General features: G+C 40.6%; 5 protein-coding genes and 1 pseudogene across 11 annotated transcripts in view; 2 read left to right on the top strand and 4 right to left on the bottom strand.

The window, feature by feature from the left end:
* Positions 1-4,147, top strand: part of LOC144028491 (uncharacterized) — a 5,364-nt pseudogene extending 1,217 nt beyond the window's left edge. The window contains exons 4-8 of the transcript XR_013286229.1: positions 83-142; positions 561-632; positions 1,593-1,786; positions 3,645-3,804; positions 3,921-4,147. The product of XR_013286229.1 is annotated as an uncharacterized LOC144028491 (transcript). The remainder of the gene's footprint in view (positions 1-82; positions 143-560; positions 633-1,592; positions 1,787-3,644; positions 3,805-3,920) is intronic.
* LOC144028455 (metabotropic glutamate receptor 1-like) overlaps positions 1-25,613 on the bottom strand; it is a 47,980-nt gene extending 22,367 nt beyond the window's left edge. The window contains exons 1-7 of one of the 3 annotated variants that reach the window (XM_077535648.1): positions 24,915-25,613; positions 23,475-23,647; positions 22,221-22,682; positions 21,604-22,143; positions 16,006-16,255; positions 13,947-14,182; positions 12,615-12,861 (exon numbers count right to left, since the gene is read on the bottom strand). In XM_077535648.1, the coding sequence (XP_077391774.1) occupies positions 12,615-12,861; positions 13,947-14,182; positions 16,006-16,255; positions 21,604-22,143; positions 22,221-22,278 (1,331 nt within the window). In that variant the 5' untranslated portion in view covers positions 22,279-22,682; positions 23,475-23,647; positions 24,915-25,613. Of the gene's footprint in view, positions 1-12,614; positions 12,862-13,946; positions 14,183-16,005; positions 16,256-21,603; positions 22,683-23,474; positions 23,648-24,914 lie in introns of those variants that run through there. The other 2 variants (XM_077535647.1, XM_077535649.1) reach the window with 2 other exon arrangements.
* Positions 25,614-29,097: 3,484 nt separating this feature from the next.
* LOC144028439 (annexin A13-like) lies at positions 29,098-38,480 on the bottom strand. The gene is made up of 11 exons (XM_077535646.1): positions 38,314-38,480; positions 37,698-37,773; positions 37,204-37,298; positions 36,956-37,126; positions 35,544-35,577; positions 33,279-33,358; positions 32,797-32,865; positions 31,261-31,362; positions 31,093-31,168; positions 29,694-29,806; positions 29,098-29,507 (listed from the first exon to the last, which is right to left on the bottom strand). The coding sequence occupies exons 1-11, from the start codon at positions 38,326-38,328 to the stop codon at positions 29,388-29,390; spliced, it is 951 nt and encodes a 316-aa protein (XP_077391772.1). The 5' UTR covers positions 38,329-38,480; the 3' UTR covers positions 29,098-29,387.
* Positions 38,481-41,281: 2,801 nt separating this feature from the next.
* Positions 41,282-51,767, bottom strand: LOC144028393 (annexin A13-like). Of its 4 annotated transcripts, none has more exons than XM_077535641.1 (12): positions 51,618-51,767; positions 50,471-50,696; positions 49,380-49,455; positions 47,887-47,981; positions 47,643-47,813; positions 45,302-45,335; positions 44,005-44,084; positions 43,533-43,601; positions 42,867-42,968; positions 42,700-42,775; positions 42,446-42,558; positions 41,282-42,294 (listed from the first exon to the last, which is right to left on the bottom strand). In XM_077535641.1, the coding sequence occupies exons 2-12, from the start codon at positions 50,483-50,485 to the stop codon at positions 42,175-42,177; spliced, it is 951 nt and encodes a 316-aa protein (XP_077391767.1). In that variant the 5' UTR covers positions 50,486-50,696; positions 51,618-51,767; the 3' UTR covers positions 41,282-42,174. The 4 variants fall into 4 exon arrangements, with proteins under 4 accessions (XP_077391767.1, XP_077391770.1, XP_077391769.1 ...); XM_077535644.1 differs by having other exon boundaries at positions 47,643-47,810; XM_077535643.1 differs by having other exon boundaries at positions 50,471-50,693; positions 51,618-51,693.
* A 1,156-nt stretch (positions 51,768-52,923) lies between these two features.
* Positions 52,924-120,142, bottom strand: gpr158b (G protein-coupled receptor 158b). Its single transcript, XM_077535640.1, has 13 exons — positions 118,971-120,142; positions 111,656-111,761; positions 92,665-92,767; positions 88,049-88,260; positions 87,618-87,686; positions 75,841-75,950; positions 74,218-74,456; positions 69,673-69,811; positions 63,192-63,297; positions 60,985-61,131; positions 60,487-60,730; positions 58,603-59,159; positions 52,924-57,406 (listed from the first exon to the last, which is right to left on the bottom strand). Exons 1-13 carry the CDS (start codon positions 119,792-119,794, stop codon positions 56,444-56,446), a joined length of 3,819 nt encoding a protein of 1,272 aa, XP_077391766.1. The 5' UTR covers positions 119,795-120,142; the 3' UTR covers positions 52,924-56,443.
* A 9,112-nt stretch (positions 120,143-129,254) lies between these two features.
* dis3l2 (DIS3 like 3'-5' exoribonuclease 2) lies at positions 129,255-143,181 on the top strand. Its single transcript, XM_077535639.1, has 21 exons — positions 129,255-129,483; positions 130,412-131,182; positions 131,271-131,401; positions 131,648-131,701; positions 131,848-131,949; positions 132,096-132,240; positions 133,036-133,097; positions 133,713-133,942; positions 134,018-134,191; positions 134,538-134,617; positions 134,748-134,860; positions 134,990-135,097; positions 135,245-135,478; positions 135,572-135,651; positions 135,813-135,996; positions 136,119-136,205; positions 136,978-137,125; positions 137,302-137,432; positions 137,681-137,785; positions 140,098-140,202; positions 140,460-143,181. Exons 2-21 carry the CDS (start codon positions 130,420-130,422, stop codon positions 140,559-140,561), a joined length of 3,138 nt encoding a protein of 1,045 aa, XP_077391765.1. The 5' UTR covers positions 129,255-129,483; positions 130,412-130,419; the 3' UTR covers positions 140,562-143,181.
* The last annotated feature ends 998 nt before the right edge of the window (positions 143,182-144,179 follow it).

The raw sequence follows: 144,179 nt of genomic DNA, 5'->3' as shown, positions 1-144,179 counted from the left end.
GCAACATTTTGTTTCCTTGTTTAAAATATCATCTATGAAAGTAACTCTTAACAATTCCAAATTGGATTTGTGCGGTCCACAGAAGCTGTCCAGGGAACACATGAACTCCAGAGTCATCCAGGTCCCCAACAAAACTATGCCTGTGAGTGAGCAGTTAAAGATATGGTAAATGGTAATGGTAAAGGAGCTTATATAGCGCTTTCTACACTATATGGTGCTCAAAGCGCTTTACAATTTATGGTTGGGTTTTAGTCATAGGTTATTTGATGTTATGTGATGTGTCCTAAATTAAAATGGATATATTTGAAGTGAATTTCATAAAATCAGGTGAAGAGAGAGGAAACATTGAAATATTTTTAAGATAAATTAGATGTCTTTTCCCCTGAGATGTTAGCTCTGTTTGTCATCACTCAATTGGAAGCCACTTTTTCCCTGTACTATTTAACTGTATTTGTAAATGCTAAATGGATTGATAAAACTTGAGTGTAAATCTTCTGAATGCTTATGTTGTGACTCGCAATTATTTTTATGCTAAAACCTAAAATTCTATTTCTTTCAAGATAATCCTAACCTATGGTCCCAGCCGATGCACACAGCAACAAGGACTCCTCAAGAATCATTGACTACAACCTGTAAGTTATTCTTTGTTACATGTAGTTTTAAAGGGTATGTATTGGGGTATTTTAAGTCCTTTTCCAGTTAACTATAGGCATATAATGATTAAATCTCACCATAATTTGACACTATGGCGAGGTAATTATTTATGAAATATTAGGTATTTTAGTGCCAATTTTTTTTTTTTTAATGCCCTGGTTTAGTAAAACCCCGCCTCTACCCATGTAGTTTTTCGCACCTCTCTTGTCCTAAAATGGCTGCTGCACACAAAACTCTGGAGCGCTGCGTTCAAGCGCTCCTCTGAGTGGCCACGCAAGACCGGCCAGCTCTTGCAGTACAACTGTGTCTTATTTAAATGGAAAAATTGATTAGTGATATATATATATATTAGGGGTGTGAATTGCCTAGTACCTGATGATTCGATTCGTATCACGATTCACAGGATTAATCCCGATACGAATTTATAAGTCGATTGTTGCGATTTTTTTTCATTCAAATTTAGAAAATACTAATCAGTAAGCTTGTAGAGTGTAAGATTTATATGAAAATGTATTATTTATTTATCTGAAATTTCAGTCTTATAGAGGTTGTAATTTGTTTCATGTTTGAACACCATTGAAATAAAATATTAAGGCTTAATGTTCCGTTCATATAACATTCTTCCATGCTTAAGGTGTGAATCCTTAAAAAAAAAAAAAAAAAAAAAAAAAATCGATTTTGCCGATTATTGAATCGATTCGAGAATCGCGCGATGTAGTATCGCGATATATCGCCGAATCGAATATATATATATATATATATATATATATATATATATATATATATATATATATATATATATATATACACATACATATATATGTATCGCAAGTGGCTTCTGAAGCTTCATTTTCCCCTCACTACCTTTAAATAATTACGGAGACTTAGGTCTGTGTGATATTTTTGAAATACTCTTGTATCTTTTCTTTGTTTTGCAGCACTAATGCGTGAAATGCTGACCAAACAGGAGATGATTCTTGACCAGCAAAAACAGATCCTTCACCTACTGAAGGCAAGGCAGGAAGATGCGGCTGATTACACCATCAATGACGGTCTTTTGCCCATAAAAGATCAACAAGGCCTGCAGGATATCGAAGCCAAACTCCAGGACTCAGACTTCAGAATGAAACTGGTGAGTAAATGGTATCTTATTTTTTTTTTAAGAGAAATGTGAGCAAATAGGTTCAAAACATTTTTTTGCTATTTTAATTTGAATGTCTTTTATTTCAAAACTGTTTCATCAAGGCTCTATACTAGAGTCAAAATAAAAACATTTTGTAAGTACAATGTCACACGCACACACACCACACCAGTTGATATCAGGGCTGGACGATTAACGGAAATGTTATCGTTATTTTGATTTTGGCTTCTCCCTATCATTAAAACATAATGATTGAAGAAAAACGATTAATGTGCAGAATGCTGCAACGTGTTTACAAGATCATTAAGTTGTGAATGGATCCTGAATGCACCATGTAGCTGTGGAAACGCATGCCCACGGGTAAGATTAGGGATGCACCGAAATGACAATTTTTTAAAAATGATTGGCCAAAAACCGAAACGCAGAAAAAATGTCAATTTTTACTATCATTGCATTTATTCTAATGAATTAAAAAAATATATATGTTATAAAATATTTATTTAGCACTGGCATTTTAACAAAGCACAATATAAATTGAAATGTGCCTATACCACAGACATGTTGGCTAATGGTACATTAAACACCAAATGAAGGTTGAGCATTTACTTTAAAAAAATATATATATATACTTTCTATATATACGCACATTCACATATACACCAAGCGATGTCCCTCTCCTCCGGTGTGCGCAATGATCCTGGGAGCTGCTGTGACTGACCGGTGCAAACTCCAACGGTGAAAAGCCAGTGAGAAGCTAGGCGGACACTCACCCCCACATTCGCTGTCTATTTCAAGCATCAATTTGCAGCTTTTTATTATTATTTTTTTTTCAGACATATTTTTATCGGCTTTAATTTTATATCGGCCGAATGCCGAAAATGTTAAAAATAGCTGTTTTCGGCCGAAAGTTTTCGGTGGGCATCCATCGGCATCTCGGCATCCCTGGGTAAGATAACACTACTCAAAGGCACAAATTCTTCCCAGTTTGTGAAAAACAAGTTATTTGAATAGAATACACTCAGCTCTCTACTGTTCTCGTTGTAAGCGTGTACACCATGGATGATCGACACCACACTGACCCTAAGAGGCCAAAATACGCAGAGACACCCAGTATTTGTTTTTGCAATTACTGTTTTAGTATACATGAGTTGTATTTTACCGTTTTAAATTTTAACTTTTTTGAGTTTAAGGATTTACAAAATTTTCTTTTCCTCAAAATTCAAGGATACAAATACATGATCCAAGGACTTTTTTGTTTTTATCAAACTAACACACATTTCTGTATGACATAGCACGAAAACTAAAATAAATATGATAAAGATGTTAATGTAATGCTTATATTTGAAATGAAGAATAAAAATGCAAGAGGCTTGAATTTCATATATTTATAAGGTTAGGTTGTTGTACTTGACAAAAAGAATAGTGCTTAACAATAGTGTTCAACGTGAAGGGATGAATGAGCGTAAGGCTATGATAATAGTTTTGAGTAGTTGAGTTTTAGTAAAAAAATAAAAATAAAAAATAAAAAATTAGTTTTAAAATTGATGAATAATTATTTTATTAATTGTGATTTCAATCTCAACAAAAAATAGATAATCATTTTCCATAATCATCCAGCCCTACTACAAATGCAGCACATGCACATATACACTTAACTTACTCAAACATATTTGTGTACAGTCCTATATATAATTTTTAGCAATTCTCAATTTTTTTTAGCCCTCTGGCCACATTGACCCAAATTTCAGATAATAATTAAAATACAGTATGTTGCAGTACCCTTGACTTAACTCTATCAACCTAATAATTTTTCTTCTGACTACTCAAAGAAACAACTTTATCCTTTCAGATAAACCACTTGAGTCTTATTGGGGGATGTGACGTGAAAGACACAGTGTGGCGCTTAATGAAACAGACAATCTCAAACAGCCTGGCCAAGGAGACGAATTGGAGAGGAGTAAATGGTAAAACTTCAATGACATCTCTCCAATTAAAGGCTGTCCTAATTGGTAAATATTCAGATTTTTCAATCTATTCAAATTTCCGCAGGATCATATAATTTTGTCACATTGTATTTGCATTGTACTAACAAAATGTTTCTTTATTAAATGGTTGTCTATTTCAGCTGCTGTCAGAAAGAGCCCCCTCACAAAAACGGCCTCACAACATGAAATAGAGAGCCACATGAAAAGATGGTTGCAGCTCGCAGCAGACAGAGAAGGGGGAAGAAAACGGCGACTCAGATTGAGTGAAAGTTAAATTGGGGTTTATCTGTAATTTAGAATGTTTTGTTGCACTGTTGAACATTAACTGTTGTTGTTAAGGATGTTTTAAGTAATAAATTAGTAACTGTTGTTTGTTAAGGATGTTTTAAGTAATACATTAGTAACTGTTGTTGCTGTGTTTTGAAATAAATTGTTCACCTTTGGTGTATTCATGTACTTGTATATTTTTAATCGTCACAGAAACATTCATGTACATAGACAGATATCAGGTCTTGTGTTGCACTAACTAGTGTTTACTATATGTATTGCTGCATTTTTCACTGGTGTTTCTGAAATGCTGAAAAATACTACTCAAGAGTATTTTGTTAATATCAAAGCAAGGGACCACTTGCCATTTTAGCACTTTTAAATTCATTCAACAACTGCAACAAATCAGACTGTTCTAATGAAGACGGTTTTATCTAAATGTTTAACAGCAATCTGGAGTGTCATGTTTCAGTATTTCAGAAATACTAAGAAAAAGACTGCACTCTTAAAACAGAATCGTTGAACAAATTTAAGATTACGAATTGAATTGTTGACCAACTTAAAAAATTGCTTCAACTGGTAACACTCAATTGAAGTTAGTCCAAAGTGAATATTGAGTTTAATTAGTTATGAGTTCATTAAATTAAATATATTAATCTAAAAAATGACTCTAATCCAAAGTATTAAATTTAATGAACTCATAATCAATTAAACTTAATATATTCACTTTGGACTAACTTAATTCAGTAATGTGTTAACAATTGAAGCATTTTTTTTAATTGGTCAACAGTTCAATTTGTAATCTTTAATTGGTTAAACAATTCTCTTTTTAGAGTGTGGATGGGACACAAGATCTCCATGGCAACACAATCTTTCATGCAGTGCATGGGCCAGGTTTGGGCCGGTGTCGGTACCATATGTATTCGGCCTGCCAGATCCATTCGGGGTCCTTCGCCTACAGATGACGTTACGCTACAGGATTGGCTGAGACGTTTTACGCTACAGGATTGGCTGAGATGTCGACGATTGTGATTGGTGAGGCAACTTTCCAGTCGTTGGAGGGAAAACATTGACGCTTTTTACGAAGAAATTTATTATTATTTATCTAATGGGACTTATCACAGCCGCACTACTGGATCAAACTGTTCGGCGACCCAAAAGGCAAGGATTCGTAACGCGTCAAAATCATTCATCAATCATCATCAATCAATTACATCTCACCGTGGCTATTCTAATGTATTGATCTCTCGTCTTCCCTTGTCTAGGATTAAAGGTTTGCCGTGAAACCCTTTCAGACTTGTTTGTTGTTGTTGTTTTGTGGAAGGAAAAAAATACTGAACATATAAAGAAAAGTTGTGCATTCATTCATTCATTCATTCATTCATTCATTCATTCATTCATTCATGTGTCATTCATTGATTTGTTAATGCATTTGACATCTTTAAAGAAAAAGTAAAATGTGCTACTGTAGTTGATGAAGTTAACTGATGAGTTTCGACTTTACGGTAGTAGGCCATTACCTTTGATTAATATTTATATCAATAGTCCATGAGACACACATGCACACACATGAAGGTTACAAATAAATTCGTAGTTACCTAATAACCTGAGGCTGAGTACAGAACATATTGGTGAGGAAATGTCACATCTCAGGCAATAATTCCATCATTTTATTATCATCATCATGGTAATTATTTTCTGCAATACGCACGACCCTCCGCAACTCATAGTGCAGTGTCACCTCTGAGGTGACATTGGCAAGAAAATATTAAAGATGTCATTTAAATAACAAAATGTATGGGCTGAGATTGCAAAACGTAAATAAACGTAAGTATAAAAGCAGGATACTTTAAGATTGACTAAATAATGAAATAGATTGAAAAAATACATTAGATAAAATAAATATAAAAAATGGAGGTAAAATAGCACATAAATGCAAAAAAGTAAAACTGCGATGGGACGAAATATTGTCAGTTGACGTGCTAATGTGTTCCTATAATCATTACGACTGTTTTTGTGATGTATTGTGATACGTGAACCGCAAAATTCGGACACCAAACCAACGTGAACACATTTGACACTGCTCGCTTGCTGTACTGACGTCATCATCAAGCGCCGACCAGACGCGAAGACCCCCGAATGGATCTGGCAGGCCGAACACATATGGTACCGACACCGGCAGCACATCTTAAATTGATCGGTTTATAGTGTATGGGCCAGACCTGGGCCAACAGTAGAGTTTTCAGTTAATATCGGTATGCCGTGTGTGGGCCAGAGGTGGGCCAATTTATTATAGGCTACCTAAAGTAAGACAGCATGTGGGCCAGATGTGAGCCACAGCCTTTTTCTGTTGTTAAAAATACACTGGGCCATGTCAGGCCCATTCATGTTGAACCGGAACATCTTGCCGTGTGTGGGCCGGGGACCCAGGCGTATACTGGGCCAGAACAAACGCAAGCATGTGGCCCATATATGAGCCGGAGGAATTTTGCTAGCTGGGGAGCAGCGACCGCTGCGAGGTCCCTCTTGTTTTTGTAAGAATTCTTCTTCTTCTTCTTCTTCGTCAACGATCGCATTTTTGAGGGCCTAAACATTTACGAAAACTCACCAAACTTTGCAGTCTCTTCGGGCCCGGCGAAAAATTTGATATTATGTAGTTGCCATAACAATGCGACTCTATAGCGCCCCCTAGTGTAGAAAAATAAAAACCAATTCCGGCCCATTTGACCTAGAGCTACGAAAATTGCCAGGCACGTATAGCACCCCGAGACGCACAAAAAAGTCAGTGGAAGCCATTTCCTAAAATGTACAGGAAGTGAGCTATGAATTTTTGAATGTCCAATTTTGGCCCATTTTGGCACATTCACTGTGGTCATACTTTTTCCCCCTTTGCAAATATTTTTCAGCCAGTTGACTTCAAACTTGCCATGTATCGTCTCAAGACCCAAGACAACAACTGGGCAAAATATCTTAACTTTTTGGAATACTATATGACGGAGGCGGGGCATCAAATATTGCCTTTAAAATTTAATTTGTCCAGAAAGACAAAATGCTGAATAACTCCCATGAACAAGCTCCAAAAAATCTCAAACTTCTCATGAAACTTAATAGTCACGGCCTGAAAACATCTATATGATACAATTCTGTTATATATATAGCGCCACCTAGTGGTGAAACTAAATGTCATACTTTACGTTTTTAGCTACTGTGCCAAGCTCTTTGAAGGGATCCAGTTGAAAATTGGTCAGACAAGCCTTAAGATGTTGATCATGCCCCACACCGAATATTGTAACTTTTCGCCAAAGGGCGTGGCCTCTACGGTGCCGCAAAGTCTGGTAATTTTTCGTGGCAATAAAAGCTGCTTTTACTTGACCCAGGTAATCCTATCTTCTCGAAATTTCACACATTTGATGAGAGTCCAGCCCTTAAGACATCTACGAACTTATATTTCATCTTACTGATAGCGCCACCTTCTGGCAATTTTTTTTCTTACGATTTTTCTTCAATGTTTTTCTCCAACCACATTAACTGCACCTACCTCATATTTGCTCAGATGAGGGTTTCGGTCTTCATGATGTCACAACACGAAGTTTGTGATTTTTCGCGAATCGCTGTGGCCGTTGCTAAGCGCTGTTCGCCAAGAAAACAACACCAATTTTGAGGGCCTAAACCGGCACAGAAACGCATGAAACTTGGCACACACTTCTGGCCTGGCAAAATGAGCGATATTTTATCCTGGATTGTGCTGTTTTTACAAAAAATGACTCAATAGCGCCCCCTAGAACATTTTAATGAAGCAGCCCCGGTTGTACGTTCAAGCAAGATCTACGAAAATTTTTAGGTGTATGAGGGTGCCCAAGACCTGCAAAAAAGTCTCTTGGACCCATATGCTAAAATGAACAGGAAGTGAGCTACGAATTTTTGAATGTCCCATTTTTTTACGATTTTAGCACATTTACAGGGGGCATACTTTTGCCCACTTCTCCTACACGTTTCATCCGACTGACTTCAGACTTGACCTGGGCTATGTCAAGACCTGAGCCAACGACAGGGAGAAAAATCTTGACTTTTCTAAATACTATATGATGAGGGCAGGGCATCAAAATTTGTGTTTCGCAATGAAAAATGATATGCTTAATAACTCTCCGGTCCATGCTCCAAAAAATCCCAAACTTGACATGTATGTTTATAGTCAAGGCCTGAAGCTATCTCTATGACAACATTCAGTTATATATGCAGCACCACCTAGCCATTGAGGCATGGAAAAAAAATACCCCACTTACGGTATTTTTACAAAAATTGTAAACTCATTCTCAGTGTGATCACGAAGTCATTTATGAATATTCTTTTACTTTCCACCACTCAAAATGTTCACTGGCATCAGACCTAACCAAACATACATATTTTTGTTATTTAGTTTTATGTATTTTTGATAGCCTCTATGGACATTAAAAGCAATATCGTGAATGAAGGCTATGCTTAATAACTCCCAGGTACATGCTCCAAAAAATCCCATATTTGAAATGTATATTTAGAGTCAAGGCCTGAAGGTATCTCTATGACAAAATTCAGTTATAAATACAGCGCCACCTAGTCCTTGAGGCATAAAAAAAAATGCCTCACTTACGGTATTTTTCTAAAAATTGTAAACTCATTTTAAGTGTGATAACTAAGTCATTTATGAATATTCTTTTACCTTCCACCACTCAAAATATTCACTGGCATCAGACCTAACCAAACATACATATTTTTGTTATTTAGTTTTATGTATTTTTGATAGCCTCTATGGACATTAAAAGCAATATCGTGAATGAAGGATATGCTGAATAACTCCCAGGTACATGCTCTAAAAAATCCCATACTTGAAATGTATATTTATAGTCAAGGCCTGAAGGTATCTCTATGATAAAATTCAGTTATATATGCAGCGCCACCTAGTCATTGAGGCATAAAAAAAAAAAAATGCCTCACTTATTGTATTTTTACAAAAATTGTAAACTCATTGTAAGTGTGATAACTAAGTCATTTATGAATATTCTTTTACTTTCCACCACTCAATATGTTTACTGGCATCTGATCGATCCAAACATATGTATTTTTTTTCTTTAGTTTCATTTTTTTTTATCGCCTCTATGGACAATAAAAGCAACATTGTGCAATGAGTACGAACGATGATGTGTGTATATATACTTTTACAAAAAATACCAATCAGGGCAACTCATTGCCTAAAAATAAAAAAAGACGCTGATTTTTGCAGATCTTAACAATCACCAAAACCCATTGAGCTTGACACACTCATCACACCTGGCAAAAAAAGAAAAAAAATCCACATGTAATGGTTTATCATGCCATTTTCAAAGACATTCTGCTTCCAATGTGCAAGTACCCCAACGTGCAAGTACCCCAGCGTGGCCCGGGCTGCGAGGGCCCTTTATAGCTGCTCGCAGCTCTAGTTATTCTTCTTCTTCTTCTTCTTCTTCTTCTTCTTCTTCTTCTTCTTCTTCTTCTTCTTTATTCTCCGCAAACGATCGCGATTTTGGATACCTAAACATTCACGAAAACTCACCGAACTTTGCGCACTCTTCGGGCCCGGCGAAAAATTTGATATGATGAAGTCGTCATAACAACGCGACTCTATAGCGCCCCCTAGAGTAGAAAAATAAAAACCAAGCCCGGCACGTTTGAGCTAGAGCAACGAAAATTGGCAGGCACGTGTAGCACCCCGAGACGCACAAAAAAAGTCTATTGGGACCATGTAGCTAAAATGTACAGGAAATGAGCTACGAATTTTTTAATGTCCAATTTTGGCCTATTTTGGCACATTCACTGTGGTCATGCTTTTTCCCCCTTTGCAAACATTTTTCATCCAGTTGACTTCAAAATTGGCATTTATCATCTCAAGACCTGAGACAGCCACTGGGCAAAAAACCTTGACTTTTTGAAATACTATATGATGGGGGCGGGGCATCAAATATTGTCTTTAAAATTTCATTTGTCCAGAAAGAGCAAATGCTTAATAACTCCCATGTTCAAGCTCCGAAAAATCTCAAACTTCTCATGCAACTTAATAGTCACGGCCTGAAAACATCTATATGATAAAATTCAGTTATACATTTAGCGCCACCTAGTGGTAACAATAAATGTCATACTTTATGTTTTTAGCTACTGTGCTGAGCTCGTTGAAGGGATCCAGTTGAAAATTGGCCAGACAAGCCTTAAGATGTTGATCATGCCCCACACCGAATATTGTAACTTTTCGCCAAAGGGCGTGGCCGCTACGGTGACGCAAAGTCTGAAGATTTTTCGTGACAATAAAAGCTGCATTAACTTGACCGAGATGATCCTATCTTCTCAAAATTTCACACATTTGATGAGAGTCCAGCCCTAAAGACATCTACGAACTTATATTTCATCTTACTGATAGCGCCACCTCGTGGCATATTTTTTTCTTACGAATTTTCTTCTACGTTTTTCTCCAAACACATTAACTGGACCTACCTCATATTTGCTCAGATGAGGGTTTCGGCCTTCACGGTGTCACAACACGAAGTTTGTGAGTTTTCGCGAATTGCTGTAGGCGTGGCTAAGCGCTGTTCGCCAAGAAAACAACGCCAGTTTTGAGGGTCTAAACATGCACAGAAACTCATGAAACTTGGCACACACATCTGGCCTGGTACAATGAGCAATATTTTATTGTTGATTGTGCTATTTTTAAAAAAAAGAATCAATAGCGCCCCCTAGAAATTTTTAACGAAGCAGTCCCGGTTGTACGTTTAAGCAAGAACGACGAATATTTTTAGGTGTATGAGGGAGCCCAAGACCTACAAAAAAGTCTCTTGGACCCATATGCTAAAATGAACAGGAAGTGAGCTACGAATTTTTGAATGTCCCATTTTTGATGATTTTTGCACATTTACAGGGGGCATACTTTTGCCCACTTCTTCTCCACGTTTCATCCGACTGAGTTAAGACTTGACCTGGACGCCCGGCCCCCAGCACCCCCCCCCCCCCACCCGCCCCCACCCCACCCATCTGGCACCACAATAGGCGGGCCGCCAGCGCAGCAGGGCTACTGGACAGCCTACCGGCCACCGGAGCCCGCCCGGGGCGCCAGGAGTTCTACCGGGGTGGGGCAGGCCTCAAACCCCCGCCCGGCCACCTACACCCGCCGGGTTGGGTGAGGCCCCGCTGGTCGCTCCTCTTACTCACTTCACTAGTTTTGCACTATACACTTTGTAAATATACACATAGAAGAAAAAAAAAGAAAAAAAAAGAAAAAAGACTTGACCTGGACAATGTCAAGATCTGAGCCAACGACAGGGGGGAAAATCTTGACTTTTCGAATTATTATATGATGAGGGCGGGGCATCAAAATTTGTGTTTCGCAATGAAAAAGGATATGCTTGATAACTCCCCGGTACATGCTCCAAAAAATCCCAAACTTGACATGTATGTTTATCGTCGAGGCCTGAAGTTATCTCTATGACAACATTCAGTTATATATGCAGCGCCACCTAGCCCTTGAGGCATAAAAAAAAAAATACCCCACATACGGTATTTTGTACAAAAAATGTAAACTCATTCTAAGTGTGATAACTAAGTCATTTATGAATATTCTTTTAGTTTCCACCACTCAAAATGTTCACTGGCATCAGACTTATCCAAACATATATATATTTTTATTTATTTTTGATAGCCTTTGTGGACATTAAAACCAATATCGTGAATGAAGGATATGCTTAATAACGCCACGGTACATGCTAAAAAAAAAATCCCACACTTGACATGTGTGCTTATAATCAAGGCCTGAAGGTATCTCTATGACAACATTCAGTTATAAATACAGCGCCATCTCGCCCTTGAGGCATATATTATATATATTAAAAAAAAAAACACATACGGTATTTTGTACAAAAAATGTAAACTCATTCTAAGTGTGATAACTAAGTAATTTATGAATATTCTTTTAGTTTCCACCACTCAAATTGTTCACTGGCTTCACACCGATCCAAACGTATGTACGTTTCCATTTTGTTTTATTCATTTTTGATTGCCCCTTTGGACAATAAAAGTAACATTGTGCAATGAGTACAACGAGCGATGATGTCTACATACACTTTTACAAAAATACCAATCAGGGCAACTCATTGCCTAAAAATAAAAAAAGACGCTGATTTTTGCAGGTCTTAACAATCACCAAAACCCGTTGAGCTTGACACACACTGGCAAAAAAAATATTCTACATGTAAACGTTTATTATGCCATTTTCAAAGAAATTTTGCTTCCAATATGCCAGTACCCCAATGTGCCAGTACCCCAACATGCAAGTACCACAACGTGCAAGGACCCCAACGTGGCCCGGGCTGCGAGGGCCCTTTATAGCTGCTCGCAGCTCTAGTTACTGTTTGTTTTTAGAGGTAAAATACTGGAGTGCAGAGTGCTATGTTTTGGATGAAAAAACATTACTAAACATTTTGTTAGTGACTGTTAAAGCACAGCGGGGGGATTATTAGAATGAAGATTTAACAAGAAGCAAGCCACTGTGTACTGTGTGCGCCATAGCCTACCTGCCAGGCGAGTCCCCATTGTGGTCGAAGCGGACGTCCTCGCCCGAGACGCCGGCAAAGGAGGTCCTGAGCAGGAAGTCCAGCAGGTGGCTGCCGTCCACGGGCCTCATGGCGTCGCACAGGCCCGTGGCCCCGGGGCACAGGCTGGCGTGCATGTCGTGCAGGCCGTGCGCCATGGCGTAGATGGCGTTCACCACGAAGCCCATTTTGCTGTCCTGCACGTAGTTGTCCTCCAGGCGCTCGGAGCCTGCTCAAATACACAAGATTACAAACTGATATTTTTCTGTTATCTTTTTGTCTAATTTGTTTATATTTTTCCATCTGGATTTGGGGGTGTGGGGCTGTGGGGTTAATATTTGTGTGTTTCCCCCCCCCCCTTTTTGTTATTTGTGTATTTTGCATCTAAAGTTATTGTTCTTTTAACTCAATATTTGTATTTGAATTTTTAGCTAATATTTTAATATTTTACCCAATTATCTCAATTTTAAACTACCGTAATAATGATTTCTAATATTTGTATATTTTCCATATATTTTTTTGTATTTTTATCTCTTAATTTAAATCTTAAGCACAATTTTTGTGGTCTGTTTTTACATATTTTTGCTTTATTTTTGGGTCTTATTTTTTGTTTTCCGCCCCATATTTGTATTATTTCCATTTATTTGATTTCCTATTTTTCCCTTATATTTTTACATGCTTACTGTTTTTGTAATTCTTGTGTAAGATGTATTTCCCATCTAGTATTTTTACATATTTCGAAAGTTTACGCACTGTTTTACCTCACTATTTATTTTTTTTGTAATAGTTTGTAATGTGTTTTGTTTTGTTTTTCTAATATTGATGTGATGCTGTTATTTTGGTATTGGAGTGATTCCACTTGTTCACGACGAGTCAACAAGTAATTTAATTACACAATGCAGAGACCAGGAGATTTGAGCTCCCCACCAAATAAAATGGGTTGTACTATTTAATATTTTAGTTATTTTTGTATTTGTGAAGAATATTTTTTGTACAAATTATTATTTTTTGTCATTTTTAAAAGGGCATGTTTTGCCAATATTTCTAATATGTGTGTATTTGTCATCTGTTTGTGTAGTTTCAATCTAATTGATATTTTGCATCAAATATTTACAGTTTTTCTAATATTTCTGTTGAATTTTATTTTTTGCCAATATTTGATCTCTTGTTTGCTTGACTGTGGTTAGACTGAGCAAGTGTACCTAATTTGATCTGTACCACTTGTATTAGCAAATCCCTAACATGTAAATATGAACCTCTATCAAGTCAAGGTCGAAAAGGTTTTGAATGAATACACCACAAGTGTGCGGTGACCTGAACAGTTCCTGACATAGTTCCTGTTCTCATGCGGGTGCCCTGGAAGGCGACACTGGAAGCGATGCTGCCAAAACTCCGGGAACCAGGGGTTGCGCACGTTGGTGTCCAGCTTGAGTTTCAGGAAGTAGTCATCGAAGGAAGCCACCTCCTCCGACTTCAGCTTGACAGTGATGCCTCCAAGGGCCTCCTCCTCGTAGCCTTCCACCACTTCCATGCGGTCTGCCCAGCCGTCACTGTTAATGACATGCCGTGTAGTACTGCTGCACTTATTTTCATGTGACAGGAATTATGCTCAATGTATTTCACAAGACGAATAATAACTTCAAATGGATTTATCGGTAATCACTGAAGGTCCAATATGTATGCAGCCAAAATATCAGAACCATGATAGTCAACATTGTGGAGCTAATAGAGGTCATCTCATCTCGTGATGACACGCTGCATGACATCACGATACCATGTTCTTACTTGAACTCAGCATCCCACCCAAAATCTTGATTTGCTATTCTTGCGTTGACTTTTGAAAGTGTTATTGCACTTTTCATTAAAAATAAATAAATAAATAACACATCATAGTCCAACAAATGAAAAATCCAATTTGATCAAAACGGTTAATGGCAAAAGAAGTGCTTCTCTATACAGTGTTTTATCTACACTATCTGTGCCCAAAGCACTTGACTGATCGTGACATGAAATTATTTGAAAACATATCTATTGACCTGGACAGTACAATCGAAGTACCTTTAGAAATACAGTTTGATGGATTGATCAACACACCATGATTTCACCATACAATAATGACATCATGATGCAACGATACCTGATATTACAGTACCATGATGAGTGAAGTCAAGACACCATGATGCAAAGATTCCGTAGTGATAGTGTGGCGTGACGCCACGATAGTGACATGTTACCATGTTATCATGACAATTAAGCAGCACGATACCAACATACCATAAAACAACAATGCCATTATGAAAACATGTAACCATGATTTAAAAAAAAAAAAAAAAGGACATGTATTTACCGGCAACAACTCTTGGAGAGGGGATGTGAAAAAGTGGAGCAGAAGAAGTTCTATTCTGTGTACAGTTTATTTATGGGGTAACACACAAAAATAGGATAAAGTAGCTGATTTCACTGACTTGACATGAAAGCTAAAACAATGTGCTACTGTAATGCGATGGCTGGGCAAAGCGACAATCAGTGTAGCTGGCCATCTGCTTCTCATGTTCTCTGTGCCAAAATCTGCGCTCCAGCACCCCGCTAATAAACTGCTTCAATTATGTTGACCACTTTTCTGGGTTCTGCATGGAAGGCAAAGGAGGATACATGCTGATATTCTCGCTTATGACTCTGACACGTCAATTTTGAGTCATATAAGTGAATGTTTAACACTGTACATTATTTTATAATGGAATAACTGATTTTCCAAATAGTCTCCTGCTGCAGACATTTTGGAGTGTGGGCTGTGTGAATGTGTGATAATGAGCACGAGCGCACCTCGGGCGCTTTGTTCACTTGTGTTGCTCCACTAAACATTTTTAGTGCTCGTCACCTTGACCCACAAACATGCACACGCATCCTACATTCTCCCTCATGCAGACAAAAAATATATATTGCTGGAGTCGGGTGGAATCCTCGTATCTCCAAAATCATCACTTTTCAAGAGACCCTAAGATCCTGGATGTCCAGACTCTCCCTTAGAGAAGCTCGGTCATCTGGGAGTCGAGCCATATTCTTGAGCCAGATGAAGTGGCTCGGGCATCTGGTTAGGTTGACTCCTGGATGCCTCCCTGTCTCTGGATTCCCCTTGAGGAGCTGGACGAAGTGACTGGGGAAAGGAAAGTCTGGGCTTCCCTACTAAGGATTATGACAGCACGACTTGACCCCGGATAAGTTGAAGAAAATAAATGGATGGTATGCATGTTTTCAATGTGTGAGTAGTCAATTTGGGAGGACCATGAAGAGGAATCCTTTGATGTACATTGCTGCCATTTTGAAGCATTTCTCGGCTTCCTCTTTGAGAAAAGAACTTTGCAAACAAACTGACCTGCCAATGAGAAGGAATTCACGAGCGACTCCTCTTCGCCTCATTGCCATGAGTAGGCCTCGGACCGTCATGCCCTCACAGAAGCAGACCACCACTCGGGCTTTGGGCAGCCGCTGACGTAGTTTGCGTAGCAGCCTGTCAAAGTGCTTCTCACCAGCGTTGCTGTAGATTTTGTCCGACAGCGACAGGCACAGTCCTTCTTGTGAGGCCAGCTCCTTGAACACCTCCATGCCGCTTTCGCCGTAGTTACCTGAGTTGCAAAAAAAAAAAAAAAGTCAACTTTTGACGCAGATGCATAAGGCAGGCCACAGTTAATTATTTTGCCCAACAGATTCTAAAAAGGAAAATTCTGCACTAGGGAGCAGGAATGGAAATTTGAGCAATTCTTTTTATCTAGAATATGTAGTGTACATGTATATTATTTGTTGTTTCCATTTTTAATTAGGAATCAACAACAAAAATACATTTAAAAAATAGTCATCAAACATAACACGAAAAATGATGAAATTCCTCATCTTTCCTCTCAACTTTTCTCTTGGAGGGGCATTTCATGCCAAATCACCCAGTGGGTTTAAGCATATTTTAATTTTAATGAAACTTGCTGAACTTGTTGATAGTCATGGCACAACACTAAATCTCAAATTTTAGGTCAGTCGGAGGGTTTGGGAGCTAGTAGCTACGGCCAGTCGAATTGTGATAATTCCTGCAAAAAGGGGCGTGGCCGGCTTCCTTTGAACCCTTTTGAACCCTTGTATCACAGGAACTATGATGATGTGATGTGATGTGATGTGATTGATGTAAGCTGTAATGTGTCCGAAAGGAAAAAAAATGAATTAACTAAACTACTGTGTCAATCTTCACAAAACAGATACCGTTGTAATGGGAATTCAATAAGGATTCAAAATCTGGACTCTGCAATCTCCATGTCGAAAATTGGTGCCTTTTGACCTTTTGTTTTAGTTGACCTTGAAATTTTTTTCATGAAATCTCTCACAAGTTCCCTAAAACATATACAAGTTTCAGAGATGTTTTTTTTGTATCAAGAAAGAGTCAAAGTCTTCATACCCTCTGACTTTCTCTGAATGTTCAATGAATATTCAAATTTCAATGACTATCCAGTGAATGAACTACTACGTGCTCACAAACTAAAGTTTTTACTCAATCTTCATGTTTCGGCCTATCACCAAGAACCAGACAACAGAATTCAAGCGCTTGTGTTGAGCCATGTCACTGCACATTCTATTTAGCTAACTTTTAATGACCAGTAAATCCCACACAAGAAACAGAAAACAGAACTTCTTGAGCTAACTTGTTGCTCCTGCTAGCATGCTAAAAAATTAGCTTAATCTTTAAGTGTCTACATAGGACCAGAAAACAGAATCTAAGCATACTGTGCTTCCTTGTTGCTAACATACTAGCTAGCTAAAAATCAATTCCAAAGTGTCTGCCTTGCAACAAGCTCATAAATTTCCACCTTGGCATAGGCTAGAGCTGGCTGTTGGCCAGTTTAGAGTATCTGCAAGTTAAAAATATGGTTAAGAAACAAATCCCAACACTTCAGGATACGCTCCAACTGCCTGTCTTAGCTAAAGATATTATAAAGCTTTCTCCAACAACAATAAAGAAAATATCAAAAATATATAAGTTATTTTTATACACAAATAAAACGTATTTACCGACTTTAAAATGGGAAAAAGACTTGTCTATAGTTCCGGAACCAGACCTTTGGACCCAAATCTGTGAAAATGTATTTAAAATGACCAAACAGACACATTTGCAACTTATCCAATATAAGATACTTCATAGAACATATATTACACAATATATGATGAAAAAAATGGGACTCTGACTCCGACATTTGTCTCCAGTGCTCACAAAACACTGCCGATACTTATCTTCATGCTTTATGGTCATGTACTCCAGTGCTGCATTTCTGGACTAAAATCTTGGAAAAGCTCGCTGATATATTAAACTGTAGGCTTCCTTTATCTCCAAGATTGTGTTTACTAGGTGACTTAACAATAACTGAGCTACCATGTAAACAATCTCAATCTATATTTATAGCCCTTACTATTGCTAAAAAAATAATCCTTGTCAATTGGAAAAATAAACAATCTCTAAATATCGACCACTGGTTAAACTTACTAATAAATTATATCTCAATGGAAAAAATCTCTGCCTTAAATAAAAATCAAGTATCAAGATTTAAACAAATATGGTCTATGTACATAGAATATTTTAATCTCAATTTGGCAACTTAATCCTGCCAAGATTCTGCCTGTTAACGAGAGCCACCACATCGTTACAACTTCTGTTTTCGCTGCTTCTGTATTTGGTATTTTGTATCTGATTGTTTTTATTTTTATATAGTCAGGAACCTAGTTGCTGCTAGTGGGCTCGAGCACACCACACTATACGACACTATACTCACTAACTCCTTAAGATCTATTTCTAGTGGGCACTAAGCATCAACACTTGGTGTTACTGCATGCTAATTAGTCAATTTTCTTGACGCCGTCCCCTGTGGTCGGGCGGGGGTGGTTCTGCCCCCCCCCCCCCCCCCCGTTGTCTGCTCGGTGGCGGTTGCGACTTGGCCGCTCCCTGGGCCCCCTGTGGGGTGCGGTGTTGGGGTGCTTCCCCTGGTGCCCGGGGCGGTGCCGTCCCGGCGCGGTCCGCTGCTCCGTGCCCGGCGGCGCGGTTCGGGGTGGGTGGGCCTCCGGTGTGCCCCGTGGTTCCCTCTCCCCTCCCCCTTCCTCCCCCCCGTCGCCGCTCCCTCCTCGCCTCCTCCCGCCCATCCTCCTCTGCCTCCCGGTCCCTTTTCCCTTGTCGCCCTCCCTCCTCCTCCCCCCCCCCCCGCCTCCTGCCCTGCAGCCGCCCTTTCGCCTTCTTGTCGTCTTCTCCCCGCTCCCCCCCCCCCCCTTCCCTGTCTGCCCTGCGGCCCCTCCCCCTCCCTCTCCCTGGGCCTGGGGCTCCCTCCCCGGCCCGGGCGTCGGGCTCCGGGGGCCGGGCGAGGGTTTGGGGCCTGCCCCACTCCGGTATAACTCCTGGCGCCCCGGGCAGGCTCCGGTGGCCGGTGGGCTGTCCGGTAGCCCTGCTGCGCTGGCTGTCCGCCCATTGTGGTGCCGGGTGGATGAGGTGGGGGGCGGGTGGGGGTGGGGGTGCTGGGGGGCGGGCGTGCCACCTACACCCGCCGGGTTGGGTGAGGCCCCGCTGGTCGCTCCTCTTACTCACTTCACTAGCTTGCACTATACACTTTGTAAATATACACATAGGGCACACAACACATTTCTTGGTGGGGTGGGGAAGGGTGGAAACACCGTCTTCACCCTTCAACTCCCCTCCAATTTTAATGCACCTCACGTCCAAGGGGAGGGGTGAGTTGGGGCGGGGAGCCATCAGAGGGGATGGACTGCAGTGCCTGGCAGCGCTGTGGTCCCCCCATTTGTGTCCCTGCCCCACCACTTTGTCCCTCCATTCCCTTTTTTAATGCACCACACATATACATATTCATTTTTTGGGGGGGGGATACGGGTGTGTCGGAGTAGGGGAAATTTTTTCCCTCTGCTCCGACTCACCTGCTCCCAATTTTAATGCACCACACGCACACACTTGTATATACACTGGGTGGGGCCACATTCACGGTGTAAGGGTAGAGCTCGCCAGTCGGCGAGCTGGCGGACTCAGTAACAGGGTTAGGTGTCACTAGTACTCTGGCGTGACGACCGGGGCCTCTCCCCACCGGGCTCGGTGTTCTGGTGTTCCGCCTTCTCCCCTGGTGCTTCCTCCTCTGCTTCCCCCCTCCCGCCGCTGTGCAAATCTCGCGCGGCTGGAGGTTGCCGGTTTCCGGGGGGGGGGTGGGGGGTTCTCGCGGGGGGCCGGGTTTGCGGGGGGGGTGGCGGCCGTCAGGGGGGGGGGGGCGGCTTGTTTGGGGGGGGGGTGGAGGTATGGGTGGGTGGGGGGTTGGGTGCTGGGGGTCGGGGTGTGTTCGGGGGTTTGGGGGTCGGGGGTGGTGGGGCCTGGGTCGTGGTGGATGGCGGGTTTGGGTGGGGTGCGGGGGGGTCGTGGGGGGATGGGGGCTGGGGACCGGTGGGGCGCTGTGGGGGCCCGCTGGGCCTCGTTCTGCGGCCTTGGGCTCGGGGGTGTGGGCCGGGGCTGGGGCGGGGGTGTTCCGGGTGTCTGGGTCGGCTCGCCGACCGGTGTCCGCTCGGGTGGCTTGGGGGTGGCCTTGGTGCTGCCGCGGCCTGGGGATTCCGGGGGGGGGGGGGGGAGTGCTCGCTTTGCTGGACCGCGGTTGACGGCTTCTTTCTTTGGTGGTGGTCCTTATGCATGCCAGATCCGTCGCACCAGCATCTACTGAAACTCAACAGAAGTACCCTCTCCCTCCCATAGCCCCTTGAATCAGTTGGTGCTGGTGTCTGTGGTTCTCACTTTGCTTTATCTATCCTTCCCTCCTTCCTCTCTTTAGTTTTTCCTCTGGTCACTTGAGATCTTAATTTATTAGAAGTATGAGGTTTCTGGGGTTGGCATAAGACTCTGGTTTTGTAACCACGCAGGAGGGGTCTTGTTGGTGCTGGACTTCACTTTGATGGATTGGATGTACTGGCTTCTATGGATCTTACTCTGCCTTATCGATCCTTCCCTCCTTCCTCTCTTTAGTTTTTCCTCTGGGCTCTTGAGATCTCGCTAAATTTGCTGGAATTTAGAGGCTTCCGGGGTTGGCGTAAGACTTTGATTTTGTAATCATGGGGAAGGCAGGAAGTGTTTGGTCGGTGCTGGATTTCACTTTGATTTACCTTTCTTTTCTCTTTATTTCTTTTTTTTTCTGACCTTTTCTCTGGTCTCCTGACCATTTAAACCTCACGACTCTGGCAAGATTCTGAAGTACCTGGTTAAGGCGAAGGGTAATGGGATATTTATAAGGTTTTAGGTGAATGAATGAGTATAAATTTATACGTATTTGCACGCACGCACACGCACGCACGCGCACGCACGAAAACGCACGCAAACGCACACACGCAAACGCACGCACGCAAACGCACGCACGCAAACGCACGCACACATACACACAAAAAAAAAAAAAAAAAAAAAAAGAGCAATGATGACAAGACGTTGAATCGGTAAGACTACCGAATGAACAATTCTGAGCTCTTTAAAAAAAAAAAAAAACTAAAGTTTTTACTCAGTCTTCATGTTTCGGCCTATCACCAAGAACCAGACAACAGAATTCAAGCGCTTGTGTTGAGCCATGTCACTGCACATTCTATTTAGCTAACTTTTAATGACCAGTAAATCCCGCACAAGAAACAGAAAACAGAACTTCTTGAGCTAACTTGTTGCTCCTGCTAGCATGCTAAAAAATTAGCTTAATCTTTAAGTGTCTACATAGGACCAGAAAACAGAATCTAAGCATACTGTGCTTCCTTGTTGCTAACATACTAGCTAGCTAAAAATCAATTCCAAAGTGTCTGCCTTGCAACAAGCTCATAAATTTCCACCTTGGCATAGGCTAGAGCTGGCTGTTGGCCAGTTTAGAGTAAATTGAGGGCAGCAAGCAAACTAAAAATAATAATAACACACATATAAGTAATGGCCCCTTACCCTCGGTGTGGACAGCAGACACGTAGGTCCAGTTATAACGCTTGACAATGTCAAGGAGGGCCCTGGCCTGTAGTGTGTCTGAGGGCACCACCCTGAGGAAGTACTGAAATAAGTTCTTGTCGCTCAGGTCGATGCTGGTGGCCGAGTATGCGATCTGCGGGATGTTGAAGAGTTGCAGCAGGTTCTGCACCTGGATGGCCACCGAGCTGGAACCTGGCCCGACCACACCCACGATTGGTTTCTTGACGGGTGGTGTCTGTGATGCGTCAACCTCCTTCGCACACCACTGGCTGTCACCGTCCTCCCGGATGGAGATGAGCGAGTCACGTATGAACTCGATGCTCTGCTCCAGTGCGACGGACGAATGCCAACACGAGTCTCGGATCTCACAGCCCAGTGTGATATTGGGCAACAGGTTTGGATCGGCATTGATGCGGTCCAGCGTGTAGAACATGGCCTCCACTCGCTGGACGCCGTACTGCTCACGCACCTCGCCGCACTGCCTGTCCGCCACCTTGTCGGCCGACGGCTGGTGGTGCACTGAGAAGAGAGCGCCGATAATCACGTCGCCGTCCGTCCGTGCTACCAGGCGAGAGGCCGAGCTTGGCACCGTGTACCTCTCTTGCTTTGACAGGAACAAGGCCTCCAGCAGGAAGACGGGCACGCACAACGCATGCAGGAATCTCCGGGGGCTCATGCTGGACGTCGGACTGCAGGTGTAGGATGTGGGATCACCAGTGCAGAAGTCAGACTCATGGATAAGAAATAGGTTCAGGAAATCAGAGCCATTGGTGCAGAATCATAAATTCTGCTGAATCATAACTGTAGGATAAAGAGTCATATGGTGCAAGATCACCGTTGTAGGATCCAGAGTTATAGAGGAAGAATCACCATATTGCAGGTAACAGATAGAGAAGGTACAAAATCAAGAATCCTAGTTGCTGGATGTAGAGTTTCAGGTGCAGAATATCAGGTGCAAGATGTGTAGGTGCATGGATGTTGTCCTCGGTGCAAGATCATTGGTGCAGGACTCAGAAGAATTCCGCCACTCTCAGGGGGAGGTCCATCAAGCTGGCTGCCTGTATGTGAAACATGGCACTTCAAGCATGTATTTTTAAATGGAATTGTACTCCTTGTAAATGGTAAATGGACTGCTTTTTATATAGCTTAACTACACCATATGGCGCCCAAAGCGCTTTACAATTGAAGCCTGACATTCATTCATTGCAAGGTGCTGCCAGGTCTACTGGGAGCAAATCGGGGTTCAATGTCTTGCTCAAGGACACTTCGACATGGTCACCAGGGGTGAGGATCAAATCCAAAACCTCACGGATGGGAGACCACCCACTCTACCACTGAGCCATACCGCCACAATTACTTATCAGTAATTGATAGAAGGAACAATCAAATCATGCCAGAGAGTTTTGTGCCTAAACGGGCATTCATAATAACTGTAATACATTTATCTGTTTTCTGATTTTTCTGTATGGAATATTCAGAAAGAAATAGACCAAGCTCCTATACAGAACATTAAGTGAACAAATACAATGAATCTCAGCCTCCAGTTAGCAGATGAATTAAAAAATAAGTAGACAAAGAGCCATATACTACTTCGCCAATGAGAAGTAGAGGTTGTACAGAGAAAAACAAATGAAGGATACGTCTTCCTGACAAACATACACAACGACATCTTGTCTTCATGAACACAATTGTCATAACGTGCTGTGAGCCACATGCTGCTTCAGCCGGTCTAACGATAGGATTATTTTATCAATACCTTACCTCCTCACCTTGATAGTCCCTTACAGGACACTTCATTAGGTACCTGTGCAGAATATAAAGAGCTGTGCAGACATTTCTTTCAAACCTACCTGCAGACGAGGATCTACGGCAGCTCAAAAGCAGACTGGAAAGTCTAGAATGATACGGAGGAGACTGACTCTCACTCTCTCTCTTCTTCTTCATCATCTTCTTCTGCTGCTCATCACCGCATTTTGAAAGCGGGTCACACGTCGCTGCGATGCCCCAAATCTGAAGTCACATCCTAAATGCGAAAAGCCGTATTGGAAAGTTGAAAGTGGGGGGCATTAAAATAAATGTTTGGCAAGGTTTTCAGAGGATGAAAGGGTCTAACTTGACATGATTTATTGATTTTTTATTTTTATTTTTTAACACCATTGTGTGGCCAGTTTTTGCTACCTCAACTGTACGGTCACAATTCCACGGGGACATTTGGATAACCGACTCTTAATGCTTATATACAAATAGTTTGGTCTCTTCACTGTCTGCCCACCAGTGTTGCCACAGTTACCTTGAAAAAGTAACTTAGTTACTTTACTGAGTACTTGGTTTTAAAAGTAACTAAATTGCGTTACTGATTACTTGATTTTAAAAGTAACTAAGTTAGATTAAAAGTTACTTTTTTAGTTACTTTCAGCAGCTGCCGATAACACCATCTCAACATAAAAATAATGCAGTAGAAACGGAGTTCCAAATACTTTATTGAAAGTGCATTTTTAACATGAAAATAAAGTTTTTTTTTATGAAAAACAAAATAGGCAGTCTCTCTTGACTTCTTGTAACGTAAATACTTTTTATAAAACAAAAAATAAAAATCTATCCAGGTTGAAAATGAAAATCCACTAAATTCCTCTATTGTTTGTTTGTTCCGCTATTCCAGTGTGTACACATGTATCAGTTTAAATATTTATTAGTAGTTATTGACAGTTATAATTGTTTTTTGGTTTGTTTGTTTTTTTCTCTTCAAAATAAGGATCAGGAAAACAAAAGGTTGATAATTTAATGTTAAATATAAATATTTAACCTTTAGACAGACACCAACACAATTAAACAGAATATTTGCACATTGTGAAGTATTTCAGAAACATAAATTTAAGACATGAAATAAACCTACCGTCCAGCCAAAAGAAATATGAAGCCACCTTATGGAACAATAAATCTATCAAACACATTTTAACCACTTAATATATGCAAAAATATTTCCAAAAGTTCATTTCCCTTTTTAATCAACAATTTTTGTATTTAACAATTGTTTTTTCTTTTGTCATCACTTTCATTTTTGGTTAATGTATGACATCTTTTTTTGTTTTTTTAATCTGAGACACGATGATGACCACAGAATCACTACTGTTTATATTTTGTTTTTTGGGCTGTCGTAATCGCGGGCACGTCTCAGTTCTCCTATCTGCTGCTCATGCTAGTTGTAGACATTGACAGGGAGCCACAAACTGAGAAATGAGATACTTGCAGTGTGCTTTTAGCTTAGCTGGTGTGTTGGCTGTGGGACATACCTGTGTCGTTTGAATCCATGCATTGGATCGTCACGGGAGTTATTCTTTTTGGCTCGCGCGCAGTACCAACGCCGGCCCGGGACATACAAGTGCACCGAGAGGACTCGATAGCCATGGGAAATACCGAGATGTACGGCACCGGCTTCTGCTAACTGTCTCCATTTGTATGTTGTCACTCGTTGCGCGCGCGCGCGCCGTGTCGCGAGCACGGAAACACGGAAGTAGCTTGAATGGTGATGCTACTGAAATGTAAACAAAACAAGTAGAGCACGGCGCAGAACTCTTGCTATTGTTATGAAAACCATAAAGCCTCACTCGCAACCGATACGGTCGTTTAGCTCCCCTTGACGAACGATGGTTCGGTCAATCGTTTTTTTGTTCCACCCCTACTGAAAACGTAACTTGTCTGACGTCACTCCCCCTGGCGAGAGGGCGGAGACGACCTCATCCCATAATGCTTCACGGACCAGTTGAGGATGGAAATAAATTATTTTTTTTACCACTTTTATGGTCCATAATGCACACTTTTTTGTTGTGTTGTGTGCCTGTTGGTTAATAAAACTAGTAGTAAAAGTATCATCACTTTTGTTTTGAATGTGCAAACCATTCATGACCAGACCATGGCTGAATTCAGTGTGGTGATCAATGACTTCTGCCTCATCTTCGTAGTTGTTTGTGACTGTTACAACAGTGAGATAGTTTGCCTTCTTCATGAAAATGTGGAGTAACGCATTGATTCTCTGGATAGTAACTTTAATCAGACTACTTTGTAGAATAAATTAACGCGTTAGGCTATTAGTTACTTTAGAAAGCAACTTTTTTGAGTAACGCGTTACTCAAAAACTAAGTTACTAAGTAACGCGTTACCGGCAACACTGCTGCCCACCCATGAAGAGTAAAATTTAACTACCAGGTGTGCAGTTATCTTCGTATTTCTGAAAATGTGTTTGTGATTGAAGCGTTCTACACTTCCATCCCACTTATGATTAACAGTGGGGTTAATTTCACAATAACCACGCCTACAAACTACAGTTTCTCAGCCAATGACATGATAAACTAGGCTGACGTAGTTCTAGAGTAAAATAATAACATTGCCCCTGTTACGGATTGTCTGAGGTTGGACCCCGGAATGCAGAGGCAACAAGAAGTACAAAACGAGTAACAGTTTATTTCGCTGAGGTCAGGCAAAATCCCAAACCAAAAACTCAGGAGGCAGGAAGAAGGTGGGCTGGCTGCAGAATCTTGATGAAGAAGAGCTATAACAAAAACACAAAGATCCAGGGCAAAAACAGGTTAAAAAGGCTTTGTGGTCACATAAGGCAAATCGCAAAAAAACCACCAGCACTAAGCGAACTACTGCATGATACTAACACATGGGATGGAATTCTCTGGCACCAGCCTGTGTGCAGACCAAGCTTCTTATTGAGGACGGTTGATGGACTAATTGAGCCCAGGTGTGTCCTTTCATGCCAGCCACACCCGCCTGCCTGACCTGCCAAGAGAAAAAAAACAAAAAACAAAGACAGCCCCAGCTCTATTAAGTCAAAGTGAAAAGGTAAGCAGAGCTACGGTATTAGCAGTGATTAGCGTTAGCGAACAGTGTTACCTGCATGACTGCACACCTGAGCATGACTGAGTTATCAAACGTGGTTGGGATGTATTTGTGTTAACACCCACACTGCTACATTAATTGACAATTTGGTCGCTTGTGGATGAACTGCTACATCTACCCGTGATAATGAAATTATATTAATATATAATTGTTATATTTTTTTTTATTAATTATATTAATATTTATTCAAAAAAATTCACACACTTCGTATTTCATCGAAAAAGTTTCAAATGAAAAGTTGAGCAAAGCTTTTTGAATGTAGAAAAAATATATGTATTTTGGTTTTGCAGGTCTAAACTTTGCACACAAATTAGGGCTGGTAATAAATTCAATATTCTCGAGCACGTGTCATGTTTGACATGTTTTCGAGGTTTCTCTTCTCCAACACACCTGATTCAGTGATCAGGATCATTATCAGTCTCCTGAATAACTTGCTGTTGAGCTTAAATATGAATCAGCTGTGTTGAAAAGTAGGAAATCTCTAAAACATGCAGGACTCAGTTCCTCGAGGACCAGATTTTGAAACTACTGTTCTTGAGCCTGTTTTCCATGTCTCCTTCAGCCAGCACAGGTGATTCAAACGATCAGCTAATCAGCAAGCTCTGCGTCGAGCCTGATAACAATCTTCACCTGTGATGGTTGATGAAGACATTGGAAAACAGGCTGGATAAGTGTTCCCGAGGACCAGAGTTGAGAACCACTGCCTTAGATAACTCAAAAGTGCCTCATACAAATTTTTATTTAAACAGCTCTGGCTGTACATTTCATTCAGATCTACAAAAATTGGGAGGCATATGTAACAGCCAAGATCTACCAAAGAAAGTTATAGCGAGGTTGTCAAGGGACCTTCAAAGGTGCTTGCAACTCAAGGTTCAAATACAGGTAGTTATTTCAACATAATAAATCTTGGCTTATTGAAACGTTAGATAAAAATTTAAGTTAATGGTTTTTTGTTTTTTGCCAATGATGCTTCACTATTTATTGATGGAGTTAACAATGAGAAAATAGAATATTGTATACAGAATATGTTTAGGCCACGGGGAGCTCAACTAAAAACGTTCAATTTAAAAAACATGAGATCACTGAAACTATATGCACTTGAAACCTAACAGTGTTTTAAGCTAATAAAAAGGGTAGGGTTTTAGTAGAATGATTATGGCAATGGTATATGTAAATTCTATGAATCTGTTTTCATGTACTTTCATAGAAGGGAAAAAAAAAACACTGTGATCCATTACTGCTGCCATTTATAGGGTGCAAAGAAAGCAATTTGAAATATTTAGTTGTGATTTTAAATTCCTTGTTCCTCTAAAACTCTTTCCATGTCAGTAGAATACACCACCATACTTCATATTGTCTAGTAAGTTCACTTAGGATATGGCAATGCAACAGTTTATTACAGTAGCCACGATCATTTTAGATTTAAATAACATACAATTGAATATATAGATGGATGGGCGGCACGGTGAATGAGTGGTTAGCACGTCCGCCTCCCAGTACTGAGGATGCAAGATCGAGTCCAGGTTTCGACCTTCCTGGGTGGAGTTTGCATGTTCTCCCCGTGCCCACGTGGGTCTTCTCCGGGTACTCCGGTCTTCTCCCACATTCCAAAGACATGCATGGCAGGTTAATTGGACGCTCCGAATTTGTCCCTTGGTGTGCTTATGAGTGTGTGGATGGTTCGTCTCTGTGTGCCCTGCGATTGGCTGGCAACCAGTTCAGGGTGTACCCCGCCTACTAAAGACAGCTGGGATAGGCTCCAGCACACCCGCAACCCTTGTGAGGAGTAAGTGGTCAAGAAAATGGATGGATGGATGAATACATAGAAATCATTGAGGACATTCTTCGTCTTGTTCAGTGTTGCCAGAATTGTCGAGCCATCCCAAAAGCGCACAGTCTCCACTGTTGTTCGTGAATTCAAATAGAAAGATAGTAACTATATGAAAATTGTAAAACACACTGTGAACAGATGAAGTGAAGTTACTGTTAATCGCCCTTTCGTCTAATGACAGCCATTTGTAATGCAGCAAAATAATGTGCCTTTTACACAGATAGTGAGACAGTGTAATGCGTTTCAAATGCAGACTGCAAATAAGGCATACATGGGATGACAGACAGGAATTACTGTACTTACTTGTACGCAAATGGTATGAATGGTTTATATAATTATATTATAGTTCCTATGTGCCTCAAAGTTACCAAAAAGCAAGATAATACATATATATAGAAAGAATTCCAGCCGTAAGAAACGTTCCACTGGATATGGGAGACAGTAGCCCCTTCAGAACAGCATTTTTTCTGCTGGGCAAAATTTCTCTCTTTCTTTTTTTCCTTTCCTTTTTTTTTTTTTTTTGCTGATTTTGACTCTATCTACATAGAAACAACATGGACATTTTTTTAATGGGAGTTATCATGTTTTTAGTTGTTATAGTGAAAGCCGGGAAAATATGTCTGTAGCGTGTTGTACACTTACAAGCTTATATGCAAGATTTTTAACATTATCATGCAAATCAACCTGCGATTGTGATTGGTTACGTAAGATCTAATCATGAACCAGAAGTGTTGACATCATCCGAATTATGCGTTTTATTAGTTTAGACATGCAAATATGTCATGTGCACTGCAACCATCTATTGGTCTGAAGGGGTTAAATGGCATTTAACTTGTGGCAACATCTTTTGCTTTTTGGTCTATGCTGCAAAGACACACGAGCGTATGTCAACAGACAGCAAGCTAATAAGAGTACAGGATGTGAAATCTAGAAGGATGGTGATGAGTGAAACAGATGTGGTGCTTAAAGGAGGTAGAGAGGAAGATACGTGACTTTGTTTAATAAGGCCACCAAGAGCAAGCAAAGTGTTTCAGTGCAAGATCTCCAGGAGGAGACGTTTGAAGTCTCCGCCACACTCGTCATCCAGGTCCTCTTTTAAGGTGACATCATACTTTTGCAGGTACTGCTCCTTCACCGTTCCCAGGTCAATCTGGTGGATAATTGTGCCGTCAAAACACATAGACGTAAAGCAGCAAGTCGTACTATTACTATACATTACGATGTCCAGTAGCATGAGCGCTAATCAACTTAACTGCATAATAAACATACAACTTTATACTTATTCACGTGACACAACTGTGGTTGACCAATAATATGTTTACAGAAACACTCGTACCTCTGAGCGACCCACAATGATGCTGATGAGTGTGTCCTCATCAGTGCCGAATCCCTTCATCGCATCATGCAGGCGTCGTGCGAAGTATAGCTCAGGGTTCTTGGCGCACCGAACTATACACCACACACACATACAAGTCAGTAACAATTTTATTCTTAACAGATAGATATAAGATGTTTAATTCATTCAATCCCAGACGTTTTGACTGAAGCAAACCCATTTGCTCCCGGCAGTTTTACAGGATTTTGACTGATTTTGCAAGACCCACAGAATATTGTGTTCTATTTCTATAAAAACCTACCAAAAGAAAAATTAGAGTCTCCTCTTTCCTCGGAAAAAAAAAAGTACATTTGTGTCTGTTTCCGTTTTGCAGCAATTAGCATTAGAATATAGCTAAGTTTCATCATTATTCACATTCCTGGTGAAAACAATGGCAAAAAGAGCTTGTTGCAACATGGCCTTGGATGATCTCTTATACTCTGCTGCCACCTGCTGACCGTTTTTTTGTAATAAATATCACTGCTTTAAGCAACCTCTTCAGGTCAGATGCTACATCAAAGCCTTTTTGTATGCTCTAGCAGAAAGAAAAAACAAAAAATAAATGTATTAATACATTTTTACTTTTTTTTAAAATATATTTTTGAAAAGAAATGAGTTAATGTGATTGTATTTGAAAAGTTTCACGTTTTTAAAATTAGTCATGATAATGCACCATTATTACCAGTGTTGGGAATAATGGCGTTACATTGCTAATGGAGTTGATTTTGTGGAACTCCATTGTTGTAACGCATCATGTTATGCAATAAACATACCGCTATATCACCACCCGCATTGTGTCACATTTCAACATCCTAGCAAGTGTGAAAAGTGTGACGGTTACTCTCAGGATATAACCAAACTGTCAAACTCATTGTCATCACATCATGACAAGTAAATAAACATGGCTGTGAGGTGACTGTTTGTTGTGCGGTCCACAGTCATGGTTTCATTAAGTGAAAAGCATCAAGTGTGCACAATCTTGCTCAACACATTCATGATGCAGGTGGGAACAAACAAGTAAAAAAAAATGATTAAAAAGGTTGAGTATTAAGGCATTTTTCTGTCATTTTGCTTTTTATGCAAATTGCTGTTGGTGACAATAGCTCACTGATTGGTTGTTAGCCAGGAAATACAAAATCAGTTGTCTTTTCTTCTCACTCTCCAGTAATCTCAGAGGCTAGGTGTATGTTTTTGTATTACACCAGACAACAGAAAATATCACATAATACTTTGTTGAGTAACTACTTACTTTTACAAAACAGTAACTCCATTGCTAAGTGATTTACTTTATATAATAAGTAATGTGTAACTATAACAATTACTTTTTAGGGTAACGTGCCCAACACTGTTACGTACATACCTAGAGTGATGTAGCAGTCCTTTAGAGTTCCTCGAGACTCAGAGTCAAGCGTCTCCAAAATATCTCTCCCTGATAACTTGATTGAAAGACAAAAATGGGACATTTTCCTGACATAGCATTGACATAAAAGTCAGACCCTGCTCCAGAATGGGAGTGTTCACTACTTACTGCCTCATAGGCTTTAAATGTGGCCTGAAGCTGCTTGTAGTTCCTGTGTGTGAGGATGTGGCTGAAGGTGCACTCATCCGTGCCAAACATGCCTTCTCCTGCCTGGTGGGTGGTTACAAATGAGAGCGGGAAACCATTCATTTCACTCAAAATAATGATTCATGGCGTTAACATCTTCAAATCAGGGGTTTTCTTTATGCATAAACAAAAATTTAGTTTGTTCCATGAACACATTATAATCAACTGATAACTTATTTTATAGGGTGCAATACAAGGATGGTTCAATTTTAAAATGATATGGTTCGATTCTGTAGGATAACGATTCGGTGTAGTGTTGCAACGATTATTTGACTAGTCAATTGTTGATATTAATTTACAATTATTTTGATACTCCATTAATCGCTTGAATATCTTGTTTTGTGGTGTGTATGAGTTTTAGTCTACCTATTTATGTATTTATTTATCTCTTTATTCACTTGCCTACTTCTTATTTATTTACTGATGTAAAATGTATTTACTTGAAAAAACCCCCAACTTGTATTGCACTTCAAAATGTGTGCTTTGTTCTTGTTTACTGCAAAACTGATATTTCTGTTTATGTACAGCACTTTGTATACAGCAATGCCTGTTCTTAAAGTGCTTTATAAATAAAGTTGAGTTGAGTTTAATTTAAAATGATATAAATCTCAGAATTTGCACAGTCGCAAACATCTGCTTTTATTTTTTATTTTTTTTTGTAGATTTGACCAATATGTTTTTAGGGTGTCACCACACACACCCACACACACACACACACACACGCATTGATGATACTAATTTAACAAAATTGTCAGTGCAGTGTTCCTAATGAATTGGCCAGTGATGAGAGCATTATTCCTCACTGTAAATAAGACATTTCCTTGCAGTTTTCCTGAACAAAAGCAGCAAAACTTAATCTGTATTGGGAGAAGGTCTTACCAACCATACTGCGTTTACATGCACCAACACTTCAGTCACTTTGTGACTTCAAGATACAATATGAATGTCATGACTCGAGTCATGCAGGACTAATGTTTGGGTCTTGTCTCATGTCTGGGGTCATGCCTGGGTTAAGTCTGAGTAGAGTTCATGACCGTGCGCCAGAGTTCACGACCCGTTACGTGTCTGTTTTGGTATTGATGTAACAGCATCCAGTTTCAACTAGTTTTAGGTTCTATGTTTGTCAGGGATCTTTTATGCTATATGATGTTTGTTGTTGTCGGGAACTATCTGTAATTACGAAGTCAACAGCCAATCAGAGAATTCCATGTCAGTACTAGTACTCACATCTCTAGCCACAACCAATGAGATTGATTGACTGTCTATTTAAGGGTCTGAGAATTGTGTTTATTTTGCTGGATTATTGCTCAACTGTTCCTGTGCGCAGCTCTCATAGGTTCTGCTTCTCAATGTTAATAAATAGATACAATCTTACTTGTGTCTGCATTTGGATCCAACCTCTCAGCACACAACAATGAAAAAGATGACTGTGTATTCTCAACACGTTTCACAATGTACCTCAAACAAAGACGCAGCATCCTGTTTAGCTCGGCTCTCATCCACCTCGTAGCCTTCATCTCTTTTCTCCTGCAGACATGTTTCACGATGAAGATAAAGAGATTTTGTGAGAAGTGGAAAAGCCAAAGCGATGGATCACATATCCTCACATATTTGGTGGCATGATAATCATCTTACAACAACATTATTAAATAGCATATTTGGAAGCTGCAGCTCAATGGATAAGATTTGAATATGAATCATCATGCTGTGTTTGTCATTTTCTACAAGGGGAAGGGAAAGGGTGGGCTGGAGATCGTATGCAGGCACAACAATGATGTGGTGTGTCGCTAAATATCTCAGTAGGCGAATAAAAGCAAGCAAAACTATTGTATGAAAGTTCTCTCAGGGAAAAGGCAATTCTAATTCTCCCTTCTCATCCATTTTGACAACTCTTTTTGAAACACAACTATTCCATGATTAGGTGAATCACATGCATTTACCTGCACGAGTGACGTAAGGAGGTTCCTCACGTCTCCACTGGTGTCGTCTTCAATGTCAGCCAGCAGGTCACGTTCATGCACTACAAAGATACAATGACTTCTTCTACACTTTATTCTTCAAGGCAAAGTCAACCCAAAATTTTTTGATTACAGTAACATGTTGTATGCGCCCCCACTAATCTAAACACATCATTCTGATTCATACAGTGTTTATGGAATATGAATACAGCAGCAAAAGCCACCCACTTTATCTATTTCACAGGGAGGCCATTTTGCCACTTGCTGTCAACTGAAAATGACATCACAGTTGCTCACTGTGCCGGTAACATCCAATCATGGCTCAGCTGTCTTCTGAGTTTGGCCATGCGACATTCGCAAGCTGAGACGTGATTGGTCTTGAGCCCTGAGCAACTGTGGTGTCAGTCAGTCGACGCCAAGTGAAAATGGTCGCCCCAAAATATTGGGTGGATTTTGCTGCTTAATTCATATTCCATAAACATTATATCAATCAGAATACCGTGTTTAGACTAATGTGGCTACATACAGAAAACATATTATAGTAAAGAAAACATGTGGGATGACTTCCCCTAAATAAATATGCTATTTATGTAAAATTTCTTTATCCTTGCAAAAAATGATACAGAACGGGAACAACAAATTTATACTTGATCCCAGGGAACATTTGTGGATTGATAGGATTTAGAAACACATTCATAACACTATCACTCCCGAACGATCCTAGAGTAATACTACAGTTGTGCTTGAAAAGTTTACATACACTTATGTATCATAACTGCATGTCTTCTGTTTTTAACAAACCGATCCGCCTCTGTTAAGAATTCAATGATTTATTATGAACTTATTGGAGCCAAACACACCCAAGATGGCGGCTACATGTGTGACAGCAACAGGACAAGGCTTGCTCTCTGGTGTCTATGCTCTTTGGCCTCCAAGCTGCATGCAAGTTAAGCCATGCAACGGTTGGCCACAATGCAATGCAAGATTCTCCTTGAGCTAAGCCATTTGAAACTTAAACGGACAACTCTTCTGTAGGTAGAATCAGCAGCAATGCGTCTGCTGCTCTGAGTTTTCAAATGATTGAAAGTTGTTTTGTAAAACATTTTTGATGCCCTATGGTGTAGATAAAGCACAATTGAAGTCTTCTCCTTTTACTATTTAGGTCAAATTGTATTAATTTTCCGGGAAATATCCCCCCAAACCCCCAATGATGTCATATTAAAATACTAATCCAACCGGAATTTGTTTGTTGACTTAGCACGACTATCAAATGGTTAGTTTAAGAGCGAGTCCAGGCCCTTTTCGGGAGAGGAGAGTGCGCCCTCTGTCGGCTAAAGGCAATACCTGAATTCCCTGTAGCAGAAAATCATGGATACAATTACGTTCACCAGGAACTCCTAAACCGCCTGTAGTCTGTGTTTTTTCAACACAAAGTGCACAATTCGCTCAATTTTTGCTCAAATTGCCTCTCCGCTATGCAGTTTGTGGCTGGGTGTACTGTACAGTAATAATTAGACATTATTGAAAGGCACAAAAACATTTATTTTCAGTATCGTACTGATTCTTTCTTGCTTGGTAATACTCAGTTACATAAACAATAATTTTAACTAAAGGAGGATCAAGTGTCTTGGGAGTTCAAATGTTTACATACACCTCAAAAGCAAAAAAATGTCCTTTTTTTTTGTTAGCAAAATGATCATGCATCATGAAATAGTTTCTTGTGCTTACTGATGATCCAGGCTAATTTGAGCGAGAACTCTGTTGCTTTTTGCTTTTCTGTCATTCACGAGGTCATTTTCATGTATTGTTTCAGCTTATTTCATCTGTTTATAGCTCTGATTTTGGGGGCAATCTCGCTGTGTCACTTTTCACTGCTCCAACGAACAGGATCATTATCAGGCTTATGCAGAGCTTGCTGATGAGCTTCAGGTGTGTCGGACTCCGTCGCACGAGGACCGAGTTTGGACACCACTGCCCTTAGTCTATGTACATTTTCAAGCTCAACTGTAAACATGCTACATTCAAGATTTATTTTCCTGACGGAGATCCCCTAATCGTGATTTGGAGCTTTGTCACTCGTTGCTGCAAATTGGAATAGACATGTTCAAGATCTTTAAAAAAATAATAAAAAATAGGGGGGGCGGGGGGTTGGCAAAAACTTGTCTATAGGCTACAACATCATGCATCCAAATAAATTGTGTCTTGCTATTTGAATGGCTGATCAATTCATTAAAGTAGAGAACTTACCCTGGGCATAGGCCTCTTTGTAACCGATGATGTCCTGATAAGGGGAAAAGATTTCATCAGAAACATGAAAGCTGCCAAGAGTCCAAGTCTATTGTAATCTTTTTGGAGAATGTTCTCTCACCATCTGTTCTTTTGGGGTTTGTGCTGGGAATATTGCAACCAATTAATTCATTTGGTTTGAATTGGGATTACTCTATTTTGGAGCTATTTTTAACAGCATGCATTATGCAACAAATGCATTCACAATTGCAATATTTGCTTCCCAAGTAACCATATTGTCCTCTGAAAGATGTTATTTTACCAACATGAGTGCCTGAGAAATGTTGAGAAATCAATCAAGATTCTGCAATTACACCGAAATTGAATGTGTTCTGTGTATTAATGACCTTTTCCCCACTCCAAAGCAAAAATCAGCGGTCATCTAATTGTTTTGCTTGAGGTAATTGTTTGCTACCTCCTGTAGACTGGAAAAAAGAGAAGGAAATATAACAAATAAAATTTTTGAACAAACTTTTATAATGCTGTTGAGCAGTAACTTCTTCCTGACTTAAAGTTACTACAAATTATTAAAATCCCACTTCTATGTGCTTGTGGTTTAGATGAAAAGTATAGACTGAAGGATTTCTTTTGGACTGTCCGGCGGCGTTTCTAGTCGGAGACTCAACGTCTTCCTTACAGCTAAGCCACCAAGGCAAGATACTATCAGTGGCATATTCAAATCTCGCTGTGCAAACGCCCTCTCCTTATTGGTGGACTGTTTCTGCAAACGTGTTAGGGATTTGATTCCTGTGTCTTGTCTCCATATACAAATTTGTCTGTGCAAAACCCCACTCCTGATTGGTGGACTGCTTTCACACTCATTCCCGGTTGGCTGCTGTCCTCAGCTTCCTATAGCGTCAGTTTTGAATGTGTTTACAAATGGCAAGGGAAAAATGTCGGATGGTACCTTTAAAGTTATTTGTTGGTGTGTAGCAAGTATGAAGAATAAAAAGTAAAGTAAAAAAAATCAATCAATCAATAAATGCTTAGGACCGCCCCCTCATTTGAATAACATTTCATGACGAATTTCATGCTGACAGCGTCTGCATCATGAAATAAATAAATATGAGAGCATTGATTGATATTGAAATATATTTATATATTATTTTTGTATTTATTTCCACATTTATTTTTATATTTTTATTTTTTGAGTCTCATTTTTTTTTCATTTTTACTTTTATTTTGTGTATTTGTTTTTATTTCCATTTATACATATTTTATTTATTTTTTTAAATATATTTGAGACCCATTTTTATTTTCACTTTTATTTATATATATTTTTTATTTTTGCATTTTTGGTCCTCCACAGCAAGCAAGTAATAGTCTTGGATTAGAGCTTTGCTGGGAAGCGATTTCAGCATATTTTGACATACCTTATTAGTAGCCGTGCACAGGATTTCCACCAGCACGGGTTCATCTGTGCCCGCCCCCTTCATGGCCTTCCTCAGCTGCTTGGCGAAATAGACATTAGAAGGGACCAACATGGCCGTAATGGCTTTCTCAAAGCTGCCACTCAACTCCTTTTTCAGGACCTCCTCTAACTCCTAAATGATCAGACATATTGTGGCACGATGAGCTGATGTCGACACAAAGGGCAAGATGAGGAAGGGCGGGTACTCACATCATCGTACTTTGCAGAATACGCCTGCTTGATTTCCAGACGTTGGCTTGCCGAGCGATTGGCCAGGATTTGAATGATGGTTTCTTTATCTGTGCCTGAAAGGAGCACATTTGCAGTTTTAGAGCAAAACATTTTACAAAATTCATCTGTTTGTCAAAACACCTACACAGAAAAGGGCCTCACCAAGATCACTTTTGTCCTTGAAAATGTACTTTTTCTAATTGTGTGGTCTATTTTACATCATTACATATTGTACATGCTTGTATTGACTCAGGTGTGGTGTCTGGCCTAACCAAACCAGAATTTCCAGTGTATGACAGTTGCAGTGAGGGTGTAGCCTACAACAGGTGAAACAGGAACAGACAACTACCCAGCTAGCCTTGAATTTAAGTCATTTTTCTCATTTTAACACCTGATGTTTGCTCCGAACTCAGCTCCCGAGAAGAAATCTGACATATGCGTTAATGAATGATCGACACAAGAAATAAACTCACCAAAACCTTTACATGCTTCTCGAATTGCCTTTATGTCAGCTGTCACGTCAAAGTCCTTCAATGGGACGACTGTTGGCTAGAAATGAGAAATGTAGACAGGAACAGTGAAAATGTCTCTATGAACAGCAAGAAAACAATTACGGGAAGCTGTAAAAATAAATAAATAAATAAAACTTTTCATCTGGATTTCGTTTTTCATTTTATAACATCCAATATACATGTACAGAAATTGTGGATTTACAAATCTGACATTCATTGAGAGAGATTCATGTCACAATACAGTATTTCAAATGCAGAATTGTGTTGTAATGCACATGGGTGCAACTGCACAAAAAAGTGAAATTATTTCAACTCATAATGATGCGTTTATAGATTACACTGCCTTCCCAAGTTCAATAATTTCAATTTAAGTACGTACAAAGTTTGCAATTCGGGGCTAGTGGAAAAAGGTGCGTCGTTTGAAAGGGAATGACGTGAACCTCAACAGCGCCCTCTTGAAAAGCGCCAAAAAAAAAACAGACTATGTTTTGACCCATATCGATGAAAAGAAATAGATGTATATAAAAGTGCCATAAACTTGAAAAGAATGACGTCATATCTTACCAAGTGCTCTTACCTGCACGTTGCCCATGATGGTCCGGAACTTGTTGCAAAAACACAACAAGAAAGGTGAGGAGTGCGTTTGTCGTGTGTTCGTATGACGCGTGTGGTGTGCTGCACTGTGTGTGGAGGATCATGTGTTGAAGATATGACGAAGATGACGCTGAGAAGGAGTGCCAAGTCCTGCAGAGAGAACAGCCCTGCCCTGCCCTGTCCTGTCCTGTCAATACTAATCCAGTTCTCTTACCTGCACATTGATGGTCTGGAACAGTAGAGTGTGTTGTTGCAAAAACACAACATGAAGGTTATGAGTAGCTAGATTTCCATTAAGGTTTTTCGCTAAATAAAAGTGATATTTCTACAATTTCGATAAAGTACAATTTCAACTCATAGCCTATGTGTTTCCAAGGTGTTCCATTGAAAAGTGTTTCGCTTCTGAGGCTTAATTGTCGTAATGTCCCATCTTGCGAGATCTCGTAATTCTTGTAGGAGGTCCTCAAGTTATGCTGTTAGATTTGTTTACGAAAGATGAACGTTCGGAGTTGATACGATTAGGCCTTTAAAAACATCTAATTCGCCTCATCGAGTGGGATCCGGCATTTCCAACTCGCTTCCAACTCGTGTGTGCTGCAGACCAGAGGCAATTCTAGGATCAGAGATTTAGGGGAACCGTGCTACAAAGAGTGGGTGGAACGGGGTGGCTGGTAGATAGTAGTGGTTAGGGGGTACTTCCCGCCCCAAAAATTGCGTGGGAAGTCAGTGAGTAGGCTACGCAAAATGTAATAAAGGAGAAAAGGGCTGTAATAGTAAAATTTCAACATATAGTAAAATATAAACATACTAACCCTAAAGTATTGGATGATGCCCTTACCTACTATTGGAATTGACTTTCCCACACTTCCTGAAAGTGTGGGATGAATACCTTTTTTTCTAGGGTACTGGTTACTATGAACTTTTAAAAGATGTACATGCCTAAAAATGTAAACACATTTTTCTCAATATCAGGGATTTCATCCTGCCACTATTAAAATTTATTGAAACATCTTAACATTTGAAAGGGGAATTAAGTGTAGAATTAGAATATATTATCTCAATTTTCATTTTGGAGACACAAGACCACGCGTATTTAGCTCACTTTTTGGGGTGCTTCAGCAAAAATAGTGTGCCTGGTGTCCTGATTTAGGAAGGTCAGTCCTAATTTTCAGTGATGTGTCCTGCGCAACCATAAGCAGGATGCTGGTTTGTTCTCCTTTTTAAAGAAAATGAGCCACAGTTGATGTTCATGTGTCCCAACATCAGCCAAGCCTCACGTTTGTCACAAGTGGTCTGTTATTGGCCAAGAGTGCTTTCAGTTAAAAATCTCGTATATAATTGGTTCAATAAATGTAAACAAAGGTCCACATGTGGCTATCTATGTCATATCCTCGCCATCATCTTTGACAGCAACAAAAAGGCAGTGCTAGCAAAAATGTCACAACGCTGGACATGTTTTAATATTGAATGGACGAAAGAGTACAATTTCCTGGCCAAAAGCAGTAGAGACTCGTTTCACGGGTTCTGCACGCTTTGCCGGTGTGATGTGGACATGAGCAATCCGGGCAAAGCAGTCATAGAACGTCACACGGGGATGGAAAAGCATAAAAGCAAAAGGCGAGCAGCAGGTGTGTCATTATTGAAGACATTTTTTTCCTTATTTGCTTTTCAAAATTATTTTGTGGCACGTTGCACTTTTACAGAAGCGTGTTACTGCTTAGTGGTTTAAGAACATGGTACTGTAAACTAAATAAATTGTCAAAAATAACTGACTTTTTGATTTTTTTTGTCATTAATTTGATACTTCACTTGTTCTTCCTTTAATATTAATTATATTTACTTGTACAATTAAGTATTTTATTTTTAAAGCGATGCAAGACTTATAACTCATTTTTCAGTACTGTATTGGATTAGGCATTGTGCATAATGAATAAAAGTACAAATATATCTGGCATCTTATTGCCTGAATTTTCTTTTAAACCGATTAAGTATCAAAATAAGAACATACTGTGGTGAACGCCATTATCCTGGTCACGTGATTGAGATGACGTGTGCCGTGCGCAAACGACAGCTGCCGTCATTCGCTTGAATGGGAGATGCTGACGTAATGGGCAAGAAAAGACCGTCTTCTATCCCAAATACTGCGCCAATTCTGTTCAGAGTAAAATCCTCAGCACGTCCGGTTTGATGTCATTCCGTGTGGGGGGTTGGTCTCCGAAAATGTGCTAAAGCGTGCTTAGCACACGACATGGAGCATAGCCTGGAAGAGTAAAAGTCACACGGATGTTTACTGTCCAGGTTAAGGACTGTCCACAACTTACATTTCTAGAGTGAACAGTGTCAATTGTGACTTGACTGGTAATTTGAGCCTCTGTAACATGCAACTTGCACTTCACAGTCTCCACACCCTTATCGGTTGGTTTTATCTTCCCTTTCAGCTGGAAACAAATTTTTGGCGGGTCCTCCGTGGCTATACTACTTTTTGAAGAAGTAGTAACAATGCTTGTTTCAAACTGCTTTATAGAGTTGGCCTGTTAAAAAGTTAAAAAAAAAACAAAACAACGAAGTTAATGGTTTTTGCCAATAATAGGATGAAGCTTCACTAGATATTGAAGGAGAGTCATCGCTAAAGTAGACTACTGTATAAATAAGAGGACACTAATATGCACCTAAAACCTAACTAGATGTTTATATTTGTTTTGAGCTAATAAAAAGGGTTGTTTTGACATCCAAGTTGTTGAATGATTATGGCAATGACAGACCACTATGAAGGTTGTGCTCAAGAGGCACACAAAGAATTCTATTTACTTCCCAAACATGAAAAGTATCAATTGGAGATATGAATAAATCTGTTTTCACATTGTGTACTTTCATAAAAGTAAAAAATAAATAAATACAGTGATCCATTTTAACAGCAATACTGCCATCTATAGGGTGCAAAGAAAACAACATTAAATTTTTAGTTGTGGTTTTATTTCCTTGTTTCTCTATAACACTTTCCATAACAATAGAATATGCCAACATACCTCATATGGTCCAGTAAGTTAATTTAGTATATGACAATGCAACAGTCTATTACAGTAGCCACTATCGTTTTAGATTAACATTCAATTGCATACATAGACATCAGTGAGGACATTCTTCAAGTCTTGTTCAGGGTTACTAGCAGTGTCTACCCATCCTAAAAGCACACATTCTCCATTGTTAGTGCATTAAATTAGAAAGTGAGAAACTATCTGAAAATTGTAAAACACACCGTGCACCTAAACAGTTGAGGTGACGTGACTGTTAATCGCCCTGTCTAATGTGGTCAGTCGGCACTTGTGTTGACTGTTGCTAGCAGCCAAACGTTTGCATACCCATGAAAGACATCTTTGAGGCAAATTGCGCTACTTTTGTAACGCAGCAAAAATAAAGTGCCTTTTACGCGGATAGTGACACTGAGTAATGAGTTTCAAATGCATTCTGCAAATAAGACATACAGAAATTACTGTACTTGTACACAAATGGTTTCTGTAATTATATTATAGTTCCTTGTCCATCAAAGTTGCCAAAAGCTAGATGATTCATAGATGTACTGTATATAGAATTCCGGCAGTATGAAACCTTCCTCTGGATATTAGAGACATTAAATGGCAGTTAACATGTGGCAACATCTTTTGCTTTTTGGTCCATGCTGCAACGACACACGAGCGTACGTCAACAGACAGCAAGCTAATAAAAGAGTACAGGATGTGAAATCTAGGAGGATGGTGATGAGTGAAACAGATGTGGTGCTTAAAGGAGGTAGAGAGGAAGATACACAACTTTGTTAAATAAGGCCAGCAAGAGCAAGAAAAGTGTTTCAGTGCAAGATCTCCAGGAGGAGACGTTTGAATTCTCCGCCGCACTCGCCATCCAGGGCATCTTTTAAGGTGACATCATACTTTTCCAGGTACAAGTCCTTCACCGTCTCCAGGTCAATCTGGTGGATAATTGTGCCGTCAACACAAAGAAGTCATAATACTACATTACTATGGCAGAAGCATGAGTGCGACTCGAACATGCAACTTTGTACTTGTTCACGTGACGCCACCGTGGGTAGCCAATATGTTCACAAACACACACACACACACCTCTGAGCGACCCACGATCATGCGGATGAGTGTGTCCTCATCGGTCCCGAGTCCCTTCATAGCAGCATTTAGGCGTCGTGCGAAGTATAGCTGAGGGTTCTTTGCGCACCGAACTATACAACAAACACAAATACGAGTTAGCATCACCATTGTCATATTTTATACTTAACAGATAAAATATCATTAATATGATTGTGTTTGCAAAGTTGCACGTCTGGTCTTTAAAATTAATCATCACCTTGTTACTGACATACCTAGAGTGACGTAGCAGTCCTTCAGAGTTCCTGTAGCCTCAGAGTCAATCGTGTCCAAAATATCTGTCCCCGATAGCTTTCGTCAAAAGACACAAATGTAACATTTTACTGACAGCAATGATGACATAGTCAGACCCTGCTCCAGAATGTGAGTGTTCGCTACTTACTGCCTCATAGGCTTTAAACGTGGCCTGAAGCTGCATGTAGTTCCTGTGTACGAGGATGTAGCTAAAGGTGGACTCGTCTGTGCCAAACATGCCTTCTCCTGCCTGGTGGGTGGTTACAAACAAATGACTGCAGGAAACCATTCATTTCCATATGGAGCTCATTTCACGGATTTGGCTTATAGTGCTTGTAGTTCAAGCACTTTTTGTTGGTGCGGAATCAGTGCTTTAAGATTACATTCAAATGTATGTAAAAGTTGAATACAACTGAATTGTACTGTACTATGCTCAAAGAAAGTTTATGCCACTGTAACGTTATGTCCAGTATGCACATTTAATTCTGTGATTCTCTCGTACCACTAGAAGGAGCCGGCGTACCACTAGGTTAGAGTTGGGAGACTCACTGCCTACAGGCTGCATGTGCCAACACTCGGTTGGGCCCTCTATTAGTTTTTCAGAACTAAAATATTTACCAGAGCTGAGCAGTTGAAACTTCTAATAAGAGTAATGGTGGACATTACTCAAGGTTGCATTGACTGTAACCCCAAGACTACTTCTTACTTTCTCTTTAATTTATTCAAGCAGTGCAAACAAAATGTTACATACAATATATGCAAGATGGATTATGAAAAAGGTGATTGTGTATTCTTAACACGGGGCACAATGTACCTCAAACAAAGACGCAGCGTCCTGTTCAGCTAAGCCCTCATCCACCTCGTAGCCTTCATCTCTGCTCGCCTGTAGACAGGTTTCATGATAAAGAGATTTCGTGAGGAGTAGAAAAGCCAAAGCGATGGATCATATTAGTATCCTTACATATTTGGTGGGATCATAATCATCTTCAATCGACAAATAAAGGGCATATTTGGAAGCTGCAGCTCAATGGATAAGATTTGAATACGAGTCATGCTGTTTTTGTCATTTTCACAAGGGGAAGGGAAAGGGTGGGCTGGAGATGGTATGCAGGCACAACAATGATGTGGTGTGTCGCTAAATATCTCAGTAGGCGAATAAAAGCAAGCAAAGCTATTGTATGAAAGTTCTCTCAGGGAAAAGGCAATTCTAATTCTCCCTTCTCATCCATTTTGACAACTCTTTTAGAAACAACTATTCCATGATTAGGTGAATCACATGCGTTTACCTGCAGGAGTGACATAAGGAGGTTCCTCACGTCTCCACTGGTGTCGTCTTCAATGTCAGCCTCCAGGTCACGTTCATGCACTACACAGATACAATGACTTCTTCTACACTTTATTCTTATTAAAACAGGAAGTCAACCCCAAAAAAATTTGGTTACAATAATATGCGCCCCCGCTAGTCTAAACACAGCATTTGAGTTTGTGGAATATGAATAAAGCAGCAAAATCCACCCGTTTTATCTATTTCACGAGGCGGCCTTTTTTTTTTTTTTTTGGCCACACACACAAACACACCCCCACACACAAACTAACATCGTCTAACATGGGGAAGTGAACACACACCGACCGGCATCAAAGGAAAGTGACGGTTCCACTCCTCCACCCGGAGTCCACGAGGCGGCCATTTTGCCACTTGCTGTTGACTGAAAATGAGCTTGTAGCGAGTAGCGACGGGAGTCGGAGGCAGAGTGTTGAAGTCCGGAGCCAAAGACCGGCGATTTATTGACATCAGCTTCTCAGCGTTTAACAGCAACAACCGCTGCGCGAGGCTCACAGACCTACCAACATTTTGTTCTTTTATCCTTTCATCCCCTCCAACTCCTCCTTCGTGCCAAGGTTCCTTGGGTGAATTATGTTCTAATCACTACAAACTCTCAGTTGCTCACGGGACCGGCAACAACCAATCGCGGCTCACCCGTCTTCTGTGTTTTGCCACAAGACATTCGCAAGCTGAGCCGTGATTGAGCATGACCTGAACCCTGAGCAACTTGAGGTGTCAGTCTATGTCAAAATGGCCACCCCAAGAGCTAAAAACAGAGGTGGATTTTGTTGCTCAATTCATATTCCACAAACTCAATATTAACCAGAATAACATGTTTAGACTAGTGGGGCTACGTAGAATATTACTAATAAATAATATGCACATCTCTCCTCATGTCAACTTCAACCTCTGAAAATGTCAGAACAATTGCCACGGTATTTTTTATTTTATGGGCATTAAGCCTTTTTCCTCACCATTGCACCACAGCACTCAAAAGTTTACATACTCCAAGTATATGCAAACTTTCAATCTCAACTGTCGCCTTGCTGCTTTAAAGATTTATTTTCCTCACTGACGTCATCTAATCGTGATTTGAAACTTTGCCAGTATCTTTTATATATAACTTTTTATAGGCTACAGCATCATGCCTCCACATAAACGGTGTCTTGTTATTTGAATGTATGAACAATTCATTTCATAAAAAAAAAAAAAAAAAAAAAAAAAAAAAAAAAAAAAAAAAAAAAAAAAAAAAAACTTACCCTGGGCATAGGCCTCTTTGTAACTGATGATGTCCTGATAGGGGAAAAAAAAAAAAAAAAAAAGACAGAAGAGTTCATCAGAAAGATGAAAAGTGCCAAGAGTCCAGTAATCTTTTTGAAGAATGTACTTGAACCATTTGTTCTTTTGTGGTTTGTGCTATGGAATATTGTCAACCCATTTGGTTTGAATTGGGATTACTCTATTCTGCAGCTATTTTTAACAGGATGCATTATGCATTAAGTGCATTCACAGTTGCAATACAGTACTTGCTTGCCAAGAGACCATGTTTAAAAAGATGTTATTTTACCAACATCTAACTGACATGAGTGCATAAGAAATGTTGAGAAATCACACCCTTGCATATGTTAACATTGTAATGAAGATTTAAAATACGAATACAAGACTAAGTGCTTGTTGATGCTTATGTGATGTCTTTCCTTGTGTAAAGCACATTGAGTTGTCTTGTGTATGAAATGTGCTATACAAATAAACTTGCCTTGCCTAAGACTCTGTATTTGCACCTACATTGAATATGTTCTGTGCATGAATGACCTTTTCCCCCACACCAAAGCAAAAATCTGTGCTGATCTATTAAAGTGTGTGGGCATACTTATTGCCCCCCGGCTCGGCGCCAGTACGTTGGGGTTCATCCCGGTAGACGAGAGGGAAGCCTCCCTCCGCCTTCGGGTGGGGGTACGGGTCCTGACTGTTTGTGCATATATGCACCAAACAACAGCTCAGAGTAACCCACCCTTTTTGGAGACCTTGGAGGGTGTGCTGGAGAGTGCTCCGCCCGGGGACTCGCTCGTTCTGCTGGGGGACTTCAACGCTCACGTGGGCAATGACACTGAGACCTGGAGGGCTGTGAATGGGAGGAAAGGCCCTCCCGATCAGAACCCAAGCGGTGTTCTGTTCTTGGACTTCTGTTCTCGTCAAGGATTTTCCATAACGAACACCATGTTCAAACACAAGGGTGTCCATATGTGCACTTGGCACCAGGACACCCTAGGCCGCAGTTCGGTGATCGACTTTGTAGTCGTGTCATCGGATTTGCGGCCGCATGTTTTGGACACTCGGGTGAAGAGAGGGGCGGAGCTGTCAACTGATCACCACCTGGTGGTGTGTTGGCTCCGATGGTGGGGGAAGATGCCAGTACGACCTGGCAGACCCAAACGTATTGTGAGGGTCTGCTGGGAACGATTGGCAGAATCCCCTGTCAGAAAGAGTTTCAACTCCTACCTCCGGCAGAGCTTCTCCCTTGTCCCAGGGGAGGCGGGGGACATTAAGTCCGAGTGAAGCCATGTTCCGCGCCTCCTTTGTTGAGGCTCCCTCAGGGAGTCCTGTGGGGGCTGCTTCGGGAGTACGGGGTACAGAGCCCCCTGATACGGGCTGTTCGGTCCCTATACAACAAGTGTCAAAATTTGGTCCGCATTACCGGATTCATTTCCGGTGAGAGTTGGACTCCACCAAGGCTGCCCTTTGTCATCAATTCTGTTCATAACTTTTATGGACAGAATTTCTAGGCGCAGCCGAGGCGTTGAGGAGGTCCGGTTTGGTGGCCTCATCATTGCATCACTGCTTTTTGCAGATGATGTGGTGCTGTTGGCTTCATCAAGCTGGGATCTCCAACTCTCACTGGACAGGTTCGCAGCCGAGTGTGAAGCGGTTGGGATGAAGATCAGCACCGCCAAACCTGAGACCATGGTCCTCAGTTGGAAAAGGGTGGTATGTCCTCTCCGGGTCAGGGATGGGATCCTGCCCCAAGTGTATGGTGAGAAGTTCGGTCATCCGAGAGGGAATCAGAGTCGAGCCACTGCTCCTCCGCGGTGAGAGGAACCAGTTTAAGTGGTTCGGATGCCTCCTGGACGCCTCCCTGGAGAGGTGTTCTGGGCATGTCGCACCAGCGGGAGGCCCCGGGGACGACCCAGGACATCCTGGAGAGACTATGTCTCTCGGCTAGCCTGGGAACGCCTTGGGATCCCGCCGGAGGAGCTGGTTGAGATAGCTGGGGAGAGGGAGGTCTGGGTTTCCCTCCTAAAGCTGCTGCCCCCGCGAGCCGACCTCGGATAAGCGGGAGAAAATGGATAGATGGATCTATTAAAGTTTTTGCAGGAGAATCTCCTAGCTGTAATAATTTGACACCTCCTATAAACTCTACTTGAACAAGAGCAAAAAAAACTTATTGAGCAATTTACAACTGGTCCTAAGTTAAAGTTACTGCAAATTATTATAATCCCACTTCTGTGTGCTTGGGGTAGACAGGCGGATCAGTGCATCGTCTGCAGTGGTTTCCAGTTATTTTTAATAATTGTTATTTTTTTAAAGCATATTTTGACATACCTCATTATTAGCCGTGCACAGGATTTCCACCAGCACGGCTTCATCTGTGCCCGCCCCCTTCATGGCCTTCCTCAGCTCCTTGGCGAAATAGACATTAGGAGGGTCCAACATGGCCATAATGGCGTTCTCAAAGCTGCCAGTCAGCTCCTTTTTCAGGACCTCCTCTAACTCCTGAATGATCAGACATACTGTAGCACGATGCGCTGATGCTGACATGGATGACAAGATAAAGGCAGGTACTCACATCATCGTACTTTTCAAAATACGCTTGCTTGATTTCCAGACGTTGGACTGCCGAGCGATTGGCCAGGATTTGAATAATGGCTTCTTCATCTGTTCCTGAAAGGAGCACATTTGCAGTTTTAGAGCAAATTTGTTTGTCCAAGTACCTACACAGAAGAGGGCCTCACTAAGATCACTTTTGTCCTTGAAAATGTACTTTCCAATTTTGTGATATATTTTACATCCAATGGCTAGAGAGCTCACAATTACATCTCAAGTTATTAAAGACTGTGTGTATGTATTTTACAAAAAGAGAGTAATGCTAGTAATCAAAATAAGAACATTGAGATGAGCAAAACTTGAAATATTTAGGAGTCATTTTTGATTTTGACTGAACAGAATGAAGTTTAACTTGTCTAATTTTAGATTTATTAGAAATAATTTAACATTTGAGACAGCTAAGCTCTACTTTGATTCAATGATTGCATTACATATGCTGTATTGTATGTCAAGATGGACAACATCTTGTGTAACAAGATTAAAATCTGTAGAAACTGTCTATAAACAAGCCCTAAAAGTACTTGACAAAAAAACAAAGAAAAGAAAAGAAAACATCATTGTCATATCCTGAAAAAGTATGGCCTTTTGAACTGGGAAAACATTGTAAAATATACTGTTTGTGTCCTTGTTTACAAAGTTTTCCATGATAAAGCTCCACCACCATTATTACAGTTTGTTCAGAGGAACTAATAGCTCAACCAGAGCTGGCTCTCGGGGTGACTGTAAATTGCTACTCAGGAAAACTGCTTTTGTTCAAGCTACCTTCTCCTATGGCTCATCACAATCGTGGAACTACATACCAAGTACAATACGAGAAATATAAATATATCATTATTTTCTAAGCGTCTGAGAGCATGGCTATATGCAAAGCAGATCTGTCAACATAACATTGAATAAAAGTTTTCCAGCTGCCTGCAATGTAATCCTTAGTAGTGTGTGATTGGCACTGTTTTTTTGGGATAGAAATGTAATACAACTACGCATTTTATGTATTATTCTTTTATTTTTTCCTCTTTTTTTTTTTTTTTTTTTAATTGCTTTTACTCTATCCTCTCCCCACTTTGGGCACCTTCCTGCCGATGGGACAAGTGATGCAAATTAGTCAAACGGCTATAATCCTAGACATATTTACATTTGCAAATGCTCATTAATATGTTATGTCCCATTTTTTAAAATAAACAAATGAAATGAAATGAAAAAAAAAAATCCTTTGTACATGCTTGTAATGACATGATGCTTCACTCAGGTGTGGCTTCTCCCCCTAATCAAAACAGAATTTCCAGGGCGGTTGCAGTGAGGGTGGACAATAGGTGCAACAGGAAAAGACAACTATTGAGCTCGCCTTGAATTTAAGTGATTTTTCTATTTTTAACACTTTTACATGCTTGTTCTGCAGAACCCAGCGTCCTAAAAGATATGCGTTAAAAATAAATGAACACTATAAGAAATACTCACCTAAACCTTTACATGCTTGTCGAATAGCCTTTATGTCAGCTGTAACATCAAAGTCCTCAAATGGGACGACTGTAGGCTAGAAATGAGAAATGTAGACAGGAACAGTGAAAAATGTCTCACTTGCATTTAAAAAAACAAAACAAAAAAAACTTCATGGGGATTTATTTTTATTATTATTATTTTTATTTATTTATTTATTTTTTAAGATATCGTCCAATATACCATGTACACAAATTGTGGATTTACCAAGACGACATTCATGTCACAGTATTTATTGTAATGCACATTGGTCTACAACTGCACAAAAAGTGAAATTATTTTAACTCATAATGATCCCTTCCCAACATCGTTCCCTTTTAGTTTTTAAACCATCTCTAATGTCTTATCCCATTTGGAACCAGAGGAGGTCTGGCCATGGGCGTGACATGCAGGCCGCTTGCAGACTGCGGTGAAGCCTGTGTGTTGCTGAGTCATTGCCAGGAGCATCCACCCAACTCCTCTCCTCCATTCATACAGTGCAGCATTATTGATTAGCCCATCTCACAAATTTCAAATGACTGCTGCTTGCATCCTTATGGTGAGCGTCTATTTGTTCTCTTTGCAAGAAATGTGCTTTTTTTTTTTTTTTTTTTTTTTAAACAAGTCATAAAAGAAGATGATCACTAAAAGGACTTACTACAACCATATTTTGCTGTATAAATACAGATGACTTGATTTACATAAATTGTGACTGATGTAGTATAATGCTGATCTAAGACAAAAACAAAACAGCAAAACATTGCTCCAGATGCCGATGAATAAGTGGAGCACATATTGCCCCTCATGGAAAATAAATTTTGTTTCAATTTAAATACGCACAAAGTTTACAATTCGGGCCTGGTCGTTTGGTGGAAAAAGTGCGTCGTTTGGAAGGGAAATGACGTAACCCTCCTCAACAGCGCCCTCTTGAAAAGACGACAAAATGTTTGACCCACATACAGCTACATAACATGCACATTCGTTTTAAAAAGATGTACTGTACATAAGTGCTAAAAACCTGAAAAGAATGACGTCCACAATCAATTCTGACTGAATATAGTTAGTTTTCTTACCTGCACGTTGCCCATGATGCTTCCGGAAAAGTGTGTGTTGTTGCAAAAACACAACAGGAAAGGTTATGAGTGTGTTTGTTTTGTGTTCGGATGACGCGTGTGATATGCTGCCCAGTGTGTGGAGGATGTGATGAAGATGATGAAGACGATGATGCTGAAAAGGAGTGCCAAGTCCTGCAGAGAACAGCCCTGTCCGGTAGCTACTGCGGGACTGACGTCACCACTTCTATTAGAGGAAAACAAAAAACAAAAACAAAACAGTGCACTTCATGTAGTTTTCAACCAATGGCTAAAGCTGCAACATAATTATCATGGTAGCCCATTGGGCTAATTGTTTTGTCATTATTAAGATTCATGACGTCGTTCTGTTGTTCCACAAGATGACAGTGTTGCACCATGTGTTCCAAAATTGTATTTTTTGCCCCCCCCCTCCTTCTAAAATTGCTTTGAAATGTAACGTTCAGGGTGGGGGTGATCAAAAACAAATTGCTCAGAAAATAAAGGAAAACAGATTTCACAAAATCACATTTTTCCCTGGGTAATATCTGGGAGTCATTTTCACACAAGTCAAATGGGATAACCACGGACCAAAATACGACGCAGATACGAAGGCAGCCAATGATGTAGGTCTGTGATAAATTAACGTTTCAATTAATCCTGAAATTTCACCCCAAAAAAACTTTAACATTTCATTAGGTCACAATTGTCAAAAAAAAAAAAAAAAAAAAAAAAAAAAGTATTGTACCTTCAGTAAATCCATCGTCGATAAGAAGATTTTGTCTGTCACTATTGATCATTGACAGCTAGAGCAAATCAGACCAATTGATCTCCCACGGTGTGCCACGCACTACGATTGAGAACCGAGTAGTTCACAACGTGGGGTCGGGGACAAATTTGGCACGCGCAGAATTACCACTATAGGTTTTCATTTCATTTCGGTGTATGACACACTAACTGCGTTAGTGTGTGTTATTGAAGGACCACGTGAGAACGGAACTCCACGCATGTCGGAAGAGTAAACGTATTTAAAAAAATAAATAAATAAAAAACATCCCAAAGCCAACTTGAGCATGGTATGTCTAATTATGACCAAACACATCACAAACAGAGCACATAAACCTTCATAACACCAGGTACAAAAACTTACACGAATGGAACAACAATCACGTCCTATGGTGAGCAGCACGTGAAGGAGTTGATTGGTTGAGGAGCATATGGCACACGCCAGACGGAAAGGACAACAGGTGCAACTAATGAGCTCAGCATTAATTAGCTTCACATGAATGTGACGGGAGACATAAAAGCACACTTCTAGCCCAAACAAAAGAAGTAAAATATGAGGTGGCAAATGCACTGAAACTGTACTTTAGTAGAAGTATATATACTTGTGTGTGTGTGTGTGTGCTTATGGATGTATATATAGCCATCCATTTTCTTAACCGTTTATTCCTCAGAAGGGTCCCGGGGGGTGCTGGAGCCTATCTCAGCTGGCTTTGGGCAGTAGGCGGAGTACATCCTGGACTGGTTGCCAGCCTATCGCAGGGCACAGAGTCGAACAACCATCCACACTCACAAGCTCACCTAGGGACAATTTGGAGAATTTGTATGAACCAGGTGTCCTATATACATAGATTACAGTCACATTCTTCTTTTTACCATTTTGAATCTCTACAGTTACACATTCCATTATTCCATCAACGTCATGTTTGTTAATACATTACATTCATGTATATATAATGCAACCCCACCCCCTATTTTATTTTCTCTATTTACGTATCTTAATTCATATTCATCTAGACAAAAATCAATACCTTTACTGATTTTGAACTAGGTTTCCACCAGCTATAGCTAAAACTAAAGGGATGGGATGAAAATAAATAAATAGTCAGAATCAACATTTTTATACATCCTCCGACTATTAAAGTGTATTGTTAATTTACCATCAGATTTTACATGATTTGCAAACTGCTGTTGAGTAAAAATAATGACATTCATTTACCACATTCATGAAAATGCTTAAGTATGCTCTCTTGAGCCACATGACGATGTATTCTTATACTGGCCCTCTCTCACACTGTTAAAGTTAATTACAGTACAATATGTATTCTTTATTATTCTATACTATGATTTGAGGTCACTAATGGTTAGCATGCCTGCCTCATGGGTCATGGGTTTGAATTTTAGCCATGAGTTTAGTCATGAGTTTGTATGTTCTCTCCATAGGCAACTTGTTCTCTCTTACAGCCTCTTCGTACATACCAAAAACATGTTTTAGGTTCATTTAAGACTGAATTGTCCTTACGTATGATTGGCTGGTAACCAGTTCAGGTTGTGCCTCACTTCTCACCCAAAGTCAGCTAGGATAGGTTAGCAATCCTAAAAAGGATCAACAGTAAAGAAATGGAGGGAATTATTTATGTATTAATTAAAAGATGAGACAGACCAGGGACCACTTAGGTTTAATATAAATATTTAATTCTGAATTAATAACAGTGTATTCATTGTTTATACATGCAACACAATATGAAGAGTTACACAGAAATACTCCCACATGGGTGCTTCAAGAGTCTATAGAATTTTGGGAGTGAAACCAGAAAACAAGCATAAAATACTGGACAGAACATGTATTTAAAGGCTGATAGAAAACATTTGTGAGAATTGAATGTTTACTTGATTACAAATAAATTAAATAAGTGAAACGCATGTTCATGTATATATTTGTTGCATCTTCTGTTTTCTGAAAGCTGAGCAAATGAATGAAACGAAACATCATAGAAACGGCAACTTTGAAATCTAACTCCCCTTGCACAATGTATTCATTTATTGATTTTTTGTGATGTGACCCTTGCACGCTCACGATCATGCATCAGTTAGCATGATCAGAGGATTGAAAGGTTGACTGTTGATGTTAACAGTATCAGAAAATAAACATCTATTCCATGTAAAGAATCTGAAAATGTGAAAACATTTTGAGAATGTGAGGTGTAAATTCCAGTTTTTCTATACAGTAGGCCTATGTGCAATGTGATTGGCTGGTGATAAGTCCATTATGTACTCCAACTCTCGACCTATGTCATCTCGAGCATACTTCAGTTAACCCACAACCCTAGCAAGAAAAAATCAGTATTAGAAAAACAGATGTGTAAGGAAGCCATTTTGTCAAATTGTAACCTAAACCTATTTAATAGATACAGCAAGTCAAAAATGATTGCTAATACTTTTTATAAAGGGACACAGTTTTTAAGCAAAAACAGAAAAGAGAGCATTTATGGATGCCTCAACACTTTCTGTGTGTAACTTTGAGTTGTCTGATATACAGTATTTGTGCATGTAGGTGTACAATGAATCTGCAAATGATGTGCATTTCCTGTGGTGCAGGAGTTGGCAGATGGCAGAACAACATTTATAATTCCACTGTTGCAATACGTAAACAAATAAACACTCGGATACTCAACAGTTACCACATGCGATGGCTTTTCCGAGTTGCTGACAGACTTTAGCTACTGGACGATATTTTGTTCTTCCCATGTTCTTCAATCATCATCGTGCTGTGAATAAAATATTTCATCTGGTTTCACACAGCTTCAATTTACTCCTTTTTTGCCCTTTGTTAGTATATGATGTACTGTAATAATCCCCCACCTGGGCCGAAGCGTTATTGGCTCTTGGGGGAACACATACATCAATATTCAACAAAATGATCAGATGAAGCATTCATTATTTGTGAGTGTCAGAAAGATGAAAAGAATACAAGTGAGATTCACTTGAGTAAAAGAAGTGAATGCATATAATGATGAAATGTAGCAGTGTGCAAGCAAAATATTTGCAGACAGGCAATTCATTCATAGTGACTTAAAAGTGCATTGAAAACGACAGCAAGCAACATAACAGCAATTTGCAATTTAAAAAAAAAAAATGTATTAGGCTAATGGCCATCAGGGTCAGTGGGCCTTATTCACCAAAAAGCATCTGCCAGTTGATTTGAACTAGGAAAGAAAACGCTTAAGAGCAATAAAATAAAAATTAAAGCAAAAAAAAATAAAATAAAAAATACACACATACCGGTATGCCATGGAATGTACAGTAAGTGCTGACAAAATAATTTGTCAAACAATTGCTTATTGGCCTTCATTAATTCTTCACTTGCATTATTGGATTTAAATTAAAATATCTTCATAAGGACTTTTGAATCAAACTTTATTTGAGTTTGCATGTGGTCCTGAAATATCCATTAATTTTTCATTTATGTCATACAGTAATCAGATATGCAGGAAAACAAGTGCACTGCTGAAGCAAATGAATAAAAACATTATCACAGAATAATGGAGGACATTCTGCTTGCTCGCTCTGCATGCTTACTATGGGATGGACAGAATAAGACTGGGGAACAATTTTGAAAAAAAAAAAATATGCCGAGTTAGATTTTTATGGTGACTGAAACTTAAAATTGTCATGCTGATTCCAAAACTGCATTCAAGTTTTTCCTCCACAGCTACCCTCCAGATAAGCAAAATTCCACCGATTAGCTGTAGTAAGAAGAGCTGAAACGATTGGACTCAGACAACTACTTGTTTATGCAGTCACAATTAAGTCTGTGAAAGGTGAAACTGCGGTAAAAGGTGTGTGCAACTCCCATCAGTACTATCAATGTTTGCAAACAGAAAGACAGCATAATCAGAATTAAGATAATTGCTGTTTTTTCTCTTAACTTTGTGACCATTGGCATACCGTTGTAAATTCTATTTTGTTTTTATGCTATTTTTCTTTTTATTTTCAAAGCTTGTAAGTATTCCATCTGAGTGTTTTATTTACATACATAAACATTTCCCCTTTAAAGAGAGAAAAAAAAGAGAAAGAAAGAAAGAAAGAAAGAAAATGTGGATTTTATAGCCAGGGTTTGGGAATCCAGGTCCAGAAAGTAAAAATGCTGCCACAGATTGGCTTTAGCCACAGTTGCTTCTACTCAGCTGGCAGGTAAACAAACTTGTTTCTACCAGTTGAGTAGAAGCAACTGTGGCTAAATCCAAACTGTTTCATGGTTTTTACTTTCGGACATGGATTCCCCAACCCTGCCTACAGCTCAAAAACATGACTTGAATAGAGGAAAACTGAGACCAGTTTTGGATTCGGCACCCAAAGATGAGTTAAGAATATCTTTCAGACCTAACTCAACAAAAATTCTATTTCCCAGTGTAATCAATGCATTGCCATCGTTGTCGAAGTTGTTAGATTGGGGCTCTTAATGATTAGATAGGTGACACGAATTAGGCCGTTGTCACTGTGACCTGGTCTGGCTTCGTGCCTTTCTATCAATCTGCACTCTGGCACACTTATCCAGTCTTAACCAGTTAAGACCATCAGGTCACACATTTTCATGTAGGCTAGGCATAGCCGGCCCCCGTGTGGGGGGATGGCCAAGGTAGTATAAGAGTAGCGACCATTTTGAGCGAGGCAAGCCTTCTTCCGCATTCAGTAGATAAGGCTCCATAGCTGTGTACCCGATCTTTCTGGCATCCATTGAATAGTTCAACTGAGAATATGCAGTCTCCTGGTTGCTATTATTAGTATAGCGAGCATTCAAGATAAAAGAACCGGTGATGTCACAGACATAATTTGCAGGGGAATTATGACATGGCTTCGAATGCCAAAACAATTGTTAAAACTCTTTTTCTTGTATGTGTAGTTGATAAGAACCAGATCAAATTGTCTTGATATCAAATTGGATCTATCTACAGCAAAGCAGTGCTTCTTGCCTTTAAACCAGAGCATTAATTATTGCATCTCCACCCCCCCCTCACCCCCCACTCTACTAGCGACAACTGTGTAGAAAACAATTTTACATTGCAATCAAATGTGCTGGAGAATGTAGGTCCGGTGGCACATTCTCAATGAAAAGTGCGTAATCAAACATTGGAAACTTTGCTTGGTCGTGCTGTAAGTCTTTGTATACAAATGGAAAAACACCAGCAGGCATCATGCCGTCTCTCCTGGGTCTTGCTCCTCAAAGTCCCAGGGACAAACGTCAGCCATTTTTGGACCGGTACTGACCGCAGGTTTGCGATACCCCTCTTTCTTCCTGTCAGCGGAGACTTTAGTCTGACCAAAACTGCTGTTTGAGGCTTCGCTCTCCCGTGAGAGGATCTCTGCCCTCCTCACCTCCGCCGCCTCTGGGTCTTTGCTGGAGCTCCTCCGTCGCTCCGAGACGGGCCCCCCGTACTCGGACGACTGGCTAACACGCCTTCTGTCTGACGGCGGCCTGCTGGAGGAACTCCGTCTTTCCCGGTTTTTCTCCCTCCCTTTCTCCTTCTCTGCTTTGTGATTGGATGAGCAGGAGCCTTTCCGTTTCTTCTTGTGTGTGGAAGGGCTGCCGCAGACCTTCTCCTGCTTGGGTGAGGGTGGGCTGTTGTAATCCCACGGGCAGATCTCTACCATCAAGGACGGAGGTTGCAGTAGGCTTCCTGTGGACTTGGAGTGGTCTGAGTGGAGTGCCTTGGGCTTGCCATCAGTAGGCGTGACGCTCTTTTTGCGCCGGATTCTGTCAGGGGAAATGGAGTCTGAAACCTCACCAAGCATGGGCTGCTCATCAAACTCCCAGGGGCTCACATCTGGCTTGAGTGGCAGAGGTGATCTGGGTCCACGAGATTTCCGGGTTTCCCTGCTCTCCTCCTTTTCCCCTCCTCGATCCTTGGAGCGTCGTCTGTTTGAAGGAGACTGCCCACTTTTCAGTCTCTGCTGAGACCGACTACATTTGCTGATGCCGGAGCTGCTACTTCCTCGTCTGCCTGCATTGGTTTCCTCCGGGGCGATGGACACATGCTTCTGTGTCTTGACTTCAGACGGTGTCTGAGCCTCTTCCATCTCCCAGGAACAAACTTCGGACACATCATACAAGTTCCTGCCGGTTTCGGAGCAAATGGATGGCTGGCTACCGCTCACCTAGAATCAAGCAAGACAATAAATTAGCATGAAATGCCTCAACTAGTGGCACTAGTCGTGCAACGGATCACAAAAGTCATGGTTCGGATCGGATCATGGATCGGATCATTTTTGGGCCCTGGTAGTTTGGGCCATTCAAACTAATGGGGGATTAGTAACCCCGACGCTGCTCTCGACTGGGGAAGTCCTCACTCTTCGCGTATGGTTCTATGGGACTTTTTGAGCCGTGTAGGATTTAGTGTCTTCATTTATTTTGTAAAATTACTTTTTAATTAAATAAAACAAATAAAATAAATCAATTCAAAATATCTAGTATAGCCGTTTAGGATTTAGAACAAAACTTTTAAGTGCAATATGAGGCAAAAACATTCCTATTTTTTCTTACATGGTTCATGTGTTAAATAACAAGGTTAAAGTTGTGTTCCTATAATCTAAACAGCTAATTTTGACATTTTGAGTTCAACGTTTTTTGTTTTTTAATCGGCAAGTATTTTATAAAATAAATGAAAACAAAGTTCTATTTATCTTTTTTTTTTTTTAAATAATGAAAAGATCTCAACGTGCAATTTAAGGCATATTCCCTTCCTTTAAACATGGAGAGTGAATTACAAAGTAGCCTTTGTCCAGAATATTGATAAAGAATTCAAGTAAGCAACGAGCCAGCTGTCAAACTTACTTACCAGCTGGTGTTCCTCGAGACATCGGCAGCCACACACTCGTTATTCATGCTAACAGGTAGGCGCTAGCTACTTACGTTGGAGACTTCTGCCGTATAATACAATGACGGCGTAATTAATTAGCGGTTTCTTAGCTTCCTAAATTAGCAATTGAACGTGAGCTCGGGATAGCGTTGTGTTGATCGTTGGTCACAAATACAATGTCAATCAAAGAAACGTCAGTCGACTACCCATCATGCCATGACATGGGCGAACTTCAAAGTAAAAGTATACTAAGGCTGTTTGCTTTGCCGTCAATATATTACTGTATTTGGTAAAATGTATTTTGATGCTAGGCTTAGCGTGTTACGTTGAGAATGTTTCCGCTTCCTTGACATCTCAGAATGGTGTCGACTGTGAATGCACACTTTGTTTTTGTCCCCCCTCCACCAACCAATCCACGGATCGGGCCTTATCCGAACCAACCACGTATCAATGATGAGCCGTTGCACCACTAATTGGTACCCATTCAAAAGATACCTGCTGCTTCATGATGCCCATCTTCAGAGGTGTCTTGGAATACTCCACAGACTGACTGACGATCATTTTAGGATAATGTTCAGGAGTCTCATCCACCTCTGACAACACCCTCCCCTCCTGCCCCTTCAGACCTTTTTTACTGGCATCCTCCACACTCTGTGTCTTGTTGCTGAGGCCCGGCATCTTCTCCTTGGCGCTGGCAATCACGCTGAGAGACTTCTGCATGATGGAGGTCCGCAGATGCACAGGCTTCTTTTCGTGAGTTAGGTTGTGAACACTCGCTGACTTCCAGAAGAGTGGAACTGACTCAGTGGACTCTGCTGGTTCCAGTTGTGATGGCGCGGGAACTGGTTCCAGTTGCTTTTTGCAATGCTTGCGGCCAATGAGGGAACCAAGAAGAGAACCCTCTCCGCCAATACCCACTGGAGTCGTTTTGTCCGCTGATGCCGACCCACTTTGACTTCCAGTTTCATCATCTTGGTCGCAAACATGATCATAGCTGAGTGACTTCTGCAAGCTTATGACTTTGTTCTTGAGTGAATCTTCTCGAGGTTTGCCTAAAGGGAGATTAAAAGCTGAGACTGAATCTTGACATTTGTGAGAAATCATGCTCTCACCTCATACATCCATTCCATTTTCTGATCCGCTTATTCTCATCAACAGAGGTAGGCACTAGGCGGATATGTCGATCTCTCAGTCGAGTGCTTTATGATGCAAAGCCTCAATAAATACACGGATTGAGCACCAACTTAAGCAGTTTTTCGTCAGTCGATCCAGGTCAGCAAAGACACAGTATGTGTAATTTTTTTGAGGTCGCACTTGCTGAAAAAGTTGGTACTCGCTAAAAATGTGGGCATCAGTCATCGACGCTGCCGACAGACAGACGAGAGTGCCCGCCTTTTGCTCATTATGATGAAATTGATAGGTTGATATTGTGTATCAAAAAATGATTTGAATCGGAAAATCGTCAGGGATGGGGACTTCAGGTCCAGAAAGTAAAACCCCGGTCACAGATTAGCTTTCCCCACAGGTGCTTCTATTCAACTGGCAGGTAAACGAGCTTGTCTCCACCGATTGAGTAGTACACTTGTGGCTGAAGCCAACTCTTTCAAGATTTTTATTTTCTGGACACGGATTCCCCCAGAAAATCGATTTTGATATAAAAGATGCGTGTACATTGAATCCTACCGACTTGAACCTCTCCACTGTAAAACTTATGAAATCGTCTTCTGTTGGAGAGATATATTTTTGGAAGAAATGCCACATTTATAGTACTCTCAAAGTGAGCCGTACCATATCGAATTAAACAAAATACCACAAAATCAAATCAAATCATTTCACTTTAAAATTGTACCACCCTTGAATCGTATTGCACCACATGTATCATAATACATAATGAATCATCTTTTATTGGAGAGATGCACACTCCTAGTTGATATATTAGCAGCAAAACAGTGCTTCTCATTTGTCGCCCTTACTCAGTCGAGACTGAAATATCTGGACAAGAATTGGATTTGCAGCGTGCAGTCTTGTAACAGAATTTTACATGCACCATTTACAGGATCCCCACAAAGTCACCGTCTGTCTCCATTTTGTTCCTAATACAGAGCTGCGTCACGTTAGCAGGCAGCTCAATGTGATTGACCACTTTTTACACACCCACAGACTTCGGGTTACATAACGCATGCTTGAGAGAACTTGTAAACGTAATTTGCTTGCTTATCCAAATTAGAAAAAGTACGCTTGCGCCTTTATAGTTCTTATACCTAACAGAGTAGTTACACTGTTGAGAATTGATTTTAAAGTTATGAATAAAGGTTTTATAATGACACCAAGTCCTATTTTAAAGATGACTACAGTAAAGTCGAAGCACCAAGATCTCACCGTGTTGATTCGTCTCCATGTGGTTTCTCCTCAAAGTGCTGCGGTTGCTACCGTGCTCACTGCCATCTTCCCGGCTACACTGGCGGTGGATGTGCATGGTCTCTGGGATCTCGGTGATTCTTTTCATCAGCGTACGACCGAGGCCCTTCTTGGAATTGCGTTTCTTTTGGAGGTGAGGGTTGTTGGCGAGCATCTTCTTGCGTTTGTAGACTTCAAGTTGAGCATAGAGTTTTTTCAACTCATCCTGAAAATTGAAGGTCAATATCAATAGATCTGGTCTAGTCAATAACTAGATTTCCACTGCTACAATATGAATTTTCAGATCACTAAACAGATTTCAACATCTATTAATTAAAACTAGATTCAGTCCACAGGTCTTCTGTGAAGACTGATATGGACAGTCCCTACTATCCGAAATTATTTGTCTTATCCTGTGACATTCGTCAGCATTTGGAATCAGCCGAAAACCAACTCGAGCGTGCATGTGTGTTTCCTCACCCGAATATCCTCAGGGTCCAAGCTGTGCTCACTCCAGGCAGAGGTGATGCTGTTGTTGAGGTAAGAACCAGATCTTCCAATGTCCAGCTCCTCCTCATACGCTTCAGTGGCAATATCATCCCGAGCCTGAGTCCCTTTGGACAAGAACTAAGACAGAGAGTGCCATGGAATTAAAAGCACACAGTTCCAAAAAGAAAACTGTTTTGCAAGGAACACTTTTTGTACTCGTAATTATTATGTCAAAAATATCCGTGAAGGTGATCTGAGCTGTGACGGCGCTGAACAATCATTTCCTGCAGTACATACTTTAATGAGATGGATATTCGGAAATTAAAAAGCTTTCCCATCTGAAATTGCATTTGCTCTATTTAGGCAAATGATCCATTTCTGCCAATAATTCTGAACCACAAAATAAGGACAAGGGCAGAGACAAAATTTCAAAAAAGATGTTTAAATCTTGCTATCTTTCACTGTCAGGAAAAAACTAATTTTCTTTTTTGAGGGGTCGGGGTGCTGACTCCTGATTGGAGTACTCTAAAATGAAGCAGAAAAGAGGTTATTTTTCAGTCAAATGGTGTTCCAGAAGCTTGTAACATACTAACCGCGGAAACCTTTTATGCTATCTGACTTTTCCACTGGAAATAGTTAATGCAGCGCCATGCATCATTTCCATTCATCTGGTTGAAAGAGAATTGAAACGCTGTGGTACAGCTACTGTATGCACCCAAAAATATCAGCCAATGACGTGGAAGCAAACCAGCTCTTGATCAACTGGGATTTCACACACAACAATGTATTGTATGCACAGAATGGTGTAAGAATTCTCGCCAATGTGATTTTTGGTACAGATGTTACAGATGTTTTTTGTCAAGTCTGTATTGATCTAATGCACACCATTACCTCATCCCAGCAACAGAAAGTTCAGTTTGGAATGGGGATGCACGATAATATCGGTGGCCGATAATTATCGGCAATTAGTCAATTTGACGTCAAACAGATAAACCAGATAATAGAGAAATCTACCGATAATTCTCGGCAAATTGATTTCATACAGATAAACCAGATAATAAAGAAATCCAGCAATAAATATAGACATGCCACATTGGTCCATCTGTTGGGGTTGTGGCTCATATCAATAAAATTCAGCTTCATGATGCTTTACATACATTGAAACATTGTGCAAAGTTTATACAATGTTTCAATGTATTTGTTAGAATAATAGTAGGACTCGAAAGTATATTTATATTCAAGTTCATTATCGGCTTACTTATTGGTTATCGACATTGGCACTTCTAAATTATTGGTTTATCAGTATCGGTTGAAAATAGCATTATCGTGCATCCCTAGTTTGGAAATCATTAAAACTAAGTTTCAGTTTCAAGCTTTTTTATTTATTTATTTATTTATTTATTTTTTAATACAGTATCTATATATTACAGTAATTTTGTGCTGTACTAGGTATTTTTAGGCCACGGAAATAGTTCTTCGATTTAATGGACTATGGGATAAACCCTCCCCACAATTCAGTCATATAAATGCAGTAGCTGATGGTGTAATTATTTAGTTTTGCTTGAGCAGTGAAAGCAACAACAAAGGGTGGCCCAATATTTAGGCCAGACTGAGAAACAGACGCCATGTGAGCTTAACACCCTCCCGTTGTGCTTCATTATCCCGGCCTACTCGACTGACTCCAATGTCTGAGGCGCCTAATTAAGAGCGAATGAAAGAAGCGGGAACGTTGATGGTGTATTGCTTTTATCACACAGCGGGGCGATGAAATGTTTTCTATCTGACGTAAGAGATTGCATATAAAGACGCCCATGGGAGGACTTAACGAAATTACAATAATGACTAACGCTATTTTGAATGTGTTTACGGCACAGGCCGCAAATGTGCTTCTTTATACCTTTTGTGAATGTATATTAATGTACATTGTAATGTATTTTATATTTCTCCTATTGCATGAGCTAAAGCAGATTAATGAACTGTTGTGATTGGACGTTGCAATACAGCATCGGCCTTTATGTAAATTTCTCTGTGTTGATTATAAGAGTCATTACACTTAGAGAGGGAACGTTTCAGTTTAGGAACCTAAGATGATTAAGACGCAATAAAGGATTACCCAAAACTATAAGAGCCTCTAAGACTTACAATCCGTTGAACCAGAGGTGGGCACAGATCATTAACTGCAGATAATGGTGCGATACCTTTGGAACAAGAAGCACTCCCACAGTCACAGTGACAGTTAGATGAGTGTGAGCGAATATCAGCATCAGCGTCCAGTCAGGGTGAAGGCCCGGCGCCAGCGAGAACCTGCAGGAACACGAAGAGTCTGTTCAGACGCAAAGTTGAACGTTAAAAGCCAGACAACTCTTGCAGTCTGTGAATTCTGCTCTCAGTATTGGGCTGATATCAGGCCTTATATCAAGATACAGGGAGTCATCGAGTTACGACGACGTTCCGTTCCTACGCTGGCGATGAAACCCGAATTTTGACTTAAGTCGTATTTCACCATTAAAGTCAATATTTACATCAAAATACTATGTAAAGTAATTAAAAAAAACATATTTTGTGCAACCCAGAAGAGCCGGAACCAATATTTTGTGTTTCCGCATGGACAGTCATTACTGACGGACGGCAGACACGGAAATGTGACGCACCTGATGGCAAGCTGACCTACTCGATGGACGTCCGTTACTGGAGGTAACAACAACAACACAACTTAAAATAACTTTAAGATGGTATGATTATTGTGGGAAATTAATGAAAAAGAAGGTGCTACGGATGAGGCACGGGCGCCGTAAAGTCGAATCGACGTAGGTCGTGTACAACGTAACTCGAGGACTCCTGTATTGGTACTCGAGATGACATCCAATAACAGTACCGGTCGCCCTCTTGTGGCCAATTTATCATCAGGAACAAGAAATTGTTTTTGGGGACATTTTGCAAATTAAAAGCATTAGTGCTATCGGTGCTTGGTATCAGTATCGGTCTCTATTGAAGTGGTCAATCCCTAATCGGAAACAAAGCAGGAATGTGTTGAACTCTTACATACTGTTCATTTTCAATGCACACATAATTGTCTATATCAAATTATGAAAAACATATTTTTTTCAAATGTACTAATACCCTAGCTTACATTTATAAATACGTAACTAGATGTTCTCCTTTCCAACTTGCATGAACTAGAGAGACAAGTGAAAAATGCTGTTCTAAGTAAAATGTCAGAAGGCTGAGTCTTGCTCCCTTCCTCTGCGTTTCTATCCAATGACAACACTGCATTAAGTGTGTTTCACTCTCCCACATGCGTCTTGTTGTCTCATTAGTTCGGCTACATTTAGTTCCAAGGTTCCTCCTGTCAGCGGCTGTCAGGGCATTCTTGTCCGTTGTCTTGTTTGGGCAGTGTGCTTGCACTTCTACTTTTATAGTAACGTTGTGTGTGTGTTTTTTCTTCAGTGCAGTAAACTTAATAAGCTGCAGCTCCTTCTTTGCTTTTTATTGAGTCCTGTCCACAGGTTATTTTCCACACTTGCACGCTCACAAATCAACCAGATAACACTTGAGACTTACCATACGGGTTGTTTTGCTTGATAAATCAACAATATTAATATGTCATGCAATTGTCCATGAAACTTGAAGGATATATGCTATCTCAAAAAAGTAAGTATGCCCCTCCCAGTTTTAAAAACATTTCATTATATCTTTTTATGAGGCAACACTGAAGAAATGACACTCTGCTACAATGAAAGTGGTCTGTGGACAGACTACAGCAATGTAGATTTTATTGGGAAAAAATAAAATACTCAATAAAGAGCCAGTAATGTCGAAACCACTGTCCAAATTTTGGCCATTTAGCACTGTTGTCGCATGAAATGATATCACAAACGTGAAGGGTATACTCACTTTTGTGTGCTATTGGATAGTAAATTAATGCGCTAGGCATTAAGTCATTCATTTCAGCTGGTGATTGACATTTAAGGAGGCAAATTTCACTACTTAACAAACTCCTATAGGGATGATGTCAAATGATGTCACGTTGTCCTCATTAATATGCATGAGTCGGACAACATAGCAGTGTAGGACACGCGTACATATTTTGGAAAAGAACAACATCGCAGGCGTAAAAAATCTGAACTATCTCTTTAAGATTGTGCACAGCACAACAATGTTCCATGGACTTTTTTTATGTGAAAATCCCGGAAAGTGTTGTTAATATTTGGTTATATGTGGCTTTCGAGAAAACAATAAACGTTTATGTTTAGGCATCTAGGAATATCTAGGAATTAGTGGAGCATGCATCATGTAGAAAATGCGTTAACATGAACATTTTCAACTCCACAATGCACCTTTTTACATCATTTTCAACCATTTTCAACATCATCACCCTGCAAAATAATGAAGAAAAAAAACTATATAACTGTGTGGCTTTAAAGAATAGATATTTAGCATATTTGAGGATGAATACCACTATTAACCAAAGCGAGATAGTTGATCTTCCAATATACATCACCTCTCTAAACCTCTACACTACAGCAGTTGGCGATCAATGTTTTTCATACTCAGCAAAGATGCTGATGCAGACACAGCAGTCTTTGTGTAATGGGTGTGTGCGTAGGGTTCAATACAGATGCTCAATTGACTGTTTTCCAGAATTTATTCACTCCTATTAAAGACAATAGAGGATACAGTTTGTCTTCTCATTCTCAGCTGCACATCTGCTTCCAGTAGCATTAACGCAAATGTGTCAAACTTTTAAGGAAATCATGTAACAAAGGACCAGCTGTTGTGATACACATCTTACCCCCAGCAAGCAGCGTCGCAAACTTAGGGAAGGAGGAAGCGGCCACGGAAGCCCAATAGGTATGATGAAAGCAGAGTGTGCATATTACACATGAAATGACAAAATATTCATGAAAATGACTCATTCAGATTAAATTCACAAATGTACAAAATAACCACAAAATAATTCAAATTAAAAAATATAAGAAGAAAAAAAAATACATTTTTAACTCCGTTACAACAAAGGGGATTTTTTTTGTTTTTTTTAATATCACTTACTCACACAAGCTTACATCATGTAAGCCGCACATGGTCTCCCAGGCGGAGAAGTGAACCCATACCAACCGGCACCGAAGGCAAGTGACGGGGTTCGGAAGGGGAAAATAATATGCTTGTTGTTTTTGTATACATGCACTTCCATCTTTTTTTAGTTAGGGCGCCTCGATTGGCTACATTCCGTTTGACGTCACAGTTGGTGGTGCAGGCGCACCTCGGCGTCCCCGCCGACGTTAAGATTTTTGTCGTAAATATTGAACATTATTTAAGATTGTCTGCCCTACTGGTTTTGGACCCAATTATCGGGACAAATCCACTCTTAACACAGCTCACATATAAAGATAATCTTATAAGACAAAAGATTGTCGGGCGTTTGACGGGTCGGGAAGGGGCAATATTGGGACAAAAACAGCCCGATTCTGTTATGGTTGTACTCTCAGGGCGTTGTGTTTTGCTTCTTCCAGTCTCTGAGTAGAGGGGCGTGTCTCCCTGCACCGCACCTGTTCCCCATTCACAATCAGGTCTTCATAAGGACTGGAACTGCCAACACTCCTTGTCGGAATATTGACCTTGCTACGCCTTCGCCAAGAGCTTTATTCTGACCCCGTGTGACTTAGTCTAATCTCTAGCCTCGTCTCTTGTTTCTAGTTTGTTTCGTGAGTCCTTTTGATTCATATTTTTGGTGTTGTTTCCTCAGCTTTTGGCTTGAGTGTTTGATATCCACGCATTGAGCCTTTTCTGCTCCGTAGTTTTATGTTTCCTCAGCTTTACGCCTGAGTGTTTGATATCCACGTGTTTTTCTACGTCGCCTTAGTTATCCGTCTGTTAAGCGTCTTTTGTTAACTGTTTTTCTCCTGGCTTCGTCCAGCGCTTTATGTTCTAGAACATGTACGATAAATTTGTGAAATTGTCTCTTTGTGTTTCTGCGTTTGTGGGATCCATATCCGGTTTACCCAGAATCCGAAACAGATTTTCTTTATGTGTGAACCAGGCTTAAGCTACGTCGTGTGCTAAGCACGCTTTAGCCCACGTTAGGAGCGGCTACCTCCCATTGCCCCACACCCACACGGAATGACATGAAACCGGACGTGCTGAGGATTTTACTCTGTACAGAATTGGCTCAGTATTGGGGATTGGAGAGGTCTTTTTCTTGCCCATTACATCAGCAAACACCAATTGAAATGAACAAAGGCGGCTTTCGTTTTACGCACTTTATCACAATCACATTACCAGGATAATGGCGTTCACCACGGTATGTTTTTATTTTGATACTTAAATCGGTTTAAAAGAAAATTCAGGGAATAAGATGCCAGAGATATTTGCATCCAATGGGGTATATGCCACGGAAGAGGCGGGACTGTTTTTGCACATGAGCTTTGGTTCCGGTTCGGTTTGCGATGTGTGGTCTGCGTCCCAATACTTGTGCTTCCGACTTTGTGCCCCTCGGTTGCGCGTTCGCAACCCGGACTGGAATCAAAGCTCATGTGCAAAATCACGGAAGTCCCGCCTCTTCCGTGGCATATACCCCCATCCTGAAAAATGAGTTATAAGTCTTCTAAGTATCGCTTTAAGGATGTGTTGAACATTTTGTTTGTGTTTTTAAGAGAGATCAAAGTCATCTTAATGTCACTTTCAACAACATGTTTGTACTGGAATTCATTTGCCTAATGGCTGCCTGATGTGTCTGCTGTACTATACGTTATGTGTGAGTCATATACCGAACAGTCTTATCTTTGGACTACAGAAGCAAAACCAGAGCCAAAACAGTTTAAAGTTAGTGCCCAAAACAAGTGAGAGCTGCTTGATTTATGACCACAATGAAGATGACAGCAATAATGACTGCGTGACCGCTGGAGCCTTCATTCTTAATGGATTAAACAAATATTTCCCTTTTTACTCTGATGATGACACTGAACTTCACCTCATGCAAAACATTTCCAATCACAGTTTTTGTACGAGAATGTGTGACAAATGATTTTTTTTTTTTTTTTTTTGGACTGAAAGCTTTTAAAGTTTCATCTCCACTAAATAAGGACTGGTTGATTTCCAAAGACACAAGGTCAGTTTGCCAATTTGAACTCAATCAGAAACAAAACAAGGGTTTTAAGAACATTACAAAGAAGGACAAAAGTACAAACCAATGATGAATTGGACAACAAAGGGCGCATAACTGAAAAGTAAACAGATCAGGAGAGAAGGACAAAAAAAGTTACTCGAGAATATGTATCCTGTATACTAATGATGTCAAGTCTGCCAACAAAAAAAATAAATAAAAATAAATCATAAGAGGATGGATAGGATAGAAATATAATGTTTGGTTTGGGAGACAAATAAACATTCATAATATCTTGTGTGGACTTTTCGTTGCTATTGTTAAATATCACCATTTAAAAAAAATACTACATCACCAGGTTTTAATTAATCAAATACTGGCTAATCAGTGCAGAGATTGATAATGTTTTCATTGCAAACAAGTTATTGGACACTTACTGATGCAGTGGATGCACAATGTAGGAAATGTAACGTGATATATTACAAAAGATTACAGTACACCTCAAGAGTTTAGTCAGCACCAATAGGGATCAATTCAGTGTGTGAGTTGCTTTTTTTTGATGGCATAGGGTGATTTATTTATTTATTTTTTGACTAATTTTAGAAGGATGAACCTCAACAACAGGTTCAGAGAAGACTATCAAAAGCTGATTCACATTCAAAGCCGAGACTCTAATGACGCATGGATGAATGAGCAGAAGGAAAGCTGTGCAGGTGAAAGTATGGTGTACATTTTACGACACCCTCAGATATCAGATGTGAGATGAAAAAGCAACAGGAACACGACAAATTCATCATTTCAGATAACTACATTTACAGGTGCAATCTAAATGACAATATTCCTACAAAATGTGATTTTATTTCCAACTGTCTATTCACTTCGTTTTGTAACCTTTATCTTCTTTCTTCTTGACTGCACCGCTTCCAGCACATGTGGAAACCTGATTGTGAGACATACAATTCCATTGACCGATATTTTCCTGGGAAAGTTTTGACTTCATTATAGACCAACTTCAGAAAACAGGTGAGCCATGATTGGTCGTTACCTGAGCCCAGAGCAACTTTGATGTCATGTTCAGTCAACAACAAATTGTAAAATGGCCACCACCTGAGATTGATAAAACCGGGTGCATTTTCCTGCTTATTTCATATTCCATAAATAAATTAATCAGAATAACATGTTTAAATTATTGTAAAGAAAATGTTTGTGTTGACTTTCCCTTTTAAGTCAAATCTTTTTGATGATAGTTAATGACTTATGCTGATATCTAAGAACTGATGCTGTAATTGTACAAATGTGACAGATTTGTTTCTAAGACTTGTTGCTTTATATTTTATTTCTGAAAGCTGATTATCCGAGGATGTCCCAAAATGTACACCGTAATGAAGAGAAATCCAGACAGCAAAACCTAGCGGCTACCACTAGTGAGTTACTTAACAACTGGTACCCAAGAAATCTCAAGCTGACCAGCTTCTTGAAATTGTTTCTTTCAAACTTTGGTATTTGATCGTACGGTATAATTTTCCTAATCAATTTAAGTGTAGTCTCAATAGTATTCATTGCAATTTTCTGCAACCCACCTGATGATGTGGAAAGTGGCCGATAATAGGAGCTCATTGTAGATGGCCACCGCCATGTAGCGCGGCTCGTGGAATGCTGAGTGAATCGTTCGGACAGCGTAGCACAGGTAAACACCCCACAGCAGGAATAGAAACTCAGCTGGGAAGCAAAGGAAATGGAATTGGAATGAAATGGAAACATCTTTTCACTGCGTTTACTAGATTGTCCAAATCAATGCAATTGTTTCAGTTCAGATGCAATGTGGAGCCATTTTCTAAAGCCTTTGTCCTGGGTGAATATTAGTCTGTCACAGCTGACTTTGAACCGGTCATCAGTCACTCACAGGGCACATATAAATAAACAATCATTCACACTTTGGGCAATTTAAGTCTTGAGTTGTTGTTTTGTTTTGTTTTTGTTTTTTGGGGGGGGGGGGGGGGGTTATTTTTTCGGAATGTGGGCAGAAGAGTCCCTGGAGAAAACTCGCAAGCACAGGAGCATGCAAACTATTTTGTTATTCTGGACTATTTTAGAAACACAATAAAACATATACCGTATTTTCCGCACTATAAGGCGCACCTAAAAGCCTTCAATTTTTTGAAAAGCTGACCATGCGCCTTATAATCCAGTGCGCCTTATATATGGATCAATATTGAGCCGCAACAGGTCTCGCTGTCAAGACGCTATCGGTGACCATGCACGATCGGTGACGCGCATGCGCAGAAGATCCCACATCTTGGATCGCTAGCTAATACTAATACTTTACCTCAGAAAAAATATTAAAACAGCTGTTTATTCATTTTGGGAGTGAATGGAGTTGTCAGAAAGCTGGTTTGTAATCTATTAATAAAGTTTGACTGACCAAGCTGACTGTTTTGTTGACATTCCCTTTAGCGCAGCACCATCTAATGGATGCATAACGTAACCCCAGCCTCTACTGTAGCGCCTTATATATGGAAAAAGTTTTAAAATATGCCATTCGTTGAAGGTGCGCCTTATAATGCGGTGCGCCTTATAAACTGAAAAAGTTTTAAAATATGTTGTTCATTGAAGGTGCGCCTTATAATGCGGTGCGCCTTATATATGGAAAAAGTTTTAGAATATGTCATTCATTGAAGGTGCGCCTTATAATGCGGTGCACCTTATAGTGCGGAAAATGCGGTATTTGAAATCTCTAAGTTTGGAGTTGCTGCATGCTGCCTACACATCTCCCAAAGTGAAAACAAGGAAGAAGTACTGTATGAATGGCATTTTGAAAACGACAAAAGAGCAGCGATTATAAAGTCTTGATTTATGCTTTCCAGACTCCAAATGGCACTATCAATTCTATCATCAGATCTATGAGTCCATAAATTGTTTTCATCGTTCAGAGTCTATTAATAGTCATGAATAGATCTTGTCTATAAATCATTAAATTGCATGCTGCTCAGTCTCAGGATGCACGGGGAGCTCTTCTTGTAGGATAGCAAGCGCAACAAATCAAACAAATGCTTGTTTACTGCTGATATTCTCAAGACTATTGTTGTAGTCGGAAAAAAAAAGATGTATTTGTTTTCAGACAGATGAGCGTTCCCTCGTTGGCAATATTATAACAAAGGCCAAATCACTCAGCTAATTTTCCGAGTATGACTTCAGTCAAGAGTTTTCAGGTGCAGCTTTGTGAGGGACTTCCTGTTCCAAGCATAGCCTCAACACATTAGTGTGTTCTCAATGGTTGTCATGGCAACTAGCAGGCTCCCTCATTTCCTGTCCTGCACGCACTACACAGATACAAATATGGTGATATTGTATTGTATTTAACGTCAGTCGCTCCACTGAAAGCCCATCTTTCAAGCTCTTCTTCAGGGCATCACTATTTGCTCTCTCTGTATCCTACAGCAAATATTAACAATGGAGGGCCTACATTCTAGTGTGGTGAGGAAGCAACAATATCTGATATTATAGCATAACTGTGGGCAAGCCATGCTTTAAAAAAAAAGCAAAGAATTCTAGGGATGTTTGATAACACTTTTTACTTACTGATACAGAGTAGTACTGATACTAGTACTTATTTATCATTGTTATCACAATGACAGATAATTTTAATAAAAGTAATTTCTTTCATTAATTCACTAGTATGTACAATAGTGTCAGATTTTTTATTTTTTTTGCCTTAAGTTCATGAGTACCTGATGTATTGAAATAAGGCTAGTATCAGCCTGATACCAACACCTAGTAAACATACAAAACAAGATGTAGCTGGTGTTTCTTCCCATTGACGTGGGCCACTGGTGGTGTATACATTGAACTGGTCACAAGTCAATTTCAGGGCACATCAAGGCAAACATGGCTTACATGCTAACCTGTAGACAATTTTCAATTAGTCTAAAAATTGGGTTTTTGCAAGGTGGGTGCAAGCCTGAGACAAAACTGCATACGGAGCAACTGCAAACTTCAGCTGAGATTCAAACCCAGGACAGGCACTTGACTGAGTAAGATATGCTAGTCACTTGTCCACCACAAAACCCGTGGCAGGTGGTGTTTTTTATTTTTCTCCAAATAAAAATGCTACTGCTGCTATCACCCGCATACATATCTGGAGAGATTTGTCTAAAAAAAATATTCACACAAATAAATTCTTGATTTTCACGTGTTTTTGAGATCCACAAACATATTCGTGATTTTCACGTTTTGTTTTTTTAGATCCACAAACATTTTCTTGATTTTCACGTGTTTTTGAGATGCACAAATATATTCGGGATTTTCACGTCTTTTTAAATTTTGTATGTGCATTTTCCATGACTTTTGTTTGCGAGTTGTCGAAAGAGGGTTTGTGGATCACGCATTTATTTTTGAGCCAAACATCACGCTGTTTTCGAGATTTTCACGTGTCTTAGGCCCGTTCCTCCTCCGTCCACGGGGAGGCAGTGTTGCTGTCTCAACTGAATGAGAACGAGCCGTTTCTCGTTTAAAATTGGACACTGAAAAACAGAAATCAAGTCTTTATCTGACCTTCCTTTATGTGTTTATTTTACACAAGTCGCGAAATAAAATACGACCTTAGTTTGTTTCCCTTGAGCTTGTTTTGCCTTCACTTGAAAAACACTCTTTATCTGTCATTAAATTTTCTTCTTCTACGCCACTAAGAATAGCTAAGGAACAGATCTGATATGTATATATTACTGGATAGCTACTACTAGACCAAGACTACTCGGCATACGATCCGGGCGACTTTCGTTTGTCTCTTTATCGCCGTCTCTCTCCGCCTGTCTTCTCATTCTTGTTAAATATTTTTTCATGGTGTCACTTGAGGGTCTGCTACACTCCGTGCCGACACTTGATATTCATACTCTGTGCTGTGTGCAAAGAGCGCATGCTCAGTGCAAACAAAACCACTACACCACCGAGCGAATGCTCGCTGCGCACACTCTGCCAATGAGAGCACCACTGCCCCCTAATGTACTGGAGGTGCAATTGCACTTTATTCTAAGACAGTAAAAAAATAAAAATAAACAAGCCTGTTCCCCGAGGTCAAACGCGCCCCCCTTGACGAAGCCTCACGCACCCCTGGGAGGGCCCGCCCCACTATTTGAGAAGCACTGCCTTAAATAAATGATGTATATTATATCCTGAATGTGTTTACGGGAGGAAACTTTTGTTTTTTTTTAATTATAACTGTAATTTAACAAAATATGCCTCTGCCAAATCTAATATTGGGGTCTCTAAGAAACTGAGCCCCTTTTTCTTTTATCGCTCAGTTCCTTAGTGCAAGTGTTAACACCCCAAAAATTGAAATGTATCGAAAATACTCCTTATTGATTACATATAACATTGAAGAGCGGCATGGTAGTTGAGTGGTTAGCACGTCCGCTTCCCAGTTCTGAGATCTCCGGTTCGAGTCCAGGCTCGGACCTTCCTGGGTGGAGTTTGCATGTTCTCCCCATGCCCGCGTGGGTCTTCTCTGGGTACTCCGGTCTCCTCCCACATTCCAAAGACATGCATGGCAGGTTAATTGGGCGCTCCGAATTGTCCCTAGGGTGTGCGTGTGAGTGTGGATGGTTGTTCGTCTCTGTGTGCCCTGCGATTGGTTGGCAACCAGTCCAGGCCCCGCCTACTGCCCAGAGCCAGCTGAGATAGGCGCCAGCAGCCCCCGCGACCCTTGTGAGGAATAAGCGGTCAAGAAAATGGATGGATGGATAACATTGATGAGTCTGTGTGCGAGCGTTCAGGCATGAAGAAGAAGAAGAAGAAGAAGAAGAAGAAGAAGCAGCAACAGCAGCTTTATTGTCATTGTAAAATACAACGCAATTTTGTTTGGTTGCATCTTTTATAGTAGATTAACAATGTTTTTAACAATTTTAACAAGTTTAAATATGTTTAAAGAATGTCAGAAGAGTAAAACTATATAAACTAATTGTATGGGCTCTTTATATCGAGAATTTTCACCTACTGCAGGTGTGTCAGAAACATACTGTACCCTCCATAATAAATGGGATTAGGCCATACTGTATGCTAAATGGATGTTGAACCAACATAATGATTACGTTTCCATACACTTTGTACTTTGTGACGTTGAACTCACTCACCAATAGCCATCATGTAGTCCCACCGATCTAGCAGACACATACTAAACTGCAGCCCGTCCGATGAGAAGCCGGCTGTGATCAAGGCCCGACTCAACTCGGGATTCTGGCACACTGCAGAGGTCCAGGCCACCAGGAACCACAACACCACCAAGAGGATTATCGTCAGCAGCCTCAGGACCCTCCAGCTGGTCATGTAGGGTGTCCTTTGAGCCGTACGTGACAAGAACACCTTCAACACCCTGGATGGAGCCAAAGGAGAGGAATAAGTGAATGCAAAAATACATACTGGTTTTTTTTTTTTTTTTTTAATGGATGTTCACTTAGATTCATTTTGGTGTTAAAGCAACAAATAGGGATTACGTGCTAAATTAAAGAAAATCCATTTGCTTTTTTACTAATAAGTATTTAGCTAATTGGAAATTTTACATGGAGCTCATGTGGTAGATGCATTTTATTCAATGCATCCACATGATGTCAAAGCATCTTATGTAAAGGGAATTAAAAGAAAAATCCGACACTCGACTCGAGCCAAAATGAGGAGATGAGGAACCATATGGTGTTAGCGATAAGATCATCAACTGACGCTATGCAAACAGTCAAAGTAATAAGGAGCAGCTTGCAAGAGGTCTCCCCCTAGGGCGTACTTCACAGCCAAACAGCCAGCTCAGAAGATTATCAAATTGGTATGTTTCTCTGACTAGGTTGACCTTTTGCTCCTGTCTTCCAAGCACTCACACAGAAACAAGAGTGTGTCTGAGTAGAGACTTCATTTGGCAGTAGCAATAGATAAACATTATGTAAAAGAAAAAAAAAAAGTGAGATTTTTAAATTTGCTGGTTTGGTCGGTATCCAGCAAAAGTTTTGGATTCAAGTACCGTATTTTCCACACTATAAGGCGCACCGCATTATAAGGAGCATAGAGTAGAAGCTACTGCAGTGGCTGGGGTTGCATTAAGCGTACAATAGATCATGGGTGGCGAGATCCGGTCCTCAAGGGCTGCAGTCCTGCAGGTTTTGGATATTTCCCTTCTTCAACACAGCTGATTCATGATCAGCTCATCAGCAAACTCTGCAGAAGCCTGATAACGAGCCTGTTAATTGGAATCAGCTGCACTTCGAGTAGGGAAATCTATAAAACCTGCAGGACTCCGGCCCATGAGGACCGCAGTTTGCCACCCCTGCAATAGATGGAGCTGTGCTAAAGGGAATCTGAACAAAACAGATGAGCCAGTCAATATTTATGACCGGTAATTGAGTACAAACCGGCATTCTGACAACTTTGTTCACTCCCAAAACAAGTTACCGGTAGTGCAGTCACAATATGGTTCCGTATTAACTATATAACAATAACTCAATATTGTTAAAACGTTACTATCCATATCTACAATATTTCCCAGCCTTGTTCAGGTGTGGTACTACCGTTCTAACTGTTGTTATTTCGGTGACGCCCCCTGACTATGGTAGCCATACTTAGCCAATCTTGAGCCACATATAAGGCGCACCTGATTATAAGGCGCACTTTCGTTTTTTGAGAAAATTAAAGGCTTTTAGGTGCGCCATATAGTGCAGAAAATATGGTAATAGTTTCCCTTAAGTTATCAATGAAAGGTTGTAGTAGTTTACCTGTACAGCTTGAGGATGATGGTGCCATACATAATTGCAAAACCCAGCAGGCGAACCCATCTCAGGAGGATACAGCGGAACACGCTAGGGTGGAAGTAGAGTATCATGACCTGCAGGGAGGTACAACACAGTTCACACCATCAAAAACACACACACACACACACAATTAGAGCAGTGTTTAGTTCAGGGGTGGCAAACTGCGGTCCTCGAGGGCCGGAGTCCTGCAGGTTTTATAGATTTCCCTACTCGAAGTGCAGCTGATTCCAATTAACAGGCTCGTTATCAGGATTCTGCAGAGCTTGCTGATGAGCTGATCATGAATCAGCTGTGTTGAAGAAGGGAAATATCCAAAACCAGCAGGAATGCGGCCCTCGAGGACCGGATCTCGCCACCACTGGTTTAGTTGTAGGCCTCATCGGCACATAATTAGGTAGTGACTTAAAGTCAGACAAAAAAAATTGCAATACACTGTAGACTCTACAGACTCTCTATGAACCGGAACAAGCTAAGACAAGATAGCTAGCCGAGCAGCTCCCGATGCAACTACATTGGTCGCAAAAAAAGGAGCCGCTTCTGCAATTTGGCAGTATTTTGGCTTCGGGCCCGATTAAAAAAAAATGAGCCGGTAGATGTCGACGAGGCAATATACAGACTATGCATGGGGACGATAATTGTGCGATGCTGATGCGCAGGGCCCTGGCGGATTGCGCTGTGGAGAAGCGAGCTGGAGCAGAAACCGCTGCAGAGTGCTCCAGGTGAGTGGAACTGTCACTGCCTTCGGTGCCGGTTGGCGTGAGTTCGCTCATCCGCCTGGGAGACCCGTGTGGCTATGCAAGGCTGACAAATGCACGATTTTGTGGCCCGAATTGTGCGCGAACTAGTTGTAAAGTGGCATGAAGTGTGCGTAAACCCGTCGTGACTGCGTGTCATGTCGGGGCCAAAATTTTTCAAATGTTCGACCGGATCGTGAACTATGCGCAAACTGTTCGTGAACTCGTCGGGACGATGTGGGAAGGTTGCGCGCCAGTGCGCGCCTCGGATGGGCCCCGCCGGGGCCGGCCCGGATGCCGGCGGTGCGCCGAGAAGACGATCAGCTTGACTATACTAGAGGAAGTAAAATTTGTAACAAGGTTTCCGTAGGTGAACCTGCGGAAGGATCATTACCGGAGAGAGAGGGCGAGCGAGCATGAGGAGATGGTGAAACGGTGTTAAAATCTTAATACCGCCCAACCCTACTTTCAAGGTGCTGCTATTCTCCCGTCCACACCTCTGTTAGTTGCAGCCAAGAAGGGAACTCCATTTTACATTACAGTCTTCCCTCGCCATAACGCGGTTCACTTTTCGCGGTCTCGCTGTATCGCAGATTTTTTTTTAAGTGCAATTTTGCATATTTTTTTACAGTAATATACCCATTTTATAAAATTTATGAAGGTTTGAACATTGTCAATGTTTGAACAAGAGAGAAATGTGAGAACATGTAAATGCCTCAATGAGAAAAGTTTATAAATTGTGCAGTCGGGGATTTTAGAGCCTTAAAACATTTATAAGAGTTGTAAAACATAAAGCTAACTACTTCGTGGATTTCATTTATTGCGGGTATTTTTTGGAACCTAACCCCAGCGGAAAACGAGGGAACACTGTATTCAACAACGTTGTCCAACAACATATTGCAACAAGGAGAGAAATTACTCCGAACAAGTCAAACATGAGAAATTATGTAATTATTCCTTTCATTGAGATATCAGTTTCAGAGTTCAGATGCACAGATTCCAAAGCTCTTATAAGAGCTGCACTTTAAATTCCCACTGGAAAATGGCAACTTAATCCCAAGGTCAAAATGTTAACACATAGCCTACAGTAGTAGTATGCACTTCAACATACACATTCTATCTCCTTGCACATTTCAGCCTCAGTCGTGTTTCTGTCAAATTCACGCAAAAGAAATATGACATGAACATGAAGGCGAGTCTCCCGTAGGTGACTATACGAGAAAAACTTGCCCTCATGCCTTACACCTTCTGCTGTCATCTCTTAGCTGCATGTTGTTAATACAGTCTGTTGTGTCTGCTAGGAGAATGTGAACGGACATGGTGACTTGAGAATGTTTATAATATGCTGTATGTGGCTTGCTGTTAAACGTTCTCACATGTGTAATATAACAGTATAGGAGACAATGGTCATGAACACAAACATACGTTAGTATCATCAGATTATTGTGACAATCGATTGGTGATTTTACCAAAACATGGTTATGTATGGGGCGCTGAAATGAAAAATACAAGAAATAAGAAATAAATAAAACAACAGAATTAAGCACAACAGCAAATAAAAGCAAAACAATGAAAAATTAAATACAACAGCAAATTAAGAAGACAAAAGCAAACAACAAAAACTAAATACGGCACCAAATAAAACACAAAAACAAATTACGAAGCAAAATAACAAAAAAATAAATAAAATAAACACAACTACAAATGAAAAAAAACCCCACAAAAAATAAGTAAAACAAAAAAGATAAGAGCAAATAAAAAACACAAACAACCTAACAAATGCTAAACCCAACAGCAAGTGAAAAAACACATTCCTCCATGGTGAGTTGTGAGCCGCCACACTGCATGGGTTGCTCTGCCGCAACAGTGAGTCTATTCGAGGATGAAGTGACGTGAGGTGGAACGAAGTCTGCATCGCCCTCGGCTGACATCAAAATCTCCAGCAACTCCAGTTGTTACCAATTGTTGGCATGGTTACCGTACAACCTGGGTGGTATTCCATCAACGCAGTTCAAGTAAGCCAGGCTCATGTAAAAAAAGCACGGCTTCAGCTAACACCATCTCTGAACTAAGCGCCAAGTCGTTCCACTAACTCCATCCAGTCGTGTCTAATCAAGGCTAACCCAAGACGGACTTGCATAGGCGTGCTTTCTGGGTGCTCCCGGGGTCGATAAGAAGCCCTGGTGAGTCGATAAGCGAAATGGCGATCAGTCATGTCAAAAGGCAGTAAAACGAGAGCAGTATTCTCACAAAAAGTTATTGATGTAGCTATATGAGGAATTTAAGACAGAAATCACCAAAAAAGGCAATACTGCTGCTCTCAATAAGATGAGGGAATGTCACGCCGCCACCAGGCGTGGCGGTTCATGCTTTTATTTTTGTGTCTCTGTTTCCCGTTTTACTTTGAAATCCTAACTCTCCTCTCACCCCAGGTCACTTGCCCTTCCTGCCGCGCCATAATTACCGGTCCCCGCCCTTGATTATCACCACCTGCCACCAATCACCTACTGCAATAAAAGCCACCTGCATTCTCCCCTCAGTGCCGAAGTGTCACAGTCAGTGCATGGAAGCGTCCCACAGTCCTTATGTCCTCGTTCATGTTGCCACGTATTTTTGCCTTGTTTTTGTGCTTTTTCCTCCCCAGTGGAGCGCCTTTTGTTACTCCTTTTGCCTTGTGCCCTTTTTCCTCCCTAGCGGAGCGCTTTTCGTTGTCCCCAGTACCTTTTGCCTGTTTTTTCCTCCCGAGTGGAGCGCTTTTTGTTCTCCACTTTTTTGCCTCCCTGTTCTCCTCTCCGCTTGAGAGGAGACCCCTGTTGGCCGGTAATAAACCTGCTGCCTTGGTGGCTTACCTTACGCCTGCGTCTGAGTCCTACCTTACCTCGCCTTGTCAGGGAAATGGCATTGACAAAAAAAAAAAATATATATATATATATATATATATATTTATATATATATAAGTTACAATTGTTTCATGCTAGATGTGTATAACACATTAATTGTGTTATTAATTTTCAATTTTATGTAAAGCACTTCAAATTGACCTACATATTCATTCTTCACTGTTACATCTCAACAGGAGCCATCTCAGCAGCCAAAAGCGATCATGGCAACAGGTCAAGGTGAAATATAAAAATATCCTCCAGACTGGCAAGTAGCATATTACAAAATATATTTTAAAAAAAATTAGACAAAATAGGTGTTGAGCTGTAAATATGTTGCCCACCATTGTAGCTACCAGAAAAAAAAAGACTAAGGCCACTGCCACAGGTGGGGGACCTCCGCCAGCTCCATTCACATCAGCAGAAGAGCTGGAGCTTCGAGCAGCAATCTGGGTTGGGCACTGATTGAGGGAATAGAGGGGGGAACACTGTAGCCCATGTGGGTGGGAACTGGGAAGGCATTTTTATGTGACTATATTGTTTTTACCTCATTTTATGCAGAGCACTTCATAATGATAATAATTATAAGGTATCTTGGAATTACATTTGATGTGTAACTTCTATATGAATTAGTTTAATTAAAGCAATTGATCTAGGAAACAGTGAAAGTGGTGAGATCATTTTCATGGACTTTTTAATTCTTATTACATGAAATAATTGATGCAAGTCTTACACCACTCACCGGACACAGTAGGGTGTGGAACGAGCTTGTACTTTATTGCTCTTAACAGAGGAAAACATTCGCGCTACAGCATATCTCTCTCTCTCTCTCTCTCATCTCTTTTTTTCATCCAAGGGGGAATTCTTCTTCTCTGGTACACTCAGCCAGCCATCCTCTCAAAACGCAAAGCTCAACACTGCTGTCTAGGGTAGTGTGCTAAATTAGATTTTTTATTTATTTTTATTTTTTTTACTCTCTTCCAAGTCTAAATATGACTAAAACTGAGTCTATTCGGTCCCACTCTAAATAGAGTCAAATTTACTCTACAGAATGTACTGTGTAGTGAAAGGGTTACACTATTTGGTTCTTCATTTACGCTAGATATAATTGTAGTTTTTAGTTTTTCATAAATATGCAGAATTCAGCTTATACTTCCTTTTGTTGCACTCTAGTGTGTAAATAACTTGAATAAAGTGTTGTAATTTCCATTCAATTTCAAACCGCAAACTTTGAAAACTGCTCTTGTAAAATCCTTTTTACCTTTCAGTTTTATATATAATTGGATTTTGTTAGTGGCACCTCTGCTGTTGTGACAAAACATCTAATGATTTTGACTTCTTGCAGTGCTCACAGAATGCTAAAGAGATGATGGATGCATTGTGGGGGCACTGACTACTTGTATTGACATAGAAATTTTGACACATAGATTAGCTGTTTTGGGAGACAGATGAGCTTTTGCAGATCCATCCATCCATTTTCTTAACCACTTCTTCCTCACAAGGGTCGCGGGGGTGCTGGAGCTTATGCCAGGTGGCTTCGGGCAGTAGGCAGGGTATACCATGAACTGGTTGCCAGCCAATCGCAGGGCACACAGAGACGAACAACCATCCACACTCACAAGCACACCTACAGACAATCTGGAGCACCCAATTAACCTGCCATGCATGTCTTTGGAATGTGGGAGGAGACCGGAGTACCCGGAGAAGACCCACGCAGGCACGGGGAGAACATGCAAACTCCACCCAGGAAGGCCGGAGCCTGGGCTCGAACCCGAGTCCTCAGTACTAGCTAAATTAGATCTTATAATAAACTAAATGTGCATAAGTGTCAATCAAATACAATGTCATACAAAAGAAAATATACCTCACGACTCTGGCAAGATTCTGAAGTACCTGGTTAAGGCGAAGGGTAATGGGATATTTATAAGGCTTTAGGTGAATTAATGAGTATAAATTTATACGTATTTGCACGCACACGCACGCACGCGCACGCACGCACGCAAACGCACGCAAACGCACACACGCAAACGCACGCACGCAAACGCACACACGCAAACGCACGCACACACACACAAAAAAAAAAAAAAAAAAAAAAAAAAAAAAAAAAAAAGAGCAATGATGATAAGACGTTGAATCGGTAAGACTACCGAATGAACAATTCTGAGCTCTTAAAAAAAAAAATATATATATATACAATTTCAGGAACTACACAAGCACAGAAATCCACGTTACGGTTTGTTTTTTTTGTTTTTGTTTTTGGACACAGCTAAACTAAGCAGGTTAGTTGTGTAGCAAAATTTCCATGGTTACTGAGTGGGCATTTACATAAATCACAGTGATGGAATGGAACACTGATTTTAAATGAGCCAGGTTTATTGAAATGAGCCAGGCTTTTCTGCAGCATAAATTACCATGGTTACTGATTGGGGATTTATATAACCCATAGTGATGGAACAGAACTCTTATTTAAATGAGCCGGGTTCATCAAAATAAGACAGGCTTTTCCTTAATCCGTCTTGATGGAATACACCACTTGGGTCCATTTCGCAAATCAGGTTTAATGAGAAACCTGAGACCGTTAACCCTGAAATGCAGGAAACTGAGTTTTTCGTTTCAGGAAGCGAGGTAATTCAAACCAGACAAAGTGGGGGAACTCTAGCATGTTTCATAAAGAGAGATAATGGAAGATCTCAGTCAGTTACCATATTAACAGACTCTATGACCTTAACCTGGTCGGTACCAGGTTTATCACAATGAACCTCGAGTTTCTCTCGGTCTCCTCCTCCTTTCACAAACAAACATTTGATTTCCGCTTTCATTCAGTCAGCTAAAGAGTTTTAGCGTAATATACAGTTCGGCCCAAAAGTATTTGGACCATGACACAAGATTTGTTATTTTAGCTGTTGACGAAAACATATCCAGGATACAATCATATAATCATTATTGAATTAAAGTGCAGACTGCTATAATTTGAGAGTATTGACATCCAAATTGGAGCAGGAGTTTAGGAATTACAACTATTTAAAATATAGCGGTCTCTTTTTCAGGGGACCAAAAGTAATTGGATAATTGGCTCAGAAGGCTGCTAAAAATAAAAAATAAAAACATGGGCCCTTTCATCATTAACCTGTCATAAAATACACCGTTTAAAAGGTCTGGAATTGATTCTAGGTGTGGCGTTTGCATTTGGAAGCTGTTGCAGTGAACACACAACATGCTGTCAAAGGCCCTCAATACGGGTGAGTAGGCTCATGATCAATGCAACTGATTTGTCCTGAGTGTACGTGGGCGGCTACTGGTTAAAAACTTAAGTACACTGATGAATTAGCTGTCCTGCCCATGCAAACCGGATTCACTTAACAACGAGATTGTTGTAGAATATTAGGTTCCCGTGCGATTTGCGATATGGCATGACTGCAACTGGGACTGAGCAGATCTAATGGTGAGCTTGATGTATCAATACTGGTTGTCAAAACTGTCACTGCTGCTGACAGTATCTATGCACACCACGAACAGTGGTACCAGATACCTCCCATCAGCCACAGCTGCGCCTGCAAACCTCACTTACTAACATTAACAGCAGGTGCCAGCCAACTCAGGAGGCTCCGCCCACCAATACTCACCTAGGAAACAGAAAAACAAACAGGTCCAGAACCAAGAACATAACAGACTGAGCCCCACAGGAAACAAAGGAATCTGAAGTCCAAAAAAAAAAGCCTCACAATAATGTTTTGGTGATTTCTGAGTCCTCATGCTAACCTGTTGTTTGCATTTGCATATTGTCACTCTCACTTTCTGTCTTCATAGCAACCATCCGCTCCATTGCAGCCCTTTTTGCCACATGACAGACCCCTAACAATAACTCACCTTTGCAAATTAGCCTTCTTTCTGTCTTTGGCACTCGATGCTAAACACAAAGATGTGGAGTCAAGCAGGCAAACAGTGTCACGCCCTTTTTGCCGTGCTTCCTGCATCCACTCAGTCACAGGGGACTGCACAATAAAAAGGCACATTTTTTATATCGCCCATGGAGGGGCGATGGCCCTCTTTGGTTTGCACCTAACCAACCATGCTTCCTCCATCAATTAATCAGCAGATGTACTGTATTTTTAAAACAAGCAGCACTAGAACTTGATGGAGTGTTTAAAAATGCATCGAGCACCAGAATGGAGCAGCTGCACCATATTTGGCTGAGGACACTTGTGAAGACAGCAGGAAAGATGCAAACTGTATTTTTGGTGTAAGCCTAACAGTATGGGCAAGGAGGCAGACATCAAGGTAAGATGAAGAGGGAAGTGCTTGAAAGGAGAACCTTGGGAAAGGTAGAGACATACTTAAAAGGTACCAGGATGATAGGAAGTGCAGGGGAAAAAAAAAAAAGAGCACAGAGAGGGAGACACCCACCTAGTTGTGCACATAAGAGAGTGGAAGCATATTTGGGGGGAAGCTATTTTTGGTATCTTTTATGCAACTGGGGGAACAGAATGGATGGAAGAAAACTCCAATTCATCTGTCACGTGATCGTGAACTTCTGCAGCAACAAAAATAACAGGTGCTTATTGTCTTTTGCAAGATAACACTCCAAATAAGAAAAAGGAAGCACAGGTCTTTATTGCCAAACATTCTAAAGCTCTCTCTGCTGTTGCTTCCATTTACAGAATAAAAATGGCAAACCACAAGTTCACATTTTATACTTCAAGAGGTATTTAAATGGAGAGAATCCCTAGTTTCTCTCTGATCTCTCTGTTATGTGCAAATGTGGTCCATCTGTTTCCAAGCTCAAGAGGTGCTTCTGAGAAAACACCTCAGGTAAACTGTGCACACAGACTTAAATGTGCTTTACATGTGGATGATGCACACTGGCATCCACCCACATACTCTTTCTTACATGTACACAAATGATGGAAAAGGCACAAACACTTTGAGATATGCTCATAGTGCATACTCATGGGAATAAAAAGATACTGACTTCAAAGGAAACTAATTAGCATTTAGTTTAATGCATGCTGATATTTCTCATGTCCATATATATTCATCAACAATAATTTCAAACATGATGATGCAACTGGAAACCAAATATTTAGTGCTGTGTCTGTTTTAGGTGTTTAGGAAAAGTGCCAGTATAGAAAGTAGTATTGTAAAGAAGGAACAACAGTTAGAACTGTTTACACCCCCCCCCCCCCCCCCCCCCCCCCCCCCCCCCCCCCCACACACACACACACACACACACAAAGATAAAGTGTGAAAAGGACATATACTTACAGGGCAAGTCAACCCAAAAATATTCTTAACAATAATATGTTTTATGCAGCCCCAAAACTTGACATTCTGATTAATATTGTGTTTGTGGAATATGAGTTCTGAAGCAAAATTCACCCATTTTTATCTATCTCACAATTGCTCAGGATACAGGTAATGACCAATCAGGGCTCACCTGTTTTCCGAAGCTGAGCCGTGATTGGTTTGGTACCTACCTGAGCTCTGATTATGACATTTTTAGTGGACTTTAGTGGCAAAATGTCTGCCCTCTGAGTTGGACTAAAAAACAGGTGGATTTTGTTGTTTAACTCATATTCCACAAATAGAATACAGTGTTTAGACTAGTGGGCTGCATGGAACATATTATTGTAAATATTTTTATTTTTTTTACTCCCCCCTTTAAAGCAGCTCTCTGTAAGATTTAAAATTTCAAATCTCTACTGCCACCTGTGGCCGAAAACAAACTGCACGCTCGTACACGCTGCGCGCACTCGTACGTGCACGACCTCAATACTGAAGACTGGGCTCTTCATATCCAATGAAACTATGTTTTCAGAGGTAAGAAGTTTTATAATGTTATACAAAGCTGGCCACTTCACGGAATGAGACTCTCGATCCCCACTAAACAATCGATGTCCACGGGACGTGCAGATCATATTGCTTTAGTCGGTCGAAGTCCAGTCCTGTGCTGTACTCCAAAACGATGTGCAAATTACGTCAATTAATTGGACCTCATTCCGATGTTAATATGCAGTTACATATTGTAGTCACCCCGCTCGACGGACGTCAACCGGATTCTAGTCATTATTAGTGTATGTCGCCCCCAGGCTAGCGTCATTGTGCGTTAGCCGAAAGGTGGGCTGTCATTTATGGAAATTGACGATTGTGAAAAACATATAGACCCATTCACTACTTAGTGTGATACGGCCGTGAATGTTATCGCCATTCAGTAGTACCGTTCACATTCCGTTAGCATAATGTAGCTACAATAGGCTGTTTTCACGGAGGAAAATAAGGCAACATTTAGCCTGATTGAAACGCTGCGGAATGGAACGTCTGTTCTTCATAAAATCATTCTGTTCTATTACATTCAACTTTGCCGCCCCTTTCACGCTAAATGTTGCCGTCCACCTCACTTTCACCCCAATAGTTACGACCGAGAAGTGATCGATCTTGAGGTTACTGCTATTTGAAAACAACACATTTTCTTCTAAATGTCAAGATACTCGCTTCTTACCTTTTGGAGTAGAAAGAAAGCCAGCTGTGAATCACTTTTCTAATCCAAGTCCAATCTCAACTCTCTCCAACACTGAAATGTCAAACCAATGTTCACTCTCGTTCTTGCCCGGCGTTGGTCACTATCAAGTTTAGTTGTTTTTTTTCGTGGCACTTGACATTGTTTTCATTTTTTTTTTAAGCAGCCTTCCGCGGAGTAACTGCGGGTGTCTGGGGCAGTGAAAATCTGTACTAGTTCCGTCGTCCCGACTACAGGAAACAACTGACAAGAACGTGCATGACGTCACATCCCGCAGACAGAGGGCGGGAAATTCGAAGGATTCGGACCGGACGCTTCCGAAATAATATTGGCCAGAGGCTTGTCGGAGTACCCATTGGGAACAGCGAAGATGTTGATCTACTAATTAGAATATGTTTCAGTCATAAATGGTCAAATAAAAAGGCTGTTAAGATATTTTGGGGGGAAATCCTCCATATAGTAGCTTTACATTTGGCATTTAAAAAAAAAATCCCCCCAAAAAAAAATCCCCCAAAAAAAAAATCAGGTAATCTTGCCAAGTCTTGTTTTTTCTGTTCCATCGGCAGAAGTTTTTGCTTTAATTGTGCAATATAGTTGTCATTTTATTACGTTATTTAATATTGTTGCATGTTTTTCATTAAATGACTACTCAACTCCATCTATCACTAAAATGTTTCCGACTATTAGTGTTTTATGTCTCATCGTTTATGCTAAATTAGCATAAGCTAAGTAGTAAGCCTTCTCCATTTTAGTCCTGTCTTTCACATTATCATCTTCGCTTTTATTTTGTATTAATCCCTCTCTTTTTCAAATGCTTTACCTCCTGCTCTTGTGTCTCCTCGTTATGGTGATTGTCTCCACCAGAGTCTCACCATCTCTATATAAGTAGTCTGCACATCTGTCCGTTGTCAGATTGTCTTGCATTCTACCATATCCTGGACCTATATTAATTCCCAAGAGTCCATTCATTTTTGTGTCTTGTGCTTCCTTAGTTTTTTTGCTGTGCTCTTTTGTCCCTTTTATTTACTAGCCTTGCTGTGATTCTAAGTTATCACTTTTCTTCTTTTTTTCTACCTAGCATTTTTTGGGGGGCTACATCAGCCTTTAAAAAACAAACAAAAAAACAAACAAACAAACAAAAAAACAAAAAAAACTGTCAATCATGCATTTCTAACCTTTTTTTTTTGTTGTTGTTGTTTTTTTTGCGTCGCTGTCACAGTGTTAACTGTGATATCCCATACATGCAAACAAAGTTACCCCTTTTTTTCTTCATTTCACACCCTGTCTTTGAACCCGCACAGGAGGGAGCGCTTACATTTCTTAAAATTTTTTTTGACACAGAGCTAAAGATGGGAAAAATTGCAACAAAATGAGCTAAAAATCGTCTCGGTCGGCCAATGTATGTGCACGCAGCGTGGCTTCGAAAAAGGTGTTAAATTTGTCGATGTTTTTCCCCCTTCTCCATTCATTCCTATGGGACTTTTTGGCGGGGTTTTTGGGAAATTGCGTCGCCATGGTAACTCGAAATTCCGAAAAAAAAAGAGAAAAAAAAAAAAAAAAAAGCAATAACAATAGCAATAACCCACTGATGGATGAGCATTTACATCTACTTACAGGGAAATACAGCAGTAAAGCCCCAAACAACATTGCCTCCAATAGAATGAATCCAGAAGTGCGGATACTCTGTACAAGAGGAAAGACAGAGTTGGCTTGTTAGAAGCAATATTTAGAGCATCCAGTGTATTCAAATTACTAAGCATCAGTACTATCAATATTTGGTAGGTGTAGATGAGGAGAGGCAGCAAGTATATACATGTGGGCAAGTTGTAAGGTGGTTTAGTCGATAGGTAGGTTGAAGGTTACTGGTAAATGAGTATTTATTGTAGGTTGCTAGTTGGTAGATGGGTTTAAGTAAATTGCAAGACTCGTCAAAGGGATTTGGGGTCAGTAAACTGGTAGATGCAAGGTACAGTGGATGGCTACGAGTCGGTATGTTGGCAAGTATATATGTGGGGGTGCCGCTATAGGTAAGCTAAGTGTCTTACCTTACTTCTCCTGAAGTGGTAGACCGCAACCATGCTGGCCAAGTCCAACACCATGCACAGACCTTGGAAAGAGGCCACAGCAAGCCGCAGCCCGCTGTCCTCCTGGGCGAGGCAAGGCGTGTTGTCTCTACAGTAATGACAACCCTCCCGGCAAGGAAGGCACTTACTGGCAACATCAGAAATGTTGTCTCTGTGATAGCCCTGATCCTTACCTGAGAACAGAAGAGGGCTTAGTCAGAAATTTAAATGCAGATGTATTGATGGACACAAGGGCCTTTTGAGGATTTTTTCCTTATTTTTTTTTTTATTTGTTGAAGCAATTTGTGTTTGTATTTGTAGTGACACTTCAACAAGTGGATTGATTTGGTTAATGATTAATGGTTAATGATTGGTTAATTGGTTAATGTAGCACTCACTAGTCCAATAAATCAAAAAATGTCACAGCTATTACAATGAGGACAAATTAAAGCTTTAATTAAGGAATGATGAGAGAGAAGAGTATAAAGCATCATGACACTGCATTTTTAATGAATCATGTCTGAATGGATTTATCAAGTCTGTTCTCCCAGATTGCTTTTCCAACACATCTGAAAGTGTTCTGTGGGATACTCCAGTTACTTCTAATGTAATTTGTTCTAATAGATTCAAAACACAAATAAAACAGATTCCTTCGGCAACACGTCTGTTGAGGCCTGATTAGGAGTTAGTCTATTAAGGCTGATAAATCCTCAAATTCCTTCACTAACCATCTGCAGCAACCTCTGAAAAATTGTGCTTGATAAAATTATGTTTCTGTTGGGATTCCTAGTGCGCTTAGAGATGAAAAAAAAATACCAATTAACAGTCTCTGGTCCCATATAATCCCATCAGTACTTCTCATATAGTGGGGCCCCCAAGGGGGGAACGGTGCAATGCTGGGGGCGGGGCACATTGACCCCATGCCCCCCCCCCATAATAGACTAAAGGTTAATTGCACCTCCACTACAGTAGGTGGCAGTGGGGCTCTCATTGTCAGATTGTGCGTAAGGAGTATTAGCGCCTCTGTAGTGGCGCACTTAAGGCAATTTTATTGACAAACTGCTATTTATAGTCGCGGTGGAGATTTGGCAAGGCATGAAATATTTTTTTCCCGCTGGCACCTTAAAGGGATAACGCCACGGTATTTTAAGTTCTTCCAACAGTTAACTATAGGCATATAATGATTTATTTTTTATTTTTTTAAGAAATATTAGGTGTTTTGCTGGTTAGTTTTCTAATACGGAAGTAAAACGGCCGGTTCAGTAAAACCCCGCCTCTCCCCGTGTGATTGCCGCGCCCCCAGCGAGCCGACTGCAGTCTGCTGTTGGAGCACGCCTCTGAATGCAAGCCATCAATTCTTCAATAAACATTTCAAACAAAACGGCTCCACAAAAAATCATGGAGGATGAAGGGAGGAGAGGGAAGAAGGGAGATGAAAGAAGAAGGAGGGGGAGAAAAAAACCAAGTTGGTCTCAAACAGGGAATTTGCTGCTTATAGAGCAAGCACACTAACCAATATAACTATTCATTCAGTTGGGTTCAATCATGCAAAAGTTTTACTTGTAGTTTACACAAGTGTCAGCCAGAACCTTTGTGGGATTTTAAGACAGCCAATTGTCATTGCACTTTGGCATTGCAAATGTTTAGGATAATTGATTGCTTTGAATTCATTTGGACAGAATGTTTAGTGATAAAGGATACTTTTCTCACTATCCCATGGAGGTCTCAGAGAAAGTGGACGTGCGTTTAGTCCGCAGAGGCGGTGCGGGGCTGGGTCGGCACCTGCGTTTTCTCAGGTTGGGAAGGGCTGGTGCTCGGAGAGCAGAATGACCGAGAATTTCTCGTAGAGGGGCGAATGGAGGAAAACACCACTTCCGTCATGTGTTTGGTGAGGAATTAGCATTTGAACACGGCTAAAAGCGCCAAAAAATGTATTTTTCATGTCGCTGTCCCTTTAACAACTGTCGTTTTTGCAATCCAAAAGAATGATACCATTCGCGGTTGGGGTGTGCCTCCAATTTGAAGCATAAAACATCTGTGAGTGTTTCAACATCAAATCAAACTAGTGCAGTCCTAACCAAGCCTTACTGCATGCCCTGATGAAGCCTGATTGGATGAGAGGCAAAACATCTTGTAAGACATCCAGAATGAAACCTTTGACTTCACGGTTTTCTTTTCATGTGATGAATTGTGTTAAAGTGTAAACACAGTAGACTACCGTCTATTCAAATTGTATGCATTGCAACAAATGATGGTTTTGAGCACATTTTCTGATTTTGTCATTTGATATCACATGCTGCCTCTTTCTCTGGTGATCATCACTCCCTTGTGATATGTGCCCTTTTGGCCTGTTTCTAGGGAACAATGCAAAATCATTTTCCTGCCCAATCTTGTCTGTCTAAACTTCAGATGTGTATGAACTAGAATATGGCAGACATTCTCCAGGACCTGTGAGCCAGACTAAACCGGTGTGATTCTCTTCACAGAACGAGCCTGAGGACCTCGGGCCTCATATCACGCTGCATTACAATAACGCTGCGGCTTAGCATATCGTGGCCTCAGGGGCACAGTATTGCTGGAGTCAGGGATGAGAACTCCTGCAGCCGCTTGATTATTTCACTCATCACAGCCAAGCTTCCTGCCTGAGGACACTGCAGTGCTCTCAGTCAAAAGTGTCAGACTAAACTCACTCATTTGAATCCAGCCCATGATCAGGATAGTTAATGATACTTGTCCATTCATCTATTTGCTTATTCTGTTCAGGGAGCGTCAGCTAACATCAGTGGATAGGAAGGCAACCTTTAATGCTTACATTCACACCACCACTGAGTGGGAATTGAGTCCCAGCTACACGGAAGTCAGGCGAATAAACTGGTATACCGTGATACTTTATAAAAATGTATGATGGAAATCTGTTGTGAATTTGTGTTTAAATTATAGTCCAAACAATTAATATCTGTAATCTAACCTAAGATTATGAAGCAGATAGGCGTATTATTTTTGAGGAATAAGCAGTATGAAAATGACAGGCCGGAAAAGATAGAATGCACGTGACAATGCTCTTCCAGTTTTTTTGAATTATTACTGATGAAGTGACAGGCCTGTTATTCAGGTGCCACCTGTGGCTCCCCCAACCCCCCTCTATTTTTTATTTATTTATTTATTTATTTATTTTAAGCTTAAAGTATGTGAAAGGCATTCACCATTGACTTCATATAATTAATATTGGATACATTTTAATTTTTGAAGTGAGATGTCACAGTCAAATTTGTGTGTTTATTATAGTCTTCTGATTTTAGGAATTTGAATCCATTTTTAGAAATAGTCGGACCATATAAACATGCCTTATTTCTTAGCTTCCATGCTGCACTATAGACGTCTTTACCACACACAGTGACTGTACTGCTATTCCTGCTGATATCATATTGATATAGGTATCAGACAGTTGGCTATCTAGGCTGTATATCGATATCATATGGGAAAATGTGACACCCCTCGTGAAAAACATATGATATACACTGTTAATTTCATTTTATTTGTTTTAAAAAATGTATTTCTACAAATGCAGCCCCCATATAAAGATACCAGGTAATATGCAGTTGAGTAAATTAATATCCTAGAGCACATTAGGAGGGCACAGGGTAACAAATGAGTTACAAATGGCTGGATGACCAGGCTGCGGCCTTCCTGGGTGGAGTTTGCATGTTTTCCCCGTGCCTCCGTGGGTTTTCTCCGGGTACTCCGGTCTCCTCCCACATTCCAAAGACATGCATGGCAGGTTCATTGGGCGCTCTGAAATGTCACTAGGTGTCCTCGTGAGTGTGGATGGTTGTTCGTCTCTGTGCGCCCTGCGATTGGCTGGCGACCAATTCAGGGTGTACCCCGCCTACTGCCCATTGCCAACTGAGGTAGGCTCCAGCACCCCCTGCGACCCTTGTGCGGAGCAAGCAGGTTCAGAAAATGGATGGATGGATGGAAGTCAAATTTGCCTTTTTGTGATTTAAAGGACATTTACAACAAAGTTCTGTGGGTGCTTGGGGTGGATGAGTAGCGGGTAAAAAGTTTTCAGTGTCATTCCATTGATAGTAAGTTCAGCTGTTTGCAATGCCCTCACCAATTCTGCAATGACTATTCCTATTCCTTCAGATTCTTGCACAGGTGTAAAGCTACTTTTCGAACATGTGTAAATGTGTAGCTAATGACTGGATGAATTATTGCAAAATTGTTATTTTTGTTGCTCTAATGTTGTGTTTGTTGCTTTATCTGTCTTGTATTTTTTTCCTTTTTTCTATATGTATTCTTATAATTACTTTGTTTTTAGACATGTTTGAAATAAATAAAATAAAAAATAAAAAAAAGCTGGGGATCTAATACAGCACACCAAATGTAAAAAAAAAAAAAAAAAGAATAAATACATCCTGAATTTTACAAATTCATAACCACCAGGATATCCCTTCAAAGTCAGAACAAAAATTAGTGACCATCAAACATTAAAAGAGACGTTTTGCCATGCATAAAGCCTGTATATTAGAATGTAAACGTTCTGATGTGACATGGAGCTGCAATATGTAGTATTGAAAGAAGGATTTGCAACCTACTTTTAAAGCCATTGAGTGCCACACGACTTGGATGGTAAAATCCTCTCTTGCATTGGCACTTGTATTTGTCCAACACAAATCCGTGACCAGCGATGGGCATGCACTGCAAGAAAAGACAATAATGTTTATCAGTCAATCAATCAATCAACTTTATTTATATAACACCTTTCATACATTCAAAATGTAACTCAAAGTGCTGGACATCCATAATACAATAAAAAAAAAAAAAAGAACCCCCCCCCCCATGATCGCACCCACAGACACACCCAAAACCCAACAAACACATGAAAACCACAACATGGCGGGGCACAGAAGTACCCTATAAGGAAAGGAACCCAGGAGGAGTTCATCCACAGTGAGATGGATGAAGACCAGCCATCCCTGGAGCTAAAACTTTAAACACTGGAGCTAAAAATTTAATAACTACCAAATGAAAACATTTAAACACTAAAAGAAAACAGTTAAACAGGATGGAAAAAAAATGAATAAATAAAAACAAAGCTACAAAACAATATAGATTAAAATAGTTAAATAAATAAAAGGGGATTAAAAAAAATAAAAACTAACAACATTGCAGTTGCTAAAAGTTACAAAACACATGAAGATGATGTACTGTACACAAGGACAATAAAGGCAATTTGGATTCGGAATAACAAGAAGGAGGTTGTGGCTTTCTTGGGTACACAACACAGAGAAGAAACGGAGAGTTGTGTTTCATGAATTGTAATCTACCCAGGCTCCATTCAAATAAGTTTGACAAACTATATACTTGTATCTGCGTAGCATAACCTGTACTCATACAATTCTTCTCTTTGCCTTTCCCAGTGTGGTTTGTTTAATGAACTTGCTAAAGTTGTGTTATTGAGTCTTCAATATTATCCACATGCTCCTCTGCAGAAGGAGGCAGCAGCAGCAGCAGGCCCAGCTATAAACACGCCTGGTGTCAAGGGAAATCACAGAGCTTTGCCAAGTAACAGGGACACTAATTCATATCTAAATTAAGAATTAAGGGTTGTTTGCAGAATTCAAGCTTCTGCATAATTGCAGCTCAGTTTATACCTCCGCAAGTTTACACACCATCTGGAGCTGAAACACTCACATTGCTTTGAATACACATGTGGATGCAAGCACGAAAATTAAAGACGCAATAAATTTGGCATGAATGCTCATAAATACTGCAATACGTCTCCGCGGGGAGGATGATGCGGGCAGCTAAATTTATACGTGAAGTCTTGGCCACAAAACAGCTCAACACATCACTTCATTGTGTGTCCAGATTTGTCCTTTGCTGATTCTTGTTTTGCTGGCCAATTTGAAAAGGTTCAGTGGTTGCATGCTTGGGTGCACACTACCCCTACTGCAATACCAACAATGATTCCAACCAAAGGATAAACTGGATTGACGTTAAACGGCTGCAGTTGGCTTGCAACCCATCCAGGGTGTACGACATTCAGACATTTTCTCACCATACAGCGTGCTCATATGTTTACATATCCCAAGGATATGTAAACTTTCAAGCACAACTGTACACAATGCACACATATAAACATCTGAAGGCAAGTCAATTTCGTCAAGGTGCGCCTCATTTTTCTTCAGGCGCAATGAAAAGCTATAAACCGGTCGTTTTAGGTGGTTCCATTTGATGGATCCCCTTAATCAGGTCGCACTCTGAAAGTGAGACGTTATTTAATCATTGCACTTTGGAAGCAGAGAGGCTTTTAATCATGAACTCTACAACTCTTGGCACGCACGGTGTAAGTCTGCATTGCTAGTCACAATTGGTGCAAAAGCCTTGAGTAGGAAACCTGTCGGGACATCAAGTTTACTGAAAGACAAATACAGATGCTTGTCACCGAATTGTTGAGGACTTACTGTAAATGTGTAAACATGGTGATGCGAAACACATTTTATTATATGTATAAATAAATAAATAAACTGTTGTGCTGAATTTGTAATGCAATGTAATTGTCATGATCCTGTTCTCAGTCTGGTGCAGGGGGCGTTCCCACCAGTGTCGCACCTGAGGCGCCTTCCTATTCAACTGACTTTAAAAGGACCTCAGGAGCAAGAGAAGCAGAAGATTGTTCCTTGCTCAGGTTATTATCTAGACATTTTTCAGAATCACAGTCACATGTTATAGTAACAGTCTTGGTTTTGTTCCTGTAGTTTTCAGGTTTTCATTAGTGTTATTCCGATACTGGTATCGGCGGAGATGCCGATACTGCATTAAAACAGTGGTATCGGCATCGGTGACTACTCACAAGTAACATGGCGATACCATTAATTCCAAAGCCAATATAGGATTTTGGATGCCGAATCATGTGTTTTCCTCGTGCACGACATTCACTGATATTTGACATGCTCACTGCATGCCGATCTAAGACATCCTATTGGCCCTTGAATGCTCTGAACCAATGGCAGGACAGCTTTTTCATGTTGAGGAAAAAGAACCTTAGGTATCGGCATGGTATCAGTATCGGCCGATACTGCAAAGCTGGGTATCGGAATCGGTATCGGGGGCCAAAAAACGGTATCGGAACAACACTAGTTTTCATGTGTAGTATCTGCTATGGCATTTTCTGTTTTGTCTATATAGTTAGATTGTAGCTTGCTACCCTCCTGTATAACCTGCTTGCGTTCTATTTTTTGTTCACTTCATTTTTCTCCTTGCATTTTGCAAGTGTTTTTTTTTTATTAGTTAAGTATTCCGGGTGTAGTGCTCACGCTTTCTGTTTTCTTTCAGGCATTGTTGGCCAGCCTTTTGCGTTTATTGTTGGTTTGAAAATAAACCTACTAAATTGTATTTTCCTTTCTGGGCCTACGTTTTTGGGATCCACCTTTCTGCTGACATCAACAGTAATGACTAAGACAACAAATTGGTTGTGAAAAATTGTGTGGAATTGATTGTCACAATTGTGGCAAAATGGTGTGCACGGTTTTGGCTGCTAACGGATTGGGTGCTGTTGATTCAGTGTCAACTTGTTGTCTGAAGACCAGCAGCATAACTGTGACGTGAAGCTATGCAGCAGACTATTAGGGCCCGCTCAATCGATTAATCATCCGGCTGATTGAATTGGCTGATAATTATTTAAAAAACAATGTATTTTTTTTTTAAATCATTAACATAAATTGAAACTAAAAAAAAAAAAAAAGTGGCCAAAAATAAAGGCCAATTTTCGGCCGTTTTTATCTGTAAAGTTAAACACAAGGACAACATTAACCAGTTAAATGTTCCACCTGTAATTCTTATCTTTATTGTTATAAGTTTAAAGGTATGAAAAAAGAATTTATTCATTATACATTTTTTTAATTGTTTGATTAATCAGTTGTTTTGTTCTGCCAAATATCAGCAGCAGCCTAACAAAAAAAAAAAATCCATACTGTGTATGTTTTGGTTTCATTAAGCCGTAACATGTCATCTTTTCTCATTATGTATAAAAAAATTATCTATGTACGCTACAACACCACAGCAATATTGCTGTTATCAGGCTGTAAAGGTAAATCTCACACACACGTTCTGAAATACAAACATATTGCAACTCAACCACCACAAATTATCTTCAAATCTCACATGCTTCTTCTGTTTGGCTTACATTTTTCCCATATCATTTTTTTTTTTACCACCCAGTAATGTGAGAAAGATGGGAGATAGCAAGGAGAGCAATGAGTCCATCTATAAATACACTCAAAGCATTAAACCCCAAAAGCATTACAATCGCTGTGTCCCTTGGGTAAAATAACCTTCCCGCGGCTGTTTCACAAGAAAATCAACCACTGGAACAGAGCATCTTAGAGACAATGGGATTTTTTTTTAATATGAAAAGGTTTGATGGGGTACTGACTCTTAGGTAGCCTACACACCAGGAAATATAAATTACCACAAAGACATTAAACAAAATAAAGATATTGTAGAGAACAATCTTTTGCGCAGACAAAGAATTGGCTGCAAAATACTAATCAGTTTATTCATCCTTGCATTTTACACTTTAATTACAATGAATTTATTATAAAATAAAATACCCGATAGAAAAGAAGAGCTTGCATGAGACTTTGCACTCCGTTTTTGTGAATGGTGTAAATGCTGCACGGTGCATGGCATAGCTCAAGACGGGTGTTACAGTATACCAGTGAGGCGATGGTCGTTTGCCAAACGCAGGTGAGCGGTAGTTGCGCAGCTGTGGGTGTGGTCACAGCTTAGTTCACTCATGACCAATCAAAGCGGCTTCTCTCATCCCCTTTAAATGGTTAGTCACATACTGTATCAATGGGGCGGAGCACATATCTTATGCGATGAACTTGCAGAACCAACAGACCCCACCCTAATAATAATTTTGTTCTACAATGATTCAAAGGTTTGGGTGACTTGCTGTTCACACGTCTGACATTCACCACACATGTCCACATATCAGAATTCACCACAATCATGTCAACAAGCCATCTACCTTGTACTAGCACTTCGACATGATTGGAGCAGGTGTATCATTAGACTGATTTTCTGCCGCCAAATCGTCCCTCCGCCATGCTCGTCTCAAATGGTGCTCACGATGATGCGTTGGCCTGGCCAGCTTGACTAGTCTGCCAAATTGGCACACATGCTCAATGAGCCTTGTGCTTGCACAACATTCAGGATCTACAAATATAGAGCTCAATGAGTCACTCACATCTTTGCTATCTGGAAGTATCCTGGCACCTACTGTTTACAAACATTATGAAATGGTCCATTTATAATGCAGTTATGAGATGTCGCAATGGGCAGCGAGACAAACATCTAGCTTATAGTTTGATGGTCATTGGTTCAAATCCGGCCTTTGTGTGGAGGTTGCATGGTTTTCATGCATGGAAGGTTAAATTGAAGATGTCAAATGGCTTGTAGGTGTGACTGGGTGCCAGCAGTTGTTCGCTCTTATGTGGCCTTGGCTGGTGATCAGTTCAGGGTGTAACGTGCATCTCGCCCGAAGTCAGCAAGTTCTGTATGGCAAATGCTACCTTTGGTTGACTGCTCAACCTTTGGATCATTAATGTGGTTCCCATTTGGGATTTATTTTTGGCTGGCCAGATGTCCGGATTTAGGACTGACAGTCTTCATTTTCAGTGATGCGTCAGGCGTCATCCTAAACCGGACGCTGGTTTGTCCGCCTTTTCAGCCGCGTTGAGTTCACGTAACCCAACATTAGCCCCGCTGGCCCGCTACCACCCCAAGTTTGTCAACTGGTCTGGGGCTGGCCAAGAGTGAGAAAATCTCATATATCATTGGTTCAATAAATGTAAACAAAGTGCCACATGTGGCTGTCTGATTACATTATTTCCATTATTTCCTCCCCGTGTTCTGGCTGTAGCCCGCTCGCAGATGGACAGAGATTTTTAGTGACTCGCCCACAGCTAAAGGGATGATGTGTGGCAAAACAAAAAGGGAAGGCTATGTGCTTAGTGATTTAAAAAAAAAGAAAAAAAAAAAAGAAAAAAAAAAGGTACTGTAAACTAAAATAATCAAAAAGAAGTTTAGCTTTTTAATTATATTTTTTACCATTTAGTTACACAAACATAATCTATAAACCATGCAAAACTTTGTTGATGAAATACACCTGAGTCTGATGTCCAGTGTTCCCTCATTTTCCACTGGGGCTAGGTTCCAAAAAATACCTGCAATAAATGCAATCCGTAAAGTAGTTAGCTTTATGTTTTACATTTATTATAAAATGTTTAAAGGCTTTAAAACCCTTCACCATACAGTTTATACACTTTTCTCATCGAGGCATTTACATTTTCTTATGCCGAGCTCAGACAACACAATTTTTTTTTCTTCTACGAAAGTCGCAGATTAGTTGTTAAATCCTCTCTGTGTTGTGGACCGGACGAGCTGTCACACTACACGTCTGAAACAGACAAGATCCCACCCGATCATGGCATGTTGTGATGCCCAGAGCACGCGTTGACACTGCTTTTCGGGGAGGCAGGACAATAAATAAATAAATAAATAAAAATGAAAAAAAAATAAAAATCAGAGCCTGGCAGAACAGGGCGGCATGCAGAGCTTGGCCTGACTTCTATAAAAACATATAGGCTATATGTCCATCCCAAAGCTGTGATCGATCCTCACTTATTCCCAAATCATACTTTAAAAATATTTGAAGTCACAATATTTTTTTGTACTGTTGTCGCCTTTTCCCATGATGGTGGCAATGTTGCAAGTTGGCTCCATCCATAAAAAAAATAAAAAATAAAAATTAAGACTGATCACAGTTTTGGGACGGAGTCGTCGTACTGGCCGAGATTGGACATACAAGAATTACCTTAAAAAGACGTCCTTTCAACGTGTCTTTGCGCAGTGGGAATGTTCAAACTTTCAGAAATTTTATAAAATACATTACTGAAAAAAAAAAAAAAAAATGCATGCAAAATTGCACTGAAAAAAAATCCACGAAACACCAAGGCCGTGAAAATCAAAAATTCAAAGCTAGGCTGCACTCAAAAACAGTGCATGGAAAATAACAACTTAGGAACTCAGCAAGGCTGGTAATAACTAGGAAGAAAAGTAGCAACTAAAATTGACAGCAAAAGGCTAGACGCAAAAACTGACTTTAGCAATATTAACGTATGGATACTTGGACATGAACCAAGGCACCGCTTACTATGATGGTCTAGTTCAGGACGTGGCAGGAGACAAGACGAACTGACAACAGACAAGGCTAAACTCAGACTAATTATACACAGGGGGGTGGTCACAGGTGGAGACAATCAGGCAATCAGGAAAAACAAGGACAGGAAGTAAAACTGTAAAACTATTGACACAAGAATAAAAGATGACATGAAAAACTAGACTAAAACTAAGAACTAAACATAAACAACGAGACATGACAGTTTTTTTGTACTGTTACATTTTTTTATTTTTTTTATTTTTTGCCTTGAAGCGAGTTTAGTTTTTTGTAATAAAAAGCCCCCTCCCGCCCTTTCACATTTTTGTTAACCTTCTTCTGCCTCCAACAACGAAATGTACAAGCAGAACCAGATCAAGACTCACCAGAACTAAATAAAGCAAATGCAGACGGACTAATGATGTAGAAAGACATAGCAGGAAGGTCATCATGAGAGGATAGAAGGAGCTGATTAGATGAAACACTAGGAGCATGACAGACACGAGTGAATTACTAACAGGTAAAACTCCATGGGTGGCACAAAAAGAAAGGTTATAAAGGGGCATGTTATGGAAAATTGGCTTTTGTCTTCCTGTAATGAAATTGACATTGAGGTTATGAAAGTGTTTTCTAGAACTGGGTTGGAGGTCCCAAGTCCTCCACTTGGACTCGAGCGGGTCCCCACTCGATTATGATCCGAAGGTGTTGCAGTTTCGACACATTTTGCCGCAGCAGTCATGAGCTGCAGGGGAACAGATTAGCAAGTGATTGGTGGCTCCCGATGGAGAATGAATCCTTGATGATTGTCCCTCTCTGCTGTCACGTCTTATCTCTCCTTGTCTCGTCTTCTATACATCCTCGCCCTTGTATACTTCATGCTATAATGCATGAGTCATCAGCATAATTAAAGATTAAAGAAAGGATATGTACATCCTGCAAGCTTGGCAGTAATTCTTTGATGGGTACTACAGTCCCTTCTTGGTTGAGAGTTTGTAGTTTGTCACCAGAATTAATGGAGTGCAGCATCTCGGAAACACCTAATTAGTTCTGAATTGTACACTTAACAAAAAGTATTAGATCGCTTGTCATGAAGGAGTGGGTGCTTTTAATTTTAGTGAGTGTTCAACATTTTACCATTTTGAACACAAATGAGAAATTTTAAGCTGAATTCACCCTTTCATACCAAATTTGAAGCTCATTGTGATCAAGAAATAATGTGATATACTATTTTTCTCCTTTGTTATACAACACTACCTTTTAATTAGTGCTGTCAAAGTTAAAGCGTTAACTAATTAATTAATCACAAAAAATTATCGCATTAATCATTGTATTACCACAGATTAATCACACTATTAATTTTGACCGCAGATGATCCTTTTTAGCCGACAGTGATGGTTACATTAAAGGTAGCTGTTGGAGTTTGAGCAATAAACATAACTACATGCAGTAAAGTAAAGCATTTAATAAATGTTTACATATGCCGTAGGTCATTTTTTCCCATTTTAAATTATGAAAATAATTAATTGATTAGAAAAAGCAGGATGAGCGTGTTTCAGTGGATATAAATTTTTGAAGACGTCCTCATAACATTAAATGTCGAAAAAAATAACATAACAGGTGCGCTTCAAATTTAGCAGGCAAAATATGTTGAGGAAAAAAAAGCCTTTTTATGTCGGTTATTAATCACGATTAATCAAAATTCTAAGATGTGATTAATCTGATTAAAAAATTTAATCATTTGACAGCTCTACTTTTAATTTTCATCCAGCAATAAATATGTTTTAGGATTACAAATAAAATTTTGATGAATAATGGTTTACATATTGATACACTGCTGCTGTTGCATAGAACTTGCATTGGGTGGTGGTTAGCTGTTACATTACATTTGTGAAGCAATGTAGATGATACCTATAATTTTTAAATGTTTCTCTAGCATTGCAACATGCTGCTTTTGATTGATGGCACACTCGGCAGAAGTACAGTAGGTGCAGCACACTCAGTAGGAGGTGTTAGAATCACTCCTAAGATATTTTATTTGGCCAGACTCTTGGACAAAATGTCTTTTTCATGCAACATAAAAAGATTTATCAACCATTTCTTGACACAAGTAACAGGGACACTCGTGTCACTTGAACAATGCCACTGTACATCTACAATACCAAATTTTAAAGGACTCGGTGTGGAGGGCATGACAGTAGGACCCATTGTGTTTACTAACAGAAATCCATCCATCCATTTTCTTGACCGCTTATTCCTCACAAGGGTCGCGGGGGTGCTGGAGCCTATCCCAGCTGGCTTCGGGCAGTAGGCAGGGTAAACCCTGAACTGGTCGTCAGCCGATGGCAGTAATAACAGAAATCCTGTTTCTTTATTAGGATGATGGACATTTGTTTCTCAGCTGGACCCTTGTCACACACAGGAGATGCGAAGCAGTTGATGTCGCCATGGAAACCTCATTCAGTTGAAACTACAGTGATTCACACCAATGCTTTTCTGATGTCTGTGACAGTTCCTATCGCTTGAGTGATATTTTTCGTTTCTCTTCAGAAAAGTGCAGCGAGCACAACACCTTCTGTAAAACACTTTATTTCATTGTAAAACCCATCATAAAATAAAGTATTGCCTACTTAGTGTTCTTGAATTTATCCAAAAGATGATTTACCTTAATAACACAATGGAAACATTTATATTTAGATATAAAACTAATAGATAGATTGTACTGTCGAAGTACTCAAATGTGTCCCTTACTTACTGTTCAATGTATTGAATATGTTGCCTTCCAAACAATAAATTTTCAAGCAATTAAGGTTTAAGTTTTCTGTGAATTCATTTCAATGTATGTTCTTTTAGTAATTGTACCTTTGTTGTCTCTGCTTTGCTTCTGAATGGCATTGACTGTTGTGTTTGTTGATGTTTGTAGATGTTGTTTCTCTGCTTGTGTCAAGCACATTGAGATGCCTTGTGTATGAAATGTGCTCTAGAAATAAAACTGACATGCTTGACAAAATTTGGGTTTGGGTGATGTATTTGTCAAGCAATTTTGAACTAGTTTTTGAATGTTTCTGGGAGTATATCAAATACAGTAGGCATAGGCATATAGCTAAAGAGAAATTTTCCAGAAGGTTCACAGCTCTGTGTATTAAACTGAGGACTTAGTAACCTTGAATCAATCTCTTAGAAAAAAAAATGCAGCAAAAGTGCATAATAAATGATCTCTTTGATGATGAAAAAGATGCACAAACATCCAATTTAGACTATGACTGTATGTACAATATGGCCAATCCGATGACGTGTTTCCCAGTTTGCCATCAGAGCAGCTTTTGAGTCACCTCGCTGCTATTCAGATGTAAATTATTGTACTGAATATTTCAACTATAAGTTGATTTGTCAGTGAATGGTGTCTTATTTGAGCTTGAAAAGCTTATTCAGCCTTAGACTTGCTGAACTTTAAGCTCTAAACATAATCCTCATTAGGGTCGTGGGTGAGCTAGAACCAATCACAGATGACTTTGAATGAGAGGCAGGATATAATATGGACTAGTCGCCAGTCAATTGCAGGGCACATATATTAATAATTAACCTGGCAATAGCCAGATGGATATTCTGGTACCTCTCCACAGTAATTTCGTTGGGGAAAGGCGGGACATTCTGTACAATAATTTGAGCTGATTGGACGACGCGACATTGTACGTTTGTTTTAACCAATCACGGCCATGGGTGAAAATTTCGTGTTCGTTCTTGTCGATGGTGGGAAAAGCACAAACATCTTACCAGCTAGAAATGCACGAAGCGCCTCTCGCTGTTCAACATTCAACAAGGAAATGGTGAGTAATTCTGCGAGAACAGAATTAATTGTAGCGTCCATTCATCCATGTTGGGTTTGTTTGTTAGCCCCTGCGTCGGTTCTGGCTTCCTGGTTTCGTCACAGTTGCATATCCCTCCCCCAAACACAATGTCGCTCTGTGATTGGTCCGAATCGAACGGCGATTATCTGCGGTAGCGGTACAAGATGTATTTTCCAGGGTTTGTGAACTCACAAATACCGCGAGAATTCATCTTACGAGGGCAAGGTTAATTAATAATAATAAAAAAAAATAAAAAAAACATTCATATTCATTAATTAAGTCATTTGTCAACTACCCTAAAGTTCATGTTGTTTGGAATGTAGAACGAAGTCAGAATATCTAGATCATATGTGCCAAACTCAGGTCCTCGAGGGCCGCAGTTTTGTATGTTTTAAAGGTTTCCCTCCTCCAACACACCTGAATCCAATTATCAGGATCATTATCAGGTTTCTGCAGAGCTTGTTGATGAGCTGATCCATTGAATCAGGCATGTTGGACACCTCTAAAACATGCAGGAATGAGGCCCTCGAGGACCGTAGTTGGAGACCTATGACCTACTCTATCCAACAAATGATGAGGTTTTTATTTTTTATTTTTATTTTGGTGATGATCTTTAGATCCGTAAGGACTACATTACTGTACTTTCTACAATTTCATTTACAATACGAAGCCAGCAATAATGGCAAAAATTCACATCAGTTCTTTCCTTTGCTCTTGTGAATATTTGCTTATTTCATAAGTCACATTGACACATCCAGATCATATCACTATTATCCATCCATCCATCCATCCATCCATCCATCCATCCATTTTCTTAGCCGCTTTTCCTCACAAGGGTCGCACTTTTATTTGTATTCATGTTGTATGGGTTACAGGCCAAAGGATACATCATACAATTCATAGTTATGATGATATTCTTTCTTGATGTATGTTATTGTTTATGTTGATGTATGCTGTGTCCAGTAATAAGCTCACTCAGGCAGTGTTGAGCTGCGGAGACACACGGTTTTCTTACCATGTCTCACTGTATGTTTATTGTCTTGTTTGTTTTGCTAGTAATTATTTCAATCTTAAAGGGATACTTTACTTATTTAGCCATTTTTGGCAGTCATGCATTAATATTTTGCCTATAATAAATTTGATATTTTCATTATTTTTCATGTACAATTAGTACCTTTAAAAACATATTTTGCAACTTGCTGTCGACTGAAAATGACATCACAAGGGCTCAGGGAACCAATCACAGCTCAGCTTGTGAATGTCACATGACCAAACCTAGAAAACAAGTGAGCGGTGATTGGTTCCCTGAGCCCTTGTGATGTCATTTTCAGTCAACAGCAAGTTGCAAAATATGTTTTTAAAGGTACTAATTGTATGTGAAAATTAATGAAAGTATCAAATTAATTACAGACAAAATATTAACTTTTTATTGCTATGGGCTAAATAAGTGAAGTATCCCTTTAAATTCAAGAACGGACTCAAGTGGATTACTAACAACAGGATAAAGTACCGTCGATGCGCATAAGCCAGGAGACGCAGCAAACCGGGATCTTTCAACCATGATGGAGTGTTGCATTATATTTTTTCTTTTCAAGCTCACCTGTTCTAGCAGGTTGAAGAGACAGCGTGTCAGACATGCTGTTAAATAATTGCTTCCTGTCCTCCTTTACCTTTATATCTTCATTCCAGTGATTGATCTGTTGTTTTATTTAAATTATAGCTATATTTCCCCTCATACTTTCTAAACAGGATCCAGCTGAACAATTCAAGATTCTTGCTGCAGTGCAGGAAAGAGTCACATATGTACAGGTGATTTATTTTTCAGATGCAAGCAACTAACATCACTAAAAATACCTGCTGAGCTATTGCCAGAATTAATAGTGTTGCTCTCTGCAACAGCGTTGCGGGTCTTTATTGGAATTAGGTGAGCTGAGAATGGAAGAGGACCAAGGAAGCTGTAATTATAAGTTATTGGAGGGGTACTTTCAGCATTAAACATTTAAATTATGTTTTAAATGATCACATTTTACTAGCGTGTGCCGAGCCTATCTTCTCTTTTCTGAGGAGTTAATTGGCTTCAAGAAAATGGAATAGGAGTCTAGAAGACCACATGGAAGGCAGAGTGTGATAACAAGAGACAAAAACAAGCAAGGGAAATTGGTGCATAAATAGTGATGGAAACAGAAAATGAGGCAGAGAGCAGGAAAAGGAGGTAGCGTGGGGTTTAGAGTGGGTAACCCTCTTTGGCTGTCAGTGCAATTTACACTCATTAGCGGAGCTCCGCTTGTGAAGCTTTTTATCTCCGACGACACATTTCCTAGAATGGGCTGAGACAACAAACACATGCACACACACGCACACACACATTTATATGCAAACATAGCACCTTTTGAAGTTTACTACGCTTACACACTATAGAAACCCCATATTCATATACTCATATGCATTCCATCCCGATCACCATAACAAATCATGTAGAAGCTCTTGTATAATTACACGAGTAATCATGTAAGAGACCACCCTTATGAGTGTGTGTTTAGATCATGGTGACATATCCCACTTCCTCCACAGGCTTTGCGGGAATGTGGGGCGGGGGGAGCCGAACAGGAAAATCAAATCAAATATGCTCCAAAAATCAAACGATGTGATGACAACTCCAGGTCATCTCATTTAGTTTTTTCTGATATTGGTGGAACAGCTTATGCTCTCTTGTTACACTATTGTGTTACTATGCAAAGTTGTATATCAGTTGTTTCCAAAGGCACCCAACTTACATTAGAAACATCTCATGGCGCACCACCAAACAAAAAGTTTGAATAGTGAACAAATGCTGATCATGTCTCAATTTTCTGACAAATTCATGTCACTGATGGTCACGAGCTGTGGGTCTGAAAGAAAGATCACGAATACAAGGGTGCTCAGGCTAGAGTCGCTGCTCCTCTGCCTCAAGAGCAGCCAGATGAGGTGGCTCAGCCATCTGGTTAGCATGCCTCCTGGACTCCTCCCTTGTGAGGTGTTCAGGCCATTTCCCACCGGAAGGAAGCTCCAGGGATGACCGAAGACATGCTGGCGAGACCATTTTTTACATGTATCCGGCTGGCCTGGAAATATGTCAGGAGCGTCACATTGTCATCTATTCTTAGCTTCTTCTCTTCAACTCATCAGAAGTGTGAAATTCATAACCATGTTTTCAAAATGATTATGTACTAAGATCTGTTCTTTTTAAGCACATACCCTCATCATACTGAAAATGCAATGTAATGCCTACCATGCAGTCTTCAAATTAAAGGTGATCGATCTGGCCATTGAAAAGTGTAATTGAAATTGCACATGAACTTGGGGCAAATGAATAGAAAATACTACAGCATAAAGAAGTAGCTCACTGCTTTTAAATCTTGTGTGTAATTTGTAAAAAATAAAGGGACGCTCCTTTTACACTCAATTGTTACACTCACCCATTTCCAATTAACTTGTTCAGATGTGAAATATTCCAAAGAGGTGTTTTTGACCATTCCTCAACTTTTCCAGTCTTGTTGCTCCTATCTGATCTTTTTTGGAAAGCATTGCGGGCATCAAATTCAAAATGGGATATGTGCATCTCAGTTCGAAGTCTGTCATGTATTAAATTGAATGTAGGTTGAAAAGAATTGGCAAAGGGCGGCACTGGGGTGGAGTGGTTAACACATCCGCCTCCCAGTTTTGAGGACTCGGGTTCGAGTCCAGGGTCCGGCCTTCCTGGGTGGAGTTTGCATTTTCTCCCTGTGCCTGCGTGGGTCTTCTCCGGGTACTCCGGTCTCCTCCCACATTCCAAAGACATGCATGGCAGGTTGATTGGGCGCTCTGAATTGTCCCTAGATGTGCTTGTGAGTGTGGATGGTTGTTCGTCTCTGTGTGCCCTGCGATTGGCTGGCAACCAGTCCAGGGTGTACCCCGCCTACTGCCCAAAGCCGGCTGAGATAGGCTCCAGCGACCCTTGTGAGGAATAAGCGGTCAAGGAAATGGATGGATGGAAGAATTGGCAAATCATTGTATTTTAGGTATTTTACAAAACAACCTAAATTAATAGGAATTGGTGTTTGTCAACAACATACTGTATTTGTGCACTATACTGATTGTGTAATTTGTGATACCCATCGTATATCAAGCAATGAGACTGGTAAAATGCCCCACCCTAAAAAAAAAAAGAAAAGAAAAAGAAAAGAAAAAAGAAAAAACAAAGACAGGAATACAACCGGGCTATTTCAATACAAGGGATGGAAGAAAAAGTCAGGTAAAGCTTCTATGCTCTTCTGGAATGACCAACCCTAACGACTCTTGCAACTCTTGTTTAAGGATGTTATGGAAAAGAACAGGAAGCTTTGGTATCCACAGCACAACATATGACCAAAGTGAATGTCACCCTGGAAGCTTGTTGGATCAAACCGTTTTATAGGGCATAATGGTGTGTTTATGGCTTATGTTGCCCTAACATTGCCAAGCAGAACAATTCTCACAGCTCTCAGTTGAGTGAGACATAAAGTTTGAAGGATGAGGCAAAATCACACTGCCTCTGCTGCATCCTCTGAACACATCCAAGAGGTGTTAATGTTGTTGAGCTGCACTGAAGCAACACGTCACAAATAGAACTTGAGTGAGAACTGCACACCCTGCAGAGCACATGATGCTCTGTCACATTAAGAAAGACTCCATTATTGCTTCGGCCTGGAAGCCTGAACTTCAGAGTTTGTTTGGAGAAATGAGCATTGAAATGACTTCCCACAAGCCAATTTTTGCAACCATTGTATTTTATGATTTTTTTTTTTTTTGTTTGGCTCAGAAGCTGTTTCAACCAACCAAAGTTTCACCTGCATGTTTCCCTACTTACTCGGTGAGCAAAGTGTCTCACCCATGCGCCAGACTTTAAACACCATCCACTTCATGTGTAGCCAGCAGGCTTTTGAACTGTGAAGATAATTTGACCGTATCAGGGAACAAGTGGTGAAGCGAAGTGAAAAGCAAGAGAGACCAGAACCCACAAGATGATGAGCTAATCCACATATTAGAGCACTGTAAAATGAGCAGAAGTCTGAAACTCAATATGTATCGGGGCTTCATGATGAGGATTAATTATTTTTAGTAGTCTGTCTAGTGTCACAGAGTGTCTTTACATTTATAACTGATAAAGAAAAATAATCACAGCTTTGAAACAGGGAGGCTCATATCTCATTTGTTTTCAATACCACCTTCTACTTGTGCTTCCACTTTCCACGTAACATTCTGAATATGACGAACAGTTTGTTATTGTCAATTCCTTTCATGTAATATTCCAATTGAGACATTTCCTTCATTTCCATCTCTCTTGCTAACATAAATGACAGATGTTATAACACAGTTACAGTACAGTCCACATGTGTTTGATGATGGGTGCATTAATAATGAAAATATGATCTGATCTGCTTTCAGAGTCTAACATCTTTTGGGCTGCCCTGAGTGATGAGACTCGGGATGCAGTGGATAGTTGCAATTCATCTTAGTTAACCCCGACTGAAAAAGAATCGGCCCGTTTGGATTTCATTACTTAATTACATTATCCCTGGCAAAGTAGCATTTAATGATTTTTGTCAATGCAAGTCTACTCTGACAAAACGTCTTGGGTTATGTATAGTATTTGAATCAAGCACTGTGTGGTAAAGTCTTGAATCTCGCCTCCTACGCACCTACTCAAAAAAGATTAACAACAGTGATGACTAAGTTGCCTATGAATCACCGCCTCACTGCGAAATGTGGTGTGTTAGGAGAATCATCATCAGAGGAAGAGTAAGAATTGATACAATGTGGACTGTTGTCAAGAATTCTTCCAAATCCACTCACACCCCCAACACCCCAGCAAACATAAATTACAAAACTGCTCTGCGTTGTGAGCAAATTCACCACAATATATTTTGAGAGTTGTTCTTCTATTTGCCTGACATACTGTTTCTGACAATACATCAAGCAGACTCCAATTTGCCTCTGATCCCATTCACAATTGAGGGGATACCCCTCCATTGATTCACAGTGGGCACTCTTTGACCTGTTGTTTGGTGTTTTGACACTAACAATAGTCAGCGGGGAGCGTGGAGGGAGGCTTTCCTCCCAACATACAGGTGCAGCAGGTTAAGTTTGTCCACACCAGTTAGACATCTCTATTGCATCAGTTGTATGTATCCTCTTTTATAAGAGCTGTGCATCAGGTGTAAAATGGTATTAATCAGTATGATGTTGCTGATAATCTGTTGCTTCTTTTAGTTTAATTACAGTATACACACTAAAAACAGATTGGTCAAATCTACCAAAAAAAAGGGGGTAAATTTGACCAATCTAGCTGGTAGTTATGTGTCTGACAGAGCCATTGGTTAAAACAACCACCTTAGAATGGTAGGTGTTTTCAACCAATATTTATTGGTGATTGGACCAACCGATACAATTGGTCATTCAGATTGGTTAACTGTTAGAGGTTGGCATTTTTTCAGGAATCCCGAAAACACTGATTGTCACACCCACCTAAGTGGGGTCAAGTTAAGGTCCTCTGCATTTGATCCATCCCCTGAAGGATTGGTGAGCAGCAGGGTCACATTTTGATAGTCTTTGGTATGACCTAGCTAAGGATCGAACCCAGAACCTCCTGGTTTCAGGGTAGACACTCTACCACGAGGCCACAGAGCTGGTCATGCATTTTGATCTATCTAGACATACATTTCCATTTTTAAACACTATGTCTAAGCTGTGATCGAGCCAGACTTACTTTCTGTTGTAACCAATTTCATTGGTTGTTTGGCTAACCAATAAAATTGGTATGCCCATAACAACCCAGAATGGTCAATGTCTGACTTATCTATTGGTTAATCAAGCCAATGTGACCTTAAAGGAACACAAGACTTATGAAAAACTAACCAGTTATTCTGTGAAATGGTTCATTTAAACTTTTCCCTGAAAAAAATGCCAATTTATGGTGAGAAATTATGATTTTATAGCACTTTAGCTGAATATTTTTGCGTTAAGTACTGTATCGGGGATTTTGGACAGTCACGTGATCATTGTGACGTCTGTAAAATACACATTTAATGACATGAAATGAATGACACCAAAGAGACTCACAAGGATTATCGGGTCCCACGGCGGACATCTAAGTTGGAATTGCGCCTTACAACAAATAAGCACTTCTTCAAAAGCAGTACAGCCACGGAGGACACGCCAAAGATTTGTTTTCAAGCGAAAGCTGAATAAAACTGGCAGATCTAGCTGCCGGCGAATCGAAGTGGACTGTAAACATCCGGGTGACTTGTACTCTGCTAGGCTAAGCTACATGTCGTGTGCTAAGCACGCTTTAGCCCACATTAGGAGTGGCCACCCCCCACCGCCTCACCCCCACACGAAATGACATGAAACCGGACGTGTTGAGGACTTTACTCTGAACAGAACTGGCGCATATTTGGGATCAAAGACGTCTTTTTTTTGCCAATTACGTCAGCAAACTCCCATTGAAATGAGGAAGGCGGTTTTCGTTCTATGCACGGGATAAGTCATCACGATCACGTGACCAGGATAATAGTGTTTCTCAAGGTACGTTCAAATTCTGATACTTAATCAGTTTAAAATAAAATTCAGGGAATAAGATGCCAGAGATATTTGCACTTTAATTCTTTGTACACAATCAAATCCAATCCAATCCTGGAAAATGATTAATAAGTGTTGTATTGCTTTAACCTTGGTTAAAGGTTTGGTAGTTGGTTTGGATTGGTAGTTTTTTTTTTTTTTTTTTTTAACCATCCATTTTTAGAGTGTGTATATATGGAAAGTGTAGGAACAAGCTAACAACAATATGAGGCACATACAAACAAAGTTATCACATATGCAGTGAAGGCAGCAGAGCAAATCAGAACATAAGACACAACCCGAATGTTGAAACTAATAAAAAAGAACAAAAGGTGGGCACACAGACAAAGAGCACGGTCAAGTATTCAAACCATCTTGATGCAATCCATTACACTGCATTTATTATACATCATATTACCAGACATGCCATGCACACATGAACAGCTATATTGTCCTCCTCCCTGCTGGGGTCAAGGAGGTTTCACACAATACATCACATGAAACTAAATGGGGCTGACATGAAAGTGGAAGTTCACGCGCAAAATCCCCTGGCACACTGACACATGTAGACAGTACAAGGATCATCGCTGTCTCTTCATCCAGCTGAAACGCGACAAAACATGATGTATGACAGTGGTCTCCACCAGAAAATTTTAAAACATTGTTTTTTTTTTTTTGTTCTAGCAGAGCTTACAGATATAAGCCCTTATCAGGAATGTACATCATCCAATAAATGTTCCGATAGGAAGCATATATAAGCAACCACTACTCACACATCCTCCCATCGACAAATGGTTGGTTTACACATATAAACCGGGTGATTTTTCTAAAAACACTCTTCTTCATCGGGGCAAAAGTGCATGAATCAAGCAAAAGGTCTTTAAAGTGAACAGCACTTACTTCCATACTGATCGGATCGCAGCGATGTGTCCTAGCAAACCAGCCACTGTCGGAACACTGGTCAATGTCTACATCCTGCAAGTTCACATCCACACGAACAACACCCCTGTCAGGGACATGAAACAATCAAAGGATTAGAAAAAGGACTGACTGATGGCACCAACGCTGTGTGACTCAAGACAGAGAATAAAAGTGTGACATAAATTGTAGTTAAATTAGTGTGACAAATGAATTGTGCGGAAAAAAATCATTAGAAAGTAGAGAAAGTAATCTCCAGAAGAAGTAAGGTCAAGTGTGTGAGAAGAAAGTAAAGGAAGCATAGAAGTTAAGAGTGAGGGAGGCAATAAAGGGAACAATACTGAAATATTTTTTAGAATTGAAGTACATCTTCCTACACTTGGGACTAAGCTGTCTTGTCAGTAATAGACTACAGTAGTATAAAGACATCTTAATTTAAATGAATGACTAGCATATGGGTGACAGTTTGTGATATGTGAAAGGTTATAGTTGTCAAAAAACTATGACATCTTCATTGTTCAAATACAGGCGCTCTGTATTTGTGGGCGGAGCTGAGGTGACAAACTTAGAAAGTTTCATGTTTCATGTTTATGTTCTTGCTTTATTGAGTGTCATCATTGCTTGACAAGTGACGATTGCAAGTGGTGATGTTCTTTACTTCGTTGTGTTTCAACAAAGTAGTGAGTTAGTACTCTATTTTTAGACAATTGGCGTGTGGGTCTACGTAAATGTTAACAGTAAAAGTATTCATCAATGTGTATTTAAATGTGCCTTTGTTTTACTATTAATTGGTACTACTGTATTCCTGTATTGGTAGATAAATTAAATCAACATAACATAGTAATTTACATGCTCATTTCTATGACCAAATTATATTAATAAAGTTGACTTGACTTGATTTGTATTTGTATTAGAGCTGTCAAACTATTACATTTTTAAATCAGTCTGATCACATCTTACAATTTTGATTAATCGCTGAATGAAAGACTTTTTAATCAACATTTTTGCCTGCCAAATTTAAAGATCATTTGTTATATTTTGCAAACACTCATCCTTCTCTTTGCATAATTTAAAATAAAAAAAGAGACCCCAATAGTTTGACATGAACTAATATTTTGAATATCATACATTTATTAAATGCTTTACTTTAACAAATGTAGTTACGTTAATTAAACACAACCTGTGCTACCTTTAATGTAACCATCCGCTGTCAGCTAAAGCGTCATCCGCTGTCAAAATTAATATTGTGATTAATCTGCCTTAATACATGATTAATGTGAACTGTTTGTGATTCATTAATTAGTTAACACTTTAACTTTGACAGAACTTATTTGTATGCAACATAAGGTCTACTACAGTTAACAGTTTGGTTAACAGTTTTTTATGTAATCCAGCTCTTGCATTGAATTACAGTATATGAATGACATAATGGTCCAGCAGTATGTAAAGTGGTCAGTGTATGACTTTTAAAAAGCCATAGAAAAACAGACAACAGAGATAAAACATAAATCATTCATGCCATACTGCAGAGATCTGTGATGTCCTTGAAATTCTGTTTAATACACAGCAGCGGTAACGTAAGATAGCAACACTTGCCTTAAACACTTAATGTATTTAATGGTCACATTGCAATTTTGTCTATAACATAAACCAAATTATTGCAGGCAATGACTGCAGTGTAGCGAGCAGTGACGGGAGTCGGAGGCAGAGTGTTGAAGTCCGGAGCCAAAGACCGGCGATTTATTGACATCAGCTTCTCAGCGTTTAACAGCAACAACAACTCACTCTGCATGAGGCTCACAGACCTACCAACATTTTGTTCTTTTATCCTTTCATCCTTTCATCCTTTCATCCCATCCCACTCCTCCTTCGTCCCAACGTTCCGTGGGTGAATTATGTTCCAATCACTACACGGTACTTTTTACCGTTTAAGAATATTTCTAGTGAAATATAAAGAAAATAGGTGTCACTAGATGCCTAACAAAGTCAAAATAAGCACGGTCCCGAACCTAAACTACGAACCCTAAGTCTGAACTATTGCACTGTGCACCCAATGTGCCGTCGTGTTCAAAATAACTCCCTTGTGTCACACTTTGAAATGTCCCCTTCTCCTTTTCTCTTTTGTGTTCCTGTGGATGATCCCGACACCCGCTGTCTCCATCTGCCTGCAGGGAAGAGGGAAGTGGAACAAACAACCATGGAGAGAGGATTTCACCACCACCTCTCCTCCATAGTACACAACCAGACAGAATGAGAGAGGAAAATAGTCTGTGTGTGCGTGAGACAGTCAAAGCTTGAGTGAGACAGAAAGCAGTGAGGTGTGACAGCTACTTCGACATCTCTCACTGTCACAAGGTCTTAATGTATTTTGAATTTTTGAATTAAAAAATGGGACGTGCAGAGAGTAAAAAAAGAGGGAAATTTCACAAGAATATGAAGAAAGGCGAAAGCTTTTTGTCCAGACGTTCTATTTTTAGAAACATCATCACAGCACTGACATGACTGGAGGAAGCAGCTAAACATTTCCGGCTCAAATGAGGAGGAAATTTTATTTTAAATATTCTCCACACCTAATTTACAAATCAGGGTTTGATGTATGTGCTGTATTAAAGCACCATTTTAATTGTCAGCAACCCGCGGCTCCAGAGCTGCGTGAGGCTCTTTGATCCATTTGCTGTGGCTCTCAGCGACTTTCGAAAATAAACAACGGCTGCGCACTGAACAATACAGCAGAACTCCACAGCACACTCATGCAGTGTGTGAGGTTCTGCTACAAGATTTCTCAAGTGGCCAAGTCACTGCCACTGGTTTTTCTGTACAGTTGCATGATATGGTGATATCGCAAATAACAGCCAATCAAAATGCACGTATGCCGTCACACAGTGGAAATTATTAGCGGATATCAACCCAAAAATGTTCTTTACAATAACATATTCGATGCAACCCCACTAGTCTAAACAGGGTATTTGTCATGTTTCGGTTTTGCGGGGTTGGATTTTTTGGTTTAGTTTTTGGATGTTTATTTCGTCTCTTGTCTGGTTTGTCTTGTCTTAGTTAACCTCATCCACCTGTGTGTGTCTCCCCTCCCCGTATGTATTGCTAATTAGTGCTCTCTGCCTGCTGTGTTTCCCAGGTGTGTCTTGTTAGTGTCTCGTTAGTGTTGTATATAGTCAGTGGTGTTTGTTCACGCGTTGTGGTAGCATTATCTGGTCTTGTCTTGTCTTGTCTTGTCTTGTCTTGTCTTGTCTTGTCTTGTCTTGTCTTGTCTTGTAGTGTGGTGTGGTCGAGTCAAGTTTCGCCAAGTCTGGTCAAGTTTATCCACGTCTGGTCAAGTTCTCCACGACTGGTCAAGTGTCTCTCTCTCACCTCCAAGCCAAGTCTCCCTCCACGTTGTCGAGTCAAGTCTGTCCTGCCAAGTCTTTGCTGCCAAGTCTGTCCACATCTTGCCAAGTCTGTCCACGTCATACCAAGTCTGTCCACGTCCTTCCAAGTCTGTCCCCGTCCTGACAAGTCTGTCCCCGTCCTGACAAGTCTGTCCACGTCATGCCAAGTCTGTCCATGTTCAGTCCAGTCCTGGCAACCAGTCTGCTCACATTCCGTCCTGTCATGTCCGTCCCCATCTTTGTCAATAAAGTTCCTCATGTCGCCCTTCCTGTCTGTCTCCCTGCCTTGTTTCTCCGCCTTTGGGTCCATCCAACACATCCATACTCCACATATCATGGCAGTATTCTTGTTAATATTGTTTTAAGTGGAGTACGAGTTAAGCAGCAAAATCCACCGTTTTTATCCATCAGCGGAGGCCATTTTGCTATTTGCTGTTGCGTGAAATTGACATCACGGTTGCTCAGGGCTCAGGAAACAACCAATGACTCGGTTGGTTTGTGAAGCAGAGCCATGATTGGTCGTTCCCTGAGCCCAGAGTAACTATGACATCATTTTCATTCGAAAGCTTTTGGCAAAGTGTGCCCCCTGAGATGGATAAAAACTGATGGATATTACTTAACTCATGTTCTATAAACAGAATGCAGTGTATAGACTAGTTGAGGGACATATAACATAGTATTGTAAAAAAAAATTGTCATGTTCCATGCCTGCAGGCTGTGCTCTCAGTTGTCTTATTGTTGTAATTCCAGTTTGCGCCTGACCTGCGGTGGAGCCCATGCCTCTGCACAGCTGCTGCTCATCAGCAATTATGTCTTGTGTATTTAAGAGGCAGCTTCTGCTCCTGTCTTTTGTTGGACTATTCGCTTACTCATGCCTCAGTCCAAGATAGCATCGACTTTGATCTTGCCTTCCTGTCTTGTTCCTTGTAAATTCTTGAAGATTTTTGTTGTACTTTGCCCTGATGCCTTTTTGGACTGGCTTAAGTGTATTTACAGTTCCGTGTATTGTTGTGTGCGTTTTTTGTTAGTAAATTTTCTCTCGCCATTGCAAGCTCTTTTTGTTGTACTTTTACCTATGTGCCTAGTTTTTGTTGTAAATAAATTTGTTTGTAAATTCACTTATTTGTGTTTTGGGATCCACTGAAAACCTCACAATTTTTGGGGTGACTTCTTAAGGTAAAGGAAAGATTTTGTTTGGCTATTATGCAAATATTTTGTCATTGTTCAATGCCATAGTCATTTTTGATTGAAGTTGGCAAAAAAAAATCACTTGATTGATAAAGTTGACAAAATTCTTAATTTTAGATGAGTGTGTTTTTATCGAAATCGAACTTGCATAATTGACAGCTGAATGACCATATGCCACAATGGGGCATAAATAATCACAACTAATTTGGCTACAAAAACCAACACATGCAGCAAATATCAATAATCACCTACTGCCTTTTCTCCAAGCTTTCTTTATGATCAAACTAAACCTTGCTGTTTGAGACACCTCAATTCATCTTGGCAACAGTGTCCAAATGCCACTCTTTATACATCCATTATTGTTTACTCATAGTAATATTGATTGTTGCACCTCTTTGCCATATGAGAATCCTGGGTGTTTTAACATGCATAATTGCAACCACTCACATAAACGACACTCTGGAGGGATGCATAAAGCCTTCAGTGCTCCTCAGTAGTTGTACACATGAAGAAGATGCCCAGCTGTGCTTTGACAGGAGAACATTTTAAATTGCAAATGTTTATATAGCTTCTTCACTATCTGTTTTCTTATATAAATGCTATGTTAGTATTTGCACTTTGACATAATCATGTACTGCGATTGGCTGGCAACCAGTCCAGGGTGTACCCCGCTTACTGCCCAAAGCCAGCTGAGATAGGCTCCAGCACCCCCAGCGACGGTTGTGAGGAATAAGCAGTCAAGAAAATGGATGGATAGATAATCATGTAATGTAAGAAGTGGTACAGTATATTTTAATAACTGAGTAATTTTTTTAAGCCACCCTGAATACAAAATTCTCAACTTTAACCCCATTACTGTTATTGTACTGCATTATAAGACTTAACTTAAGCGACATTTTCAAATTGTGATATAACATGAGGCACCGTGATGTATGCAGTTGACACATGCCTGTTTGGTTAATTAAAGACTCTATATTGCCCAGAGTTTTGAATGTTGAATGAGAATCCAACGTCAGTGCTGATATGCTCTATCTAGTCCATGACCCTGAACACCATAAATGGATTGTCACAGTACTGACATTGTGCCAAAAGTGTGGGGGATCATGGTGTTTGTTTGTTTTTCAGGAATTTGATTTGGCCCCTTAGCTCCAGTGAAAGTAACTCTGACTGCTGAAGGATACCAAGAAATTTTGTGCCATACTCCCAGTCCCAATTTTGTGTGAACAGTTTGGAGCTGGCTAATGTATGAACTTGACTGGACTGCACAGAATCCTGACCTCAAACTGATACAAGTCCAACACCTATGGGATGTTTTAGAATGAAGACTGAGAGCCTGGCCTTCTCGTCCAACAGTAAGTCAATCGGTGTGTTCCCTCACAAATGTAGAAGAATGGTCACAAATTCCTGTAATCACACTCTTAAAGCTTGTGAACCGCCTTCTCAGAAGAGTTGAAGCTGTTAACTACAAAGTGTTGACCGACATCATATTAAATCTGGGATGTCATTTAATGCATGATATTTCTGGTCGAAGTCCAAGGTCCTTTTTTGGTATTTTTAGTCGGCTACTCACTATACAAGGGGGCGGGTTTTCTCCAGAAGATAATGTATACTGTTAGTGTGTATAAAGAGGTGCTACTAAATCAAAAGTTGTCTTGCCCCAGATATTTGATTACAACCTGATTGTTTTGAAAATCCAATCCATTCGTCTTTTGCCGTGGCTTTATCAGATTTGACAGTTTACACAGACTTTCCCAAAAGGGTTATGCTTCTCTTAGAAAGTTCATTAAAATGTACAAAGTACTGTAGTGAAATTTATCTCGCCTGGCCAGGAACTCAGCACTCCTAAACCTCTTATCACCCCCTTAGTGCCATGTTTTCTCTACATCACTGACTATTGAATAATGAAAGGAATTGATTTGAAATAAATGTATGACAAAATATGTAATCATGTGAACAAGTAAGGATGCTGATATCATACTGATGTCTGTATTCATCATGATGAAACATTTTGTGAGAAAGTCACTCTAGCATATCTATATAGTCTAGTTAATTAAAAAACAAACAAAAACAAAAAAACGTGTTATATTCTAAAATTATTATTTTGTTGTTTGCGAAGTGTCCTAAGGGAGCTCATTGAACAGATTGGGCTACTTGTACTTTCGTTTATGGACTGCCCACAGACAAGATATAAACTGTTCCTCAGTTACTCCTTTGTGCTAAATATTTTCCCACCCCTCTTCAACATTTTGAAGTTGGTTAGATCTAATTAGCTCTAGGGGTGTGCTCAAAAAATCGATACGGCAATATATCGTTGCGGGCCTCATCACAATACACGTAACGATACGCAGGTGTCAGAATCGATATTGCTCGTTAACTTTAAATCGGCAGTTCACGTTTGCCTTTGCGGCTTGCATTGTACCTAAAAAATAAAAACCAGCAGCGTCTTTGAAGTTAATTGCCTTCAATTAATGCAAAAATAGCTCACCGGTGATTGGACACTGTCTTGCTAAGAAAAATGAAAGCAGAGGAAGAATGTCTACATTTATTTATTGATAAACTTAACATGGCACGTGTCTCAGTGTACCAATTTTCCTATATTTTGTTTAAAAAAAATGAAATAAAATGTTTCTTATTTGGGATACATATGTATCGTATCGTGAGGTTGGCGGCAATACCCAGCCCTAATTAGCTCTCTGTTGCCTGATCCCACAACAATTTTCTCTCACCTGAACTCGAGTGCAGAGTCTCTCTTGAGTCCATAGAAGCCGGCTGACAAGGTGAGAAGCCAATAGGGCACAAAGGCCCCGTGTTCGCACTCCAGGTAGGGTGCAGACCACTTGATCTGATTCTTGTCCAGAAGGTAAACTCCAGTCTTGGGGTCCGATCCCCTTCTGTGCGTATGTGCTCTCCTTCCGTCCCTGAACTCGTTCAACCACTCGGACTCGGGGCTCCTGCTCCTTAGCAGCCGGTCCTGCAGCACCACCTCCTTCTGGCTCCTGGTCGCCTCCAGAAAGACGTGCGGGCTCGGTGCCCGTGCGTCCCTGTGGAAGCTTACCACGGCTCTGTGGATTTTAGGGTCCCCTTCCAGCATGCTTCGAACCAGCGCTTGATACCAGTGAAGGTCCCGCTGCAAGGTGTCCTCTCGGGACCTGTTGGCCTGCAGGATCATGTTCAAAAAGTTGGTGGCGTGCGCCATGGTATCCAGGATGCCGTGCAGCGAGTAGTGGGAAGCGACGTGCAGGCCGCCTCGCAGGCTGCTCAGCTCGTATCGCCGCGAGCAGCTGACCTGGCTCAGCGCCGATGAGTTGCCACTGTGGAGGAAAGCGGTCACCACTCTCGGCAGGTCCTCCTCGATTTTGTGCGCCACTACCGTGCGCTCGGTAGCCGGCGGCGAGTGATAATAGGTCGGGTGGTGGCGGGGCGGCTCTCTGTTGATGCCTTGGGTGCTGAACACCGAAGGGTTCTCGTCGTGTTCCGACCACTCCACATAGCCGTAGTTCGAGCCCAAAACAAGCCCCGTTTGCAGAAGCACGACCACGAGGAGCGCCATATCCTCCTTCGTCTTCTTCAGGGACAACGAGGAGAAAGCACTCGCAAAAGTATTGCGAGCATAACCAACAGCCTCACAGATTTAAGCAGCACTGTCAAGAGGACGTGTCCTGCTCAGTGAAGCTACAGTCGACAGTAATTTCCCACTTTTCATTGCACACAGGATCCCCTCAAACCTCGCCAACACAAGCTTCGTAACTCAATGAAAATCAACGTGATTCCTCCTCAAACTGGAAGCGGCCACTCCATATGAGAGGTGGAGGATGAAAACAGGGAAGGAGCGAATTGTTCTTGAAGTTCCCCTCAACAAGAAGAAGAAAAACGAAAAGACCACCTGAGGTGTCGTCGCCCAAACCCACGACAGTGTGACTGTGTGTGGTCTTTTCTCATCCCCAATCTGCCGGAGGTGGGCGGGGCGTGGGAACGGACTGGAGCTGTCCGGTTCTGAAAGTAGCGCCCGTGGGAAGAAAATGGTGCTATGCATAACAATACCTTGTATGTCGTGTAGTTTAAGTGTATCAATTGTATTGCTCAGACTGACATTGTAAAACCTGATGTTATAATGAAATATATGCTCCTTAGCACCAATTGGATTTACCGATCGATGCTACATTGTGCAGTATGTTTAGAGGGCACACTCAGAATTCATCATTGTACTTTTAATATTTTGTATGACTTTATTTATATAGCACTTTCAGAAACATATACTTACAAAGGTTTCCACAAGTAAAAAAAGACACGATTCACAGGTCACGATTCGATACCGATTAATCCCGATACAAATTTATAAGTCGATTGTTGCGATTTTCATTCAAATTTAGAAAATACTAATCAGTAAGCTTGTAGAGTGTAAGATTTATATGAAAATGTATTATTTATTTATCTGAAATTTCAGTCTTATAGAGGTTGTAATCTGTTTCATGTTTGAACAGCATTAAAATAAAATATTAAGGCTTAATGTTCCGTTCATATAACATTCTTCCATGCTCAAGGTGTGAATCCTAACCCGAAGTCAGACGTTTTGTTGAATATTTTCCATTAAAAATGGAAGTTTAAAAATCGATTCACACACACACACAAAAAAAAGGCAATGATGATAAGACGTTGAATTGGTAAGACTACCGAATGAACAATTCTGAGCTCTTTAAAAAAAAAAAAAAAAAAAAAAAAAATCGATTTATTTTTTTTGAATCGATTTGAGAATCGCGCGATGTAGTATCGCGATATATCGCCGAATCGATTTTTTTCCCACCCCTAATATATATATATATATATATTAGTGCTGTTAAAGCGCTAACTAATTAATCACAAAAAAATATCACATTAATCATTGTATTACCACAGATTAATCACACTATTAATTTTGCCTGCAGATGATCCTTTTTAGCCAACAGTGGATGATGGTTACGTTAAAGGTAGCTGTTGGAGTTTGAGCAATAAACATAACTACATGCATTAAAGTAAAGCATTTAATAAATGCTTACATATGCCGTAGGCAATTTTTTCCCATTTCAAATTATGCAAATAATTAATTGATTAGAAAAAGTGACAAGGCGGGGTCAAGTAGGACTCAGACGCAGGCGTAAGGTAGGCCACCAAGGCAGCAGGTTTATTTCCGGCCAACAGTGGTCTCCTCTCAAACTGAGAGGAGAACAGGGAGGGGAAAAAGTGGAGAACAAAAAGCGCTCCACTAGGGAGGAAAAAACAGGCAAAAGGTACTGGGGACAACAGAAAGCGCTCCGCTAGGGAGGAAAAAGGGCACAAGGCAAAAGGGGTAACTAAAGGCGCTCCAAAAGGGAGGAAAAGGCACAAAAACAAGGCAACAACGCTAGGCAACAGGAACGAGGACATAAGGACTGTGGACGCTTCCATGCACTGACGGTGACACTTCGGCACTGAGGGGAGAATGCAGGTGGCTTTTATTGCAGTAGGTGATTGGTGGCAGGTGGTGATAATCAAGGGCGGGGACCGGTAATTATGGCGTGGCAGGAAGGGCAAGTGACCTGGGGTGAGAGGAGAGTTAGGATTTCAAAGTAAAACGGGAAACAGAGACACAAAAATAAAAGCATGAACCGCCACGCCTGGTGGCGGCGTGACAGTACCCCCCCCTCAACGGCCGGCTCTTGACGGCCCAGGAATGTCAGGGTGCTCAGCATAAAAATCATCAATGAGGGAGGGATCAACGATGAACCGGGAGGGGACCCATTGCCTTTCCTCCGGGCCGTATCCCTCCCAGTCCACCAGGTATTGTCTTCCGCGGCCCCGATTACGAACATCCAAAAGTTTTCTAACCTTGTAAACGGGGCCGCCTTCAATCATCTCCGGGGGGGGTGGGTCGGGTTCGGAGGGCACCAGTGTGCTTTCATGAACAGGCTTGACTTGGCTGACGTGGAATGTAGGATGAACTCTGAGGGACCGTGGCAGACGGAGTCGAACGGCGGCAGGTCCTATGGACTTGGTTACGGGAAAAGGCCCCACAAATCGCGGGGCCAACTTTGGACATGGTACCTTGAGCCTGAGGTGTTTGGCAGATAGCCAAACTCGCTGGCCTGGGCGGTATTCTGGAGCCGGTCTCCTCTTCCGGTCGGCGGCCCTCTTTACCCGGTCTCCCTGGCGTTGAAGCGCCGTCCGGGCTGCCGACCAGACCTTGTGGCACCGACGGATCATGGCTTTGACCGAGGGGACCGTTACCTCCTCTTCCAGTTCGGCGAAGAATGGGGGATCGTAGCCATGGACACACTTGAACGGGGTGAGACCTGTGGCAGAAGTGGGTAAAGAGTTATGTGCGAGCTCAACCCAAACCAGGTAAGTGCTCCAGGTAGTCGGGTTCTGGGAGACGAGGCATCGGAGGCCCGTTTCGAGTTGCTGGTTTAATCTTTCCGCCTGTCCATTGGCCTCCGGGTGGTACCCTGACGTGAGGTTGGCCTTGGCTCCTAGGGCTTTGCAGAATTGCGTCCAGAAACGGGAGATGAACTGTGGTCCACGGTCGGAGACGATGTGTAGCGGGAATCCATAAAACCGGAATATGTGGTGGATCATGATGTCTGCGGTAGTTTTGGCGGATGGGAGCTTGGATAGTGGAATGAAGCGAACCATTTTGGAGAATCTGTCAACAACTGTGAGGATTGTGGTTTTACCATGGGATGGGGGCAGTCCAGTCACAAAGTCCAATGATATTTCTGCCCATGGTCTGGATGGGATCGGTAACGGTTGGAGAAGGCCCATCCGAGACTGATTTGAAGTTTTATTGCGGGCACAAGTCGGACAGGCAGCGACGTATTCCTTTATCGTGGTCTCCATTGCCGGCCACCAGAATCTCCGGGCAACAGCATACATGGTCCTGCGGACACCAGGATGACAAAATAGCCGTGATGTGTGAGCCCAGTGTATTACCTGGGACCTTAGCTCCTCCGGCACGAAGAGTCGACGTGGTGGACATGACGTGGGGGGAGTGATGTTACGCAGCGCCTCTTTGACATCGTCCTCGATTTGCCATCTCATGGCCCCGACTATGCAGTCCCGGGGCAGAATGGTCTCAGGCTCGGCTTCCAATGGCTCGGACTCGTGAACTCTTGACAAGGCGTCAGCCTTGACATTTTTGCTGCCTGGTCTGTACGTAAGAGAGAATACGAAGCGGTTAAAAAACAAAGACCATCTGGCCTGTCGAGGGTTGAGTCTTTTAGCTTGACGTAAGTATTCTAGGTTTCGGTGGTCGGTCCAGATCACGAAAGGAAGTTCGGCGCCCTCCAACCAGTGTCTCCACTCTTCAAGAGCCACTTTTACCGCGAGAAGCTCCCGATCTCCGACCGAGTAATTGCGTTCTGCCTTGGATAGTTTCCGTGAGAGGAATGCGCAGGGATGTGTTTTTCCGTCCTCCTGGCAGCGCTGGGACAATACTGCCCCAATCCCTATGCTCGAGGCGTCCACCTCGACCACGAACTGGCGTTTGGGGTCAGGAACTTTGAGGATTGGGGCGTTGGTGAAGCGAAGTTTCAAGTCTTTGAATGCCTTTTCGGCTTCCGGGGTCCAAAAGAAACGAACTTGTGGGGAGGTCAAGGCGTGTAGGGGAGCGGCAATGGTGCTGAAGTTTCTAATGAATCGACGGTAAAAATTGGCGAATCCGAGGAATTGCTGGACTTTTTTCCGTGAATCCGGCGTGGGCCAATCTCGCACGGCGCTGACCTTGTCTGCCTCCATCTCTACTTTTCCCGGTGACACGACGAATCCCAGGAAGGAGATAGTGTTGACGTGAAACAGGCTTTTTTCCGCTTTCACGTACAATTGATGATCCAGGAGGCGCTGCAGAACTCGGCTTACATGGTCTCGATGGCTCGTTAGGTCAGGAGAGTATATTAGTATGTCGTCCAAGTAAACGTATACAAAGTGATCAATAAAGTCCTTTAGTACCTCATTAATCATGGCCTGAAAAACTGCTGGGGCATTGGTGAGTCCGAAAGGCATGACGAGGTACTCGTAATGTCCCCGGGGCGTGTTAAAACCAGTCTTCCACTCATCTCCCTCGCGGATCCGGATGAGGTGATAGGCGTTGCGGAGATCGAGCTTTGTGAAGATTCTAGCTTGTTGCAACTGGTCAAACACAGAGGACATCAATGGCAATGGGTACCGGTTCTTGACCGTGATGTCATTCAAGGGGCTGTAGTCAATGCATGGGCGTAGGGATCCATCCTTCTTGCTCACAAAGAAGAAGCCTGCTCCTGCAGGCGAGGAAGACGGTCGGATGAGGCCGGCTTTCAAGGATTCGTCAATGTAACTGTTCATGGCTTGGCGTTCGGGTCCAGAGACCGAGTACAGTCTCCCCTTGGGAATGGTTGAGCCGGGAATCAGATCGATCGGGCAATCATATGGGCGGTGTGGAGGGAGAGTCATGGCTTTGGTCTTGCTGAAGACCTCCCGCAGATGGTGGTAGCAGGAGGGAACAGTGTGCAAGTTCGGGTACTCTTCTTGAGCCGGTGGGACGAGAGTCACCTGGGCTGTGGAATTTCGGGGTGCGGGTTGTTCCAACCTGTGAGAGCTGCAGTCTTTTCCCCACTCCAGCACAACTCCAGTGTTCCAGTCGATTCTGGGGCCATGTAGACACAGCCAAGGGTGTCCCAGAACCAAAGTGGGGGAAGCGGCGTGGAAAACATGGAAACGGAGAGTCTCGAAGTGAGGTCCGATTCGGACTTCCAGAGGTTCAGTGATGTGGGTGATTTGGAAGAGCTCCTTGCCATTCAGCGCTCGAGCCTGGATGGTCAAAGAAAGGGGTTCGGTGGCGGCTCGTATATGCTTTACGAGCTCCCAGTCCATGAGACTTTCGTCTGATCCGGAGTCGATGAGGGCTGGCAGATCTAGGGAGACATTGTGGTGGGTTATCTGGATTTGCGTAAGTCTGTGACTCTTGGCGGGTCGGGGTGCCGGAGGACTCACCGGGGAGTGGCCCTTTGTGGAGCAGGATTCCACCAAGTGTCCAAGACCTCCACAATAGTAGCAGCGGCCCTCTCGGCGTCGGCGCTGCCTCTCCTCCGGCGAAAGCCGAGCCCTTCCCAGTTGCATGGGTTCGTCGCTAGCGAGGTCCACCTCTCCCGGTTCCGGTCGGGAAGGAGCGATGAATCGCGGCCTTCCGGCCTCCGGTGTCCGCGTCCAGGGGGTGGGTTCCTCCCTCCTTCGCGGTCCGCCGATCTTGGCCAGCTCCTGGCGACGATGATCGGTCCGGATAGCGAGGGAAATCAAGGCGTCCAAGTCCGCGGGGAGATCGACGGGAACCAGAAGCTCTTGAATAGCTGGTGAGAGTCCTTTCAAAAAATGGTCGTGGAGTGCGATGGCATTCCAGCCACTGTCCGTTGCCAACGTTCGAAAGCGAATTGCATAGTCGCTGACAGATTCCTTGCCTTGCTGAAGTCGACTCAGTGCTCGTGCCTTCTCTCGGTCATGGTTTTCTGGATCAAAAACTCGGCGCAAAGCGATTTGAAAGTCCTGTACGCTTTGGCAGACCGAGGAACCCCTGGCCCATTCCGCGGTCGCCCAGGTTTTGGCCCGACCCGTCAGGTGAGATACCATGAAGGCCACTCGGGATCGGGCTGTGGGAAATGCCTGTGGTAACTGTTCAAAATGAATGTCGCATTCTGTGAGAAAAGTCTGACAGCGTCCGGGTTCACCGGAGTATCGTTCCGGGGAGGCCAGTCTCAATCCTACCCCGGTGAAAGGCGTGGTCGGTACAGAGAACTCAGGGGGAGGAATTTGTCCGGTGGAAGCTGGCGCTCGACGCCGTGAAAGGCTTACCAGCTCGTGGACCTGGCTGGTCAATTCCTCCATCCGGGACAGCATGGTCTGTTGGATCTGGTCCTGGGTGTTGAGCCGGGCCTCCTGGCTCTGCAGTGCGGCCTCGATCCTGCCTGCTGGGTCCATGCTGGCCGAAGTGTACTGACAAGGCGGGGTCAAGTAGGACTCAGACGCAGGCGTAAGGTAGGCCACCAAGGCAGCAGGTTTATTTCCGGCCAACAGTGGTCTCCTCTCAAACTGAGAGGAGAACAGGGAGGGGAAAAAGTGGAGAACAAAAAGCGCTCCACTAGGGAGGAAAAAACAGGCAAAAGGTACTGGGGACAACAGAAAGCGCTCCGCTAGGGAGGAAAAAGGGCACAAGGCAAAAGGGGTAACTAAAGGCGCTCCAAAAGGGAGGAAAAGGCACAAAAACAAGGCAACAACGCTAGGCAACAGGAACGAGGACATAAGGACTGTGGACGCTTCCATGCACTGACGGTGACACTTCGGCACTGAGGGGAGAATGCAGGTGGCTTTTATTGCAGTAGGTGATTGGTGGCAGGTGGTGATAATCAAGGGCGGGGACCGGTAATTATGGCGTGGCAGGAAGGGCAAGTGACCTGGGGTGAGAGGAGAGTTAGGATTTCAAAGTAAAACGGGAAACAGAGACACAAAAATAAAAGCATGAACCGCCACGCCTGGTGGCGGCGTGACAAAAAGCAGGATGAGCGTGTGCAGCGGGCAAAAATGTTGGGGAAAAAAGCTTTTTAAGTCAGTGATTAATCATGATTAATCAAAATTCTACGATGTGATTAATCTGATTAAAAAATGTAATCGTTTGACAGCTCTAATAAATAAATAAATATATATATATATATATATATATATATATATATATATATATATATATATATATATATATATATATATATATATATATATATATATGTTCTTCAATAGTCTCCATCTATTTGGAATGAGAGATAGTGACTGGAGAAATCCCACGGAAGCACGGGGAGGCCATTCAAAAGGGAAGCTCAGACCAGAGATTGGAGCCATGAAGCATAGAACTGTGAAACAAAAACATAATTTCCCTAGCTTTTTGGGAATCATTTTATGATGTATTTCCTCCAAATGTCGCTTTCAGACAAATCAAATATTTTCTCATTTATTTCTACCAAGCAAGCTTAGTTCTTGTGTGATTCTTCTTTGCTGAATTCTGTCATCTGTTGACAAGAACACGACGTGAACATTGCTTGCAGTTTTGTGAAAACATGCCTGGTCTTCTGTAACACTTTGCAGGAATGGTCACGACTGAAGATGGGCGTCACACTGCCCGGGGTGACTCAGAGGCCGTTGTCATGGCAGTCGAAAGTGCAGATTGCAGAGCCCTCCTTACATGATGTCCACTACGATCGATAATGAAGATCGCAACCTGTTTGGCCCAGCAGCATTGACAATGACACTAGAGCTCAATTTTATGATGACATAAAACCAAGGTAAAGATAGTGAGTACATGCAAGCAAAAGCAGAGAGGTGTTTATCAAGATTATGCATAAGAGGGAGAAAGATGACACTGCGTGAGATGAGTGCTCCTGACCCTTCTATTTCATCCTCTTTTACAAGCTACACTGCCTCTCCTAACTCAATAAATATTTCATAGTCATTTGCTTCTTCATCTGCATGCTTTACAACTTGGGTTTGTGCAACCGCAACCATGGCAGAGATGGCACCAGCTATCTTTTTTACATACTCTGCTTTCTCAGGGGTTTCTTAGGGTTTGATGGAGGGGAAAAACGAGTTTGGCAAGCAAAATGTTTAACAAGCAAGCTGCAAAAATACACATATATTTGAAAATGGCATTGAAAGATTAACTAAAAGATTCAACAATTAGTTTTGGCGTGTGTTTTGTTTGTCTGTGTAACATTAACAGCCATGAATCACAAGCATGACATTCTATCTTTTCTCGATCAGCCTTTTTTTCCCCACAGTATTTATTATGCTGGGAATTATGCATACACTGTTTCAGAATCTCTATAGTCAAATATAACTAAAGCTATATTGTATAGTTAATAATAAATTCTTAGTTCTAATAGCATATTCGTCTCAATTGATTTCAACAGCATAATTCACATTCATTATATGCACATGCAGTCACTGATGGTGGTTCACTTGCCTTTTTTTTTCCTTTTTTTTTTTGTGGGGGTGCGTGTGTGTGTGTGTGTGTGGGGGGGGGGGGGGGTGCAGGTAGTGTGTTAAGTTCCCAGTGAATGTGAAGTGTGTATGTGTCTGCCTTTGGTGATTGACTGACTGGCAATCCATCCAGTCATTGCCGTAGTTTGCATTTTGCTCCAATACAGCAGGGACAGGCTACAAAAAAATGAATGGATGGATTAGATCCACATCTTTATATCTTACGTGAAAAACGTGGAAGCAATTATGAAGGAAAGCATGATCATAGTCTGTTCATCTTTAATTTGGTACTTCTATTCCTTAAGAATCTATTGTTTGGCTATGAGGCTGAAAGACAACAAATGAGGCAAGATGCAAAATCAGAATATAGGCAACTATGCATTTTCATTTTCTATCACCAAGTTTACTCATCGCTCACTAAGTACATCCAGTGTACGTATAAGTATATGTGTTTTAAATGGCATAGTGCCAGTCAATTGTTTGTGCCAACATTTGTTGCACTGTTAAGGCAGTTGGTTTTTAGTTTTGTCGACTAGACAGGTCAGAGAATTACATAATAGAAGCCTTGGTCACCCCAATGAAAACTTGTTATAGATTTACCTCTAAGGTTAAATTGCATTGGTGTACCACTTTGTGTAAATTTTAATTTGCATAGTCTTGTATATTTTTTCATCTTTATCTTTTTTTTTCTCTGTATGTTGTATTTTTATTTTGTATGGAGTCGAACCTGTCTGCAATAAAGAATGACTACTTGATCTTTGCTGCCCTCTAGAGTTTTCCCCCCCGTTAAAAGCCAAGTTTGTTAATTTTTAATCAGATCTAGTTATTCTTTGACATGTTAAAATATAGCATGACTTAAGAAAAATTTAAAAATCTAAATGTAGATGAATATTACACTTTGATTTTCAGTGGGACATTTTGTGGATTGAGAGAACTGATTTCAGTATTTCCCACAACCGAAAGGTATCTTGAACGCAACTATTTTTGACGACACCGGAAGTGATAAAGGCATTGTGCGTCCATTTACAGCTCATTTGAGACCGTGGTAGAGAAAGTATTTGTTTTAATATTGTTTTAATATATTATAGTGTTGATTTTTATTTATTTAATGCATGGTTAGAGCGTCTGTTCTAAACTGCTAAGCAGTAGGTGCCGGAATTTTTCGGAAATTCAACCATTACGTTGTTTGCGAAGCCAACCGGCAAAAAGTCACAAGAAGGAGAAGAAGATCTCTGCCTGGTACGTAAACAATCAATGTAAGATCGTGAGTTAGATTTGTTCACGTTTGGTGAACACTGTTTAATGTTGGCGATTAATTTAAATTGGTGTAAAACTGAAGTTGTATAAATCTTCGTGTGCGTTAAAATCCGTCCTTATCGTCTCAAAATAACTCTACTAACGGCTAACGTTAGCTGGAAATGTTTACTCTTAACAACTGTCACCTTTAATTTACTGGCACAGTAAGTTCTAAGCCTGTGGGAAAACATTTTGCTAATTGGTTTCTCTGATAACCTGGGTTTAGTGCTGTGTATATGTGACGTTTATTTAACAAATACATTCACATGAAGAACTGTGTGTGGCAATTCGTCGTTTACGAAGTGGACATTTTGCCGTGAATCGCGTCTACAAGTACATTAAACATTTTACTCTATAGAGTAATGGAACGGTTGAGGCGGCCAGCACAAAATTGCAGTGTCTCGGGTTCGAATCAGTCTATGTACGTCAAGAAAAATAAATAAATAAATAAAATAAAAAAAAGACAAGGTTCTACATGCTGGGAGATTTATTATTATATTAGCGGTAGGCTGGAATGTCGACAACAGCCTGAGGGTTAGGGTTAGGGCTAGGCTGTTAATGCCAGTAACAGCCTATCATTGGTGGCAAAACAAAACAAAATAAAAACTTACTGAAAAGAGACAAAAGGGTATGAAGCAGGCAGGAACCATGCTCAGTGTACGACTCGGTCCAGCGTTTGACCAATCAGAGTATCCATCCATCCATCCATCCATCCATCCATTTTCTTGACCGCTTATTCCTCACAAGGGTCACGGGGGTCCAATCAGAGCAGTTCATGGCAAAATAACGCTAGCAGGAGAGTTGCCGGTCACTGCAAAAATATCCACTGCCCATCGTTTACTTGTCTCATCACTTTCTCATTTATCCTCAGTGTGTCTTATGCTGGACATGGATTCTTCTCGGCAGCCTAACAGAGCCAATCCCAAACGAGATGCGCAAGGCAGTCAAAGTGAGTCTAAAGCTCCCTGCCGCAAGGATGCCTATGCCAGACTTCTAAGCCAGAACCGCAGCAGCACCTTCACAAAGTTTCTGGAGCAATATGCCAAGGAGTCATCTCTTCCTAGGGAAGATAATGGAACAAACACAGTGCTTCAAGCTCAAAGTGACAAGATGAGCATACCCCAAGAAAAAAGGGACCTAATGCCAAATAATCTGTCTGATTCAAGTGACTTTTCCCCTTCTTCCTTAAAAGACAAAGGAGACGAGAGCTCTCTTTCATTGTATATGATGAAATTGAGTGTTCAAAATGCACAGCATGACAGCGAGAGAAAGCCAGGTGTGTCTGAAAAGCATAGGAAGGGACAGAGAAGGGATACTGCCACTAGCCAAGATGGGGACATTGAGTCAGGAGAGGAGCTATGTTCTTCAGGCCCAAATGACTCCAAGAAGCACCATCGTCAGCGGAAGAAAACTAAGGACACCAGCAAGGATATTTGTAAGGACGGCAGCCGGATTGTTGACAGTGTCCAAAATAAAGACAGTTTAAATAAACTGGAACAAGAGGGCACAAAGAAGACCAAAAAAAAGTATCCGCCCATGCAGCTGGAGGAGTGCAAGCCAAAAGCTGTAATATCTAAATATTCAGGTGACAGTCCCAGTTCCAAGTCCCCTCATGACATTAACAAACTGCAAAAACCCACAGGTACGTGTAGTAAATCCTGATTATACTAATGAATATACAGTATTTGGAATATTGTGACTGCTTTAAATTGCTTTCAAATTTGTTTCAGCTTCCAGTGCCAACTCACCCGCAGACAAGAATAAGAACAAAGGAGGCAGAGGGTCAAGGAAACAAGTGTTTGAACCCTACATGACATTTGAAGATGTTTCACATGGCCTTAAAAGAGGAGAACTTATTCAGGTACACTTGCTCAGAGGTGTATATAAATATGTGACTTGCTTACATAAAATATATTGGCATCTGTTGTTGTCTATAATACTTTTTTGAGGTAACTCATTTAAATTTGTACACCCTGCATGTGTGCTGTATTTGCCTAATTTGCTGTTCTTTTTCATATGCTAGTGCTACAATAGGAGTAACTGTGTGAACCATGTAGCCTCTACTGAAAAGACTGTTGCCTAATGTGAATTGTTTTTTTTTCCTCAGGGACAATTGCGAATAAACCCCAAGAAGTACCATGATGCTTTCATTCCATCTCCTGTGAGTCAATCTTGCTGACAGTGATAGTTTGATCTTAAAATAATTTGATTACCTTTTTTTTGTAATAATATACCGGTAACCTTATTACCGGTACTTCACTGCCTAGTTGAAATTTACAAATAAACTTTTTTTTTGTTTGTTTACAGGATGACACAAGAGATATATTTTTGGATGGTATAATTGCTCGTAACAGGGCATTAAATGGAGACATCGTTGTAGTGCAAATCTTACCACGGGAACAATGGAAGGTATTCTACTTACTGTATATACTTCCAGATTGATCTATCCATGAAATGGTTTCAATCCCCACACTATACCACAACAGTAATTCCCAAAAGCTGATTTACACATTATTGCTATTGATTCAACTGATCTTAATGGTTTTCCCATGTAGGTTGTTAGGTCTGACTGTGACGGAGTCAGTGAGTCAGAAACCCCTAAGGGAAACCTGGTCCGAACTACCCTGAAGAAGATGGTGCAAGGGCAACATGTTTTTGTGGAAGATCAGCGTAGTGAACAGGGTCAGGTCACAAGCAAAGGTCAGAACACAGCCCCGATGATTTAGGTACACCTAAACAATGTAATGAAGTGAATTAAGAGAACTTAGTCAAAAACATACAACGGTAGTATTGCTTAGGTTGGATGATCATGGGTTGTCTCTATAAAACAATATATCACTATTAGAAGTATTTGGGCTGCATCAAACACGTGCTCTAATATTTTGGTTACTTTGTTTTGATACCTAATTGTGACTCTGTAGAACAACTTTGGTTATTATACCCTACTTCAAACTACAACCACAATATTACATGTGTTCTTAAGTTAATACCTCTGATGGTGTCAATGCTAGGCACAATCTCTTTGTAAAAGCAGAACTGTTGATCTTGCTTTCATTCTGGATAATATTAGATTGTGTTTGTGTATCCAATGGAGTTGATTGTGAGTACATTGCAGATATATAAAGGACTGAACAAACTACACACTTGTACTTCCCCAAAATGTTTCTAATTGCCTATATTAATAGTCTAAACTTTAAATATGCTGCGAACTATGATCCCAAAATAGGCAAATATTTCAAACTCATCCGACAATATAAGTCTTAAAAATAAATTTCTTCCACATTGTTTGAGTTTGGAAAAATGCACCAAAATTGTGCATGTATAATCATGCATATTCATGCATATGCATACAACCCAGGCTAAACTTGACTCATCCCTGATATACAAGGAAACTTGGCTCTCAGTAAAAGTGTATTACTTTACCATGTTCATTTGACACAAGTTATTGCACTACTTCCCACTTAAATGAAATAAGCAGCTGTCTTTTGTTTGCAGACCATCTGGATACCACCTTTACACCAAAGTCCAATGGTGAAGTGATTCAAATGACTGCTAAAGTGAGCTTTGTACTTCAATAATATTATTTATTTTTAACTCATTTACTCCCAATAACGTATAAATCCGTTTTTTTAAATGCTCTAAGTGTCCCAAAGACGTATTTATACGTTGTTGTTTTTTTTTGTTGTTGTTTTTTTTAATGCTAGAACATACAGAAGGCTTTGATGCATCCTCTCAACTGCAAAGAACGGTTGCAGAAATGGTAGTTATTACACAAACGGCCAGCAGGTGACAGCAGAGCAAAGGAGATCAACCAGGGCCATGTAGAAAAAAAAGCTCAGTTACTTACAATTTTAAATAGATTTGCGAAAACTGATGAAACTTAGCTCTCTTCTAATTCTAATTGCTGCAAAACGGAAACAGATAGAAACACTTTTTTTCCTGACGAAAGAAGAGACTTTAATCTTTCTTTTGATAGGTTCCATGCTTTCATAGCAATAGAACACAATAGTCTGTGGGCCTTGCAAAATCAGTCAAAATCCAGTAAAACAGCCGGGAGCTAACGGGATTGCTTCTGTGAAAATGGCTGTGAGTGAATGAGTTAAACAGATATCAACTCTGGCCTTTATTCATCTTAATTCCTTATGATACCTTTCTCATCATCCATGTACCAGGTGGTGTATATTGTTGAAAAGAAGCACTCAAGAGCTGTGACTGGTTTCCTAAAATTTCTACCTGACAAGCCTTTTGCCATGTTTTCCCCTGTGGACCACCGCGTGCCAAGGATTAATGTTCCCCTATCAGACTGTCCAGAAGATTTTATCTTCCGCCCTGATGATTTCGCCAACACACTTTTCATCTGTCGCATCACCAACTGTCCGGCTGACAGCAACTTTGCAGAAGGGTGAATATTGAATATTGTCTGGACTGCACGTTGATTCTCATGTTAATGACTCTCCCTTGCTTTGTGTTCCATCAGTCGACTGGCAAAGACACTGGGCCAGGCTGGGGAAATCGAGCCAGAAACGGAGGGCATTCTGTTAGAATATGATGTTGATTTTTCAGAGTTCTCAGATGAAGTGATTGATTGCTTACCCAGGAATGTGCCTTGGAACATCCCACCAGAGGAGATGGCCAAGAGAAAAGACTTAAGGTGGGATCTGTACAGTCAGCTTATGCTTATTGAGGGTTCTCTTCACAACAGTTACCCGAATTAGCAAGTTTGAACACACATAATTACTATCCTATGTTAACAGTTGCGAAGTCATAGTTGCAGTAAACATTTGTGTGATAAACACACTAGGCAATAAACGTACATTAGCATCCTCCTGCATGTTCACAATTGCCAACTAGTGAATTTAAGCATTTGCAGATGTTTTTTCTCCGTTCTCCTGTAAAGTACGGTATGAGCCCTGCGATTGAGTGGCAGTCACTCACAGGGTGTATTTAATTGGTGCGTTCATTTACCTCATTAGGAATAATTGTACATTCATGTTTAGGAAGGAGTGCATCTTCACAATTGACCCAGCAACTGCCAAAGATCTGGATGATGCCTTGTCATGTAAAAAGCTCCCAGATGGTAATTTATACATTTGAACTCAAATACTTGGAAAATGATGGCTACTCATAACTGGTGGTGCTGAAGCACTTATTGGAGATTGGGGGCTTCTCAGCAGATTGTTCTCTATGTATATTTGTGTTTAATACAGGCAACTATGAGGTGGGCGTACACATTGCTGATGTCAGTTATTTTGTGGAGGAGGGCAATGCTTTGGATAAGATTGCCAGCCGGCGAGCCACAAGTGTGTATCTTGTACAAAAAGTGAGTAAACTAAATTATTATTCACTTAAATTGTGTAGATAATTCCCAGTTTTATAATTGAATAGATCATTTACTTCTGTTGAAGCACAACTGTTACTTGATCGCTGTGATCTTGTTCGTTTCTACCAGGTCATCCCTATGTTGCCAAGGCTGCTTTGTGAGGAGCTGTGTAGTTTGAACCCTCTCGCTGACAGGCTTACCTTCTCTGTCATTTGGAAAATCACACCTGAAGGAAAGGTATGTTTATTGGAGAATCACAGGATTGTTTTTTTTTTGTGTGTGTGTGCTGATGAGGTGCATGGAAAAATGGGGTTAATAACTCAAAATGAAAATCCAAACTATTTGTCCGCAGTCTTAGTATTATATTTCTTGTTCCCCTTTCAGATTTTGAGTGAATGGTTTGGCCGCTCCGTGATCCGCTCGTGTGTCAAGTTGAGTTATGATCATGCTCAGAGTATGATCGAGGCCCCTGAGAAGACATTTGCTGCTGAAGAGCTGCCTCCTGTGGACTCTGCGCACAGTATTCACGTGATCCACCAGGCGGTGCTGAACCTGCATTCCATTGCGAAAAAGCTCAGAGCTCAACGTTTCTCTGGAGGAGCGGTCCGACTGGACCAGGTATTTGAAGATACTTGATATACTGTAGATGGTTGGACTGCGTGTTTCCCTTATTTAACTTAACCACTTCAATTTTTTTTGTCCTTGTTTCAGCTGAAACTCTCTTTCATATTGGACAAGGAGACCATGATGCCCCAAGGCTGCTACATTTACCAGTACAGAGATAGTAACAAGTTGGTATTTGTGCTGCTATACTATTATCACTGAATCTCAAAGCATAAGTTCTATATTGATTCATATTTATTATATCACATATTTACATTATAATCCAAGATCGTATATACAGTATATTTTATCTAAACGGGACCTAAAATGTTTTCCCCCTGTTTTCTAGATTGGTTGAAGAGTTCATGTTACTGGCTAACATTGCCACAGCCCACCATATTTACAAACACTTCCCTGAGTTAGCATTGCTGAGACGCCACCCCCCACCCAAGACTAAGATGGTGGATGAGCTACAGGAGCTGTGTGAGCAGCTGGGCATTGATATTGACCTTTCGTCTGCTGGTGCCTTGCATGTTGGTATTCAATACAACAGTATAGCTTTAACCATTTGATGATTACCATTCAATCTCTATAAATGTTTACGGTTAAATTAGGTAATTGAATTCTTTTTGCTTCTATTTTTCCAAACATGTAGAAGAGTCTACTTTCCACTCTTGGTAATGATGAATATTCCATTGCTCGGAAAGAAGTTCTTACCCACATGTGCTCCAGAACTATGCAGGTTAGCTTGATTGTTTCACTCTATGGTTGCTGTTTGTCGAAGTGAAATAGATTTTGTAGGCCAACTACATTAAAATCACACGCACACATGTTTCTAAGTTTTTTTTCTTTTCCTACTGGATAATCCCACTTCCGTCTGCTCATGTGAACATTTTTTTCCTGTACTGTCCCAATTCACATGATTAAACGGTAACTTCTATCCCGGGGAAATCCCGGAAAATAACGTCAGGCTCTAATCAATAGTATTAGTCATTTTAGATCTTGGTATCGGTATTGGTGCCTACTCAAGAGTTGCATACTCGTACTTAGGGATGGGTACCGAAGATGGTACTGTTGTAGCATGGACCAATTTGGGGCGGTACTTCTGAGCACTGATTCACTTAAAATCAAATGGTGCCTTGTTTCCGTTCTGAAGCACGTCATTCTCTCAGTTGTGACTGTGCAGGAGTCGGAGAGTTGATAATTTTCCACGATGCACTTGAACGCAACATTGTACGTACACCAGTGTACTGACGTCACCCACTCGCGCTGGTTTTCACCCGCTAAAAATACATTTCCTGGTTTGGAACAGTAACCGGTTCAAATGTGAACGGTCCCATATACCCATCCCTACTCGTACTGGTATCGGTCTGATAAAAAGTGGCATCAAACATCCTTAATATTGATGTAACAAAAACATGCTGCTTGCTGTAATGCACCAGCCAAATGTCTACCGTATTTGTGGATGAAGTTAATAATTCTGATCTTTTTCTCTGGACTATTGTGTTTTCTAGATGGCATTATACTTCTGTACAGGTGTACTCCAAGAGGAAAAGCTTTTTAAGCATTACGCCTTAAATGTTCCTCTTTACACTCACTTCACATCACCCATCAGACGCTATGCTGACATCATTGTGCACAGATTGCTGGCATCTTCACTGAGTATGTGTTTTAAACATAATGCATGTGTAGATTTCATGAAAACAGGCAACTTTTTTTTGACAACCCCCCTTTTGTTTTATTTTTGTATTATTATTATTATTATTATTGTTGTTGTTATTTTTATTATTATTATTATTATTTTTTTAACATTTTCTGCTCTCTCTATTTTCATTCAGAATGTGGGCCCAAGTTAGGACTGTCAACAGAGGAAGTCCGTAAACAGACTTCACGCTGCAATGAGAAAAAGAATGCATCCAAAAGACTACAAGAACTGAGCTCCGATCTCTTCTTTGGAGTTTTTGTAAAGGTTGGTAACAGCATTCTACCAGTAATCTAACAATATGTTTATTATTGTGGTTGTATAAAGATGACTTATTTGGCTACATGTAAAAGGCAAATGATAGTAACTTGAACTATTGTCCCACACTGTCTAATGTAAAGGCTGTATCTTAGACAGTTGTTCCATTTTCTGTCATGATAATCCATACATGTGAAGGAAGTCATTTTTCATAATTGTTTTCAATTATCATATTCATTTAAATCTTTGTTAAACAGGACTGTGGCCCCCTGGACTCCGAGGCCATGGTGATGGCTGTGTTGGATCAGTCCTTCGATGTGCTGGTCCTGCGTTATGGAGTGCAGAAGCGCATCTACTGCAAGGTTGTCCATTATATACTTTGTCTGCAAATTATTCAGCATTTACATTTAGTGCATCGATCATAAAGCCAATTAACAAGTGCCGTCTTTCATCTTTAATGAGGGCAAGCATTATCAATCAGTGTACCACCAGCTGCTCACAGCAACAACTCTAGTTGTTTGATTTGATTTGATTTTGATTGATTTTATTGAACATACAGCATAAACACACAAACAGAGAGACAGCAGAAAAGAAAATTTTAACATAAAAGAAACATAAAATCAGTCAATAACAATCTGCATGTTCAAAAGGGAGTAGGAAGAAGTTGAAAACTTATCTAGTCCTACCCCTTATTCATTATATCTTTTAACTTATTTCATTTACAATACAATAGGTTATATTTCAATAAAAGAAAATATATGATCCTGCTCATATAGCGTATATACATAAAATTAATAGAAATAAACGATAATAATACATCCACATACTCACGTATATAATTTTCATTACACTCATTCTGGTACATCGGAATTTTTTTTTTACATTACTACAATTGTACTAGCTTATGTCAGACTTAAATAATGCTCTTGAACTTTTCTTTTAAACATTTTTTTAAACTCAGCAAGTGACTTGCATCTTTTCAGCTCATTACCAAAATTGTTCCACAAATTTACAGCTCTTACAGAAACACTCCTTAGCTTAATATTTGTTCTCGTTTCAGGTTTTTTATAGACACTTGTACCCCATAAGGACTGTGTCTAATTTCAAATAGCTTCTGAATACTGTGGCAGAGTAGATTATTATATACTTTGTACATTATTTGTGCTATTTTAAACTCAACCAAGTCATAAAATGTCATTATATTTAGTTTAATAAATAGTGAATGTGTTGGTTCTCTAAATTTTGATCGATTAATAATTCTTATGGCATGCTTTTGCAATTTAAAGATAAGGTCGGTATTTGTTTTATATGCATTTCCACACAATAGGTCAAATATGGTAATAATAACGAACAATATAATGTATATAATAATTTTTTATTCAAGACATCCTTTGTTTTAGAAAGTATCCCTATGATTTTTGACATTTTCCTTTTGACATTTTCTATGTGTGGCTTCCAACATAATTTATCATCAATAACTACCCCAAGGAATTTATTTTCATACACTCTCGCTATTTCAATTGAATTCACCATAATTTTAACTTGATAAGTAATTTCTCTGGTACCAAAAACTATGAACTTGGTTTTATTTCAATTTAATGATAATTTAGTCATGTCAAACCAATTTTTCATTGTATTCAATTCATACTCCACAGTAGTCAGAAGCTGCTTCAGGTTGTCTCTTGAACAGTAAAGAGTTGTGTCATCAGCAAATAAAACACTTTTCAGTATTTTTGAAACACAACAAATATCATTTATATACAGTATAAATAATTTAGGACCCAGCACAGATCCTTGGGGAACACCATGTGTAATCTTCAAATACTTTGATTGTGTGTTGTTTAACTGCAAATACAAATTTCAAATGGAAGCGTTAACACTAGGGCTGTCAAAGTTAAAGCGTTAATAGATTAATTAATCACAGAAAAATGTCGCATTAATCACGTATTAACATATATTAATCGCACTATTTTTTTGGACCGCGCTTGAGCCTTGAATGTAACCGCGGATGGTTACATTGAAGGCTGCGCAGGTCAGTGATTAGGTCAATGCACGGCATTTCCTACGCCTGTTGTTCCAAGATGAGTGGGGTGACTCCAGTTGGTGTGCTCGGTGGTAAATTTTGCTTTAAAAAACACCCCAACGGGACTTTAGATAAAACAAAAGTAATTTGCGTTTAATTAATTAATAATTGCTCAATTGCACCCAATTGATATGATGCTGTTACGTTTTGAGCAATACACGCATGCGTGCAATTGCGTACATGCATTTAATCATTGTTTGCAAATGACATTCAGATAATAAAATGCGTCAATGTCAAAATATTACGGTATTTTGTATTTATTTCATATTACGCAAGTAATTTATTGATTAATCGTGATTAATCAAAATTAAAAAGTGTGATTAATCAGATTAAAAATTGTAATCGTTTGACAGCACTAGTTAACGCTCAAACGACGGAATTAACTGTGACGTAACTGTTGATGAATGGAGCAGATCTGACAGTTCTTATCCACCTGGAGGCCACACTTTAAGAAAGCAAAGCTGACAGCTGAGTTGAACATTGATTACCAGATACTCTAGGCATATGATAAAAAGAGGAGAGAGCGGCGCACAGCAGATTGGCACTTGATTGATTTCAACAAAGCATTTTTTTTTTCCCTGTGACCATCAGTCTGTCGCCGGACTGGTCACATTCCACCATCACAAGGTGGGGAAAAAGTCCGAGATGACTCTCTTGTGGACAGCAGAGGACCCACAGAAACCTCCATTTGAGCAGGTGAGTCTCTTCTGTTAATAATAGTCTTCCTGTAGCCAGTGTGAAAATGAAAAATGACTATATTCTGCTTTAAGTGGATATTGAAAACACATTTGTTCTTTTCACCTTTATTATTTTTTTTTTTAGAGCGGTAGCAAATACATACTACAGTTATGCACATGATCGTAACTAAAGCATTAAAATATGGGCAAGACAGTAATATTTGGTTGCAGTGTTGAATAGTGTTAAGGTTTTGTGAATTATTGGTTTCTCCACAGGTCATTTCCATCTTCACACTAGTGGAGGTGCAGCTCAAAGCAGACAGCCTGCCCATGAAATGTATTGCATTACTCAAGAGGCCCAATGCGATTGCACCATAAATACTTGATTCGTAATGTAAGCAGTGTTATTGTCTTACACATGAGCTGCAAAACACTCATATGCAGTCTGACATTGTGACTTGAAGAAAGAAAAACTTGTAACACTTTGTGAACTCGCGAATTAATCATGCTTTGTATTTAAAATGTAGCACAGTATCGTCTATAGAGTAGACAGGATTGATTATAGATCATTTTATTTAGTCCAATAGATTTAACAGAGTCTTAAGATACAGAAAGTGCTTTAGTTAAAATATTAATAATTGTTGTGTGTTTGTATAGTGTAAGTTTTGATGGCTTTGTTTTGGTATATGGGAATACGAACTTGAATTTATTTAACTAATTTAGGTTAGTACCGCAGATACCATTTCCACACATCAAGTATTATTTCTTAATTTGCATTATTTATGTAAATGCTTCATTTTACAGTTGTGATCAAAAATTTACATACACTTGTAAAGAACATGATGTCATGGCTCTCCTGAGTTACCAGTTATTTCTACAACTCAAGTTTTTATCTGATAGAGTGAGTAGACTGCGATTGGCTGGCAACCAGTCGAGGGTGTCCCCCGCCTACTGCCCAAAGCCAGCTGAGATAGGCTCCAGCACCCCCCGCGACTCTTGTGAGGAATAAGCGGTCAAGAAAATGGATGGATGGATGGAGTGAGTAGAACAGATACTTACCGGTATTTGACAAAAAGCCTAATAGTCATAAAAGAACATTTCATGAATGTTTTTGACAATAAAGTATCCATTCCAATTACTCAGAGAAAAATCAGAGTTATAGAAATAACTGGAAGGAGTGCCATGACATTCTTTAGAAGTGTATGTAAACTTTTGATCACAACTGTAAATAATGAAACTTTTATTTTTCACATAGGAAAGTTCATGTTCTCACATTTGAATGTACACTACTCACAAAAAGCTAGGGATATTTGTCTTCCAGGTGAAATTTATGGAAGATGTCAAAAGTTCATGGTACAGTAATATAGGAAAGTAGGACATTTAAGAAGGATGCACTGATGATTTCCTCATCTCAAACAATACAGTGAAACAAAAAGCCAAATATCCCCAACTTTTTGTGAGTAGTGTATATTTTTTTTCTGAAAAGGTGTTCCACAAGGCTGACACTAAGCACTGTGTTAGTCAGGGTTGGCTTAAGATGAATAATTTATTCATACCTTGTTTTTATTTTAAGATTTGGTATAGACTTGAATTGAAATTGCTGCTGAACATAATTATTGCTTTACGCTGGCTAATGTAACTGAAGGCTGTTTTTTTGTTTTTATTTGTTTTTTGTTTTTTTTTATAATGTGGAGACTTTTAGAATTTTATTAATTTTTTTTAGATTTAACTTTTGAACAAGCCTCTGTTATGTTTGTTATATATATATATATATATATATATATATATATATATATATATATATATATATATATATATATATATGTGTGTGTATAGAGTACCTGTGCTTGTTGAATTTAATTGAACTGTGCCATTTTAAAGATTCTTGTTTCTTCTCAGTTAATGATGTATACACTCTTTTTGTTTTGCTGCAGCCTGGGCTTTAAATGTATTTTAAAGGTCCCATGCCATCACTGTTTTTTTGTTTTTTTTTGTTTTGTTTTGGGGTTTTTTTATAAACAGGCATGAAAATCCTTCACCTTTTGGCAAAATTTGTCGTTTTGAAACTCAAATAGGTCACCTATGTGAATCGTGCAGATCCGATGAGAAAATAATTTTGAGGGGTTGGGGGTTGTGTCGTCTGTTAAATGAGCTAATTGTGGGGACAATGAAGTGTTTCAAGCGCATTTATTTTTTGTTCAAGCATGCCAGGTTTTCTCTTGTTAGACTACAAGGGTAAAATCTGGGTAAATGCACCGTAAACTATCGTTAATTCAGCTGAAAAGGCGTTTGACACCCAGGCCGCCAGCAGTCTAGAGAAGTGGGAGGTCTAAGGCAATTACATCATCAAAATGCGACGCGTGGTTTCCTTATGTTGCTTACATTGCAGGCACTCCATATGTAATTCTCTAAGCCTCTTTTAAGCTGTTTAAAATTAAAAACAACATAAAGAATTGTACGCATTGTATATTTAAATACAAAACATTATTCATTTATAAAGCATTGCTAATGCTAAGTGTGATGAGACACTCCCATTCAAATCTTAACGGGAAATTAGCATCGACTTGGAGAATGATATTCCTTCAAATAACAAATATTCACACACTTAACAGCTTTTGTTGTCATGACAAAACATCAAAGTTTGCCATACCGCCATAGCAAAAACAATAGACAAAAAGCTTTGAATAAGTACATGGCCTCAAATCTCTGAGAAGTTTGTTAAAATACGGCTCTTTAAAAGGGCAACCTTTTTTTGTTTTTGGTTTTTGTAGGTATTGGGCTTTTACATGTGCCTTCCAATTTTCATAGATCTTGTGAGGAGTAAGCAGTTAAGAAGATGGATGGATGGATGGATGAATGGATGGATGGATGGATTGGATTGGATTGGGATGGATGGATGGATAGTTAAACAATACAACCGGAACTAATTTGTCAGTAATTTGTAGAGGGTGCTACTGAGCCATTTATTGAAAATGGCACAATAAACCTCTAAAATACAGTTGTTGTTGTTGTTGTAGTTTTTTTGCCAGGCCTACAGTGTGTGTGTGTGTGTGTGTGTGTGTGTGTGTGTGTGTGGGGGGGGGTTGTACATAATACATAGTGAGGACCAAAATACGTCTTTATCCAACAGAATGAGGACATTTTTGTGAAGTGAGGACATTTTGGCCGGTCCTCACTTTGCAAGACCTCTTTTTGAAGGTCAAGACTTGGTTTTAGAGTTTAGGTTTGAATTGGGTTATGGTTGGGGTTAGAGTAAGGGTTAGGTTTAGGCAATCATTTTTGATGGTTGCGGTTCGGGTAAGGCTCTAGGAAATGCATTATGTCAATGGATGTCCTCACAAAGGGTTGGATGTCCTCCCCCTCCCTCTCCCTGGGCCTGGGGCTCCCTCCCCGGCCCGGGCGTCGGGCTCCGGGGGCCGGGCGAGGGTTTGGGGCCTGCCCCACTCCGGTATAACTCCTGGCGCCCCGGGCGGGCTCCGGTGGCCGGTGGGCTGTCCGGTAGCCCTGCTGCGCTGGCTGTCCGCCCATTGTGGTGCCGGGTGGATGTGGTGGGGGGCGGGTGGGGGTGGGGGTGCTGGGGGGCGGGCGTGCCACCTACACCCGCCGGGTTGGGTGAGGCCCCGCTGGTCGCTCCTCTTACTCACTTCACTAGCTTGCACTATACACTTTGTAAATATACACATAGGGCACACAACACATTTCTTGGTGGGGTGGGGAAGGGTGGAAACACCGTCTTCACCCTTCAACTCCCCTCCAATTTTAATGCACCTCACGTCCAAGGGGAGGGGTGAGTTGGGGCGGGGAGCCATCAGAGGGGATGGACTGCAGTGCCTGGCAGCGCTGTGGTCCCCCCCATTTGTGTCCCTGCCCCACCACTTTGTCCCTCCATTCCCTTTTTTAATGCACCACACATATACATATTCATTTTTTTGGGGGGGATACGGGTGTGTCGGAGTAGGGGAAATTTTTTCCCCCTGCTCCGACTCACCTGCTCCC

This window comes from Festucalex cinctus, chromosome 1 (assembly GCF_051991245.1).
Source record: "Festucalex cinctus isolate MCC-2025b chromosome 1, RoL_Fcin_1.0, whole genome shotgun sequence".
NCBI classification, from domain to species: Eukaryota; Metazoa; Chordata; class Actinopteri; order Syngnathiformes; family Syngnathidae; genus Festucalex; species Festucalex cinctus.
This window is presented reverse-complemented; position numbering and strand designations above follow the sequence as displayed.

Coding starts and splice junctions, on each gene's coding strand:
- LOC144028439 (XM_077535646.1), bottom strand. Junction 33,359..35,543: donor CAAAGAGGCCTATGCCCAGG/GTAAGTTCTCTA, acceptor GTATCTTTGTAG/TGCATGAACGTGACCTGCTG. Junction 31,363..32,796: donor ATGCTGCGTCTTTGTTTGAG/GTACATTGTGAA, acceptor ACCACCCACCAG/GCAGGAGAAGGCATGTTTGG.
- LOC144028393 (XM_077535641.1), bottom strand. Junction 42,776..42,866: donor CGTTTAAAGCCTATGAGGCA/GTAAGTAGCGAA, acceptor TTTTGACGAAAG/CTATCGGGGACAGATATTTT. Junction 42,559..42,699: donor GGACTGCTACGTCACTCTAG/GTATGTCAGTAA, acceptor TTTGTTGTATAG/TTCGGTGCGCAAAGAACCCT.
- gpr158b (XM_077535640.1), bottom strand. CDS start 119,794: ATGGCGCTCCTCGTGGTCGTGCTTCTGCAAACGGGGCTTGTTTTGGGC. Junction 111,762..118,970: donor GACTCTGCACTCGAGTTCAG/GTGAGAGAAAAT, acceptor TGTCCCTGACAG/GGGTGTTGTTCGTGTGGATG. Junction 57,407..58,602: donor TGGGCATCATGAAGCAGCAG/GTATCTTTTGAA, acceptor GCTTGATTCTAG/GTGAGCGGTAGCCAGCCATC.
- dis3l2 (XM_077535639.1), top strand. CDS start 130,420: ATGCTGGACATGGATTCTTCTCGGCAGCCTAACAGAGCCAATCCCAAA. Junction 131,950..132,095: donor TACCACGGGAACAATGGAAG/GTATTCTACTTA, acceptor TTTCCCATGTAG/GTTGTTAGGTCTGACTGTGA. Junction 135,479..135,571: donor GAGCGGTCCGACTGGACCAG/GTATTTGAAGAT, acceptor TCCTTGTTTCAG/CTGAAACTCTCTTTCATATT.